This window comes from Pinus tabuliformis, chromosome 3_2, assembly GCF_031772625.1.
Source record: "Pinus tabuliformis cultivar Carrire ecotype Pingquan chromosome 3_2, CPIR1, whole genome shotgun sequence".
NCBI lineage: Eukaryota > Viridiplantae > Streptophyta > Pinopsida > Pinales > Pinaceae > Pinus > Pinus tabuliformis.
Window position 1 is genome coordinate 530,371,906 of NC_142302.1, and position 144,179 is coordinate 530,516,084.

Below are 144,179 nucleotides of genomic sequence, written 5' to 3' on the forward strand. Positions count from 1 at the left end.
TTCCTTGAACCCCAAGAAGTCTCTCGTTGGCCTTGAAGAAGGTAAATTACTAGTCCATATCATCTCAAAAGATGGGATTAGAGTTGATCCTAAAAGAATTCAAGCCATCCTTCAAATCCCATTTCCAAGAAACATAAAAGAGTTCGAAGCATTCCTTGGAAAGATCAATTTCCTAAGGAGATTTATCCCAAATCTAGCCGAGCTGATAAGACTATTAAGAAACATGTTAAAAGAGGATGCCAATGTAAAATGGTCTCTTGAAACCAAGCAAGCCTTTGAGAGTATCAAAACTGCCTTAACCCAAGCCCCAGTCCTCACAAGTCCTGAATTTGATAAGGATTTCATCATTTTTTCATTTGCATCTAAACATGCCATAGTTGCTATCCTTTTGCAAAGGGATGATCAAGGAGCCGAAAATCCAATTGCATTTTTTAGCCGAGCCTTAAGAGATGCCCATTTGAAATACCAAATCATGGAGAAGCAGGCCTATGCCCTTGTTAAAGCAATCAAAGATTTCTGAGTTTACATTTTAAATTCACATGTGATTGCCTATGTCCCAAATGCTATTGTAAAAGACATATTAACCCAAGAGGGGTTAGAAGGCAAAAGAGGCAAGTGGATTACTAACATCCTTGAGTATGACATAGAAATAAAACCAACCAAGCTCATAAAGGAACAAGGCTTAGCCAAATTGATGTCCGAAACAAACTTTCAAGCCTTAGACATTAACCAATTGGACAATGAACAGGAGCTGGCGACTACATAGATCAGTGAAACCTTTTTGCAATCCCCATGGTATGTTGATATATGCTTTGTTTTGTTAAACCTATTTGCTCCCCCAGGATTGTCCAGAACCAAGAAAAGATTTTTAAAGATGAAAGCTTCCATGTTTTGTATCTTAGATGGTGCATTATTCTGGAAAAATCATGAAGGCATATTGCTTAATTGTTTAACCATGAATAAAACTAACAATGTCATGAAAGAATTCCATGCAGGGGATTGTGGAGGACATCTATATTGGAAGTCCACTGTTGATAAAATTTTAAGAGCTGGTTTTTATTGGCCCTCTTTGTTTGCAGATGTAAAGAAGTTTTCTATCACATGTCATAAATGCCAAATCTTTGAGCGCAAAAGAAAGTTGTTACCTTTGCCTCTTAAGCCCATCTCAACCGAGAAGCCTTTTCAACAATGGGGTCTTGACTTCATTGGAGAAATCCACCCCTCTTCCTCAGGCCAACATAAGTGTATTCTAACAGCCACCGACTATTTCACTAAATGGATTGAAGCCATTCCATGTAGACAGGCCAATGACTCCATCATTATCCAATTCCTTGAGACCAACATCCTTTATAGATTTGGATGCCCTGAGAAGATCATTTCTGATAACGTCGATGCCTTCAAATCCAAAAATATGATCAATTTTTTCCATAAATTTCACATTACCTTGGGCCACTCCACAGCCTATTACCCTCAAGGTAATGGCTTGGCTGAATCATCCAAAAAAAGCCTCATCAACATCATAAAGAAAGTGCTAGAAGAAAACAACAAGAACTGGCATAGAAATCTCACAAATGCCCTATGGGCAGACAGACTTTCAACAAAGAAATCCATTGGGATGAGCCCTATGAGCTGGTGTACAGCATGGAGTCCAGATTTCCATCTTCCTTGGGCATTCCTATCATCAAGCTGTTACAACAGATCCAAGCTGAACCAAATGATGTTCAACGAAGAATCAACCAGACCATTCATCTTCAGCAAACAAGAGAGCAGGTTTATGACAGAGCTCAAATTTTGCAAGAGAAGCTCAAAAGGATGTTTGATAAGAGAGCTAAGGCTGAGGATTTCTATGTTGGCAACAAACTTCTAAGGTGGAACTCACGAAGAGAAGACAAGGGCAAACATGAAAAATTTGTTTTTTTATGAAGAGGTCCATTTGTTATCAGCGTTGTGCAGGGCAATAACACATATTTCCTCAAATCTGTAGAGGGCGGCATAACTGAAGAAGGCCCTGTCAATGGCCGAATGCTAAAGAATTATTATGATCCCTGTTGTTGAACACAATGCAACTGTATTATATTTGTACATAAATACTTGTATTTTCAGCAGCTTGTTTTTATAGTAGGTCGAATAATGGAAAAACGTAGCAAAGTTCTTTAAAGGCAGAACCAAAGCAAGTCCTCAATTCAGAACTTTGTCATTACATTAATCTCAGCAAAAGGGTAGGCAGTTTTTCAGTCAATAGTATTAAAAGAAAGGAGGATTTTTAGTTTACATCAACACCCTTCTTTCAAAACAGAATCAAGGGAAGTGCTCCAGTTTTGTTCCCCTATGTTGCTTTTATTTCAAAGGCAGGTTCTCAGGCATAGGTGCATGTAATGATAGAGCATGCAGAAAAAAGCAGGCAGTGCTGCTATTGTATAAAAATTCAGTTTAAGAGAATGTTGTGTTCAGGTTTCAAATTTTCAATCATTTGACAACCAGCACAAGGGAAGTTTCAGTCTACAGCAAAAATAGAAGATCAAGGCAGTCTGACCTGCTATTCTTGGCTTTTCACAAGGTAAAGCCATACCCAAGTGGAGCCACTGTTAGCCTCCTATCGCAATAGGTGTTCATATTTCATGATTGACAGTTGAAAGTGCCAAATATGTCATCTTTTCATGTTGCAATGTTCCATATTTCTAGAAAGAGGCTAAGGAAGAGGCCATGAAAGTGTGCTAGTCTAAATGCCACTGTTGTACTCCAAATTTTGATGAGTTAATCCATTTTGATGAGTTTTTCAGTTAAGGGAAGTCCAAACAACTTATTCTTGGCTTCCCTAGGTTTCAATTTCTTTTTGTAGAATATAAAGAATGAATATCTATCCAAACAGCTTAATCTTGGCAGATTTGTAGATAGGTAGAGAAACAAGGGTGCTCAACAGCTTAATCTGAGCTCTTGGATGATATAAGGGTACATTTAGATAGGAGGGCAGTCAAAAGAAAAAAGGATAATCAGGGTCTGCAAGTCCAAGTGCACCCATGCAAAAAGAAGAAAAAATGCTAGGTAAGTAGGCTGGGTAAGTAGTTTTGTGGTTGCTGAATCAAGCTATGTGATCCATTTCATGTTTTTAATGATATAACTATTCATATCATAGGTATAAGGCAATTTCCCTTTGGAGGAGCCCAAGCGAGGCATGTCTAATTCCCCTTTCTTCTAAATTTCAAAATTTCTTACTAACACCCCTGAAGGACCTTGGGATCTGCCCAACCAGCCTTGTTATCACTTCATCTTTGTAAAAAGCCATGTCAAGCTTTGACTCTCTTCAGTGAAAAGAAGCCACATTTATTGTGTAAAAATCATTCTCCACATTCCATTCACTTCCTAAGTCCAAGTTTCAGCTCACAAACTTAGCCTCTCCCCTACACTTCACCTCCAAAATTCATATTAACTCCTAACTCTACTATCTAGCTCCCTAGATCATTTTCTTATCCCCTATTATACAAAAAACTATACAAAATCCCAAAAATATTACATATCCCACCCTATATCACTATAGCTATGTACATACAGTTTTGGGAAAAAGCTCACTATCCTACCTTTCGCGCACATAAAACCCCCAAAATCCGCATTAACCTAAGGTTTTTAACCCCCATCGTGCATTTTTGTTTAAATAAAATGGGCGGGTCCTGTCCCTAACCTCCCGCTACCTCGCATACCCCGCCAGCCGTCCGATGGCCAGCACCCCAGATCAACGGTGAGCGACTGTTTTCATACACCGATCCGCCGGAGGTTAACGTATGGGGGATGGGCTCTTTCCCTGCCGTACCCCCGCCACGTGTCAGCCTCTCGGTGTGTTCAGAGGCCCCTCCCCCAATACCACCGACATGGAAAAGTGGTGCGGGAGAAAACCGGATACTGCCTCCGCCGAATGACGTTAGCGCCACGTCATCAACTTACGTCGGCCTCCTGCCACTGTGTCCTGTGCCACGTCACTGCCACATCGCTTCCACCGTACTGCCACATCATCACCCTACCACGTCACCATCGTATTGGGACCCATGCTGACGTCATGCTGACATCATCACCGAAAAGGGCGCGAAATGCGAAATTTGCAGCAAAGGATTCCTGGAATGAAAAACCGAGTCAGTTTTTGATGCGCAATTAGCGCTTAGCACTAATCGCGTATCGCTAAGAAAAATAGGCCAAAATGGAAGCCCTCTCATGGCTCGGCTACCAGAAGGCCCGAAATTCACAAATTGACAAGAATTTGTTCACGCAGGATTTAGAAAAGGGGCGAAAACAGTTCTGAAGGCAACAAAGGGCCGGACAACAGCCATAAAATGTCGATGGGACAGTTTAAAGCATTCAAATGACAACAAGGAGCCCAGGTTCAGTGAAAGTGTATCAGAGGAAGCGACAAAGACTATCAATCAATATTTTTGGTGGAAATCTGTATTTCCAAAGCAGGCAAACATTAAGAGGCCCCCATCAAAGTCAATAAAGCAGTGTTGGGCCATCAAAGCTCACTAGATCAAAGTTAATGCATAAGGCCACCTAAGGGCAGCGCTGCAAAAATCAAAGCACAATTATGGCCAAGTGCCAGCACAGGGCTCTAAGGACATCATAGTTACTGATTTTTTGAGGCATCCACCCCCAGCGCAGCATTAGATAGATATTTTGGCATTTATTTCAAGCATATGTTAGGTTCAAGACACTTATTGCATCAGATATGTCTCAGATCTGATTATTGTAGATATTTTGCTTATAAAAACCACCCTAATTTACTGTTTAGAGGGTTGGTTGGTTTATTCACTCCACTACAGACTCGCTCTATATGTTTGATGATTTCTTTAAGAAAATACTGCTAAAAATTCGGAAGATGGACTGTCTGCTGTGTTGTTAATGTGTTGAAGAGTGAATTATGGAATTCTTGTGCTACAACATGACTCAATAAGTGTTTCCTACCTCTGTTTTTCATTGATATATGTTGATATCATACATATGTCACCATCTAAAATAACAGAAAAAATGAATAGCTTGGTCTTTGTTTAATTGCACTCTGTGCTCGATTTCTGTTGTTTCTCTATGTTTTCATATGAATGGGTAATGAATATGAATGCCCTTTGGCTCATATTTCCCCTAATTCACCCATGTTTGACAGTTATCTAGGGATTCTTTTCTGCCCCTAGATAGAGCTCATTCACCTTCCCTTTGTTAACCTGAGCGAGAGATTCTTAATTTCCTCTCATTCCTTAGCCTTCAATCCATCTCCATTTAGCTTGAATTTTGTTTCATGTGCTGCCATCTTGCTCCATGTTCCTCTTGTGACCGAGAAAACGCACCAACAGTCCTACCCCTTGACTCCATGTCCAATGGTTTGAAACTCTCGTATTATACCTACCTCTCTACTTAGAAGCATCATCCTTCCCACCAAAACTTAAACAAAAACACTTGAAATCAATAACTAGCCTAAAATCATCATCAACAAAGCTAAATCATAAAGAGAGAGCCCTCTCTGATTGCAGGTAGGCTAGGACCTGCAGTCCAAAGATTGGTTAGTGGTTACCTCGGCTGTATCCCTTAAGGAGCCAAGGGAAAACCTGAGTGTTAACATACACAATACCACATGTACACAACACCACATGCACACGACACCACATGCACTCAACACCACATGTACAATCATACACACAATGCCATATGTAAACATCACTACATGTACAACATTCACATAACACCTTATGTACATAGAACTGAATATACAAGATGTACATAACACCATACGTACACAACACCGCATATCCAACATGCGCTCAACACCATCTGTAGACAACAACACATATGCATCAAGGACACAATACAATATGTACAAAACACCACATATCCAACATGTGCATAACAACATCTATACCCAACACTAAATATGTAATATGAAGACAACACCATATATACAACATGCACACAACACCATAGGTACAATCATTGAATATATAATATGCACAACATATACACAACAATAGCATTCCACATCCAAAACCACACTGTCTCTACCAAGAAACCTTGCTTCCAGTGCCTCTCCACCATCCATGCTTATCTTAGCATGCCATGGATCATGTTGTTTTCATTCCGTTGATTTATCTCTTAGCATTGCCTATCCTTAGCATAAAAATATGCATAGTATAAACACATAATTTCAACTCATATCCACATGATACTGACCTCATAAATTTGTCGAGGCTACTCTTTCCACTTTCTTCCCAGTAATACCAAGAACCTTTTTCATGCCATTCACTTGCATAAGAAACCATTGCTCCATAAGAATAATCCTTGGCAACCATTTCATACAGTGCCATAGATACATATACACATACATGTATATATGAACATTAACATAAAACAATCATGATCACATCAGACAACGAAATACATACATACATACATACATACATACATACATACATACATACATACATACATACATACATACATACATACATACATACATACATACATACATACATACATACATACATACATACATACATACATACATATATATATATATATATATATATATATATATATATATATATACATATAAACATTAGCATTAAACAATCATGATTACTAACGCCCCTGTCAAATAATGATTTACATGCATACATGTATACATATATAGACATCAACATAATCATGATCACAACATAACTACAAAATAACATAAGGTCAAGATTAAGATAATTCCCTTTATTTGTGCACAACATGCACAACATTGAGAACAAAAATTCCAAACTTAGCCAAGGCATATGATGCCTAAAATCAATTTACTTTACCTATCCTAATTACCTTTTTCATGATTATCCTACCACCATCCATTTACAACAATGGACCCAATCAATCCAATTGGTTGTCATACTCTTTCCTTCAACCACCCTTATACATGCACTGAGCTTCATTCAAGCCTTACATCACCTATTGGGTTTCATTTAGATCTTCCTAAGCTCCATTAACTTCCTCCTTCCAACCAATTCCCAAGGCTCTCAAAACATAAAGGCAAGAAAAATAAACAAACAATAAGAAAACCATGAAACACCAATAGCAACATGACACCACAAACAACGTGGCAAGGCCCTGCACGATGCAATCAAAGCCCATTAATAAAGGTAAGACAAATCACAAAATACCGAGGGGACCAAAATCCCAGCAAACACCATGACTCGACCCTATGGGTTCCCAATGCCTCTAAGGGAAATTCAACCTGATCATTTTTAAATATTTCATGGCAGTCTCATTTTCTATGCAATCCTTTCTTCATACTTTGATAATGATCCGAATGGAAAATGGCATCAACCCATGGTACTCATCCACCCATATTATTCATCGACCCATGGAATTTACCCATGGTATTGTAAATGGCATCTGCCCATGGTATTGTAAAATCCACCCATGGTATTCATTCACCCATGGAATTTACCCATGGTATTGTAAATGGCATCTGCCCGTGGTATTGTAAAATCCACCCATGGTATTCATTCACCCATGGAATTGACCCGTGGTATTGTAACTGAAAAATACTAAAAGTAACAAGTCACATTTTGTAAAAGGAAAGATTGTCCGCCACAATGTAGCCTTTACAGTTATTATCGGTTTTAATAAAAAAATTTCTTTGTGGTTTTGTTTATTGGGCATTCTCCTATTTTTCTTCTGGCAATGCAAGTTTTCAGATCTTGGGGGTCTCTCCTCCAAAGATCCATTTCAATCTTCTAGATCTTGGGGCCTTTCCCCCAAGATCCATTTCAAGTTTTCAGATCTTGGGGTCCTTTCCCCCAAGATCCATTTCAAGTTTTCAGATCTTGGGGGTCTCTGCCCCCAAGATCCAATTCGTTCTTTTAGATCTTGGGGGCCTCCTCTCAAGATCCGGATCAGTGGTATCAGAGCAAGTTATGATTCCATGGAAATGAGGGTTTGATGCATATTTTAGTTTCAAATTTTGCAGCAATATTCAACAAACTTCAGGCATTTGCTACAACCTCCACAGAGCACTTTCTTGGGTCAAGCAGGAAGAATTTTCCTTTTCTCATTTTTTTGCAGGAATTTTTTTGGGCGGTGACTTTGCAGATCCGATCTGAAACATTTGGTACAACATTTACAAAACAAAATACCATATCTGGATTCCTCTCAAAAAATCACCCAATTTCAAAAAAAAAATGCGTTGAATTGGACTTCGGATGTGGGAGATATCACTGATTTAAAATCAGCTATTTTATCAGAATTTTTGTGACGACGGAACTGTTGCAGCGCAAATCTGAGATCTCAGAGTGCCCAGATAAGGATTTCCATCACCTGGGAAGATGCAAAATGGTCCTTCTGCTTCCAAAAATAGGTTATAATAAATATTCTAAGTTATATTGGCCGAGTTATGTCCATTTTAATTCTGGAGCAGCATTCGGAGTGGGTTTCCATTGGAGACGTGCCCTCCCACCCCACTTTAGTAGGCACCTGCTTCACATTCATCAGTTTCAACATAGCAGCAATCGGCTTGGGTTATTTGGAGATGTTCCCTCCCACCCGAGGCTATGTAGGCGCCTGCTACTTAATCAGCAACCAACATCACGGTTGTGGGTCATCCACAAACCCACACTTCATCGAAGTCCATTTGCTAGGCCGTACACTGTTAGTATCACAGTTGGTCACAAGCATTACAGGGTATCTCTATCCTCGGATCTTCGTTCTTCATGGTTATGGGTCATCCACAAACCCACAGTTCATCGAAGTCCATTTTCTAGGCCACACACTGTCAGAATCACAGTTGGTCACAAGCATTACAGGGTATCTCTATCCTCGGATCTTCATTTATCAGGGCTTTGGGTTAACCACGTAAAACCCTTATCTTCAGTGGATCTTCATATTCAACAAAGGCTTTGCAGGAGGGAACTTTACGCAATGGGGACCATTGCTTCTTAAGGAGGGAGGAATGATCCGAATGGAAAATGGCATCAACCCATGGTACTCATCCACCCATATTATTCATCGACCCATGGAATTTACCCATGGTATTGTAAATGGCATCCGCCCATGGTATTGTAAAATCCACCCATGGTATTCATTCACCCATGGTATTGTAAATGGCATCTGCCCATGGTATTGTAAAATCCACCCATGGTATTCATTCACCCATGGAATTGACCCATGGTATTGTAACTGAAAAATAATATAAGTAACAAGTCACATTTTGTAAAAGGACAGATTGTCCGCCACAATGTAGCCTTTACAATTATTATCGGTTTTAATAAAAAAGTTTCTTTGTGGTTTTGTTTATTGGGCATTCTCCTATTTTTCTTCTGGCAATGCAAGTTTTCAGATCTTGGGGGTCTCTCCTCCCAAGATCCATTTCAATCTTCTAGATCTTGGGGCATTTCCCCCAAGATCCATTTCAAGTTTTCAGATCTTGGGGTACTTTCCCCAAAGATCCATTTCAAGTTTTCAGATCTTGGGGGTCTCTGCCCCCAAGATCCAATTCAATCTTCTAGATCTTGGGGGCCTCCTCTCAAGATCTGGATCAGATAAACAGATAAATGTCAGTGTATAAATAAATATAACAATACACCAATTACCTTACCTTGTTGTACCCAGCACACTGACCTATAACTGAACTAGTACAAATATCATCTCTCAAGGGACTCCATTCCCTTGAGAAATCCATCCATAGCTAAAAAACCAACTTAATATATCTTTCAAATGCATGTTTAGTAATATAACATATATCCACATAATATTATATAAACGATAGGTTAACAAGACTTCCTATATTCAAATCATTCATTCATTTGGATTTTTTCTTTCCAAACATAGGCAAATTAATTATCATCTAATTCCTTTGTTTACCTTTACCTTGCTACAACTGAGTATTACTATTAAATATCACATCACCCAATGAATAGTTATATAAAAAAATCAACTATTACCTTGTCATGCTAATACCAAGCATGTTTCCCTGCAACTGTTTACACATGTTAGCCACATGTTCCAAGGATAAATAAACCATGTCTATTAATTGAAATCAACCCTTTCCAAGACTAAAAACCATCTCATAATCAACTAGTAGTCATTACTCATACTACTACAACTAGAACCTACTTATAATCAAGTGGATATTAGTCGTCTCAGCACATATGTGTTAGTACAGCCCTCTTAAAACAAGACCATTCCTTCATGCAATCCTATAGACACATACTCATATCATGCAAGTAATCAAACATTCAGACAACATATAGGAAACATAATAGAAAGAAAACACTCAAACACCAAATAAATGACATAATCAAACATTCAAATGCCAAATAAATGACATAAGCAAACTGATACCTTAATTTATCTTAGGGGAGGCTATCTTATCTGAACAATCAATCTATATTATTATGATATAACTTCACAATGTATTGACTCAAACATAAATAAGTTCATGGTGTCCATAACAATAACTAGCTAAAATTCTAACATCATAAATCATAAGAAATTGTGATTCGTGCATAACAGTCACACATTCATAGTCAGTCTAGATTAGTATGACATAATATCATAATATATTAACTCATACCTAATTATCATAACCATAATCATCTGGATAGTTTAATCCAAATTATCATGATACATATAACATCAAGATTGTACAATTACCATAACCATCATGGATATGAGCACAATGCATATAACAAGTTACTATCATTCATCACTATTTGACACATGCACATATGACTACACTAATAAAGTAGAATTTATCATACATGTAACAATAACAACAATAGAATGACAATCATGTACATAGCCATAATTATTATGACGATCCATTTTCAAATATACGTCAAGGCCAACATACAAACGTGTATGATGGCCTTCTCTTACCCCGACATTTAGTGTTGTAGCCTCACTCTAATAGTTTTCATCTCCTACTCCATCTCAGCCAACACATCAGGCTCATAACAACCAACAACATCATGATGACACAAACTACATACAATCACCTCACAATGCATGTTTGAGATATTATACATGCAAAATTGTAACTATGGAGATGCATGCATAACAACATATAGGCACTCACATGCATAACAAATGCATATACAATTGACATGCATTCATGACTAAAGCATCGCAACAGCCACCTCATCAAATCCTACATGGAAACACAAATAGAATAATGGCCACTACCATGAATACATATAAAGCACATGTACAACCTACATGCATGCATGAAAAACAAATCCACCCAACTAGTCCAAGTGTAGAACCATACTCTAATACCACTCTGTCATATTAGATATCACCTAAAGAGAACAGAAACTGGACATCACCTAAAGAATGGAACCCACTCTGATACCACTATGTAACACTCTCCTCCCAGATTTACCTAAGTTGGCCAGTCCTATGTGGTAAACATATGACAGAAGGCTACTATGATGTGATTCAACTCCCCACGTAAAGTTAAGGAAACAAAACTAACAAAATGAAACCAATTTTACCTTCCACACTTGCTAGAGAACCTTCATGAGCCAACCAACCCTTCTAAGTGACCAACCCCTGAGACAAATTGACATTTTACTAATCTAGACCCTCATCTGCTCCCATGAAAAGCCAAGCATGCAACTAAAGCCTTCTAGTCACTCCCAAAACAAGGCATGCCAATGAATGTGGAATTTTTCACCTAGTTCTTAGCGAGTGACCCCAGATTCTAAGCCAATTTTTGAGCACTGCTTCACATGCCACTGCCCAGAACTTCAGGAAACCTTAAGAAATGGTAAATGATAATGGACAAAGGCTACTAATGGAATCACTAGTACAAGTAATTGATCTAACCCCTACTATCCATGACATACATTTTGTAAAACATGTCACAGATATGAAATCTGTAGGTCATAACAATAGATTTGAGCATAGGGGTGCCATACTTATCTAAGATCTGTAAAGAAGCATTTATTCCTTATCAAAATAGATGCATTATCATCTATTAGGTCATATATTCATTTTACATTCATTTTCTTATTGAAATGTGATGATATCCATACATCAAGTTTGTCATAAAACATACTAATAACCAGAATATAACCAATGGAAATAACATGGATATAACATCCATAAGGATCACATATGAACTAGTACATTTAGACATGAAATACCAAGGAGAATGGGATCTTATTAATTAATACATTAGCCAAAAAAATATGGGACTTACACAAACCACCCAACCATAGAATAGGTTTAAGCAAATCCCTTTTTAGCCAATCACCCCTGTTCCATATTCAAAGCATGAATGTGGGACTCACAACAAAAGAAAAAAGGGCTTCCTCAACCCTTACTGTGTATGCCACCAAGGGATTGCTAGGATTGAACCCTCATCAATAGAACCAGGACTTACCGCAATCCCCACCATATCACTAGGCCCTCAACAAGCATGGATGCCTTCGGATCTCTGCACGTAAACCATGAAGATTTTTCCATCTCAACCTCTCAGAATTACTGTATACCCCACCATTACTAGTCAAGGTATTCCTAGGCATATGAGGTCACCACCCTCTCATATTTATAATGTATCATGGCAATGCCTTTCAGGTTATTCCTAGGCCCAATAAAGGGATTTCATCTTTGAGCATTACCATGTATCCCTCCATTTACCAGTCGAGGATTCCTAGGTTCAATCTAGGTTCTCACAACCAGGATTTACCATGTATCCCATCCTACAATTCCTAGGCCTTGTGAATAATCCTGAGACCACACAATCAAGCCTTGAATCCATTTGGAAATTGAGAGCAACCAAAACAAGAGAACCCCTTCACACCATGCCTATCTGTAAATGAAAAGAGAACCAAATACACACATGCATGTATGATGCATGCCAAATATAATAAGGAAATCACACATGTAATTCAATACCTGTAAGTAGTCACATTATAACAGTTGATCTTGTTGTTCCGCGCTTTATCTTTGCTTCCCTTTTCCTTCTTTTCCCTTCGTTTTCTTTCCTTGATCCAATGTTAGAGTGCTCCAAAAATTGTCTAAGTGTCCAAGAATGTGAGAGAGGGAGAATAGAGAGAGAGCTCGAAAATGGAACTTACAAAAGGTTACCAACTGATCCTCAAAATCCTTTTCATTATTGATGCCTCCAATTTCTTCAATTTTCCATTATTTTCCTTCATTTTCCTCCTCACATGCAACTTATGACCTTTTATCTTCCTTTTCTCCTAATTTCCATTATTTTCATAAATAAAATTCCATGTAATGCCACTTTACCTTTTCGAAGCCTTTATCACTACATTTTCCAATTTCATTTAGCCATAATAAACAAAATGAACACCCATGGGAATGTTTTTCCCAATATTCAGCTTGGAATATATGTCCCATGACCTTGGTCTATTTTAAAGTGCAATAGATCTGGTGCATGACTGTGTTTTGGGCACGTTGTTGTTTTTTATTTTTAATTGAAATTTATGTTCTCATTAATAAATTTTCCATTCAATACAAAATATTTTTGAATCTTACCAACTATATTATAAAATTCCAACAAGACAAATAAAAAACAATATAATTAGCGAAATAATGACAACAAAAACACACAACAATAATATAAATGATGAAATAACACAAGTGCATATCACTCTCCATTATCATCACCCTGATTATCCTCCTCTCTTGGCTTGATAACGCTTTTTTTCTCAAAAATATGTTTTGATCTATGGTCGTGTCTTAATACAAATCACCAACCCCTATCCAACATATTTGTGTAAAAAAACGTTTGGTTGTAGTGTTTTGGGAAAGTATAAGGCTCCCTTGCTTCATGCTACATCTTTCTAGAGTTGATAGATATCAAACCACTATTGCAATATTCCTTTACATTATTCCGATCAAAGGTGTCCCACCACTTGCACCTAAAAATAACACATCGGAATGAAGACTAGTCCACTTGAATGATCTCTTGTATCTTTCCAATGTAGCCAAATGTCCCCTACATTATGCTTTTATCACAGTGGATAGCATGACTAGATTGGCCAAACTTGAATTCCACTCCACATCCTTGTGTCATGCATTCATCAATGACATCCTGCATGTGAAAAAGATGTTCATATGCCCACATAGATAGGAACAAATGCAATTGTGAAAAGGTGAAAAAATAATAATGTCATGTGTCTAATAACCCAACATAATTAAAAATAAGAAACATATATAGATGTTACAATTCGAAGGTGTAGTATGAAGTTAAAATTGTACTAAAAGAAAATATAATTACTCAGTTACTGCACCCAATCGCTATGGTTAGTGGATCCTCTTCAGCACGTAGGTAACAACTAGATGCATCATATTTATCTCTAACTTGATTAGCAACCCAACTGTTAAGGCATGTCATTGACATATTTTCTTTTAAAGGATCAAGATAAGTCACGCATCTATCATTCAACCATTTGAATTATCTCCTATCACTCTCCCATTTCCCCCTCTTGTCTTCGTACAATGCAACCCAAATTTTTGTCATTTCCATATTGTAAAGAATGAATTTGTTGATGATAAAATCAAACCAACACACAAACAGACACGCACACACACATATATATAGTATGTATGAGATCAAAATACACATTTATATGAATTTGAGTGTGAATAGTTACAATGTAGCACATTGGCAAATTATAAGCCTACAGTTACTCTTTATCATGCGCCTCTTTCCATTCATTTCAAGAAGCTACCCTTCTCTTTTTTCTTTGTAAGGCCCTCCTCCCACATCTACCCAAGTAACCAGCCAACTAAGGTAAACATGTGATGAGAGGCTACTATGATATGATTCAACCCCCTAGATGACCTTAAAGAAGTAGAATCAATGGAAAGGCATAAAACATACTTCCTACATCAACAAAAACACTCCCAGGCTCCATCGCAACCAGACACGTATCATTCCCCCGGGTCCCACTTAGTGTTTAAGATATTAAATATATGGACGCTCCCATGCTATGGGCATGGCAACATCCAAAATGCTTTGGATTCTACCACAAGCCTACATCCATGGACTATTTCCATCATAGTTGTGGAATATTTTGAGGGATTTAAGGCACTTTTCGAGCCCGAAATTTCAGCCACTACCCAGAACATGTTGTAACCTTTGGAATCCATTAAACAGATGATGACAAGGCTAATAAACTAAAAACTAACTCCAGGACTAGGCCTCACCACCCCAAACCAGGACTGAAATTTTTTCAAACACTTGGCATCAATCAAATTTATAGGTGTAAACAACATATCTAAGCATATAGGTCTCACACTTATCAGAGAATCTCTAAGAAGCATTGTTCCCTTATATCATTTTCTGCATTATCGTATATTGGGTCATAGATACATTGTTTATTCATTTATAAATAGAAACACAAGGAGAGACATACATCATCATTGCTAGATTACATGCTCACAACCAACATCATAATAACATAAATACCATGAATAAATCATCCATAGAATCCACATATAAACCAATACATTTAGACATGAAAAACCAAGGGAATGAATTTCTCATTAATGAATGTAGAAACAAACCTAGGATGGGACTACCATGTTCCACCTGACCATAGATTGGTTGAGAAAAATCTCTCTTCAACCAATCACCCCTATCCCAATCTCAAGCATGAATGTGGGAATCAAACCAAAAGAATCAAACAAGCATGGATGGTGCTGGAGCTTGCCACCTACATCGTGAGGAATTTTATTGCCTCCTAGTCTCTTAGGTTTTACAATAATCCATAGTCTGATCTAGGGATGACTATGCCCTACACCAAGACCCACTCTCTAGGTTTTAGTGTACATCCCATCCACATACTAGTAGCCCCAATGAAGAGCATTCCACATGTTCGCTTTACCATATATTCCACCATTCACTAGCAAGGATTCCTAGGCCCATCAAGCCACACAATTCTAGATTCACCACAACCCATAGTTTGGTTCAGGGGTTACTAAGCCAGTGGTTATAACATCATCCATAGTTTAGTTCAGAACCACTAGACAATGTGTTTATCATTTCGAAGGTCCACCTCACTCAACTTAAAATCTATCGGGAATTCTAGCTCAACTGATATATGGGAACCCATCTAATCCAAGCTATCTAGAAATCAAAAACCTAGGTTGAAAACACTATCACACATGGAAATACACATGCCATGACATAAAAGGACCACATGCAATACCATGCATGCCAAATGTAGCAAGGAAATCACACATGTAAATCAATACCTATAAACAATATTTTTGTAGTTGCTTGATCATTCTCTTCCTTGCTTTCTCCTTCCTTTTTCTTGCGTTATTTTCCCTTTCCTTCTCTAATGCATTAAAACTCTAATTGTCCAAGAGTGAGAGAGAGAGAAAGAATAATGAGAGAGCTCCAAAATTTAAGTAACCAATATTTCCAACTCATTCTCAGAATCATTTTTATCAATTAGGCCTTTATTTTCCTCATTTTTCATTCTTTTCCTTCAATTTCATCCTCACATGAAACCTGTGACCTTTCACCTTCCTTTTCTCCTATTTTCCATTATTTTTGTAAATAGATGCCAATAATTTCCTCATGCCTTCCAAAAGACGTTGTGATTTCCTTTTCCAATTTACTTGGCCATAATAACCAAAATGAACACCCAATACAATGTTTTTCCCAACATTCATCTTGGAATATGTGTCCCATGACTGTGGTCTTATATATTTTACATGGATTTTTAACTAGGGTTGTTACATAACCCTCCCCCTTGGGGGAACACCATCCTCAGTGTTCAATGACACCTATAACCAACAAGGTTGCTGAAAATAGAACATATTTCCCATGAAGCTTTATAATATAGCTTGTTGCATTATTTACAATGACCATCTACTAAAACATGACAAACATACCATTTACTAGAGCTTTATAATACAGCTCATTATGATATTTACAATAATAATCACATATACACACATACAAATTTTCTTCACCCAACAAATGAGCTTACTATCTATCGAGCTTTATAAATCTAGTTTCATGTATTATTTAAAAAAATACACACATGTTTAAATATGCACATTTTTGCAATAAGCACATAAAAGGATATTATGCCTACATGTGCAACAATAAAATCCAGAGGCTCACACCTCCAACCCTAAAGTAATACCATGATTCACCTCCTTCCTAGGAAATCCAAAATCGACTTTAAGGTCAAATCTAGATCCAATGTCTAGCACTATAATCCTGTGCCACTTGTCCTCTCTGTAAAAATATACCAGCTCGTTGTTCTAGGGCACACTCCTAATGTGAATTTTATTCCATGTGGAAATTCTAATGACAAAAAAAAATCCATCCCTTTCCTTCCCTTCTTTTTTACACAGTTCCTCAGGAAGTTCTCTTTTACAGAAGAATTCAACTATCATTTTAAAAAATCCTCAACAAAAATGTTATACACTGCAAGTTCCATATCACTCTTGGGAAAAAACAAAGACACATTGTGCATCTAGGAAAAGAAGAAATCAATGTTAAAAATGAGATCCAAGTCATACCACCAGTGCCTTTAAAATATTACCAAAAAGTTTGATCAAGGGTGTTACCTGTGGAAACCCTTTATATGTAGAAAAATATGCGATGAGCGAAATAACCCACAAATTATGGAACATAACTCTCAAAATAAAAATAAAAAATAAAAACCCAGAACAAATTCTAAACCATTCAATAGTACGTGAAGATATTACCCCACCAAAACATGTTTGGGGTGCTGTGGGAAACCGAAGATTGGTGTGTGAGAAATAATCCTCACCAGATGACTACCAAGAGGTGCAGAATTGTTTTGAAAAATAATCCTTCTTATATGAGGAGCACAAGAAGGAACCCTAAATTAGAAACCAAGGAACAACATTGTATATAAAGAAGAGTAAACTAACAATCCAAATAATGTGTGAAATTCTAGAGGTAAAACCAAACATACTAATTATGGCGTACAGACATGTCTAGGAAGGTTGGGTGGTGAAGCCTGCCCAAGAGTTTCACTATTGCAAATGACTCGGAAACCCTAGAGAAAGCTAGGTAGTTTCTCATTAAACCCTAGAAGAGTTGTTGAATCGTGGGACCAAAACCCCATCAAATTGATGGTGATCCTTCCTCCACATGTTAATAAAAATATATCGAGAAGGGTCGAAAACGCATGACAATTGTGCCCCGTAAGTACATCATGGGAAGACAAACGGTTAGCAACAATCATAAGGTGATCTCCATTAAATTATGAAACTAGAATGTGTGTGTGTGTGTGTGTGTGTGTGTGTGTGTGTGTGTGTCCATGGAGTCAAAAATCACATAGGTTCATGGTATTTATTACCTAAGTTTCAAACTTCAAAACAATTATTCATGTAAATTTTAATTATAAGATTACTCCATGAATTTTATGCCATATAAGTAGCAACTTTATACAAGGGGGCATGTAATAATTTATAGAGGTAAATAAGATTATATAAGTTTTTATTATTATTTGTGTGTTGATGAGTGTTACAGGTGGTATCAGAGCCATGGTTTCAACATTGTGGCTTGTTTGGGAAATTGCAGTGATAAAAAGTGTGTTAATGTGCAGATAGATGAGAAGCAAGATGAGGAGGGGAGCTAAAATTTTACTCCCAATAAGGAAAACTATAGGATCTAGTCATGTAACCATCATAGAGGCAAACCTTGAAATATGGGTACAGTAGCGTTAAGAGAACCAAAACCCAACATCTATGTTGTTGGAAAATTTTAAATAGTTAAATTCTAAAATGGCTCATTTGGGAACTAATAATGAAAAGCTAATGTAGGAGCAAGAACAAATTATGAAGAGTCTTTTGGAAAGGAAAAATCATAGGAATATTATACCTAGCCTATATAATACAGTTAGGGATGATGAACCTAGACAGAGCAATGATAGCATGCCAAAAAGAAGGCATACCCAAAGAATCAAAGTAGATAGGGATGATGAAAAGGAGGAATATGGAAATGTCTCCAAGAAAAGGAAAATGAAGAAACATGAAGCTGAATTGCACGAAGAATTAAAAAAACAATTAAACCACCTACATTTGATGGGGAGGCAAAGGAAGTTGTTGAAGCTTGGATTATCAATATGAATAAATGGTTCCAAATATATGAGTATGATAATAACCTTAAGGAAAGGCTAACTATTCACTAGCTTCAATGAAAGGCCACCTTATAGTGGGAAGAAGTTAATCCAGTGAAGGGAATTAAGGAGAAGTAGGTGACATGGGACGAGTTTCAAAAGAATTTTAAAAATAAATATATCTCATGAAAAGAGATCTTGGGGTATTGCCAAAATCTCCTTTCATGTATAAATTTCGTCCCTGGGCCTGTGGGTTATGACCCATTAAGTCCCGTCGGAAGCATTTTAGGCTTTTAAGCCTTTTGAATTATAACCGTGGATCTATATTGGCACCTCTGCAATTATATGTCACTAAACACAATTCCTCCAGCGCTTATAAGAATCGATTTCTTCCTACAACTTAATAAACATTCAAACATATAAAACGCAGTATTGGATACCATAACGTTGCCCATCACCAGATTCATAACGCTGGTCGATCTGCTGGTTTGATTCTTCAACGTTAAACAATAAAGCTTATAACATCTCATGCCCGCGATCTATTGCGTTACGAACATCTCTCGGTTCAATCCGGCATCTCGCTTTCAAGAACCTTCGACTGTATTTAATCAACAGAGCCAATCTGCATTTCACGATTATATAAGAACGTTGGAACCATACGACCTTTCACTTACAAATCCGTCAATTGCATCAACGACTTGCATCAACGCTCTTGCTCTTCCTTTTCAAATTGATTGCGTGATCATAAATTGAATCCTTCTGCACCACAGTCCTTTCGTTTTACTCAGGCTTTGTTTCAGTATTTACACCTCTGCTCACAAATTTCCGCTATGGCAATCAATCCACATAAACCCAATCCGCATTACACACACAAAGTTATAGTCGACCTTTATATATAATAGTTACATGAGATTTCAGATCGCCGATTAACAAGCTCACAATACAGAAATTTACTCACTTATATATCTACACAGACGTACACAACACTAAAACATATTATCAAATACTATACAGAACAGTATAGACTAAGGCATTTCAGCCTTAGAAACAAGATCGCGTTCACTACATTTTACTCCTCTCACCCATGCCCCTCCCACGCTCTATCACATTACATTTATACAAGAAGTGTTAGATCGGAAGGATCGATCCGATCCTTTCCTGATTTTCCTCTAACAAAGTTCTCCAAAATACATGCACGTAGATAACAATCCATCAAATCCTATTTAAATCTGTTTTAGAGCAGATTTTCCTCCTGTTTTCCAGCTTGACTGTCCACGTCTTCATCGCTCCTCTTGGATTCCTCTTTAAATTAGAAAAGGGTCAGATGCTCCTGCATCAGACTCCTGAGGTAAAAAAAAAAATTATGACCTCCTGGTCATATTCTTCTCCTGGTCTTTAGCAATTCTATCCACTGCATTCCTTCAGTAGAACTGCTTTCATGATCTTCTGTGAGCTGCAGCCAACCTCTATAGTAACAGTCTGCTCTGTTACATGATACCTCACCAAGCCCTCCGTGCTCGGTCTTTTGGTATCCTTCTAGTTCTCTTCTCTGGAACCATATGAGCACTCCATGCTCTAGGTTTGTTGCGATCTTCTCACCTTCAGCTGTCGATCTCTGTGCGACAATAAGACCACAAACTCTCCAGCTTAACCAACTGTACCTCCTTCTACAGAATCTTCTTCCTTCTCTCTGGAATCCTTCTCCTCGCAGGAAACTTTCCTTGCTCTGATACCAAACTGATGAAAAGAGATCTTGGGGTATTGCCAAAATCTCCTTTCATGTATAAATTTCGTCCCCGGGCCTATGGGTTATGACCCATTAAGTCCCGTCGGAAGCATTTTAGGCTTTTAAACCTTTTGAATTATAACCGTGGATCTATATTGGAACCTATGCAATTATATGTCACTAAACACAATTCCTACAGTGCTTATAAGAATCTATTTCTTCCTACAACTTAATAAACATTCAAACATATAAAACGCAGTATTGGATACCATAACGTTGCCCATCACTAGATTCATAACGTTGGTCGATCTGCTGGTTTGATTCTCCAACGTTAAACAATAAAGCTTATAACATCTCATGCCCGCGATCTATTGCGTTACGGACATCTCTCGGTTCAATCTGGCATCTCGCTTTTAAGAACCTTCGACTGTATTTAATGAACAGAGCCAATCTGCATTTCACGATTATATAAGAATGTTGGAACCATACGACCTTTCACTTACAAATCCGTCAATTGCATCAACGGCTTGCATCAATGCTCTTGCTCTTCCTTTTCAAATTGATTGCGTGATCATAAATTGAATCCTTCTGCACCACAGTCCTTTCGTTTTACTCAGGCTTTGTTTCAGTATTTACACCTCTGCTCACAAATTTCCACTATGGCAATCAATCCACATAAACCCAATCCGCATTACACACACAAAGTTATAATCGACCTCTATATATAACAGTTACATGAGATTTCAGATCGCCATCGATCCTGAAGTGATCGATGGTCGATTAACAAGCTCACAATACAGAAATTTACTCAGTTATATATCTACACAGGCATACACAACACTAAAACATATTATCAAATATTATACAGAACAGTACAGACTAAGGCATTTCAGCCTTAGAAACAAGATCGCGTTCGCTACATTTTACTCTTCTCACCCATGCCTCTCCCACGCTCTATCACATTACATTTATACAAGAAGTGTTAGATCGGAAGGATCGATCCGATCCTTTCCTGATTTTCCACTAACAAAGTTCTCCAAAATACATGCACGTAGATAACAATCCATCAAATCCTCTTTAAATCTGTTTTAGAGAAGATTTTCCTCCTGTTTTCCAGCTTGACTGTCCACGTCTTCATCGCTCCTCTTGGATTCCTCTTTAAATTAGAAAAGGGTCAGATGCTCCTGCATCAATATCACATAATAATTTTATGATCAAAAGGAAAAATATTTTCATGATTTGAAGTTGCGACAACTGACTATGGATGATTTTGTGACCAAGTTTACATCCACGTTAACATGTGTTCCATATATAAATGAGGAAAAGGTTGAAGTCCATAATTTTATTAGTAGTATGCATGTGTTTATAAAGAATAGGTTATAATCTAAAAATCACAAAATGATGGTTGAAGAAATTAGGAAGGCTCAAATTTACTACTAGTAAATGAGGAAAAAGGGGGACAATAGTAAAATTTGGTCACATAAAAAAGGGAAAAAAGTGTTCCAAAATACCAAAAGTATAAAGACTATAGGTTTCAAGGGTGCACAAAAAGGTAAAAAATATAGACAGTTTGGGAAAAATTAATAGAAAATTTAGTTTCAGAATGAACCCAAATAGAAAAAAGTAAAGAAAGTTTGAACCCGGTCAAATGCAGAAACCTCCTTTATAGTTTAGGGGTTGTGGGGAACTACATTACTATAAAAATTTTCCCAAGTGTTCCAGGCTAGAATAAGCTGCTAACATATAGGAATCTTCTATATTTTTTGAGTTAGTGAGCATCATGGTAAAGATCAATGATACTTTGGAAGACCATCAAGTGGATTATCAACCTACCATGATAGAATTGGAAGGTAAACTATTTAACTAGAATATATCTATTTTAGTATATCTAGGAGCAATTTTATCTTATATCAAACCTAAAGTAGTGGAGACATGTCATTTACAGACTCGTAAATTTAAAAACCCCTAGTTGGTAAAATTAACTACTGGAGCAAAGAGAAGGTAACTGCTAAAGTACCAGATTGTCACATTGAAATAGGAAAGTAACTATTAAAGGTCAATTTATATGTGCTACACTTCAAATATTATGACATGTTGATTGACATGGACTCGTTATATGGGAATTGGTCTTTAGTGAATAGTAAATAAAAATATATTAGTTATCACACCTAAGTTTCCTCTAGGCAAGAAATCGAAGGAATAAAAAAGCCAATAAGATTACGTCCTATTATTTCCTCTTAATTGGGAAAAATTTTCAGAAAGGGTTTCCCAATATATGTTGTCTAGGTTGGGTATTCTAATACTAAGTATAGAAGAACCACCTTAGAAAACATACCAGTCATTCAAGAATTTTTTGACGTGTTTCTTGACATCATGCTAGGACTAACTCAAAAATGGGATATTGAATTCACGACGGAGTTAGTTCCTAGAGTTGTTCCAATGTTAAAGGATACCTACCATATGAGCATACATGAGCCAATAGAGCTTAAGATGAAATTACAAGAATTTCTTGGAAAATGACATATTCACCCAACCATGTCATGATAGGGAGCTCGGACAATGTTTGTAAGGGAGAAGGACGGAAATTTGAGTATTTGCATTGATTAGAGTTAGCTAAAAAGGTTAACCATTAAAAATAAGTATTTTCTACCTTAAATCGATGATTTATTCAACACAGTGAAAGGTGCTACAGTCTTGTTCAAAAAAAAATTAGGAAGAGGTTACCATGAAATTACAGTAAGGGAAGAAGACATCTGCAAGACAATGTGTAGAAACCGATATGGCTATTATGAGTTTGTTCTCTTTCTATTTGGTTTGACCAATGTGAAAACGACATTCATGAGTTTGATGCACAATATTTTTCACCCTTTTCTAGATAAATTTGTCTTGATATTTATAGATGATATTATGGTTTACTCCATAAATTTAGAAGAATGTATAGATCTTTATGGATAGTGCTGCAAGTGTTACGGGAACATCAGTTATATTCTGAATTTAGTAAGTGTTATTTCTATAAGGGCAAAATCCAATATTTAGGGCACATCATTTAAGAAGAAGGTGTAGTTGTTGACCCTGAAAAGATCAAAACCATTGGAATGGCCTGTACCCAAAATTTTTGTAGACATTGGATCTAATAAGGTAGTATTTCTTGGACATTGGATAAACCAATGCTCCCAGTGTTTTTTGTGGCATGGACTAACCACCTCTTGTCGATCTGTATCTCTTGCAATGCGATCATTGACTAACACCTATAGGTTTTGGTCTAATGAAAATCCTCATTCCTGACACTATCTTCATTTTATTGAGGGATTCCATCAAATTGTTTTCCCTATCATTTACTTGAAAAAGAAAGTAATGGATTTCAAGTGGACAACTGACTATCAACGAATTTTTAACTAGGTTAAACAATTATTAACCACCACTCTCGTGCTAAAGATTATTGACCCAGACAAGGAATTTGTTGTCTAAATGGATGCATGGAAAGTATGGATAAGTGGAGTGTTGATGTAGGAAGGCAAGGTCATACCTCACGAATCTTGGAAGCTGAAGTAACATGAGAAAAGATACTCGCTTACAATTTGGAATTAACTATTGTAATCCATGCGCTAAAAATATGAATGACAAATCATAATAGTATAAATATCTATTCTAAAAAACCTAACCTAAATTCTCATTAATCGATATCGAATGATTTTCTTAGCTAATTTGACTTCAACATCAAGTATTTAAAGGGAAAAGAAAATTGAGTAGCAGATACAGTAAGTAGAAGGGTTCACTATGTGTATGGACTTCACTACAACCATATAGAATTTAACTTTTTGGAATAGATTAAATAAGCTACTAAAAAATACCCACAATAACAACTTTTATGGCAACAATCCCATCAGACTAATAATAATGGAAAACAGTTTGAGCATAGTATTAATGGGAACAATTTTCTAATGTTTAGAGGAATATTATATGTTCCTAACTAGATTTCAGTGAGGCAACTGATTCTAGATGAATTTCATAGAGTCCCTACACTTCGCATCTCGGATATCAAAAAATATTTTTCGCAATAAAAAAAAGGACTACTTTTGGCCATGAATGAGAAGAGACTTTGCAGAATATTTGGAGAAATGTTTCAAATGTCAGCAAGTTAATGCTAAACACCAACGTCCTAGTTTTCTTCTCCATCCACTACCTATTATTGAACGGAAATGAGGACTCATTATGCTATATTTTATAATTAGATTACCCAAATCAAAGAGAAACAATGATTCAATCATGGTCATGGTAGATAAACTAAGTGAAACAAATCATTCAATTATGGTGTAGCCTACTTATTCCAACTGCATGACATACCTAATGTAGTTATATCTCATAGAGATGTGAAATTTAACACTACATTCTAGAGGGATTTATTCATGAGATTACTAACCCATGTAAATGATATCATAATTATTATAATAGCTTCTAACATGGTATGTTTTATTTAAGATGATATTTTTTTGTAATATTTTAAGACAATTGTTAAGGGTTGGGATCCCTTACAAGACGATGAGTAAGGGATGAAAATCCTCACAAGTTTTTAATAAAAATAAAACATTTGTTGGTTTTCACCTACAAGGTTTTGAGGGTATATCAGCGTCTAATGATGTGGTTTTCGATTGAGTTATTTTTATGATGTTCATTCATTTCATGATGTGATGTTTATATTATCAAGAATGCTATTAATTATTTGAGTTAAAATAATCATGGAATTGATGCAATATTAAATCAGGAAGTTTAAGTCAATATGCTACAAAAGTGGCAGTTAATTGTTGTGTAACTTACTATTCCTTTACTAAGGATTACTAAATGTAATATTGATGGTTTATCTAATGGTCAGTGAAGGAATATGGAATTTAATTTAGAAAGTTACACGTTATAAAATGTTGTAGAAATTTTCTAACCTTATGCATTTTAATGCGAGCTCAACTGGGGATGTTACAAGTGGTATTGAACCTAGGTTTTATCAATGGATCCTTTTGAGATCCAGTAAGAAGAAAATAAATAGATGTATCATACTAGTGGGCTTCGGCTCAAGTATGATTCTAACAAACTACATAACACTATATACGTAGAATGCACTTGAAATGAGATGCATGATGCATGTTAATAACCACATTGAAGAATAATAAATGATAATATTTTATTTAAATTATGTTTATGACATTTGAATCCTCATCCAGATAAAAGTTAATACAACTTACATTCCATTATGAAAAATATTGAGCACTTTCTAGTGATAGTGAATAATAACTACCAACCTTTACTTACATACTTAATGGAATATTTAAATAACAGGGATAAAGTTACAATTCCCTTCTTACAAAGGATGAATTCATATAGTGATATTGTGTGAAACAAATGAATGTAGAAAGGTAGGGTATATCCTTGAATAGAACAATAGAATTTTAAAGGAAATTGAAATAACCGCTTTATATTTTAAAAATGAACAATGATTCAAGTGGTAAAACTTTATTGGAATGGAAAATTGACAATTTAGTTGTACCAAGATTGAATTTAAGATGGTTCGTAGCATTGATTAATTAGTATTGCATGAATAACTATTAAAACTTATATGCATGAATCCATTTTGATTAAAGTTTATAGTGAGTTGTAAACAAGTGATTGTGGAAGTTTACTTAATGTTGATCCTCTGTTTGTAACACTACATTGTTGAAATTGGGGTTTTTTGTATTGTTACCATAACTGTTAACGACACTTACACATTAATGATAAACCAATGTTTTATATGACAAGGTCTTGAAAATGTTTTTATGCATCGCAATATTGTATGTAAGAAAACCACAATGATGGAAAATATTATTAGTTTTTTAGAAATGCATACATGTGATTGTAAGTTCTTGAAACTTACAAAGAACTTGGATCATGATACAACATTGTCATTAAAGTGACTTATTCGATGATTCTGCTAGCTTAATGGTAGAGATAGTGGTAATCCAATGATGTTGATTACACTTTTTGATAAAAACTTCACAACTCTACTAATTGATGATTCGATGTTAATGTTAGCCAGTATGCATTAATCACTGCAGATTAGATACATATGCATAAATGAAATGACATGTTGCATGAGTTAGAAAATATGGGAATGTTAATGATTAAGGTATTCTTCCTTTAACTATCATTTTGGAAAAACAAATTTATGAAAACTTTGTTTTATAATATGGAGGATGTATCCTTCCTAGCTATATTAATTTTAATACAACAAGGTGGTTTATGAAGAGAAACAAAAGAAATAGATTATATTATGTTCAAACATTGATACCATAGATGCATGTGAAAATGAAATTCATCTTAAATGTATTTGAATTTTTTTTTTTGCATAATATTGCTTTGTATAAGGTATGATTTTATTAAAATAAAAATTGCAGCTAATGTTGTTGATGTGATTAAGAAAGGGTAGCTTAGTGGCAACGTAAGGACCTAAGAAAGGTAAAACATTGGAATGTTATTTGTGACTGCAAATTAGAAATTATAATGTTATGATATAGAAAATATAGTAATGTTTTTCGAAATTACATCATGATTATTTTGAAATGAATATTACTTGTATGACATGTGATGTAAGTTATGCTTTCCTCTCAATTTACTTTTACATATTGTGGGACCCATACTAAGGGTTAAGGATGAATGCATGATGTACAAAAATTCTTATCTTTCTCTAATTATAATGTGCATATGGAAATTTATGTAAATTATAGTGGGAAATGGTGATAAAAGAGAATTTTATATACCAAACAGTTGTGGAAAGATTTGAAAGGCGATGAGGCCTTAGGTTGATTGTGATTGCCCTCCTAGATGGGCTTGCGGCAATGTCTCACTTGGGTTTCTTCTACCTAGAGATAGATGATCTAAGTAAGGGAAAATATTTGGCCGAGATGGTGAAGAACGGAAAAATGTTGAGGAAACTCTATTTACTTTGGAGTGTGTTACAAAAGGCCTAAAATATCTCATAGATGGGATGTTGTTGAAGTAAGAAGCAAGACACTACCAAGAGGAATCTTGTATTGGACCATGTATTGTCATTGGAATTCCTTAGTTGGTTGGCCAGTGAAATTCAAGATTGGACCTGGTATGTTCTCTCGTAGAGAACTATCTTGCTGTGAAAATGGCTCAATCTAGTTGTGGAAAGCATTTCCCATTGGTTGGGAGGAGCATTGTTTTTCCACTTTGGTTCTGACAGTATAACTATTTAACTAATTAGTTATCTGTTGTATAAAAAAGAGAATTTTCTATATGATTGTGCAATAATTTTATCTGCATTTGACTAGAATGGATCTTGGTGCTCGGTAAGGAATTATTGCAAGTATAGATATTACCAATGTTTGGAATGTCTTTAGCAGGGGCTAGAACAATTTGTACTTGATGCAATTAATGGTCGTTTCGATGATTAGAGAGTTAGGTGATCTCTCAGTACTTTTAGAAGTATTGTGTGGTTTCTTTTAGCATGGGCTAAGAAAATGTGCACTTGGTGCAATGATTTATCATTTTAATGGTTAGAGGGTTGGTGATATATAAGTATTTGTGGAGGTACTATATTAAAATATCACTTGACATTATACAAATAATTTATGGGTAAAAGTATTTCATCTTATTGAAAATGTTCTCACTAATGTGATTATGTCGGTTTGTTGATCATACATTACAGGGCAATTGTTGTGTAGGCTCTGAAACCACCAACAGTTGAAATTATTATGTAAGGCAATGATGATATCCAAGATTAATTTGTAAGTAACAGTAAGTTGGTATAAGGATTTAGTTTTTATTTCTGCAAAATGAAATAATGGTTAAGTAATGGAAAGTGGAAACTACATATTTTTGTAGCTCTATGCTCTTGTGATTATTGATAAAACATTATTTTTGTTCGTATTGGTATATCTTAGAAATTAAAACCTTCATTTTTAAGTGGAAAGATGCCTTTATAGGTTATTTAGAGTAAATGTTAGAGTTTGAGTGAGAGATCAACACTGAGGATAATGTTATCTATAGGGGGGAGAATTTCATATCCATACCATAAAATACTACAAAAAATCCCTTAAACTCATATATTTATAAATAATAATAATATTTATTCTAATCGATTGTTATCTAAGAATTTGTTATAATTTTCATAAGAATTGTAACTACCTATGAATCTCTTCAAAACTAAGCTATTGAGACAGGAGTTAGTAAAAAGAGGTAGAGAAAAGATGATATCAAGAGGCAGTTAGCAACAATTATTCATGTGAATGAAAGAACTATGAGAAATATGGAGGATATTTTTATTTCGACAGAGCTTGAATAACAATATTATGCACCATTACTGGGATAGAAAGATTTAATAGAGACCTTCAAATTATAGTTGACGCATCCTATCCAATCCATGTTTCTACACAATGTTGGGACATGAATTTTTTTAAATTATTTGACATATATATGTATATCTTATCTCATCTATGTGTAGTAGCTTTTTTTCATTGAGATGTTGTGATATATATACCTTTCATTTCCTTACGAGTGGTTCTTTTAGAAACTATTGTGTTATATCTAGTAATGTTTGCTCCACCATATCTTAGTTCTTCAATTTTAAAGACAATGGTGGCCATAAAGGCAAGGAGGATGCAAATCATGTAGGGGTTTGTGTGAGAATATTGAGGACAATCACTAGTTTGTCTTCTTCTAAAAATTTGTTGTAATACACTTCCACGAATGGGGCTGTGAAGAGGTCTGTAAAATACTTAAGTGTATATTCCAAATGATAAGTTATGTGATATGGAACATTTATTTGAAGAATAGTGCCATGAAAAATCTATTCTATAGTTTTTTTCTTTGCATATAAGAATGAACGAATGGAAATAGGAAAATGAAACATCGAAGTTGTAATTGTTTTTGCATGAAAAATAAAAGGTCATTGTAAAAATAAAATATCGTTCTTAGTGCTTTTGAAGTAGAAATAAAATGATTTATGCAATTATCTAAGGCATAGATAAGATTTTATCTTAACAAAAAATATTTAATGCATGAGGGATATGCATATATAAGCTTCTATTTTGAATGTAAATAATAAATGCATGTGAACATTGCACATAAAAGGTGAAAAGATCACATTATTTTTGAAAATGATCATGTGTTTGCATGTTCTAAGTGTGTTAAAAGTACTTAGAAAAATTCTATAGTTCCCATTTGCATGAGCCTATGTTAAATATATTTATTCCATTAAAAAGGTTTGCTACACAATTCCTGGAAACTCTATATGGCTTTTTGTTGAAAATAATTAAACTATGTAAACCATTTTCCTTAAAAAGGGTTGTATGTAAAGATTTCACAACCAAAGAATGACTATTTTCCTAGATTTGTGGAAAAAGAAATGTGTATTTAAATACAAAAATATTATTTGATTATGGTAAATCTCTTATTCACAGAAGACTATATCTATTGTGAAAAAAGAATAAAATATTTATTGATAGAGACAATAGTTTTTATATCAACTTTGTTTTGTAAAATAAGTATATATTTGTGTACGTGAAAATAATAGCTAATGATGTTATAGTTCTAGAGAAAGAAATATGTCTTGGATGCATGAAAGGAATAGTTGAATGAGATAGATTTCTTGAAAAGAAATGCATTGTATATGCATTGAAAGGAAAACTATTGAGATAGTTTTCTTGGGAATAAATGTAGTTTTCATGCATGTAAAGAATAACTATCATTTTAAATTCTTTTGGAAAAATATTATGTTATGTTAGTTCTTTTGGGAAAATATCATGTGATTTCATGTATAAGAATAATGCCTACTGTGTTAATTATTTTGGGAAAAAAATACATATTTTCATATAAAAAGAAAGAAGTAGGGCCCATTTCTCTTGGATAAATCTTATATAATTGCACGGATTAACTATGGCACTATTTTTTCCTTTTTGAAATGGTGTTTCTTCACATGCCGTATGATGATGGTTGATGGTCTAGTTCTCTTGAAATATTTATATGCATTTGCATCCATAAGGATACGATATATATGTTAGATTTCCTTTGATAAGACTATGTACCTACCTATAATATTATGCTATCTTTCTTTTTGAAGATCATGCAGTTACATGCAATATTATGTTAGCTTCCTTTTGAGAAAAGATTCACAACTATCATGAAATGTTTATGTATTGCATCAAACTTCATAGCTCACATGCTAGTTTTCCTTTAAATGAATAAGGGAGGTTGAAGTGATTTTATTCGGAAAAGAATGTGGACCTATGCGATAGGAATAATTTTTAATGTGACATGATTGATAGTTTTATGATTTTATTAATGTGTGTGAAGTGTCACTATAGAAGGTATATCATGATATTTTTTTTATTCTTTATGTATGCACACGAATAGATGTTGAAGCATCACTAATAAATATTGATTATTGGTTGATTAATACTTTATCTAATTAGGATGATAAAATTTGCTAATGACAACAATGACATGGTAAGTTATTGACATATTCAAATGATATATTATGTTTAACATTATGACTCATAAATATCCATGCATATTGAGGAATGCCATTTGTAGGAGAATTCATTGATTGGAAGAACCAGACATCAAAGATATAATGTTTGAGGAGTTGTGGGTAAATGATATGACGATCATTATAATAGTTTCTAACTTGTTATATTGTATTTAATATGACATTTATTTGTCATATTTGATGACAATGGTTGTGGGAGGAGCTATCTTACATGCCATTGAGTGAGAGGTGGGCACTCTCACAAGCGTTTAATAAAAAAATATCATTTGGTGGTTTTCACCCTATGGGGTTTTGAGGGTATATCAGTGTCAGGTGATGTTTCGTTGCATAATGTGACATTTATGTTATCAAAAATTTCATTAATTAACTAAGTTAAAAGAACCATGGAATTGCAAGGTTACTTAAGGAAGTTTAAGTTAATCTGCTACAATAATGGCAGTAAATCATTGTGTAACTTACTATTCCTTTACTAAATACTGTATGTAATTTTCATGATTTATATAATGGTCATTGAAGAAATATGGAAAGTAATTCATAAAGTTACACATTGAGAAATATTATAAATAAAATTAACTCTTGTGCATTTTCATGCGATGTTACCAAGGATTGTAACAATATATTATGAAATTTCAGATTTTTCTCCCAATTGATATATCATATATATATATATATATATATATATATATATATATATATATATATATATATATATATAGATACATACATATTTTATTCAACCATATTTACTATCTACAAAGTTTCAATTGAAATATTTTAATTATGATTTACATTCTCCACGTTAATTTTTTTTTGTTATTAATATATTTTTATATACTAGTTAGTATTACATGTCGTTTCAAATTGAATTTTTTTTATTTATAATTTACATTAAATTGACCACATATGGAATTTTCGGGGTTGATGGCGAGGGTAGGTTTCGATCCGGGACCCCTAGGCCCTAGGCCTAGGTGATGCAGGATCCTGCAGATTGACACGCAGGTACGGAGGCGCAGCGCTGGCGGATCCATCGAGCTCTGGTTACTTCGTGGGTCAAGCGGGGTGTTGACGGTTGGGTTAAGGAACTTTCCTTCAGGCTGGCGGGTTTCTTCTCGGTCGAGGGTTGTGAGAGCAGTTTCCTATTTTGTAACCCGTGAAACTTTCTTGGAGCTTTGCTGTCCCGGTATTGTTGCATTGTATGCCTTCTTTCTCTGCAGGCAGTTTTTCAGCTGTCTTTCTCGGGTAACGGTTGCGAGGAGGTATTTCCATTTACGGACTTTTAGGTTTTTTACCATGGTAATTGCTAATGAGTCGGTGGAGCTTGACCCATCTCCTGAAGACTTATTCATGGTATGGGGGAAAGAAATCAACGCGCAGAACCTCGGAGAGCTGCTTGGAAAGACTGAAGGGCATGGAGTTGTTTTGGCCTCGGCTGGTGTTTCAAGGGTTTCAAGTTTTGCTAAAGGCCTGTTGGACGAGAGTTGGGATCTGTCAGGCAACCTGGGCATCACCGACAAGGGCCCTGAGAAGGAAATCCCTAAAGCAGAGCTGAGTACTTGGGGAGACAAGGGTTTTGCTGCGTCGATTGGTAAGTCTTTATCCCCATCTAAAATATTCTGTCCGTCTGGGGGTTTGGAGGATATCATCAATTCTATTCATAACATAGGGGTATGGAGGTCCGTAGGGGGACTCAAAGATTCAGGGAATGAGGTTGGGGGAAGTTCTCATCTGTTGGCTGTTAACAGAGGTCTTTTTTCTAAGGACCCTATTTAGAGTATCGTAGGGTCGGAGGGTTTGGTTATCCATTCTGGTGGGCAAGCAAAGCAGGGGTTTGTATCTTCATCTCTTGGGGAAGGGAAAGGAATTGAGAAGGAACCTTTGGAGAAAGAGGAGGTAGGCAGCCCAATCGAAGGGCTGGTTGAAACCCCGACAAGAAATGGGGATGAACATGCAGCAGGGCCTGAAGATGGGGCGCAAAGGGAATCTGGAGTACAAACCCCAGATCTCGGTGACAAGAACACAGAGCCGGAGTTGAGAAGGTCAGGTGAAAAAAGAAATAAGTCAAAACCGCTGAAGACAAAGTGCTTTTCGGAGCTGGTTCTGGGTATGGACGTGCAGGTGGAAGATGTTCTTGAGGTAGCAGAGGTCACGCTTGTGGGCAGGATCAGAGGGCGGCCTGTTTTAGGCAAAGCCCTCAGGCAGTGGGCGGCGAGACAATGGTTGGGGTACTCCAGCGGCCTCCTTCAAAACAAACTCCTTGGTTAAAGGATGGTTCATAGCCAGTTTCGACAACAAGGAGGCAATGGAATGGGTCGAGGGGCGAAATTGGGAATTCGGGAACCGGCCGGTCTTCTTCAAAAGATGGACACCGCTCTTCGATGTCGCCAAAGAAAAGGTCGACGAGTTCCCTGTATGGGTAAGGGCTCCAAGCTTACCTCCCTTCCTCTGGGCGGACTCTGTTTTCAATTCTATAGGGAACTTGCTGGGAACCTATCTGGATGTCGATAGGTCGTATCTTCATACTTATGAGAAAGCAGTGGCAAGAATCCTGGTGAGACTCAACCCCAAGGAAGGCCTGGCAAAATCTATTACTTTGCGCTATAGGGAGTATGTTATAGAACAACCTTTGGACTATGAACTCCTTCCGTTCCGCTGCCATCGCTGCCATGAATATGGGCATCTGGCGAGTGACTGCCTGTTGGTAAGGAGAAAGAGGAGGACTCAAAGAGATGATGAGGAGTGGGAAGGGCACAGAAGGCATGTCGAGAGTCCGCAGGAGGAGACAATTCCAATTGGGACTAATGCGGAAGAGCACCTGCATCAGTTAGTGGAAGGAAAGCTCAAGGAGGACGGAGGCACGCTGATTTCGTCCGAGGATCAACCGATGCTGGATTCTCCTACTCCTGTTCTGGCCGTCGCCAACGAAGAAGAACAATCGGGTATGCAGTCCTCTCAAAAAAATACTGCCTTTATATCTGAATCTTTTGTCGGGGGGGTTTCTCTGTTAAATAAATGTAAGGATGTTATGCAAAATATTGATAATCTCTCTGCTGAATTGCCCTCCTTAAATCTGAACTGTGAGGATTTCCCCCCTTTGGGTAAGGGTGCTGGGCCTTCTTCTGCTGCTCGCCATTATAACCTTAGATCCCACAGCAAGAAGTCGGGTTGTTCGAAGGAGATTATGGAGCCTGTAGGTGGGTTAGGGACTGAGACCCCTAAGGCTTGTTCTAAGAAGGGTAGAGGGCGAAAATCCATGCTTTCAAAAACTCAAGCTAAAGCCGTTTATGATGTAGCTGATGGGAAACAGATGACAATTCCTGGGGCGCTTAGAGCAGCAAAACCCCCTGAGGCGGTTATTAAATGATTTGCTTTTCTTGGAATTGCAGGGGTTTAGCTAGTAAACCCAAAAAACTAGCTCTGAAAGACCTTATCTCGCGTAATAACCCGGATATAGTTTTTCTTCAAGAAACTTTGGGCAAAAGTATGGATATTTAATCGTCTCTCTACTCTCTCTTACCGGGTTGGGTCTTCATAGCTGTTGATGCTGCAGGTCACTCGGGAGGGCTTGCCATGGGATTTAAGAAAGGAAGGCTGAAGGTTTTAAATTCCTGGGGATTACCAAATGTTTTGGGATTGGAGGTTGTGTCCCTTGATTTTGATATCCCTTTGTTGATTGTTAATGTTTACGGCCCTTGTCAGGGAAGGGTTTCTTTTTGGAATGATCTCCTCTCAAAAGGCCTGATCAAAGATAAAAATCTAATAATTGGGGGATACCTAAACTTTTCTATGGGTATCGCTGAAGCTTGGGGGCCTCTTGCGAGGGAGGATCCCCTGACTGGTTTCTTTTCTAATGCCCTCCTTTCTCATCAACTGATTGATGTAAATATCATTAAAGCAAAACCAACCTGGAGGAACAGAAGAACGGGGGATGATAGAATTGTGAAAAGATTGGATCAGTTTCTTATCAGTGAAAGGTTGGCGTCCAATATTCCTCTGTTTCAGCAATGGGTGGGTGAAGGTGGAAACTCAGACCACTTTCCCATCCTACTGGAATTCTCAAAGCCCCCTCCAAAACCGGCCGCTCCTTTCAAATTCAATGCCTCTTGGCTTCAGGAGGAATCCTTCATAAAAATTTTCAATGAAACCTGGAGACATGCGGGCTCGGAGCAATCGAAGAACAAAGCAGGTCGATTCATGGATAATCTTAAGAGACTTAAGAAAGCTGCTATTGAATGGGCTTCAGCTAGAAGGAAAAAACAAATTGAGGAGCTAGTCAGCATTGATGAGGCCCTGGGGGTTCTTGAAGACCCAGAGGCTGATGCTTATGCATCCCAGGAATCGAAAGAAAGAATCCTGGCTCTGGAAAAGAGAAAAGCGAAGATCTTACTGGATAGAGAAGAGGAGTGGAGATTGAAAAGCAGAGCTATTTGGCTGAAAGCAGGGGATGAAAACACAATTTTTTTTCATAATTATGCAAAAGGGCGGAGGAATGCAAATACTATCTGGAAGCTGAGGGATTCTGAAGGCAGGGAGGCCACATCATTTGAAGATCTGTCCTCTATGGGAAAGAGTCACTTCCAATCTCTCTTCTCCGATCCTGGGGGGATTTCATTGCCTGAAATAATCAGAACTGCACAGTCCTTTCCTCGTTTTGTGGAGGAGGAAGAAGCTGAAGATATTTTTAGAGAAGTGACAAAGGAAGAAGTAGAAAGTGTAATAAAGTCTATGGCGAAAGATAAAAGTCCAGGGCCGGATGGATGGACCATAGAACTTTTTACACACTTTTTTGAATCTATCGGGGCAGAAATTACTGAAGTGGTGGAGGAATCTAGAGTGAAAGGAGAAATCTATGGTCCGTTCAATGCAACTTTCATAGCTCTTATTCCAAAAAAGGAAGACCCTGGTTCTTTTGAAGACTTTAGGCCTATCTCTCTGTGCAATACCATCTACAAGATTATAGCAAAGATCATTGCAGTTCGCCTGAAACTCTTTTTATCTTGCTGTATTTCAAAGGAGCAATTTGGTTTCTTGGATGGGCGTCAAATTCATGAAGCTATAGGGGTAGCTCAAGAAACTATTCATAGTATCAGGCAAGCAAACAAAAACCGGGCAGTGCTCAAAATAGACCTATCTAAAGCATATGACAGGGTCAGTTGGACGTATTTAAAGCTACTCTTGACACACCTGGGGTTCCAGGTGGGCTTCATAAATTGGATCATGGGATGTATCACAAATGTAAATTTTGTTGTCCTGATAAATGGAGCTGCTTCTCAATTCTTTAAAAGTCAAAGAGGGTTGTGTCAAGGGTGTCCGCTCTCCCCCCTGCTATTCCTTCTTGCCGCAGAAGGCTTGAGCAGACTTATTGCAAAGGAAAAAAGCTTAGGTTTGGTAAAAGGTTTGGAAGTTGCTGTTAATCTGTTCATTACTCATCTGCTCTTTGTCGATGATATTCTTTTGTTTACAAATTGGAACTTAAATGAAATTTTAGAGATTAAGCGCATTCTTGATCAGTTCTTGAAAGCTACAGGGCTTCAAATAAATGAAAGAAAGTCTCAACTAATTTTTGAAGGCTTCAATAGACAGGAGGAGACGATGATTGCTGCTCACTTGCCTTTTGGAACCTGTAATATGGAGCAGCCGTTCAAATATCTTGGTTTTTGGCTTAAACCATCATCTTACAGAAAGCAATACTGGAATTGGCTAATAGCGAAGATTGAACAAAAAATATCCCATTGGAGTTTCAAGTGGCTTTCTAGGGCAGGAAGACTTACATTGGTAAATTCAGTCCTTCAGGCTATTCCGGTTTTTTGGGCAGCATTGACTTGGATTCTAAAAGGAATTCTCCACAAAATAAAGCACATTTGCAGTAGGTTTCTGTGGTCTGGGTCAAAAGAGGATTCCGTCCTTCCATGGGTGGCATGGGACAAGATCGCAAGACCAAAAGACTGGGGTGGATGGGGTTTGAAAAGTCCCAATGACTTCAGCGTAGCCTTAGCAGCAAAAACAGGATGGAGAATCATCTCCATGGAGAATCTCTAGACGAAGGTAGTTAAGAGAAAGTACATTGACCCTACTCCACTCGAAGATTGGATTAGAACGCCAAACAAAAAAGGAAGAAACTATTCTGTCATCTGGAAAGCCACTTCTGAGGCTTTTAAGGTAATTGAACAAGGGCTGGCTTGGCGGGTCGGAAATGGAGAAAATTTGAGGATAGGTAGGGACCCGTGGGTTGGGTGTAGTGAGGGTTTTGCTCTTTCTCCTGGAATGCTCACTCACCTGGACGATATAGGAATAAGAAACTTAAGGCAGATTGCAATTATGGAGCAGTCATCTATATGGGGGCAGGCTTGGAAGTCTGAAGCCGATCTAGGAATAGATCCCGCCTGGGGGAATGAATGGCAGCTATTCATTCAGGAGCTTAGAAGATCCAATGTAAGAATAAAAGATAGGCCGGATTCTCTGGTTTGGGCACATGCGGAGACAGGGCTATATTCTCCAAAGGCTGGTTACAGTTTCTTGAAGAAGAATAAAGGATGGAACCCTCCTGTTTGGTGGTCAAAGCCTTTGTTCAAACTTAAATGTCCTAAAAAGGCTAGAATCTTCTTTTGGTGCGCCTTAAATCATAAGATTCCTACTTGGGAAATTCTTCAAGCCCAGTTTAAGCAGGGTCCTGGTAGATGCCCTCTGTGTTTTGCTGACTCCGAATCCATTTCCCATCTTTTCCTATCATGCCCTTTTACAAAACAGGTTTGGAATGAAGCAGAAAGGCTCATAAATGTAAAACTAAGATGGGAGGGAGAGTGTATGGCCACAGCCTGGGAATATTGGTGGAATCACTTTCAAGAGAGGAACCTGAGGAATTTGCCACCCATCATATGCTGGGGTATTTGGATTGCAAGGAATCGTAGTATTTTTAGAGATTTGTCGACCCCGGTGGCTGCTATTGCCATTCAAAGCAGTGCCATCCTTGAAAGCATTCATGTAAAGGAGGAACCTGCAAATATTGTCCCGCGGAAGGAACCTCGTATCAGAGATGGGATACCGTGGGTTTTCTTTGACGGGGCAGCTCAAAACAATTACATGGGTACAGGGTTGTGCATACATCTTAGCGATTCTCACTCACTAAAGGCCTCAGTGGGAATAGGGAGGGGAACAAATAACTTTGCTGAACTCACTGCTTTAAAGCTGCTCCTTTGTTGGCTCCTTCACAAAAATATTCTCACAGTTCGGATTTATGGAGATTCGATGAATGTTGTTAACTGGGTTAATGGGAAACATAGATGCCAACACTACATGTTGATGCCTTTACTAGAAGAAATTCATTTTTTAAAACAGCAGTTTAATGTCTTTTCTATTGACCACATCTACAGGGAGTACAATGAGGAGGCAGATCGGCTATCTAAAGAAGGCCTGCATCAAGCTGTGGGCTCTTGGAGAGTAACAGAACAGGTTCAGGAACAGATCCGTGTGTCGGATCTCCCTCCAAACATATAAATGTTTTTTGATTTCCATCTATATGCACTAGATTATCTGTGTTTCATATGATATCGGTGGCATATGTCAACTATGTTTTTATTTCCTATTATATACTGTTATGCTCTGGTTTGATAGAGCAGATTGTGAACTGGCTACTGTTTTGTTTTTTCTGGGTTGTTTTCCTCATGAAAGGAGACCCAGGAGACACTGTGGACTTCAGCTCTTTTTCCTTGGCTATGGCTGTTCAGGCCGAGTACAGGAGACTTTGTTAGTGTTCTGTAAGGGTGCTGATGATCTTTATCAGAGAAGCCTTTGCTCCTTATGAGGCAGCTTTTTTGGCAGAATATTAACTCATATGCTTTGAAACTTTTTTATTTCTTATAAAAAAGTTCGTTTTTTTCTTTGGAAAAAAAAAAACTTACATTAAATTCATTAACTGTTATTTATACCTTATAAATACAATTATTAATTTTAAATTAAGAATTAAATAAGTCACAAATCTTCCTCATTTAAAAGTATTTCATTTTTTAATTATTTTTTCTCATTCCATATATATATGAATTATAAGTTTTCTTTATATTAAAAAAATAAAATAATTTTTTTTTAATTATTTTTTCTCTCTTTAAAATTCATATAAAATTATGTTTCTTTAAATAAAAATATAAAATGAAATATTTTTCATAATTTTATTATTAACACTAAGTCTTACTATCAAAATGAAAACGATATTATCCAATATTATTGATACTTAAAATTTCTAAAGGTTAACCAAATAGGTAAGCTCAATATTTTTATTACTATAGCTTACTTTATTTGCTTGTATATAGAAAACTTCATTTTAATTTTTAACTCAAGAAATTACATATTTCTTTCATACCCAACTATTTCGATGCAATAAACATAATAACTTATTTAAAATTAATTATAATAATCATTTTTTAATATTTAGTAATTAATTTGTAATTCTAAATAATGAATGCAACCTAAAAGACCAATTCTGATGCAAAGTACAAGGTTGGTATAATATTTAAAATAAACTATTTGAATAAAAGTTAAATGATACATGTTTTTCCCTCCAAACTATTTATCATAAAATATTGATACTATATATATAAAATAAGTTACCAAATGAATTTATTAAGATAACTATTTTGATATACTAGATATAATAATTTTTAAATAAAGGGGAATTTTGATATTTTATTAGATTGATATATTTTATTCCATTATAATATTTTAAATAAATTTAAACTATTATATATATTCTAATTAAGTTTGTTTTATATTTATGTGACACAATTATATCGATATGGAGTTTATTTTGGTCATTGTTTATTTCCGCTGCTATTACTATATTTAGGATCTGTCTTTTCTCTATATTATATAGACCAAGTCATGCAAGGGAATCCAACCTTGGATTTCCTAGTTTACACTAATTCAGATAGCTTTGAGAAATAATTGAGTTTTTCCTCGAATTTTTTTATTATTATATTTTAAATACATTTTAATTTCAACCTTATAGAGTGAATATTTTATTTATTACCTAAATTGAATGTTTTTATTATTAATAATATTTTTTCAATCATATATATCAATATTATATTAAGAATTGGATAATTACACATCTATTCTTATTAAGAAATAAAATGAATTATTTTACTTTTAATTATTTATTCCTTATATAAAATATATTAATATGCTTAACATAAGTGTGTGCGTAGAAATAAAATGAATTATTTTACTTTTAATTATTTATTCTTTATATAAAATATATTAATATGCTTAACATAAGTGTGTGCATGTGTTAGTTTCTTTTGTCTTTCTCTGTCTCTCTCTATATAAGATTTCCATTAAAATATATTAGTTAACAAATTTTTTTATTTAAGTCTTATATTAAAATATTTGAAAAGTATATATATATATATATATATATAAACTTCTAATTATCTTATCAACTAGAGCTAGTATAAAATATATGTATTGAAATATTTTATTCATAGATGTGAGAGGAAATGTGAAATCTTCTTAAAACTTTTCTTTCATACTAGGGTGTAATATAAAAAATGAATCAAAATGATATAATAAGAGTGGTCTTATTAATGTTGTATAATGTTTTTAATTATATATTTAGTCGAAAATGTATATTTACTTATTTTTATTATAGAATACATTTTTATTTATAAACAATATTTCTTTCTAAAGAACAAGTGTGAGCTCCACATTGAGCATGCATGGAATCATACATCACCTACATAATAGCTATAAAATGTGTCTCTCAACATATATATATATATATATAAAAAAAAAAATTAATCTAACTTTTATATATATATATAGATATAGATATATATAATACTATATTGATAAAATTTCTAGTGGAACATATAGCATTTCAAGGAAAATACCTAAAATTAAGATGGTTTATTCAATATTAATTTATATAAAATATTTAATTCCATAATATATTTCAGGGAAAAAAGAAAATTAATTATTTTAGTGGTTTTAATGGATATTTAGTTTAACATGTATATTTACTTCTCTTTTTTTTTGCATTATATCATACATTTAAATATATAGAGAGTACTTTTTTCTTAAGAACATGTGGTAGTTTCATATTGAGCATGGATGGAATCACACATCACCCACATACTAGATATATAATGCACTTCCCAACATAATTATATTCAATTTTAAATTTTAAATTTTTATCAAAAAAAAATAATCTAATTAATATATTAGTTTAGGAATAATATGAAATGATTATATATGTGTGTGTAAAATCACAATAAAAAATACTATTTTGATAAATTTCTACTTGAACATATAGCATTTCAAGGAAGATACCTAAAATTGAGATTGTTTATTCAATATTAATCTATATAAATGATTTAATTCCATAATATAGTTTACAGAAAAAATAATTATCTTAGAGGTCTTAATGGTATAAATTTGACAAAAAAAAATCTAATAATAGTCAAAATTCAATTTTTTGTTTTTGCGTAAGCCTAGACCTTGTCTAGATGATTTTCCACCCTTGTAGAAGTAATACTCTCCATAATTACAATGGCTACGATCAAATTAGGTATGAGAAACATAAATGTAATCAAAGAATTAATTGAATATATTGAGAGACATAACACCCTTGTTGTAGTTCTTTAGTATCACTTGTCTAGTGGTAATTTCATCTCCTACTTTTTAAATTTGTTATCCTTATAGAATCATGTTGCCCATGGTAAAGAAAATTTATTTCAATACTTCAACACACCCAATTTATAAATGTAACGTAACCTCTTGAATTTCCTCAAGTTTTGAAATGAGAAGGATAAAATTTCTCTTTCTATTCATGTTAGCTTTGGATGCCAACCTCCTTGGAACCCACAAAATAATGTGACTTCATAGAGTCATCATGGATCTTACAAATAAGGTCAAATTCCAAATAAGAAAGGAATTATAATCGAAAGAAACATTATAGATTTATAGGCCACATATGAAAATAAATTTAGGCTAAACAAAAAGAGGAGGCCATGACTACAAAAAGAACTAGGTGGCTACATCATCACTAAGAAGAAAGTGGGGATACCAATCAACTACTAATGATAAACATGCATGAGCTCCTGCAAAGTAGTTTCCATGCACAAGAAGAAGCTATGACAAGTTAGTGCATCTCTCTTTACCCATAAATCTATAAATTACACTAACTTCTTAGAAAATAATTCTTTTAGCTTCCTCCTTGAGGGTTAAATCCAAAAAGTGCAACATTAGATCCTTATAATGCATCAAATCAACCATGAACTTCCATAATTTCCATTTTGCAAAGGCATACCATCCCATAAATACCTTTGCAAAGTGAGTGTCCTACTACACATGTTCCATGGTGAAATTTATGAACCATAGCATGCCAACTCGGAGAGAGGGAATAGAATTAACTCCCACAACTATTAGCTAATGTGAAAATACACTCACACTTGTTCTCATGACATTGGATAAAGTAATGATACTTTTTATCATTGATGTTCTGTGAGACCAACTTCATGCATTGTTGCCAAACCTTTTGTAGAACCGTCTTAGTATTATTTTGTCTATGCAGATGCATTGTGTCAAATTAAACAATAAAACCTATATATAAAATCCTTTTGAAAATTATCTTATGTTTAACCCCCAACAAGAATGAGCCAAAATGAATTTGTCAAATTATAAACTTGAAAACCCTCGCAATGGCCCAACTTATGGATATGAAGAGAAACAACTTGGACAAATTCCTATTGGATAAAGTACGCCATACACCTAAGTATTGGATTCCATTTATGAAATTAAGGAATATGATAGTTCCAAATTTCTCAAGAATGAACTAGCACCTCACCCCTCTCCCAAAAAAATAAAAGTTTTTGAGCGATACTTTTTTTCCAATTTTATATATTTCTTAAAGTTTTATTTAAACTAACATATTTTAAAATTTAATGTTTTGAAGATAGAATTATATTTTCTCCAATTACCTAAAAAAAACATAAATTCGCTACTCGATTTAAACTGTAAAATACTTATTATAACTCAGTAACATTAAATGTGTATTGTAACTATAAATCTGTATTGAAAAGCTATGATTAATTTGCCTCAATTATAAGTTTAATGAATTATTTAAATAATTATTGTTTAATATTATTTTCTATTTTGATATCAACCATAAATACACAAAAAATTATTCAATCAATTTGTAATTCTAAATTCTTAGGTAAACCTAAACAAATCCACAAATGGTATGTTACGTAAAATCATAATATTATGAAGTATTATGTATTAAAGAAGAAACCATATACGCGGAAGGTAGCTTTGTTTTCAAAACTATCTATTGATGTCGTAATACTACTTGTAAGACCCCTTACGGAGGATTTATACTCTAATATATTATAATATTAAACGAAATCGAGCAGATTCTTAGTAATTCTTGACTTAAATGATTCAAGTCAAAATATAGCTTTCTTTGTGGCCTTTAAATTTGTATAATTAATTTTTATTTAGATGGTTAATAATGTGAATATGTTATTTTAGAAATTTATATCTAGAAAATTAGAATGAATTTTCAATATCTTATTTACAATATTAGAAGAAAATATTTATGTTTTTTTAGACTTCATAAATGTCTAGTTAATTAACTTTGGATTAAAATATAATCATTGTTCAATAAATAAATTACAAAATTATGGCTTGAATTACTATGCAACAAAAATTAGTAAAAGCGAAAGTTGTGTCGAAAATCACAAAAAATGGATTCGAGAAAATAGCCAAATTTTTTTACATGGGATTTGAACCCTACAATAACTATCCCTATTGAACAAGAGGGATTTTCATCCTCCTTATGACTTCGTATTGTGCCCAACACATACAAACTGCACACAAGGATAACTATGCAAAGCATCTAATGCATACACAACATGCAATAATGCTCATTGCTTCTCTACACCAAGAGAATTGTTGTGTTCTCATATACTTTGTTAGTGAATATAGAATATTCTTTAAGGTTTTTCCACCTTCCTGTTGAGATTTTCTGTTTTATTAAATTTGGGAAAAATCTCATGTATGTGACAACAATAGGATTAGTTGCTATATTAGCTCCAGTATTTTTTGAGGAGGAGTTAATGCATCCTATATTTGTTGTGAGGGAATTTATGATTCAATTTGTGACAATAAAATGTGATAGACAGACTGCAATATTCCTACAGAAGAACCTACCATATTATTCTTAGGAAAAATGTATTCATGTAGAGCATCACATTGTTAAAAATATAATTCAAAAAAATAAGGTGTTCCTCATTTAGGTGTACACTTTGAGGAATGTTGTAGACCAATTAGGAAAATATATGAGCATAGAGAGATTCTCATGGTGTAAAAAAAGAAATGTCCATTGTTTCACTAGATTATTGATCATGTACTCCTACAACCCCTCATGTGCAAAAAAAATTAAAAGGGGTGATAATGTTTTGTAAGTGTTATATTATTAAGATGGTTTTTGACAACAATCACATCGAAATTCATTTGTCGACGCGTTTCAAACCAGCAAGTGTGGCTCATCATGACGACGTGATGAAGAATCAGATCATGGCCCAAAGTTAAATAGAGAGATCCATCATTCAACGACTACTTTTCACCAAGGAAACAACTACAAAGGACACAAAAACAACTACATTTTATTGGACGAAGAGACAAGGAAGGAAGTCCAAATTATTTAATTTATTAATTAAAATAATAATAATATTATTATTATGCAATGGGTTCTCCCCTGTCCCCATTTGTGGCTAATATTTTTATGGAATATTTTGAATCCAAGGCTTTAGCCTCAGCCCGTCTCCTGCCCAAGCTATGGAAGAGATTTGCGGACGACATTGGTGTCATTTGCTCCCATGGTCAGGAAGAGTTAGATCTCTTTTTCAAGCATCTCTATAGTCAATCTTCCTCCATAAAGTTCACTATGGAGCAGGAAATTACTGGGTGCTTTCCTATTCTTGATGTTCTCATTTCGAAGAATGATTGTGGTTCTTTCTCCCATCGGTTTTTTCGGAAGAAAACTCATACTAAGAAATATCTTCATGCCAACTCCCATCATTTCCCTACTCAAACGTTGGCTGTTCTCAACACACTAGCTGCTTGTGCACTGAGAATCTCAGATGAAAAGTCCCTGGATAAAGAGAAATCCCATCTCCTTAATTTTTTTGTCAACAATGGATATAGCAGGCACCAAGGTCTGAAAGCCTTCCTTATAGCTCGCATAGGTCTGAAGGTCAAGAAAGACCCCAAACATCGATTCCCAGGGTTTCATCTCCCCGTCATCCAAGGGACCTCACAAGATCACTAGGGTCCTTAGGAAGCATAATTGTCCATCAACCTTTAGACCCCTTAACACCTTATGTAGTTCCCTAAGGTCGGTTAAAGACCTCGTCGACCCCAAGGACATGAAAGGTGTTTATGTTATCCCATGCTCCTGTGGGACTCCCAATGTGGGTGAAACAAGGCACTCCATTAATCAAAGGATTCATAAGCACGATGCTGACATTAAACATGGGTGGACCCGGTATTCAGCCCTAGCTGAACATATGGAGAAGACTAAAAATCATATATGTATTGAAGAGGCCCAGGTTATTGCTAAAATTTCTCCTTTTCATCACCAAAAATTTAGGGAGGCCATTGAAATTGAAAGAAGGTCATGTAATCTCAATAGAGATGACATTTGTAGGATTAGAAATTGTTGGATCCTTGCCCTTTACCCCACCACCCCCCCCTCGCCTTTTCCCCTGGTTAGTTACCTTGGGGCCTTTTTTCTATTTGGTTTTCTCTCTTGGGTCCTCGGGGTTGTTTATTTCCCTTTGTTTCCTTTGCTAGGCTTTTGATTTTTTCTCATTAACCTTTATTTAATTAGTTTTCTACTCTTACTATTTGATGGTTACTAAACTCTCCCTCCTTTACTTTTATTATATTTAGTTTCCTGTAGTCTTGCCTTTAATTAGGTTTTATTTTTTATATACTTATAAATCTTAAATATAGTCTTATTAACTAATTTATGGGTTATTTAATAAACTTTTAGATCATGACACCTTTAATATTTATTTTAACTAAGTTATTTATATTTGATTTATCCGATAAATCTTCATAAGGTTCACCCTTATTGTATTACCTAGGAAGTTACATATATAGTTAAAGTAAATACATAAATGCAATTATGGTCATGCTAACTAATTAACTATCTATTTATTAGGTAGTTTTAAAGTATTAAAGAGGACATAAAAAATATTTACATCTGAGGTTCGATGTTTAGGTTAGTTAAAAAACTTGGTTGATTATAAATAAATTTGTTGGTTAAGAATAAAAATCTTAATGAATTGTTTTAACAAACTAAAAAAATAAATAATAACAATAATATTTTAATTAATAAATTAAATCATTCTGACTTATTTCCCTGTCTCTTGGTCCAGTCAAATGTAGTTGTTTTTGTGTCCTCTATAGTTGTCTCCTTCGTCAAAAGTAGTCGTTGAATGATGGATCTCTCTATTTAACTTGGGGCCATGGACTGATTCTTCATCTTGTCCTGACGATGAACCACACTTGTTTGTTTGAAACACGTCGAAAAATGAATTTCGATGTGATTATTGCCAAAAACCATCTTAATAATCTTCATATGCATCACAGAAGCCCAAATTCAACAAGTATTATATTATTTGTAGTATTTCATTCATTCATTATGTGTTGTGCCAAATGCAGCACGACGTTTACAAGGGGAGGGGGGAGTGATATGTAACCATCTCACAAAATAGAAGAAAAGATAGACCAAAGACTTCAAAATCAACCTCTTTGAGGGGGAAACCTCCTTTGCATTACTTGAATGAACAATTCTTGGATGACACAAATGATAAAACCTCCTTTCTATATATAGGAGTCTAAGGGGTCACAATATAATCAAATCGATAGAACAATAATAATATAAGGGAACAATAATAACAATATTGGGCTTCTATGGGGCACAACAATAAAAATATGGGGACAATAGGTGCGTAACAGTAATAATAAGGGAAACAGTTACAATGGTAATGAAGGAATCACTAGAATTATAAGGACCTAACATGCCCATCTCCTTCAAAAATGTGTTGTCCTCAATTCTCTAGTAGTTATGGATTCTTATGTATAAAATTATTATCCTCCCATGTGGAATCTTTAGTAGGTAAGTTCTTCTGAAATATTCCAAAATTGATCAATTTCGTAGTTGTCGAGTTCTAGTTTCTGTGACTGATTCAGGTTCTAGTATGATTTTTCCTTTCTAGTCAAGTTCTAGAAATATTGTTTGAATTGGGAGCTTGTCACATATAACCTTCTTTAATCATGAAACATGAAAAACTGGGCGCACTCAGGAATCTATAGGGAGCTCCAATTTGTATGCCACAACACCAATATTTTGCAACACCTTATACATACCATGATACTTTGATGATAATTTATTATCCTTATTAGCTTGTTTGAGAGACATTTGTTTATATGGTTATATATGTAGGAATACCTAGCCACCTACATCAAAACTTCTTTCGCCGTGATGTTGATTTTCCTGTTGTTTCATTCTATTCTATGCCAAAGTGAGGTTATCCTTTAATAGTTGGAGAACTTGTTTTTGATGCTAAATGTGATGTTCCATTTCTTGAACCTTAGAATTTTCTCTTAAATATGATGTGATGGACGGTGGATGATATCCATAAAGTGCCATAAATGGGGTCATTTTTGTTGCAGTATGGAAGGAAGTCTTATACCACCATTCAATAAGAGTTAATGATTTGACCCATTGTGTTTGTTTATTAGATACAAAACAACAAATACATCCTGCCAAACATTTGTTTACTATATTAGTTTTCCCATTAGATCGAGGGTGATAAGATGAGCTATGAGCTAACTGATTACCAAGACAAGAAAATAATTTTTTCCAAAAATTTCTAGTGAAAATAGGATCTCTGTCACTTACAATAATATTTGGGTTTCCATGTATCTTTTTAATTGTTTCCATAAATGCAGTACAAACTGTACTGGATTTAAATGGATGATATAATGCACAAAAGTGTGCATACATCATAAGTTTGTCAACTACCACCATGATGACACTCTTTCCTTTCAGCTTGGGTAAACGTATGATAAAATCCATTGAGACTTCTTCCCAACGTTGGATTACAATGGATAAAGGTTGTAATAGACCTAGGGTCTTAATTGTTTCAACTTTATTTTGTTGGCAAACAAAACATTCCTCCACACACTTTTGAATATCTGATTTAAGGCGATCCCAAAAAAATCCTTCTTAACCCTGTGGTAAGTTTATAAAAGTCCCGAGTGTCCTCCTAAGGCAGAGGTGTGTAATTCCAACAGAATATTTTGTTCGAGTCAGGAATTCTTACATAGGTATAAGCGATCTTTGTACCATAATGAATGATTTTTCTAGCTAAATGTATCAGATGTACTGGGATCTTGTTATAACTTTTCAATGAGTGCCCACACTTCTTCGTCGTTCTTCCATTCATTGCTTGCTTCATTTATCCAATCTCATTGAATAATAGAAACGGGACAAAGAAATTCTTCCACGTCCTCATCCTTTCTTGAGAGTGCATCTGCCACAACATTTTTCTTCCCCTTTTTGTAGATGATTTCAAATTCATAACCCAACATCTTTGTGACCCATTTTTGTTGCTCTTCTCAAGATAATATTTTTTCTAAAATGTATTTAAGACTATCATGATTCATTTTTACCTTGAAGTGTCTTCCCATTAGGTAGGGTCACCATTTCTTAAGTGCATGTAGTATTGCCAACATTTCCTTCTCATAAATAGCTTTGTGTAAATAATTTCCTTTGATTGGACAAATTTTGAAAGTAATGGGTCTTTATTCTTGCATTAAAACAACACCAATTCCATTTCCTGAGGCATCACATTCCATAATAAAGGATTTTGTGATGTCTCACATAGCTAAGATTAGTGTTTGGCACATTGCCTCTTTAAGATGTTCAAAAGCCTTCGTTGGTTCTAGAGTCCATGAAAATGCATCTTTCTTCAATAATTTTGTTAAAGGTGTTAAATCCCAGATTTACCTCAAGCTGAAAGAAGGCAATCCTAAGATAACCACAAACCAAGCTTAACGTGGTAGCTAGCCCTACAAGGTCGGGAGGGGGCTCTCTCCTTGTTAATCTCATTCGAGATGACCGTATCAAATTTTGATTTTAGGCTAGGTATAGTACCTATAGCGTTTTTTATTGATTTTGTTGGGTATTTTTTTGGATCAAATGGAGCAGGCAGTGTTGGGTCTGGGAAATCAAGTCAGGAATGCAAGGTGTTCTACGGGGCGAGGTAGGTAGGTGTTTTGGCACTTGAAATTGAGTGAGATGGTAGGTCTCAGACTAGTGAGGAGCTTAGGAGGGCATGCAAAGCTCATGTATCCTTCTCAAGTAGTAGAAAACAAAAAAAAAAAAATGGTTTCCCAAGGCAGAGTATTGTAACCAATGTATTCTACCTATCTACATTGATATCATTTAGCTAGAAGAAACGAATTAGATTGTGGCACACATAACACATGAGCAAAACTAATAAGAGAAGAAGAAACTATGAAAAAACACTTTACCACAAGTATCCCATAAAAATAGCTGCAAATCCTGGTTTATTTCCTTGCCAAACTGCGGATAAAGGTGTACAATATAGCTTAGAGCATCCAAGAGAGTCCAACCTTTGCTAATGACTGAAAAATACATAATATTGACATCAAAATACTTATTCTAGCCATCAGGGGTCGAATCCTAGAGATAAGGAACTGTTACAACAATTTCCAAACAGGGAATAAGAATATAGGTAGTGGAACACCTTGCCTCTAAAACCATGGAAACTGATTCATTGATCCCCAAACCAACTTGAACTGATGAATCTACCCCATAAGATCATTTCACAATTACATTTACATACCATAGCATTAATTATAACCATAAATTCATCCATGAAGAGACAAAAAGTCAACTTGCAGAGAAACTAGGCGAAAATTGGATTGTTTGGGCAAACTAGCTCTATGCGTAGTGCCATTAGCCAGGTGCATAGCGCCACTTAAGACGCAGTTTTGGAGGCCTTCTGCTTGGCCAAATTGAGCCTAAGATAGCTTACTGCAAAGGAATATTTGTCTAGTTTTTGAAACAACTTGAAATTTTTTAATTTTGAGATCATTTTCCCCTTAAAAAGTGAAATAACCCAAGGTTTCTTCTATGCATCAAGAAAGAGGCAGAGAGGTCATTTTTTGGTATTTTTTGACCTTTTGGTGACATATTTTTGCTCCAAAATTGTTGAGATTTTTTGGGTTTGATGATCTCATCATGTTGAATCCAAATAAAAAATTCATTTCTTCAAAAATTCCTCTAGTGAAAAGCGTAGTGCTGATGGTGCTATGCACCTAGGGAAATTTTCTATGTTCATAATTTCAAAATTTGAAAATGAACAAAATTTATCAAAACTTGCTTAGATTTGGAACAAGGCACCACCATTAGTTGCTTTAATGGGCTAGTGAGGCTTCAGCTAATATTTTCAACTTATCATGCTCCTTTTTGCTCCTTAAGGCCTTCCTCAACCCTGCCTTAAGCTTCCTCATTCTTATGTTACAGATCTTGGTGTGAGTCATGTAGTGGTAGGCCATGTGGCGAAGCATCTTCTTGGATCTGTTAGCCTTCTCAATCAGCCCCTCAAGGTGTATTTTGACCCTATAAAGCCATGTTTCCCTAGCATTTTGAATCCTTTGCTCAAGATGAGTAAACTTGACACGGGCCCTTTTATCCCTTCACTTGTTTGCTTTAATCATTTGCAGCTCCATGAGGGCTTGCTTGTTGTTCAATTGTTTGTTTTCTTGCTCTAAATATTTGATGACCTACTTAGTCCTTTCTAAGTTATCTGATAAGAATTGTATCTCAACCTTTTTTTCTTTTATGATCATGTCTTTGGCAGTCTTTGGATCTTGAGTTTATAAGTTAATGACATCAACCCTTTGATGAGTGGAGTGCTGTTGTGTCTCCTCATGATCAACAAGGTCAAAATCTCTTTCTTGTTCATCACTAAGATCCTTCCTTTGCATCTCTTTCTTGCCCTTACCTCTGCCCTTGCTTTGCTACTCAATCTATACCTGTCTTGCTGAAGATGAAGGCATAGCCCCTTCCACTCCTTGTGGAGATAGCATTTGCCTGTAGCCTAATGATTAAGGCGAGACCCCTTTCACACCTAGTGGAGATAATAATCGCCTAGCAGCTGCAAAATGTTTCCTAGTGCCCCTTTTATATGTCACATACACTGGCACTCCAACAATTTCAGTCTCTTTGACCTTTTCATGTCGTGAAGGTTCACCTTCTTCATGTTGTACTAATGAAAATATTTGTGGGCCTATGACCATCTCATGAGAAATGAAAGTCTCCCGTGGCATGTTAAGAAGGTTCAGTTGATGTAGAAGAATGATTATAATCAAAGAGTAGTGGAAAATGCTATTTAACTGCTGGGGGTATGGTTTCTTCTTTGCAATAAGTGTCATCTTCTCAATGTTTCTAAACATGAATTAAGGCATATTCATCATTCTTACTCTATTGAAATGCATCAGCAGTCTAATGTGGTAGGCATACAATCAGGAGAACCTACCTTCACAAGTGGGGTACTTGATAATGATCTTTATCAATGGATCAAACCTATCTTCAAAGAACTTGAAGGGGAATACTCTCTTGAATTTGTATTTATATTTAGCCTTTATGTAAGGCTCATATTACTCCCTATCAATATCCTGACCTTTGTTCCATTTTTCACCCACATCTGGAATACCTGTAGCCTTTGAAATGATAGATGGTGATAAGGTGAATGTAACTCCAGAAAGGGATACTTCATTGTTGTCCAAATGTGTCACAAACAACCTTGCTAACTCATGATGAAATTTAACCCTTTCTACCATTTCACAAAAATCAAAACATGACTAGTGTTTAAAGCAATAAATGGCAAGTGCGCAGGCTTGCAACTCCCTCAAACTAGTGGACTCCTCTCTAATAACCCTTCCTCCTTTATGACGCTTCTTGTGTTATATGTTGCTCTCCCTCGAATTTCCACTAAGGGTATCTTCTTCAAGCTCATATTCACTATCTCTTTCCATTTTTTTTATTGTTGTGATCATTTGTAGTGGATGAAGAGATAGAGTGGATGAATAAACAGGCGTATGAAGAGATTTTATGAATGAATAATTAAGAGTGAATAAGAGTCTGAAGGGGATTTTGGGAGTGAGTAGGGTTTAGGGATGGTGTAGGGTTTAGGGATGTATGTAAGATTTAATTATGTAGGTTTTTGTGGAGAATGTATAGGATTTGGGGAGAATATATGAGGGATTGGTGTTTAGGAAATCTATATGAGAGGATGGGGCTTAGGGAACAGTAGCAAATGGATGAGATAGGAAAGTAATAAATGAGTGAGCTTTTAAATTTTATGAGATAGTTTGGTGAAAACACTAGGGTTTAACTTTATGAGTGAGAGAATCACCAAGACTTGCTATAAAAACCCTTTTTCAACAAAAAACATTGAGGTATTTACTTGCAAAGAGGTAAAATTGGATGAATTAAGCAATTTGGAGCGATTTGAAATGATTTGGGGCTTAGCTGCCATGTGAACAGTGCCTCACCCAGGTGTGTAGCACCCCCCAGGTGCACAGTGCTCATTCATTTTTTCACTGAGGAAATCTGCTAGGTGTGTAGCACCGGTCAGGTGCATAGCGCCGGCCTATGGTGCACAACGTCGATATGATTTTCTCCAAAAACACAATGATTGGACTTCTTTCACTCAATGACACTTTAAAATCGCCTTTCAGCTCTTGAAATTCAAGTCAAACAACGAAATGGTCAATAGAGGGATGATCTTTATATAGCCTTTCAACTTTTTGATTTTTGATGTACAAAACCCACTTTGTAATGTCTATTTGCTTTTTAAAATACTTCGTTTTTTGGATGCTTGATCTTTTCACTTGGATAGGTGAATTGATGCTCAAATTCATTTTAATTTTGTAGTGCCAAGTACTTGGAAATATCACCAGGTGACGAGGAGCAGCATGGAACAATTTATTACATATTAAATAAATAAAATTACATGAAATTTAACAATAAAATACAAATGCTCTGTTTTCACATCAAAACTAGTTTTGAGGTGAGAACTTTATTAGGCTTACAAATTAAGAAATTAGTACTTTTCTGATCATTATCATCATCCTCATGTGTCTTTTGACCATTATTAATCAATAGTCGCTGAAATTTGACCATGGTAAAGCCCTAATACTTAATGAGAGTGAAACCCTAAGAACTAAGACCTAATTGATGAAATTAACTGAAAATAAGCATGAACCATTGACTAAAAAGAATAACAAGAGGTCAGCAGATATATATCATGAGGGAAAAGTTGAAATAAACTATACCATCAGTAGATCCATGACCTAATGGAATGCAACTCATCATAATGGAACTCCTAGTATGAAATGCAAAAGAGTAAATTTTGATCACTCATGGTGGTGTGAAGACACTGACACTAACATTGGCTCCAAAGGGGATGGTAGCTCCTTGGAGGTGTCAAGAACCATAGATATCTGGGAACAAGTAGACTAGTGCCTCATACATTAGGCAATATGGTCAAGATAATTCAAAAACTGAAATTGAGATTATTAAAGATGACTGAAGCCTCAAACTGATTAAACTAAATACACAAACTCATACAAATCACTCAAATTTATAGCCTTCACCTCGGGCCCCAAGGTGAAATGATTGTGTACCTTTGAACACTTGCAATGAAAAGGAAAATGGTATATACAATGATCACTTCACGATTTTAGAAATCACCTTAGAAGAAGTAATGCTTCAGAAGCCTACCATTGACTGGTCCTCCTGAACAATCATGTCCATCCATCTCTTTAAGCAGAAATGCATTTTGTCCTATGTATGTGGCAATCTTGTAGGATACCTTCCATAAGTTTTCAAACTTACTGTGCTTGCCCTTATCTTCATTCCTAGAATCCCACCACAACACTACATCCTCAAGCTGGAATTTATCTTCTTTTGTTTTCTGGTCATAGATCTTTCCAATCTTCTCATGTAATCTAAAAGTGTTTTGGAAAACTTCCTCCCTTGTCTGTTGTAAATGGATCATCTCATTGATTCTTCACTGAAAATCATCTTCCTCACTCCCAGCCTCTTGTAAAATTTTCACAACCAGAACTGCAAGAGATGTCGGAAAGACTATGTCCATGCCGTAAAATATTTCAAACGGAGACATACCTATGGACTTCTTTTGGCTCACCCTATGAGCCCATTAAGAATTAACTAACTTTTTATGCCAAACCCTCTTATTTGTTTCTAGTAGCTTCTTGATGATGTTCACCAATGAATTATTGGATGATTCATCCAAACCATTACCTTGCAAATAATATGCTATAGAATGACCCAAGGTAGTCCTATACTTGCTGCAAAAATCCATCATCTTCTTGGATTTGAATGCAGCTGCATTATCTGTGATAATTTTACTAAGACAACCAAAAAGAGATAAAATATTTGATTCCAAAAATTGAATGATTACCGCATTTGTTGCCTATTTCGTTGGAATTTCTTCAATCCACTTGGTAGAATAGTCGGTTGCTGTTAGGATCCTCTTGTGCTAAGCTGACGATGTTGGATGGATTTTCCTCATAAAATTAAGTCCCCACTGCTGAAAGGGTGCATTGACTTCAACCAATTTTAGAGGAAGAGGTAGCAATTTTCTTTTACCCTGAAAGACCTGACATTCATGACAGCTCATGACTGTTTTGTAAACATCTAAAAGTAAGGTTGGCTAGTAAAAAGCTGCTCTCAAAATTTTGTTTGTTTTTTTCTTCTAGAACAAGTGACTACCACAATCACCCTTGTGAAAGTCACTCATCACCTACTGGGCTTCATCTTCAATTAAACAGTTCAACAAAACACCTCCTGGATCCTTCCAATAAAGGGCATTATTCAAAATGTATAATTAACAGCTTTAAGTTTGAGAGATCTATCTTTGTTCTTTGTGATCCCGAGAGTTGGTGAGAAGTGATGAAGTACATACACAATATTTGAATACCATGGTGACTGAAGGAACATTTTAGACACTTGAATCAGGGATCTTTCTTTTTTATCTTCAGACATGGCTACAATAAGATTTATATCTAAAGCATGCAAATTTGATTCCACCATTAACCTCGCTAGACCTTGTCCTTTGATCAGCTTTGTAGGCTTGATCTCTAGATCGTATTCTAACACTGATGCAATCCATTTTCCCTACCTTCCTTCTAGATCGGTTTGTACCAGCACATCCTTAACCACTGTGTTAGGAACGTATGCTATGATGTGAGAGTGCAGAATATACACTCTGAAGTCCTTCAAAGCTTTGACAAGAGAAAGAGCCTATTTCTCAATTATGTTGTACCGGAAAGCAACATCTCTAATGGTCCGGTTGAAAAATGCAATGGGATTTTCTAGCTGATCTCTCTTCTGCATTAAAACTGCTACCATGGTATGCTCATATGCAAATGAGAATAAAATTAAATCTTGTGTATAATCGGGACTAACGAAAACTAGGGCTGTAGATAAAGCATACTTTACCAAATTAAATGATTTCATAGCATCCTCCACCCATTTTACCACGCTGTCCTCCTTTAACATACTAGTAATTTCTCTCAAATGCTTAGCTAGATTGGGTACAAATCTTTATAGGAAATTCATCTTACCGTTAAAAGCTTGTATCTCTTTCTTGTTATTCTCAAAATCTATCTGCCGAATTGCTTTTATCCTTGAAGGATCAATGTGAATTCCTTGTTTTGAGATAATATGGCCAAGTAGCTTCCCTTCATCCATGGCAAAGAGAATTTTCTTCGGATTGAGTGATATCCCAAATTTCCTACATTGCTGAAACACAATCCTCAAATGGTGAAGATGCTCATCATCTGAACCTGAAAAAAATGTCAAATCATCTATATAGACAACCAAAAATACATCCTTTTTATTGGCAAAAGCGATGTCCATTGAACGCTAAAATGTGGCTCCAACATTTTTCAAACCAAATGGAATTTTAGCATAACAAAAAATTCCCCAAGGAGTGGTAAATGCAGTCTTATCTCGATCATCCTCATGTACTAAAATTTGATTATACCTTGAATATCCATCGAGTAGTGACATGTGCGATGCTCCAACCACTCTTTAGAGTATATGATCCATCTTTGGTAGTGGGTAATTGTCCTTCAATGACTATTTAGATTCTGGAAATCGATACACAATCTGATCTCCCCAGTCTTTTTTCTCATAGGAACAAGATTTGAAATCCAATAAGAAAATCTAATTGGGATAATTATACCAGCCTTGTATAATATGTTCACCTCTTTTTCAATTGATGGTAGCAACTTGAGATTGATTCTTCTCAGCTTCCATCGGAATGCCTTCTGATTTGGCTTGATGGCAATAGTGTGCTGAATTATGTCTTTGTTATACACCTTTAGATCTGAATAATCCCAAGTAGACACATCATCAAATTTAGATAATAATATAACATATTTAAACTTTACCTCACGAGACAATGTCTTTGACAATGTCACAAACTTGGGCTTATTCGTTGTTCCGAGATTCGCCTTCTCTACACCTTTGTCTATAGGCACCAAGCTTGGCTTTATAGCCACATCATCTTGATCAGAAATTTCGTCTAAAGGTATGAGACCTTTAGGAATAATGTTGTCTTTCAGTTGCAATATTTCCATTTGATTCACCTCATTTTCTAGTTCTTCAGTATCATAATTACCATCTATGGAAGCATCTTTGTAGTTTACTTCATTATGCAAAAAGGTATTGATCTCCTTATTATCCCAAAACACCTGCCAATACCTTAAATTGTCTGGAACAGCAGGGCGGTGTTTGACATGGATCTCAAACTTGTTGTTGGAATTCATCGGAATCTTCAAATTACTTGCAGCAGTGGCAAGTGAATTTGCAATAAAATTTTGAGCACGAGGTACTGTTGTCAAGGTATAATCTGGAAATATTCTTAAGGTATCTAAAACTTCATTTCGGTAGGCTCTCACCCGCGAGTGTTTGGCTTGATATTCACCCTTGACTTGTTTGATTATCAGCTCCAAATCTCCATATACTGATATCCTTTTTGCATTAAGCTTTTTGAGAATTTTCAACCTGCAATCAGCGCTTCATATTCAGCTTCATTGTTAGAACAGTCAAAGGCCAATTTTTATGAACAAATTCTAACATTACTAGGGACTCAATTTGGCTGGAAAACAGGGTTGAGAATCCAAATCCCTATGTCAGCACCATCCTTACCCATGGCTCCATCAAAATCCATGCTCCATAGGCCTGCTTTTTCTTCTAAATGCTAAAATTCTATTTCATCCTCTTTCTTACCTTGACTAACCTCTTCATTTTTCTATTGTTCACCGTCTTTTTGTTGCTACCCGTATGTGGATTGCTCAAAGATACTTGCAATTTTTTGTCTTTCTTGGTCAAGGACCATAGAAAATTTTAGGGGCGAATGTTCGCCCTTTGGCGAAATTAAGGGGTTTTAAATTTTTAATGGGAGAATATTTTGTATCATAGTACATTTTTATAAATCACCTCAAATAGCCCACCTTATTTTAAGGGAAAGGGTAAAAAAGGTAAATTTAGCCCTTGAAATTAGGAGTTACAACCTTCCATTCACCCATTTTCAAAAATAAGTTTTATTTGAGTGAATACATTCGCCTATTTTCAAGAATAGGTTTTATTTAAGTGAATCCTATGGGCCAAAGGCTCAAATACCATATTTATAAAAGAGGTATGGTAAATTAATAAAAATATATATAAATGAGAGGTATGGTAAATAAATAAAACATTCTTTATATTTACTCCATAAGTCACCTTATATACATGCAAGGGTGTAAACAAATAAAAATATAAGTAAAGTGGAGGTATGGCAAATAAATAAAACCTCTTTTTATATTTAGTCCATAACCCTTGTTCTATTTATGAAGGCTCAAGAAAGAGGTTTTATTTAAGTGAACCCTATGGGCCAAATACCATATTTGTAAAAGAGGTATGGTAAATTAATAAAAATATAAATAAACGAGAGGTATGGTAAACAAATAAAACATTTTTTATATTTACTACATAAGTCACCTTATATTTACGAACACTCAAAAAATTCTTTATATTTAGAAGAAACCTATGGGTAAAATACTATGGGACGAATACGATGGACTAGATTGTTGTTAATACCATGCAAAAAAACATTATTAACCCTAATATTAGTATTAATAAAAATAAAAATGGCACATGTTATTGACCCATGGTATTCACCAAAATGGCACATGGTATTGACCCATGGTAGTCACCTGGAATGTAGCCTATTTAAATGGGGGAATTAAACCAGCATAGGTCCATCTTTACTCTAGATCTACTAACCCCCGAGAGGTATCAAATATCGTGATATGCAAACTAGCATAGAGTGAAAAAATATTTGATCCCATCAAGAGTAAAAATGGATGCTGTAATTTAATGTATGTTAAACATTTTAGCTTGGTTAAAATAAAAAATAAAATAAAAATCAACTATTAATTTTATTAATTTTTATAAATTACTAATAGTAATTTTTAAGCTCCAGGTTTATGATAACTCATGGTATTGACCCATGGTAATACCATGGTATTCATGTGAGAATAGACTATTTAAAGGGGAAATTCTATCATTTTAGATCCATCTTAATTCTAGGTTTACCAAGTATTAGGGATAAATAGATTTCATCCCCCTAGGAGTGGTAGATGTGGAGTTAAGATGGATATAGGTTGGTTTTTGATAATGAAGATATTAAATCGACTTAGGAAATTATATTGTAAAGACATCTTAAGGTCAATGGTTAAAGCATAGACATTGGACAAGTATATTTGTGTACTTCTGTTTTAAACTGAAACAAATCCATGACTAAAAGGAATGGATTGATTGCACTAGTCATCCTTCTATAACTTTCCAGCATATGCTGGAGTAAACAGATTGTAATTTGGGTAATTTTTCTAATTGCAAACAGGAACATACTTGTGTATTGTCAGGGTGGTTACAAGGTCCCTAGAAGTGATGAATTTGAATTTTTCTTGGTTTTATATATAGTATTAGGTTTTTTCTCATGTTTTCTGTGAATGGCACGGGTGAATTTTATCCTACACCCACTAGGTTATCGATATGTAATTTCAGTAATTTTGATTTCAAAAGATATTTTAAAGAAACGTAATGATTTCATTTGTGTATTCAATAAACACAAGATTTTCTAATTAAGTAAAATATTCGCGATACCTGGTGAGAGACTTGCCAAAAAATTATATATACATATCATATTATTCATAAAATTGCCTTCTATTTTTTGTATATACCATGGAGATTCGCCCATTTATTATACATGTAAGTTTAGGGGGGGTTCTTAAAATTTTCCCTGTCAAGGACCTCTCTAAAATTTTCTGAAATCTCTGCACATCTTCTACTTCAAATAACTGACTATCAACATCATTCAAACCACTATCTAAATATAATACAAATGACTCTAAATCTGTATGTACAACATTAATTGGATGATTAAGTGGTTTCTACTTGCTTGTAACAATGTATTTCACTTTCTTCTCCCTGTATGTTCTTCTCAATTGACCAAACACGGAAATGGTAGCATAGGAGAAATGTAGTTGTAACGTCCCTTTAAGCTTTGCACCCCACTATATAGACAAAAGCATACCAAACCATGGTTGAATCTCCACAACAACCACATCCATGAGAACATTCTTTGCTGGGATTTGGTCGAAAGTTACCACTAAGACTTTAATAAGACAAATACAATGGACTCTACCTAAATCAAAAGAATACATGTCATGATATTTTCAAGTAATGTCAAAGCCCAATTTCTCCATAACGGATTTTGACATCGGATTATGGGAAGCTCTGGAATCAAACATGGCATTATGGAGGACATGCTCGTGCAATCTAAGACTTATATAGAATGGAGGATCTTCACTATCCTCAGACTGACCTTCTAAGGAAGGGCCAAAAATTAGCTCAGGGTGATCATCTTCTACATTAACCATATCAGATAAAGGATCTATGTTCAAAATTTTGGACACTTGGTGTTTATAGCTATTGTTCTTCATCAATTCAGTCAAATGAATTGAAGCTTTTATTTTAGCAATCTCATTTTCTAAACTAAAAGCTGAAACTTTATCTACCTCTTTGACTGGAGGGTCCTTCTTTTCGACTTTTTCTTTTGCTGCACTTTGCTGATTGGTCTCATTTGTAGATGATCCTTTGCTGGAAGTTGGGTCAACAGGCTCCTTCCCTTTCTTCTGAATGTTTGAGGAGTCCTTTTGGGTTGTGCTTCCTTTCTGTTTTGAACTGGACTGACTGGTACATCTCTACTTCTCAATGAATATTGTTTATGTTGTGTTGTCAATGCATTCATATATCCTCACTGATAATCATCTCACACATCCTCCAAAACCACCTCATTTGCTAGTATGTAATCATCATCCTTTTGGGCATCTGGAACCTCCAAATATTCTTCATCTTCCATGAGATAAATGGGCAAACCATCAGCAACAAGGAAATGATCTGCCTCAACCACCAGATCATCATCATCCTCATCATCTCTTCAATGTACATAGTTTTGTTGCAAAGAAATTTTCACCTACTCCTGCGATGACTGATCTTGTGCCTTCTGCTACCTTTGTTTAATCCTGAATTGGGGTTGTTGTTGTCCTCTTTGGGATTTCTGATCGTTGTTTTAGGCTTGTCTGCGATGGTCAACCGATCAAACATCTTCTTAATTTTTGGGAGAATATTATCTGCCTTAACATATGAGGAACATGCTTCTTCCTTTATAGTCACCTTCTTTTCAGTTTTCATCCTTGCTCTTTTGGCCAGCAGCTTTGCCTCTACACTCACTGCGTTCTTCTACATATCCTCAAGTGTGGTAGGATCTCTCTCCCACAACTGATATGCCATATCAAAATTGAAACCGTCTAGAAATTTGATCAATGCTAACCCCATTGGTGGTTTAATATCAGCTGGAATAACATTATAAACTATATTGAACCTTACACAGTAATCTTGGATGCTTTCACCCACATTCCTTTTGATATTTTCATACTCAGATAGAATTTGGAGAGGGCTTTTCTTTACCTCCCATTAGTGTAGAAATTGGTTATGAAGAATCGGTAAAGTATTGATAGATCCCATTGGTAATTCTCTGAACCACTTTCGAACCTCGCCTCCAAAACTCTATACAAATAATCTCATGGACACATTTTTGACATCTACCTCATGAATATCAAAGAAGTCATTCATCCTATCAACATGCTGCTGCATTGTGACACATTGAGTGGCATTGAGCAGAGGTATCTTACTTTGTTAATCAGTGGGCAGATCATCAAAATTCTGAGGCAGAACAAGAGGTTCATATCTCACAGCCATGACTCGAGGCAGATTTGAAACTAGTGTTCGGGAAAGAGGGGGATTTATGACAACAAGGGTAGTTGATGTAGCATAATTGATGTGTGTTTGAGGGGTAATTATAATCTAATGACGGAGTGAAGGTATAAATGGAGATGATGGATGATTCTTTAAAATATGGGGAAAAAATGGAGAGGCAAAATATGTTGAATCCAAGTCAGAGAGCTCAGGAATTCTATCAGTAGTGAGGGATGACTAAGGGGAATTCCGAAGGTTTCGGTTACTTAGCAATTTGGACCTTTTGATTTCAAGTTCTTTAGTGAATTTTGGGTCTGGGACTATGTCCAACAATTCACTATCAGATGTGGTTCTGAAATGGGAGATACCAAAATATTCATCAAAAGGAAGATCTTCAAGGAACACCAACTCCACCACGTGTCAACAAGGTCGAAAAACAGGTCTAGGAATTAGTGAACTTTCTTGTCTGAGTATCCTTGGAATGAGATTAGGATTTTCAAATATGGGAGGAGGATCACAATCAGGATTAGACCTAGTGTATCGTCTTGAAGCCAGTGCGTTCAAAATTCTCAAGTTTGTATATTGCTTTACAACTTTCCACTTTTTAGCCTAATGAATTCTAAACTTATCATCCAAATGTTCAGAACTTCTCAATAGTACTGGGGTGATTTGTCTTTCTTCCCCAGTATGGTCACCACTATCTTAAAGCCTAGAGTGACCTTAGTTTGGAAAAAGGAAATCCTAGGATAACCACAAACCAAGCTTAACCTGGTAGCTAACCCTACCAGGTCGAGAGACGGCTCTCTCCTTGTCAATCTCAATTGAGATGACTAGATCAAATTTGGATTTTAGGGTAGGTATAGTAGCTCTAGGGCTTTTGATTGATTTTTTTGGGTTTTTTATTGGATCAAAGGGAGCAGATAGCTTTGGGTCTTGGAAATCAAGTCAGGAATGCAGGGTCTTCTATGGGGCGAGGTAGGTAGGTGTTTTGGTGCTTGAAATTGAGTGATATGGTAGGTGTGAGACTAGTGAGGAGCTTAGGAGGGCATGAAAAGCTCATGTATCCTTCTCAAATAGTAGAAAACATCAAAAACTAAATGGTTTCCTAAGGTAGAGCATTGTAACCAATGCATTCTACCTATCTATCTTGATATCATTTAGATAGAAGAAATGAATTATATTGTGGCACACATAACACATGAGAAAAACTAATAAAATAAGAACAAATTATGCAAAAACGTTTTACCACAAGTATCCCATAAAAATAGCTACAAATCTTGGTTTATATCCTTGCCAAACTATTGATGAAGGTGTATAATATAGCTTAGAGCATCCAAGAGAGTCCAACCTTTGCTAATGACTGAAAAATACATAATATAGACATCAAACCACCTATTCTAGCCATCAGGGGTCAAATCCAAGAGATAAGGAACTGTTACAACCATTTCCAAACAAGGAACATGAATATAGGCAGTGGAACAACTTGCCTCTAAAACCATGGAAACTGATTCATTGATCCCCAAACCAACTCAAACTGATGAATATACCCCCTAAGATCATTTCATAATTACATTTACATACCAAAACATTAATTCCAACCATAAATTCATCCATGAAGAGAGATAAAGTCAACCTGCAAAGAAACTAGGCGAAAAACTAGATTTTTTTGGCAAACTGGCTCTATGCGGAGCACCACTAGGTAGGTGTGTAGCACCGCTTCAGACCTGGTTTTGGAGGCCATCCCCTCGACCAAATTGAGCCCAAGGTAGTGCATTGGAAAGGTATTCCTGTCTAATTTTTGTAACATCTTGAATTTTTTAATTTTGAGATCATTTACCCCTTCAAAAGTGAAATTGCCCAAGGTTGCTTCTGTGTGTCCAAAAAGAGGTAGAGAGGTCATTTTTTGGTAGTTTTGGACATTTTGGTGACCTAGTTTGGCTCCAAAATTGTTGATATTTTCTGTGTTTGATGCTCTCATCATGCTAAATCTAGATATAAAAGTCATTTCTTCAAAACGTCCTCCAGTGAAAAGCACAGTGCAGGAAATTTTCTGTGTTCGAAATTTCAAAATGTGAAAATGACCAAAATTTATCAAAACTTGCCCATATTTGGCAAAACGCACCACCATTAGTTGCTTTGATGGGATAGTGAGGCTCCAACCAAGATTTTCAACTTATCATGCTCCTTCTTGCTCCTTAAGGCCTTCCTCAACCTAGCCTTAAGCTTCCTCATTCTTATGTTACAAATCTTGTTGCGAGTCATGTAATGGTAGGTCATCCGGTGAAGCATCTTCTTGTCTCTGTTGGCCTTCTCAATCAGCCCCTCAAGGTGTATGTTGAACCTCTCAATCCATCTTTCCCTATCATCTTGAATCTCTTTCTCAAGAGGAGTAAACTTGACACGAACCCTTTTATCCCTTCGCTTGTTCGCTTTAATCATTTATAGCTCCATGAGGACTTGCTTGTTGCTCAATTGTTTGTTTTCTTGCTCTAAATATTTGATGACCCACTTAGTCCTCTCTATGTTATCTGATAAGAATTTTATCTTAGCATTTTGTTCTTTTATGATCACGTCTTTGGCAGTATTTGGATCTTGAGTTCTAAGTTAATGACATCAACCCCTTGATGAGTGGAGTGTTGTTGTGTCTCCTCATGATCATCAAGGTTCAAATCTATTTATTTCTCATCCCTAAGAACCTTCCTTTCCATCTTTTTCTTGCCCTTAGCTTTGCCCTTGCTTTGTTGCTCAACCTGTACCTGTCTTGATGAAGATGAAGGCGGAGCCCCTTCCACTCCTTGTGGAGATAGCATTTACCTGTAGTCTGATGATGAAGGCGAGATCCCTTCCACACCTGGTGGAGATAATACTCACCTAGCAATTGCAAAAACGTTTCCTAGTGCCCCCCTTATATGTCACAAACATTGGCACTCCAACAGTTTCAGTCTCTTTGACCTTTTCATGTCCTGAAGGTTCAAAGTATTCATGTTGTAGTCATGAAAAGATTTGTGGATATATGAACATCTCATGAGAAATGAAAGTCGCCCATGGCATGTTAAGAAGGTTCAACTGATGTAGAACAATTATTTTAATCAAAGAGTAGTGGAAAATGCTATTTAACTGTTGGGGTATGGTTTCTTCTTTACAATAAGTGTCATCTTCTTAATGTTTTTGAACATGAAGTAAGGGATATTCATCATTCTTACTCTAGTGAAATGCATTAGCTGTCTAATGTGGTAGGCATACAATCGGGAGAACCTACCTTCACAAGTGAAGTACTTGATAATGATCTTCATCAATGGACCAAAAATGTCTTCCAAGAATTTGAAGGGGAATACTCTCTTGAGTTTGTCATTGTATTTAGCCTTGATGTAAGGCTCATAGTACTCCCTATCAATATCTTGACCTTTGTTCCATTTTTAACCCACATTTGGAATACCTGTAGCCTCTGAAATGATAGTTGTTGATAAGGTGAATGTAACTCTAGTAGGGATACTTCATTATTGTCCAAATGTGTCACAAACAACCTTGCTAACTCATGATGAAACTTAACCTTTTCTACCATTTCACAAAAACGAGAACATGACTAATGTTTAAAGTAAGAAATGGCAAGTGGGCAAGCTTGCAACTCCTTCAAACTAGTGGGCTCCTCTCTGATAACCCTTCCTCCTTTATGAGGCTTCCTATGCTGTATGTTTCTCTCCCTGGAACTGTCACTAAGGGTATCTTCTTCAAGCTCATATTCACTCTCTTTCCATTGTTTTTATTGCTGTGATCACTTGTTGTGGATGAAGAGATCGAATGGATGAATGAAATATTTGTAAGAAGAGATTTTATGAATGAGTAAGAGAGAGTGAATGGGAGTGTGAAGGGGATTTAGGGAGTGAGTAGGCTTTAGGGATGGTGTAGGGTTTGGGGATGTATGTAGGATTTAAGTATGTATCATTTTGGGGAGAATGTATAGGATTTGGGGAAAATGTATGAGGGAATGGTGTTTAGGAAATTTAAATGAGGGGATAGGGCTTAGGGAACAGTAGTGAATGGATGAGATAGCAAAGAAATAAATGAGTGAGCTTTTAAATTATATGAGACAGTTTGGTGAAAACACTAGGGTTTGACTTTATGAGTGACAGAATCACCAGGACTTTCTATAAAAACCCCTTTTGACCAATAAACACTAAGGTACTTACTTGAAAAGAGGTAAACTTTGATGAATTTAGCAATTTGGAGTGATTTGAAATGACTTGGGGCTTGGCTGCTAGGTTTACAATGCCTCACCCAGGTGTTTAGCACCTCCTAGGTGCACAACGCCTGTTCAGTTTTGCACTGAGGAAATCTGCTAGGTGCATAGTGTTGGTCAGGTGCATAGCGCCGACCTTTGGTGCGCAGCGTCGGTCTGATTTTCTCCAAAAACGTAGTGTTTGCACTTCTTTCGCTCAATGACACTTTAAAATTGCCTTTTAGCTCTTGAACTTCAACTCAAACAATGAAATCATCAACAGAGGGATGATCTTTATATAGCCTTTCAAATTTTTGATTTTTGATGTACAAAACCCATTTTGTAATGTCTATTTACTTTTTCAAATACTTTGTTTTTTGGATGCTTGATTTTTTTGCTTGGATAGGTGAATTGATGCTCAAATTCCTTTGACTTTTGCAGTGTCAAGTACTTGGAAATATCACTAGGTGACCAGGAGAAACATGGAACCACTTATTACATATGAAATTAGTAAAATTACATGAAATTTAACAATAAAATACAAATGATCTGTTTTCACCTCAAAACTAGTTTTGAGGTGAGAACTTTATTAGGCTCACAAATTAAGAAATTAGTACTTTTCTGATCATTATCATCATCCTCATGTGCCTTCTGACCATTATTAATCAATAGTCACTGAAATTTGACAATGGCAAAACCCTAATACTTAATGAGACTAAAAACCTAAGACCTAAGACCTAATTGATGAAATGAACTGAAAATAAGCATGAATTATTGACTGAAAAGTATAAAAAGAGGTTAGAAAATATATCATGAGGGAAAAATTGAAATAAACCCTACCATCAATGGATCCATGACCTAATGGAATGCAACTCATCAAAATGGAACTCCTAGTATGAAATGCAAAAGAGTAAATTTTGATCACTGATGGCGGTGTGAAGGAACTAACACTAACAAAAGGTGAGCTATTATCGCATAATTGTTAACAAACTTGTGATAATACCCTGCCAACCTGAGAAATCCTTGAGGATTCTTTATGGATGTGGGGTTTTTCCATTACTTAATGGCTTTAATTTTTCTAGGCTCTACCTTAACACCTTCATGAGATACAATATGACCCATATTTTCCACTTCTTGTACTCCAAAGGAACATTTGGAGATTTTTTCATATAATTGTTTCTCCTCCAATAATTTAAAAATGCTTTCAACATGTTGAACATGATCCTTCCAATACTTGTTGTAGATTAGTATATTATCAAAAAATACTAACACAAATTTTCTAAGGAAGGATTTGAAAATGTAATTCATCAATCCTTGAAATGTAGAAGGTGCACTGGTAAGGCCAAAAGGCATGAACAAAAAATCATAATGACCCTCATGAGCTCTAAATGTTGTTTTCTGAATGCCTTCAGTCTTCATTCTGATTTGGTGATATCCTGAACGAAGATACAACTTGGTAAAGTAAATTAATCCATGAAATTCATCCAATAATTCATCAATGACAGGAATGGAAAATTTATCTTTAATAGCGATCTTGTTGAGCTCCCTATAATCTGGACACATTCATCATCATTCATCTTTCTTGTGCACCAATACTACTGGAGCAGAGAGAGAACTTTCACTATGTTGAATTATACCAGCCTCCAGCATTTCTGCAACAATACATTCAATTTAACACTTTTGGGCTTAGGGATATCTATAAGGCTTGATGTTTGGAGGAAGAATTCCTTGAATCAAATGAATAGCATGATCATGATCACGAATAGGTGGGAGGCCTTTGGGAGTCTCAAATACCTTGGAATGATTGTCCAAGACATTTTGGAGATCTTGAGAAATAGATGATTTCGAGGTGGGAATATCTAACGAACATAATTGTGCAACTACACCTCATTCTTACTTCTTTAGAAGCTTTGTCATTCTGTTAGAGCTGATTATCTTTCTTCGTTTCCCTATGATACCCCTTACTTCAACTTCCTTTCCTTCCAAACAAAATTTCATGTAAAGTTCTTGAAAATTAAAATCTATTGTACCTAAAGATTGTAGCCATTGGGCTCCTAGTAAAACATCATCACCACCCATTGGAATGGAAATCATTATGATATTAAATACATATTGTCCCATGGATAGCTTTATATTATGGTAGTTTCTGGAGCAATTTATGGTTCCTCCACTTGCAATCATCACTTGACACTTTTTTGTTGGATATACGAATAAATTCAATTCCTCGTCTATCTTACAACGAATAAAATTATGGGTACTTCCTGAATCAATCAACACGATTAACTTTTTCTTCTTGATATGTCCTTCTATATTGATAGTTTGAGGAGTGGTAATTCCAGCAAATGAATTACAAGATATGGTTGGATTCATTTCTTCTTTCTATAGGGTTTTTTCCTGGTGTATATCATCTTCTTTTGATGTTTCATGTTCCTTCTCTTCCTCCTCCTCACAATCTATGTAAAATAATTTCATCTTTGCACACTTATGACCTTTAGTGTATTTTATATCACAACTGTAACAAAGCCCTTTTGCTCTTTTTCCTTCCAATTGTTGTGGTGTCAACATTGTAGGTTGTTATTGTAGGTTGTGGAATGCTAGGGAGAACAACACTTCTATCTTTATAGTTGTGAGTGATAGGATTCCTTGTTGCCATAATTTTTCTTTCTATTTTTCTTGCCAACCTGAATGCCTTTTCCAATGAATCAGGTTCACCTTTGGGAACCTCATGTTGGATGTTATCCTTTAAATTCCCTATGAGAACATCAATCCTATGCTCCTCTGGAACATTGTTTACCCTCATATTTAATTTCTTGAAGTCCTAAATGTGCTCCATCATTTAACACTTTTTTTCTTAGATTTATCAATTGGCTAGAAAAGGTGTTTCTTTTTGTATCCTCATAATGGGCTATCATTTCTTCCATAAAAATTTCCCAAGTGACAGTTTTTTTATGAGATAAAAGCCATCAATACCATACAAACTGATTTACTTCAAAATATAAAGTTGCAATGCATACCTTTTTTGTGTTTTGCACATTATGGAGATCAAAATATTTCTCCATCTGTAGTATCCATGTTACAGGAATCTTTCCGTCAAACTTCCTCATATCAATATTTGGAACATGGTGGGCCTTCAATCTAATGTTAGAGTCTATGAAATCATGATTAACATTTATTTTTTCACATCATGAGTTTCCTTTGTTACCCTTTCACCATTAGTAAGCATTTTTTGTAGCAAATTTGTCAAATATGTCTTCAAATCTTCAACGTTGCAAGTTTTTCTTCTATACCATCGATCTTAGTTTCCACATCATTCATCTTAGCTTCCATGCCTTTCTTTAAACCATCCATCCTAGCTTACATGCCTTTCATTAAACCATCCATCTTAGCTTCCACGTCTTTCTTTAAACCATCCATCTTAGCTTCTATTACATTTTGTGAGAGTGAATTTTGTTGCACTAGGTCTTGTAATTTTGATATATCATGTTGCATTTGTTCCTCTTCTTCATGAGTCATTCTAGAGATTTCAGGTTTCTTACTAAGTGTTTCCATTTTCTTTGTTTAGGGAAAAAATTACTAATAATTATACTTCACTATGCCCTTTAAATTACTCCAAACTAATTTTTAAACCAAACTAATGGAAAATTAAAAAAAAAAACTACACGCATTTTTCACTTTGGAAGAGCTCGATATTGAATCTGTTATAACTCTGTAATTTCAGATCTCCAAGGTCTAAAATTAAGTCATGTGGTATACCTATGGCTCCTCTTTTCAACCCCACAATTCTAATCAATATTGGATTCTCCAAGGAAGAGTTATGACAAACCTCCCATGATGACCTGATTATAGACTAGTTTAGTATAGATAACTTGTACGATTTTTCACATGTCATTATTTCAACCTTAGCACCTAAAGCCAATAAACAAAAAACTAAAGATTGTCATATTTTTATAACATTCTATGAAATTGCAATCTGATGCTCAGAGTGAAAGTTATTTTGAGTTTCCCGAGGTCATATGTTTTAGATATAATATGGAAGTGTGCAAAAACCCTAACTTCCTTGGATCCCATCTCCGAAAATATAGCAAGAAAAGATCTTAAATTCTAACCCGAGGTTCAACAAGATTTCAACTCAAATGGGGTTTAATTTCATCTTTTGAAATGTCGTAAAGAAAACATTATAGCGAAAATTCCATGATGACCTGTTTCAAGCAGGGAAACCCTAGAATGCAAGCCTCTGATACCAAATGTTATGCAACCGGCTCACAAAATAGAAAAAAAGATAGATCAACAACTTCAAAATCAACCTCTTCGAGGGGGAAACCTCCTTTAAATTACACAACTGAACAATTCTTTGATGATACAAATGACAAAACCTCATTTCTATATATAGGAGTCTAAAGGGTGACAATATAATCAGAAATGACATAACAATAATAATATAAGGGCACAATAATAACAATATGGGGACAATAGGGACATAACAATAACAATAAGGGCTACAATGACAATAGTAATGGGGGAATCACTAGTATTATAGGGACCTAAGAGGGAGAGAGGGAAGTTTCCTTTTTCAAGAGGTGATAGGAGGTGAAATATTTTCTTTATGGGTGTTTAAGTGAAGCGTGCCACCCTAAGAAAAAATGAGGAGATTTTTTTCATTTGTTTTAGTATTTTCTGGCACGTGATTTTTTCCTTTAACATTTTTGTATTGCATGACACTTAACCCATCATTTTGTAATTTTAGTTAAGGAAATTCCATCGTATTTTAATTCTTTTATATATATATATATATATATATATATATATATATATATATATATATATATATATATATATATATATATATATATATATATATATATATCAGTTTTATGCTTCTGAGATAAAATTTACATAAAAGTATCTTGTCGATGCATCTTTTCTATTTTATTTAAAATATCTACAATAATTAGCTACACATGATTAAAACCTTCAATATTCCATTTAATATAATATACTATATTTTAATTATATTTAATAGTTGAAATTAGTAAAATTCAAAAGTTACTTATTCTTAATATTAATATTAAGAGAATTTCTCATTAGAATTTTAAAGTAACAATTGAGATAATGTAGAATTAATAAATTCACTTATTTTATCTTATTTTTGAAATTTAATTTATTTTTTTCTTGTGATTTATTTAATTTTTATATTATAACTTAATATTATAATTCTCTTTTCATATCTATAATTATAACATATTATCCCTTAATTAATTTCATTATATATGTTAGGATATTCCGACACATAGGAAATAGTTAAGTACAACTTGGTCTAGTATAGAGTTAGGTAAATTGTGTTTCTTTACTATCTACATTTTGTAACTTACAATCTAACGGTCACGATATGTAGTGATCTGACAATTCATTCTCTCCTCGGTATTACCGACACTTGATCCGTGGCTTAACACCCGATTGGTCCATGATCTCTATTTAAAGAGCATGGAGGGTCATTTGTAGGGTAATCCATCTATGAGAGAAGCATATGTAAATTTTCATTCTTTTATTAATAAATTGTCTGAAGTGGCCGCGTTGGCTCAGGCTGTGGACTATTTCCCCCTTTGAGGGTTTTAACCATGTCAAAATATTGTTGTATTGATCTGTGATCTGTTTGTGAGCGGTGTCCTTTGGTGTTCTGTCTAAGGAACTTACTCTGAAAATTCCTACATGGTATCAGAGCTATTTGAGGGCCGCATCTGTTGGTGATCCAAATCTGAAGCCGGTAGAACTGCATCCGACAACCGTTTCCTAGATCTACTGTTTCTGACTGCTTTCGGGCCGAGACGTCTGCTCTGTTGTGTTGGGAGCATCTCTTCCAGTGAGGAACCCCTTTCGTTTCACGCGAAAAAGGTTTCTGGTAGCCCTAGCTGCATCATTTTTAAGATCTGGAGGTATACAATGTTTATTTGCAGTTTACAGTTATTTTCTCTCTGTTTATTTTGGTTTTCAGTTTATTTACCTTTTTTTTATTATCGGATCTATACCTTTCATTTCTATGTATTCTCTTTGCCCTGTGACTTTGTGTGATCTAGGCAAATCAGAAACAGAAAGGAAGGATTTTTCTCATGCGTATGCTCTTTTCCGCTGCGCCTTAGTGTGATTTTAGAAAATCAGAAATATTGAGGAAAATATTTAGTTTCCGGCTAAAGCTAACTTCAAGCTGCAAGGTTCATTTTTTTTGTATGTCCGTGTTGGGTTTTGCGTTTTTTGTCTTGTAGGGAAAAAGAGCTTCCTCAAAGCAAGCACGCAACCCAAATCATCAACACCCCCCCCTCTCTCTCTCTCTCAAACTTTTTGTATAGCTCACTTGGTGCAAAGCTAATTTATGAGAGTAGAGGTCTTGGGTTCAAGTCTCCATTTTGTAGGGGCAGATTTTTCATTTCCGCACATTCCCACACTTTGTCGGCGACTTCATCAAAGTTTCTTCAAAAAGCCATAACTTCTTCATCCGGAAGCCATTTTCAGAACCGTTTTTCTGAAACAGCCTAATTTTTCGAGATCTTTCCATTGAAACACTTAGTTTTAGCATCTATAGCCTCAGTTTTTTTTTTAAAATGGAAATTCCATGCCAATTTATTCTTGACAGCACCAACTACTTCCAATGGTGGTCCTACATAGTGGATTTACTTAGAAGTAAAGGTCTTTACAGAATAGCCACACGCCAAGAGAACAAACCGAAAGATGAAGACAAGGCAGCTAAATGGGGAAATAGGCAAGACCAAGCACGTGGGTTGATAGGGATGTCTATTTCTCCAAATCTTAGATTCCATATTGCAGAACTTGATACTCTTGATGAAGCAATGAAACGGATTACTAAATTCTTTGGAATTAAAAATGAACTTAAATCCCATCAACTTGAAAATGAATTGCTTATATTGGGCCCCAATAATTTTTCTTGCATTGAAGTTTTTTTGTCCAAGTTCAAGACCCTTAGACTTCTCTTGAATGGTGTTAAGGTTAAGAAAGAATATAGTACCCTTATCTACTCCATTCTTACTAAGTTGGGACCAGCCTATTCTATATTTGTTTCCACCTTCCATTTTACAAGAGAAGCCTTCATTTCTCAAGGACAAACCTACAAGTCCCCTTCCTTTGATTCCTTTTGTGATTCTTTAATAAGAGAACAAGAAAAACTCTTACACCTTCGTATTCTTCATCTTGGAAACTCTTCTAAGAAAGCGTTAGCCGCCCAGCAACAACCAAATCCAAAGAATCCTAAGAAGTTGTATCTAAAAAGAATGGTCCTAAACCAAACAAGGGTCCTAAGCAATTTCAGCCTCAAAATGAAAAATCATTTCAACAAAATGATAAGAGAAATAAAAACAAAGGGAAGAAGACTGATAGGCATTGAAACTTTTGTAATCGATATGGCCACTTAGATTCCAAATTCATTAAGAATACGCAAGCGTGGAAGCAGCAATGAAGAAGCATAACATCCATTTGGAGCACTCTTCAACTTCAACTTCATCTTCGGGAATTGCACTTTCTGCATGTGGTTGTCAATCATCTCGGTCGAGCTATGCACTAAATGTATCTTGTTCTTCTCATTCTCATGAGTGGCTCATTGATTCTGGAGCTTCTTATCACATGGCAAAAAACAAAGCCATGTTTTCTTCTTTAAATGATTGCAACACCAAAAATATATATGTTGGTGATGATATATCTCTTAGTGTTGTAGGGATTGGAACTGTTCATCTAGATAATGGTCAGTTTAATGATGTATTATGTGTTCCAACCTTATCCTACAAACTTCTATCTATATATCAGATAACCCATTCACGTGAAGGTAAAATCGTTGAATTTTCACCTCACGTTGTTGTAATTAAGGACCTAAGAGATCCTAGAAAGATTTTAGCTACTGACATTGCTGATGATTCTACAAGGTTGTATAAGTTTCACAACTTTGGGTCATCAAATATTCCCTCAGTATTTGTTGCTCATAATGATGAAGTGAGAAAACTTTGGCATGAGCGATTTCGTCACTTAAACTATCACTCTCTTCAGAATTTATGTAAAGAAAATATGGTGACAGGTCTTCCAATGGTATCTTGCAGAGATGGTGTTTGTTCCAGATGTGTACTCGGAAAACATCATCGGGATAATTTTGAAAAACGTGCCTCCTGGAACGCCTCAACCCCTTTACAGCTCGTGCATAGTGATTTATGTGGTCCACTTCGAGTTTCTTCATTCTCTGGCTACAAGTATTTCTTAACTTTCATTGATGATTTCTCCAGACGCACTTAGGTATACTTCTTAAAACTCAAGAGTGAAGTATTTAACATGTTCTTAGCCTTTAAGGCCTTTGTTGAAAAACAATCTAGACATCAAATTCTTAGGCTAAGATCTGATAATGGTGGAGAATATGTTAAAAACACATTCATCAACTTTTGCACTGAGAATGGAATTCAAATGCAACACACTGTTCCATATACTCCACAACAAAATGGTGTAGCTGAAAGGAAGAATCACACCTTAAAGGAAATGGCTAATTGTATGCTTCAATCTAAAGGACTTAGTCTTAATTATTGGGTAGAAGCAATTAACTGTGCAAATTACATAATAAATCGCACTCCTACTAAGGTTTTAAAGAATATCACTCCAGAAGAAGCATGGAGCTCAATCAAACCAGACGCAAGTCACTTTCGTGTTTTTGGAAGTGAAGCATGGGCCCATATTCCAGATGAGAAACATAAAGCTTTAGAACCTAAGAGTGAAAAATGTATTTTTGTTGGATATTCTGAAGATGTCAAAGGATATAGACTTATTCCACTTATGTCCAAAAATGTTATTATTAGAAGAGATGTAAAGTTTGCTGAAAATATATCGGCCTGTGAGCCTAGTTCGGCGGATGTGCCACCTCTCCCTATCTCTTCTACTTTTGAAAATATTTCTTCTTCACATGATGAAAGCGAGGATGAAAATCCTCCCCCACCTTCTCAGGATCCTCCTTCAGCTCCTCAGCTTCCAAAATGGGTCCGCGCTACTCGGGATGCAGCAGGTGATCTTGTTGGTGATGCTAGAGATCAGCGGCGTACACGTTCTCAGTTCGAGAGAGCCTCTTCTTTACTGGCTTAAGCTTCAGTGAATTATGATCCTGACACCTTTGCAGAAGCTTCAGGCCATCCAGATTGGGAAGCAGCTATGAATGAAAAATATCATCCATTATTGGCAAATGATACATGGGATCTTGTTCCTATACCAAAGGGACGAAAGCTTGTTAGATGCAAATGGGTTTACAGAACCAAGTATGAACCAGATGGGAAAGTTGATAAACATAAAGCTCGTCTTGTTGCTAAGGGTTTTTCACAAGTTGAAAGCATTGACTATACTGAAACCTTCTCCCCTATTGCCAAAATGAACTCTATCTGCCTTGTTCTTTCCCTTGATGCCTCTTTCAAATGGGAAGTTCATCAGATGGATGTTAAATCTGCCTTCTTGCATGGGGACTTGCATGAAGAAATCTATATGGAACAAACTATTGGCTTTATACAAACAGACTCCAACCTTGTATGTCGGCTTAAGAAATCCCTTTATGGTCTCAAGCAAGCTCCTCGAGCTTGGTATGCCAAAATGGATAACTTTCTTTTAGAAAATGGCTTTTCTAGGTGTCATTATGATAATATTGTCTACACCAAGAAAGTGGGCAAGTCTCTTATCATTCTTGTTCTTTATGTTGATGATCTCATCCTGATTGGTAGTGATCCCAACCTTATAAACCATGTGAAGTCTAGCCTTAAAATGAAGTTTGAAATGACAGAATTAGGACAATTACATTATTTTCTTGGTCTTCAAGTCTTGCAATCCAAGGAAGGTATTTCCCTTTCCCAATCCAAGTATGCCTGTGATATTCTACGCCATTTCCACATGGAAGACTGTAAGCCAGCCCCTTCTCCCTTTCAGTTTGGAGTCAAACTTTCAATCACTTGTACTTCTCCTCAAGTTGATGCTACCTTATACCGTCAACTTGTAGGAAAACTTTTGTATCTAACCCATACTCGTCCTGACCTTTCCTTTGATGTTGGCCTTGTTGCTCGATTTATGCAAAACCCACGTGAAAGTCATTGGAAAGCAGCTAAAAGAATACTTCGTTATTTTTGAGGTACAGTTCAGTTTTGGATTCATTAGAGTGCCGAAGCAGTTCCTCTATTGGTTGGTTTCACTGATTCCGATTGGGCTGGTGACCGTGATGATCGGAAGTCTACTGCAGGTTATGTGTTCACTCTTGGTTTAGGACCTATTACATGGGCTTGCAAGAAACAAGGTGCCATTTCTCTTACTTCAGTAGAAGCAGAGTATCGTGGTGCTATAGAAGCTAATAAGGAAGCCTTGTGGCTTCGTCAGATCCTGTCAGAGTTTGGCTTTCAGTAGCAGCATCCGACTACACTTTGGTGTGATAATCAAAGTGCCATTCAGCTATGCAAAGATCCAGTCCAATATCAGCGCAGCAAACACATTGAACTACACATGCACTTCATCGGAAATCTTGTTCACGACCATGCTCTTGAAGTGCAATGTTGTTCAACAGATGATCAAGTTGCAGACATCTTTACAAAGGCTCTCACAGATGCGAAGTTCACTAAACTTCGATTTATGGTTGGAGTTTAGGAAGTTGTCACTAAAGGGGGATAGACTCTAGTGCCTCCTTCCTTCTCCTATTGTGTCATATTTGTAAATCCTTCAATCCTATCCCAAGTTGTTCTTAAGGGGGGATGTTAGGATATTCCGACACATAGGAAATAGTTAAGTACAACTTGGTCTATTATAGAGTTAGGTATATAGTTAGATAAAGTGTGTTTATTTACTATGTACATTTTGTAACTTACAATACAACGGTCACGATATGTAGTGATCTGACAGTTCATTCTCTCCTTAGTATTACGGACACTTGATCTGTGGCTTAACACCCGATTGGTCCATGATCTCTATTTAAAGAGCATGGAGGGTCATTTGTAGGGTAATCCGTCTATGAGAGAAGCATATGTAAATTTTCATTCTTTTATTAATAAATTTCCTGAAGTGGCCGCGTTGGCTCAGGCCGTGGACTGTTTCCCTCTTTGAGGGTTTTAACCACGTCAAAATACTGATGTATTGATCTGTGATATGTTTGTGAGCGGTGTCCTTTGGTGTTCTGTCTCAGGAACTTACCCTGAAAATTCCTACAATATATCTATTACAATCAGTGCCAAAATCCCATTCTTTGTTTAGAATTCTTTTATTTGTTTTGATATTCTCATAATACACCGTGATAATTTGAAAATTACATTAAATATATATATTATTATTAAATATCTGTAAATAATTTCACTATAATTATTAGCTATGCATTTAGTAGGTCAAAGACTGGATTTCCTTTGAAGTACACCATTATTCTCTTACAATCGAAGAAATATTTACTATTTCGTCAAGCTAGAAGTTAGGCTTACATATTTACTATTTGAAATGTCTTTCGTGTCCATGAATGCTCATAAGGGGTTCGAGTGACTTTGAATCTTTTTATTTAGTTCTAATTAATATTTTAATTATGTAGAATATTATCCAAATGTAATATAGATAAGATTCGGATTTAAAATCATTGTTTCCCAATTAAGTTTCATAAAAAACATGATCTAGAAAAAATATTTCGTGTTGATATAAGTGTTTTAGAAATATTAAATGTTTCCAAATTTGCTATATCGTTATATTTTTAAATAAAATAAAATTCTATAAAAATATAATGCATCATTTATAATTTCAAAATGCAACATAGTTTAAACATAATTTCAAAATCTTAATTTTTTATATACCACATTGTCAATTTCCTTTTAATGAGATCATAAAATAGATAAGGACAATCGAAAATATGAATATTAACATATTACTTTATAAAAGCAATAACAAACAGAATCCACCTAGTAGGTTTTCGAAAGAAATAATATGACCAGTTGTTGTGTAGATTGAAAAGTATTGAGAAAAAGAAAATAGAAATGAGAATAAACTTGAAAATAGGAGTGGATCGAATTAGCTCTTAAAATTACTATGTAACAATTAAATTATGTAGATTGGACACGATTGAGAAGCAAAAAATAGAAATGAGAATAAACTTGAAAATAGGAGTGGATCTAAATAGCTCTTAAAATTACTACGTAAAAACTAAATTGATTACATAGGAGATAAGAGAACATGTAGCAATAAGTAACTCTACTAGAACTAAATTAGAGCTCAACTAACTGAACTCAACTCAAGGTAACTATGGTACCTAGTAGACAAATATGAGGTAGGGAGATTAATTCTCTCAACACACCCTCCTCTCTCAACTGTTACAATTATTAGTAATTACAATGCCCAAGTGCTCCCTCTAAAATACAAATACAATTATTCCCAATGCCCTTGTAAAAAATTATCGCATGATCAACATAAATCAAGGAATATATCTCCATTATTGGCAAGCTCTCGAATGAAGTGAAAATGTGTGTCAATATGTTTTATCTTTCTTGAAACACTTGATTTTTGGATGAGGGTATCGTGGTGTTGTTATCACATAAATAAGGATTCGACTCCATTTGAATATGTGAAAGATCGTTCAATAGCCATCTTAGTGATACTGCTTGACAAGCTACGAAAGTTGCAACTACATATTTGCGTCTGAAAAATATATTGAAACAATGGGTTGTTTCTTGGATGTCCATGAGATCATATTTGTTCCCAAGTGAAAAGTGTATACTAGTGTGTGTTTATAATCATCTAAGTTGCCTACATAGTCGCAATGTCTATAGCGTGAGAGTGGGAAATATTCAAAATTATTATACAATAAGCAATAGTTTCGTCTCCATGCAATAGATCTTAGAATTATTTTTGCAACTTTTGAGTGAGAATCCTTGGGTGATTCCATAAATATGGAAACAAAACTAGCTACAATCATGGCATATAGTATAGTTGTAGTGAGATACAAGCGACTAACAGCTAGAGTTTTAGATAAAGTAGAATCAATTGATGGTCCTTCATCTTGCATTCTAGGTTGGTTCCTAAAGTAATTGGAGTGTGAGTTGGTTTGCAATTGATCATTTCAAGCTTGTGTAGGATGTTAGTGGCATACTTTTCTTGAAAAAAATACCATTTGGAAATTGTTGAATTTCAATTTTCTAGAAATACTTCATGAGGGCAAGATTAGTCATGTCAAATTCCTTTTAGATGACAAATTTAAATTATTAACATCATATTAGTTGTATAGAGAAAACCATAATTGTAATGGCAAACAATGAGAATTTTACCTTCATTATTTTGTTTTTTATAAAGGTTTGGCCCATGGTTGCTTTTACAGAATCCACTATTAATGAGGTAAGAGTGAATTCGATTGTAACAACCTTGGGGATCTCGTTTCAACTTATTTTAGCCATATAAGCCTTTCTTCAACTTATACAATCTATGTTCTTAATCTGGACTTCAAAAATAGGTGGTTGATACACATAAACCTCTTCATCCAATATGACATTTAAAAAAGTAGATTTGACATCCAGTTGAAAAACCTACGATTTATTTTGAGTTGTAGTGGTTGGAATAGTTATGATTGTATCTAACCTTTCTACTCAAGCACACATGTCGCCATAGTCTATGTGAAGCTACTGAGAGAATAATTTGGAAACCAACTTTTCCTTATAGTTGTTGATTTTTCCTTTTTCATTTAATCATGGTCTTCTAGACCCACATCAAATTAATGTTAGTTTGGTCTTTTCAAACATCAAACAATTCCCAAGTTTTGTTCTTCATTCTGGATGTGATTTGTCAATTCATTGCATCAACCTAATGTTTCTCTTTTATTTCCGCTTGAAAGTGGATTGGTTGATGGCAATAAAGGAAAAAAAAATTATTGGTTAAAATCATGTTCTTTCTCATAGATATCCCTAGTGCTACTAGTTTTTTTTATTATCTGATTAAGATGATTATTCTATTCTAGGAGAAGTACAATTTTTAGACTGTTGTGTGTCTTCTTATACGTGAATTCTTTGTAGCCTTGGTGGATGAAAATGTTCATCTGAATATTCATTAATTTTTTCAAACCAAGATTTGTTTTCAAAGAACATAACATCTCTACTTAACAAACATTTCTTAGTGAGCATATTGTAGAGTCTGTAGGGTTTTGATTATTCATTGTACCCTATAAAGATGCATTTTTCACTTTTGTCCTCAAGTTTCTTTCGCAGATTTTCCGGAACATGTGCAAATGTCATGTAATGAAATATTTGAAAGTGAGAGACATTCACCTTCTTACCATCCCAAGCATCTTAGGGTATTATATATTTAACACTCGCTATCAGAGATCTTTTGCGAATATATCCTGCAGTAGCAACATCTTCATACTAATACTCACTGGAAAACATCTTTGCATGAAGCATGCACCTTTCCATATTCATGATTAATTGGTTTTTCCCTTCTACTTCTCCATTATGATTTGGAGTATATTTGGTTGTGTTTTTCACAATGATGCCTTGTTGGCAACAAAAGCATGTGAAATTGTTGGAAATGTATTCTCCTGCTATGCCTAACCTAAGTACTTTGAAAAGTTAGCCACTCTTCTTTTCTTCTTTTGCTTTGAACTCTTTGAACTTTGACAATGTATTATAGTTATTTTTAAGAAAATAAGTCCATATTTTCCTTTTATAGCCATCATTAAAGGTTTGAAAATAAATTCTTCCACCAATGGATTGTATTTTCATTTGTCCACAGATATCTATGTGGAATAGATCTACGGGTTATTTTCCTCTACCAAAAGATGTGGGAAATTTGTCTCTTTTATGGTTTCGAAGAATACAAAGTTCACATCGAAAATATTGTTCATTCACAATATGGAAACCGATGACCAAAAAATGTTTTTAAATAAGTCTAAGACTCTTGAAGGGAATATGACCATACCTAGAAGGCCACAACAATGACCCATATATCTTTATAACATTGTGTGTAAGTGAGTGTGACAAATTTGTACCTCTGAGAGACAAGGGAAACATTCTATTCTTGGTTTTTTCTACCATGGCTATAAGTCTTCTATTGGGAGGTTTGTCATAAATATAACAAGTTATCCCTCGAAATATTACATTATATCCATGTTCCATCAATTGACGTACACTAATGAGATTATGCTTCAGGTTTGGAACATAATAAACACCATGTATATGTTTCTACTTATTTTGTCTAACATGAACCAGAACAATACCTCTCCCTTCAACTTTTATACAAGAATGGTCACCTAGAGTAATTTCAAATTTGATAGAATCACCAATATAGGAAATCACATTTTTTTAGCTCTCATTGGTTGTTGAAGCTATTTTCAAACAACCAAAGGTCCTTGTTGTGATCTTCTTCAGAAATATGGCAAGAAAGAAACATGGCTTTAAGTGATTCTCGTTCATTGTTTGAGATATGAACATTGTCTTTGTATTGATCTCACTATTTATTTTAGCATTCATGTTCATAATACCCAAACTTTTTCCAATAATAAATTTGAACATTAAATTTGTTCCTCCATGTTCTACTTGTTTGCGTTTGGTTCTGTGAGGATCTCACTTGCCTTGATTATTCTGGTATGAAATATTCTATTGCATGATGTTGTTATATAGATATTCCTCTTCTTTTCCTCGTTTGCTTCTACCTATATATCCTCTATGTGAGCCTCTATCGAGAGATACTTTTGTCTCAAAACCTTTTTCCACGAAATATTCTCCCAAGTTAAGTCATGTTTCAAATGATAGAAGCAATCTAGTCAACTAACCTACTCTAAGGGTAGTAAGATCTTTTGAGTCCACAATCGTTGTTACAACCATTTAAAATTTCTTCACCATGATTTAGAATATTTTTTCAACAATCTTCTAGTCTCCAATAATTTCACTAATAAGCATGATTTAGTTAATGATGCCCATGACTCTCGTCATCAACTAATCAACATTATCTTTGTCAACCATCTTCAAGGTTTGAAACTAAGTCCCCAATGTCTAATATTTAAGTGTCTAAACTATATCATTACCTTGATATCCAACTTTGAGAATATATCAAGCCTCGTTTGTTATATTTGCAATGGTTATTTTTTCATAAATAGAGTCATTAACAAAATTTTAGATCCAACATTTGACTCAATGCTCCCTCTTTCTCACTTAAATAATTGTGTTTCTTTTATTCCCACATATTCATTTTGTACTAGACCCCACAAATATTTGGCTTATATAAAACTATTCATCTCTATAAACTAAAATCCAGAAACTTTTCCGAACAAAATCACGGTCGCAAAGCACTTCAAAAAGCCATTCTTTAAAATTTAGTTACACCCCTATCTTTTGAAACTCAAATAAATCATTTCAAAAATATAATTTATTTAGATAAAACCGTTTTTAAATTTTAATCATAAAAATAAGGTTGTTTTAAATAGAACTCCAATGGAACAACACTCAATATGAACAACCCCTCTTATTCCATTATAAACCATGCCCTTTTTGTAATATCCTTTTAGAAAACAACTCTCAATGTCTTTTTTTCTTAAATAGGAAAGAACTTTCAAATTAATCCCTTTCTTATTATTATTTTTAATAAAAAAAACTTTCAAACGAACTTTTAGGGACTCTTTTGAGCCGTAAAGGAATTTTGACTAACTAGCTGAGATTTGTGCCACATGAAAATGATAAATTCGTACCTCAAAACCTCTAATACCTCCCTGCCGCAATGCCTTTTTGACTAGCTAGATGAGATTTGTGCCGCATGAAAATGATAAATTTGTACCTGAAAACCTCTAATACGTCCATGCTCCAATTTCTTTGCCAAATTTTTATGCGGTTGATTTAATGGTGTATTTTAATTATAAATAAAATAATATTTTTTGGTATTTTTTTTAGATAATTTTAATCAAAATTAAACATAAATTTTAAACATAAATTTTAAAAAGTTGAGTTTAAATTATTTAATAATATTTATGTTGAATTATTAAAAATATATTTTAAATAAGAAAATATCTTAAAATTATATTACCTGAAAAAAATATTTTCTCTGAATTTTTAATTGGAAATTGATACTCTTTTCAATGTAAAGAGATTACCACAATTTAGAAAATTCTGGTGCCCATAATTGGGGAGATTAATCGACTGACATTTTCTTCTCCTAGGCCAGGATATTGCAACAACGTCCTTTACTTTTTGGGTGCTATGTCAATGCAGTGTTCTTGGCTTTTGGGTTGCTTCGATCAGGCTTAGTGATTCTTTAAAAATGTTCACAGTTCTTTTTTTCTTGGACTGTTTTTTGGAGCCTGACTTTTTTTTTTTTTTTTTCTCTTGGGTTGCTAATTTTTTCTTTTAGCACACAGAAATGTCAAATGTTACTTTTACCCAGTCTTATGCAACTTCTAACTTTGATACCATGATAAAGATTGAGAATGAAAAAATAGAATAAAAAATTAAAGTGAAGTGAATAGTTCTTCAATTTTTATTTTTTTTGTTATCTTAGAGGAATGGAGTAGCCCCTGACAAGTAACTACCAATAAACCTATGGGGTGCTACACTTTGTCCCCCTCCAGTCATATGAGGGGGAATTAAACCTAGGTCTCTCCAATTTCAACAATTTCACAGATCTCAGATCAATTGAGCTGCACCACAGTTGAAGTAACTCTTCAAATTACTAATTAACAACTAAATAAATTATATAATAAACCAAGAAATATGTAGCAATAAATAACTCAAATATTACTAAACTGTAGCTAAACTAACTCAATTGAACTCAAATTGACTATAACAGCTAAAGGACACAGACGAAACTAATTATAACACCTAAAGGACAAAGAGAACACAGAAAGATAATGCTCTTAACATAGACGTATTAAAAAAAACATGCATTTGGTATAAGCCGCTAAAGACCCCAGTCATTCCAAAATGTTTATAGCTGGGGACATAAATTACACAAATTCAATCCACATATAGTCATTACGAGTTTCATCGTATGAGTTAATACACATATAATCAAGCATGCGAAAATGAGAACTAAATTACAAATGTACAAAGAAATCCAAAGAAATCAAACCAATGAAAAGATGTGCTTCTCAGGTTGCTGGATTGTGTCATTAAATCACATCCACGTAGTAAAAAACGTTCTGTAGGATATGGTTAATGCAAGAGAGGGATTTTTTGTTTGATTCTAATGACCAGTCATCTTCTTAATGGGTTAGATCAAGTACTACTCTTTAATGGCCCTCAGAGGTTTTGATTGTCCCCGCATGTTGTTGGCTTCATTTTAGTCAAGAAAGGGATAGAAGAAACAGAAAAAAGGGCGTTGGATGGGGAAGCCAAATAAGGGGCTATACACCTTGTACTTCCAGCGTGATCATTTGCATATAAGGTAAGCGTGGATCATTTCCATTTTCTAGAAAGTGAGAGCTGATCATGATTAGTTAATTTTAATGCTCTGCGAGTTGATCCTTACTGAGATTGAGTACTGCCTTAACCGATAATGGGGGTGATAGCATTTGCAAGTGCAACTGTGAAGTTGGGATTCGATGTAATAGTAACAGTTGCAACAACGACAATATTAGCTAAAGAATTTTGTGATGCTAGTTAATTATTACACCTTGCAAGCCCCTCGGCTATGATGTTTTTGAATCAAAGTCTCAGTGGAATATCCTGATAAAGCCCCTTGAATCGCTCCTGAAGGATCAAAAGTTGTTGGACATTGTTAGCTACTCATATCTCTTTGGGCCAAGAGGAGAAGGCTTGTTGTATGCATGTGGTTGGCTAATGTAGACCCTAAGAGTGGTATTAAGGAATGGTCATATCCCATTATTGATCTTTTATTAGAAAGAAATCCGAACCCAGCCGATGGAAATCAAAATGAGGTGGGGAAGCTGATGGCCAATGAACGTCTTGCTGATCCATCCACGCAAAGGCTTGATTGTGGATAAGGATTATTTGTAAGCTATAATGTGATTTGAAGGAAATGAACTGATTGAAGTAGCCATATTAGGACTAGGGGCATGGAATTGCCTGATTCTTGTATTCCCGGCCACAAGAAAGTATGATTTAGCATTCATGCGTTCTAGGCTTATGGTAGAACCAGAAGTAATCATGGAAGCTACTACAAAATTATTGGAATCCATGGAAGTGTCAACAATAGGAAGAGTGTGATCGTGGATCACCTCGTATGTGGTGATCTATATAGACATGTCTTGAGGATGTCTTTGTAGATGAATATAGCTAGAAATACAAGATATAAACAATATTTGTTATGTTGATGGCAATATTATAAAATAGACTAGAGTAATTAGTTGGAAATGGTCTTAGGTCTATGGTCCGAGAAAAGAAAATCGAATCTCTCTCTAATCATACCATCAATTCCAATGTCCTGTATATATCGTACAATTTCATTCATTTCAAAATTCCAAAACATCTTTTATAAACATTTTTTTGCATAACTATGCTATATGACTTATTGTAATAGGTTACTCAAATCTTACTCACCTTCTTAGTGATAGGACATCCTCTATTGTGCATTAATTAGGTTGATAGGTGTTCTTCTATTGGAATTTGTCACATTAATAATTTTCTAATTATTTGTCACATCAATAATTTTCTAATTAATATTATTTGATCTGATGGTCTAAATTGAAAAATGGCAGTATATTCTCATAATTGCAACTCCATTAATGAATGAAATTGAAAGTGATAACCTCTTAGCATATATAAATAAAATGTTTAAACCCTGCTTGAATTATTTTTTTACCAAATAATAATTAAAAAATTATTGTGCCTCTTATTTATCTCCATGTATGAGGGATAAAAAAAAAAGAAATAAAAAAAATTAGTGCAAAAAATGACTTTGAAACAGAAGTATGTTTTCATTCTCAAATGTATGAATGTTAAAACTTAGAGGAATAAAAATAGGTTTTCCTGCCATATCTTTCTCACAAATGTTACCTTGCTATAGGACTATTTGTTAATATTCTACCTGTGCAGCTTTGTCATAAATGTGGTGTAGTTTGTGTAACAGACCCCTCTTCATATTCCCCTTGTGTCACATCCTCTCTTTAAATAGACTAGAAGTCCGTTTCAATTCCTCATAATTCATTTCCCCACAAATTTTTATATTGTTATGGATCCCTAAAACTAGATTTCATTGCTCACGAGTAAATTATGATGGCGATTTGATCATAGAGAAGAATAATGGTATATGTGACTCCCCTTCTCATGGAAGCTTTCCATCTTTTTCATTGAAAAGAAGCCAAAGTAGAAATGGTGGAATTATCATTGAAATTCTTGTGAGTAATAACCTTCTTTATCTGTGTGTAGGATAGCAACATTGCTAGGGCTAAACTAATAATGTTGAAACTAAACTATAAGCCTTGCTTTAGGCTTTGCAGAAATAAATGGGATTGCCATAATCAATTCCCTTTACTTTTTAATGTTTAATTGTGCATATTTTTTACAAATGAATTGGATATGAATTTTTGAAATATGATGGTCCCTTCTGTGACATTTTTGGGATTTTCCTATAGATATTCTCATTTGTTCTTTCCCATTTTGACATGTTTAATTAACTGCCTTCACTTATGATTTTCAATGCCATGAAAAAGGATTTCACTTCTGGTTATAGCTGTCATGAGAAAGGATTCAAACTAGTGCGTTGTCATTTCGCCCAGTCTAATCTATGTAACTAGTTTGAAAATTCAAATCTTATGTTCTATATCAAATTGGTTCTATATGAAACTCTTTCGAAAATTTATATTTTATTCTCTATATAAAACTCGTTCAAAAATTCAACATTTATGGTTTATATGGAAATTGGAATTTATTTTTATGGGAATTATTTTCTCATTTTCGCCATATAATTGTTGAAGTTTTAGGTGAACTGAAAGATTTCAGTTCGAAATTGAGAAGTTATTTGTTCTGATATTTGACATGATATGAATAGAAGATTGTGTGGGATATGATGTTTGTAAGGGAGTTAATTAGATTATGTGGGACAGGATATTTGTAAGGGAGTTAATTCAACTGGAGTGAACGGAAGTATTTATAATTAGAAAAACACATCAAACTTCTGAAGAAGAATTTCCTATATAGTCCATATAAATTTTGAAGTTATTTATTTGGATTAATTAAGTTTATTGTAGTTTAATTGAGTGTGAATTATGGAAAATATGAATGATAAAATTATTATTATATTATATTCTGAAGTAATATGCATTTTAATTCAATGTGCATTTTGGAAATTATAAATTGTTAAAATCTTACTATATTATATTACAAATAAACATCTGGAACAACTAGGTAGGAAGCAACGATTTTTGAATCCCTAACAAGTCAGTGAGCATGAATCATACCAGTCCCGAAGGTGATTTGATCACAGAGAAACATAATGATATATGTGACTCCGCTTCTCACGGAAGTGTTCCACAAATCTTGTCGTTCATTCCTTTTCATTGAAAAGAAGCTATTTTATCACAGCCTAAAAAGTATAAGTGGCGGAATTATCATTGAAAAGCTTGTGAGAAATAACCTTCCTCATGTGTTTGTAGGATAGTAGGAGTGCTAGGGCTAAAATAATAATGTTGAAACTAAATTATAAAATGTCCTTTAGGCTTTGCATAAATAAATGGTGTTGCCATAATCAACTCTCCTTTAGTTTTTGATGTTTAACTGTGCATATTTTTTATAAATGAATTGAATATGAATTTTTGAAATATGATGGCCTCTTCGTTGACATTTTTGGGATTGTGCTATATTTTTTTCATCTGTGCTATTGCATTTTAACATGTTTAATTGATGGCCTTCACTTATGGTTTACACTGTCATCAGAAAGGATTTCACAGGATTGTGGTATAGTTCTTTTCGTTTATGCTTTTGAGTTTTGACATGTTTAATTAACTACCTTCAATTATGGTTCTCACTGTCATGAGAATGGATTTCACTTCTGGATATAACTGTCATGAGAAAGGATTCAAAGTTGTGTGTTGTCATTTTGCGCACTCTAGTCTATGTAATTGGTTTAAAAATTCATATCTTATGTTGTATATGAAAATTCATATCTTATGTTGTATATGGAAATTGTTCAAAAATTTAAATTTTATGCTCGATATGAAACTAGTTCAAAAATTCAATTGGTTCAAAAATTCAACTTTTATAATCTATATGGAAATTCGAAATTTATATTTATGGGCATTATCTTCTCATTTTCAACTAGTTCAAAAATTCAATTGGTTCAAAAATTCAACTTTTATAATCTATATGGAAATTCGAAATTTATATTTATGGGCATTATCTTCTCATTTTCACCACATATTTGTTGGAGCCGTATGTGAACTGAATTATTCCAATTCGGAATTGAGAAGTTTTTCATTCTAATATTTGACATGATATGACCAAAATATTGTGTGGGATATGATGTTTGTAAGGGAGATAATTAGATTGTGTGGGATATGATTTCTGTAAGGGAGTTAATTTGATTACAGTGAATTGAAGTATTCATAATTAGAAAAACGCATCAAGGTTTAGAAAAGGAAATTCCAATAGAGCCCATATAAATTTTGAAGTTATTTATTTGCATTACTTAAGTTTATTGTAGTTTAATTGAATGTGAATTATGGGAAATGTAAATGATAGAAAGATTATTATATTATATTCTGTTTAATTGAATGTGAATTATGGGAAATGTAAATGATAGAAAGATTATTATATTATATTCTGAACTAATATGCATTTTAATTTAATGTACATTTTAAAAATTATAAATTGTTAAAAGCTTACTGTATTATATTCCAAATAAACATCTCCAATAAACATCTCCAATGACTAGGTAGGAAGTAGCAGTTTTTGAATCCCGAACAAGTCAATGGTCATAAATCCCACATGACGCCATGTGATTTGATCACACATAAACGTAATGGTATGTGTGACTCCCCTTCTCATGGAAGCATTCCAAAGATTCTATTGTTCATTCCCTTTATTTGAAAAGAAGTCATTTTATCACAGCCTAAAAGTATAAATGGCCCAATTATCATTGAAAATAGTGTGAGTAATAATCTTCCATAACTATGTGCAGGATAATAGTAGTCTAGGGCTAAAATAATAATGTTGAAACTAAACTATAAACCTTGCTTTAGTTTTTGCAGAAATAAATGAGATTGTCATAATCAATTTGCCTTTACTTTTGATATTTAATTGTGCATATATTTTACAAATGAATTGAATATGAATTTTCCAGAAATTGATCTTTATTTAACCTCATATCCTATTCTATTTCTCAAAATCTAACTCAACCCCACAAAATCTTATGGTTTTCCCCAATAAATTTTGGAATGTTGATTGTTTGGTTGTAGTTAAAGGTTTAGATGATTTATGCAAGATCATCTCTTCAATTTGGATTGAACCACCCACAACTGAACCTTGCACTCTAAATGGACAAATGGTAAAGATATGTAGAGGCAAACAAAATCTCTTCATTTGCATCTTCATTTGGTAGAGAAGAGTGTTGAAATTTTTAGTGAAGCTTTGCATTTTCTAGACCATAATTCAACTTGGGGACTTTGGAATATATGAATACCTTGAGGGATGCTCAATGATTTGAGACATAGGAAACATATCCTTAAGTTTCTTTTTTCAAATGATATTGTTTATTTCCTATTTTAAATAAGTACTGCTTGGTCACTTTAATTATTTTAAGCTATCTATATTGTGAGTGTAACCACAAGAAACATCAAAGGAATTTGTAGTTCTATCCTTCAATGCAATAATCTGTATAAGAATAGAAAAATAATATAGTCTGGTTTAAGAAGGAATAGTTTTCTTTCATTCAATGCAATAATTTGTATAATAATAGGAGGAATAATATAGTATGGTATAAAAAAGAGTAGATGATTTAAAAAGTAGTAGATGAAGCATTAGATGAAGCAGTAGCTAAGCCTTTCTTTCAGTTTTGTGGTAGCAAATATGGTTGATATTTTTTTTCTATAATCTCCTATTGTTGAACATGCAGAGGGATCTATTTATGTTTTTTTTTGAAAATGTGATGTCGTCCCAAACAATTATTATATAATTTCTTTATTTTAAGTTGCTTGTTTATTTTTTTGTTAGATTAGCTGAAAAAATATTCTTTAATTTGATTTTCTTATATATTTGATTTTATATCAATGAACATAATTTAGGTTTTTGTAGGAGAAATTTTGTATTATTTTCAAACCAAATTTATAATCAATATTAAGAATTATTTTAATAGATTATTTAAAAAAATAATTTTACGGATTAAGTTTTAAGTTAAAAAAAAATATATGGATTATTTTATTCAAACAAACATCTACTCATTATTATATTGTATTATGATAATTCTAAATTTATATCTGATTAGAAAAAAATAACTATCTTTAACCTGAATTATAATTACTAATACTTTATTGCATGATGAGGGATTGTAATTTTTGTGGGAATTAGATTCCATTAGAAACATTAAATATAATCTATTTTAAATGCTAATACTTATAGATAAGTTTAATAAATGCTTTATTTATTTCTCTTGCATTTATATATTTAAAAATTCCAATCTACATTGTTGAGTCTTCTTTATAGTATTTTTCCGCTATTCCGTGCATAACATGTGTCCTTTCGTAGAGGTAGACAAAGACACAAATATATGGAGAAGCATAAAAAGTTCTCATATATTATAATATTAAATTTTAATTAGGTTTATTGTTTATATTGTTACAATAATTTAATGTTTATATGGTTACAATATTTGGATTATAGTAAATTTTATGTTGGATTTAAAAATAATATTAAAATTTATATTTAATTTAGTAATATTATTAATATTAGTATTATTATTAAATAATAAAAATTTAAATTTAAATGAATATTAAAAGTAATATTACTAATAATATCATTAAATATAATATTTACAATTAACTATTGGAATTTTTGTAGTGTATTATTTTGGGATTCAAGTGCATTAAGTAAGCCATTCATCTATGACTATTTTCATGAGACATAGTCGTAACTGACTAATTTCTCATGATTTTTGAATAGTCCACTTAGCACTCACTGTATCACGTGATGCTCAAAGGGGTGAAGAAATGGGATTAAAACTAGTTAAATTAATCACATAATGTCAATCATCACTTCCGGTGCTTGCACCCAGTAACAAGGACTTCCCGAGAGGTCACACATCAAAGATCACCTCTAGCTCAAGCATGCTTAACTGTCGAGATTTCCCCACAATGAAGCCCACTTAGCTTGCTACCCCATTTGCAAAGCCTTACAAGTATTGTGTCTCATGAACCATCAAGTAGAGTCCCATTCACTCTTTTCGAATTAAGTATTGGGGTTTTCACACTGCATTATATTAGATATCATTTTGGCATTCAAATGCATTAAGTAAGTCATTCATCTATAGCCATTTCCATGAGAGGTAGTCATAACTGACTAATTTCTCATGATTTTTGAAAAGTCCACTTAAAACTCATTGCATCGGGTGATGCTCACATGAGTGAAGAAATGGGGTTGAAACAAGTGAAATGAATCACATGGCGTCAATCATCACTTTCGAGGCTTGCACTCGGTAATGAGAACATCCCGGGAAGTCACCCATCCGAGATCACCTCTAGCTCAAGCATGCTTAAGTGCGGATTTTTTCCCACAATCAAGCCCACTTAGCTTGCTACCCCATTTTGAAAACCTTAGCAAGTATTCTGCCTCATGAACCATTCAAGTAAAGTTCCCTTCACTCCTTTTGAATTAAGTATTCAGATTTTCATAGTGCATTATATTAGATATCATTTTGAGATTCAACTATCTTAAGTAAGTCATTCATCTATGACCATTTCCATGAGAGGTAGTCATAACTAACTAACTTCTCATGATTTTTGAATAGTCCACTTGTCATTCATTGTATCGGTGATGCTCACAGGGGTGAAGAAATAGGATTGAAACTAGTGAAATAAATCACATAACATCAATCATCACTTCCAGGCTTGCACATGGTATCCAAGACTTCCACGGAGGTCACCCATCCCAGAATCCCTCTGGCTCAAGCATGCTTAACTGTGGAGTTTTCCCCACAATCAATCTCATTTAGCTTGCTACCCCATTTGCAAAACCTTAGCAAGTATTGTCCCTCATGAACCATTCAAGTAGAGTTCCCTTCACTCTTTTTGAATTAAGTATTGGGGTTTTCGCAATGCATTATATTAGATATAATTTTGGGATTCGATTGTGTTAAGTAAGTCATTCATCTATGACTATTATGAGAGGTAGTTGTAACTGAATAATTTTTCATGATTTTTGAATAGTCCACTTAGCACTCATTGCATTGGGTGATGCTCACAAGGGTGAAGAAATGGGATTGAAACTAGTAAATTGAATCACATAGCATCAACCATCACTTCTCGGGCCTGCACCTGGAAACGAGGACTTCCTCAGAGGTCACCCAACCGAGATCGCTTCTGCCTCAAGCGTGTTTAAGTGTGGAGTTTTCCGCACAATCAAGCCCACTTAGCTTGCTACCCCATTTGCAAAACCTTAGAAAGTAGTGTGCCTCATGAACCATTCAAGTAGAGTTCCCTTCACTCTTTTTGAATTAAGTATTAGGGTTTTTGCAGTGCATTATATTATATATCATTTTGGGATTCAAATACATTAAGTAATTCATTCATCTATGACCATTTCCATGGGAGGTAGTCGTAACTCACTAATTACTCATGATTTTTTAATAGTGCACTTAACACTCATTGCATGAGGTAATGCACTATGAAAACCCCAATACTTGATTCAAAGAGTGTGAAGGGAACTCTACTTGAATGGTTCAAGAGGGATAATACTTGCTATGGTTTTGCAAGTGGGGTAGTAAGCTAAATGGGCTTGATTGTGGGGAAAACTCCATAGTTAAGCACACTTGAGCCAGAGGCAATCTAGGATGGGTGAGCTTTCAAGGAATTCCTGGTTACCCGGTGAAAGCCCCACAAGTGATGATTGACACTATGTGATTTGTTTCAGTAGTTTCAATCTCATTTCATCACTTGTGTGAGCATCACCTGATGCAATGAGTGGTAAGTGGACTATTGAAAAATCATGAGAAATTAGTGAGTTACAACTACCTCTCATGGAAATGGTCATTATATGAATGACTTAATTAACACAATTGAATCCAAAAATCATATCTAATATAATATACTGCGAAAACCTAATACTTAATTCAAAAAGGGTGGAGGGAACTCTAATAGAATGGTTAATGAGGCACAATACTTGCTGAGGTTTTGCAAATGGAGTAGCAAGCTAGGTGGGCTTGGTTATGGGGAAAATTCCATAGCTAAGCACGCTTGAGCAGAGGCAATCTGCTATGGGTGACCTCCCAAAAAGTCCTGGTTACCATGTGCAAGCCGCGGAAGCGATGATTGATACTATGCAATTCATTTCACTAGTTTCAATCCCATTTCTTAACCCCTGTGAGCATCACCCGATGCAATGAGTGCTAAGTGGACTATCCAAAACTCATGAGAAATTAGTGAGTTACGACTACCTCTCATGGAAATGGTCATAGATGAATGACTTACTTAACCCAATTGAATCCCAAAATAATATCTAATATTTATAATATTAATGATCTTAATAAAATTTTTTATTTTTTAACATTTAATATTATTAAGATAATAACATTCACAATGATATTAAAATTGTTAAAAAATAACATTAATATTAATAAATAAAAATAAAAATATTTAATTTCTAATAATTAACAATATAATTATTAATAAAAATAACTCTTCAATATAATTAAACGTATTAAAAATATCATCATTAATATTTTTAATATAAAGACGATTAAAATTAATATTAATAATTAGTAATACTTACTTTTAATATTTAGATGGTTACGTTTTCCATTATAATATTAAACTCTAATTAATATAATAATTTAATCTATCCAAAAAAAGTTATAGAGTTAACGTTAAAATTTAAATTAGGTTTAATTTTTATATTATTACAATATTAGGTTTATACTAAAGTTCAAGTTAGATTTAAAAATAATGTTAAAATCTATATTGAATTTAATTTAACATAATAATATTAATAATAAATATTATTAACAACAACCATATTAATTATTATCTAATATTAATAAATATACATCTCAAAATAAAAATAAAAATTAATATTAAGATTAATACTACTAATAATATAATTAAATACAATATTAATAATATTTAAAAATAATATTGGGAGTATTAACCATCCTAATAAAATTTTAAAATTTTAAACATTTAATATTATTAAAATAACTACATTTACATTATAATATTAATATGATTAATCATAATAGGAATGTAAAAAAAATAAAAAAATATTAACACTAATATAGATAAATAAAAATAATAATTTCAAGCTTATAAAGGTTAATAATATAATTATTCTTGGATTTTAGGCATTTGTGGTTGATTTATTTTAAGTTAAGCTTCAGAGTATCCAAAGTAATAACCATATTTGTCAAGGTTTCAAATCCCAATAGGGATCCATCATCAAGACAATTTTGAATGTTCATAGAAGAAGAACTTAGTGAAAAGATAAATAATTATAAGATAATTTGATTTAACGAGATGAAGGTCGGTAATTAATTAAATTTTTTTTATCTTGATCTTGATTTTTATTTATAATAATTATTAATAATATTTAAAGTTTTTATCATAATCTTTTAGTAAATTGTTTTTTATTTTATTATTGTTAATATAATTATTAATAAATAAAAAAAATAAAACTTTTATTCACTCTAACAATATGAGTAAAATTATTAATGATATTATCATTAATGTTGTTAATATAAAGACTCTTAAGATTAATATTAATAATTAACAATATTTACATTATAATCATTCTAATTAAATATGCATAAATATTGCCAACATAGTCAACCATTGTCATTCAGTCTCACTAATGCTCAATGGTGCACAACTTTCCTTAGTCATAGTCATTCATGGTTAACCCTCTTAAACTATAATAAAATATGGTCAACCATGATAAACCATGGTCTATCAAACTCGAACATTCTCAAGAAACCTATATTTTGATAATGTCGAAGAGAGATAACAGTAGTTGAATGTAATTGAAAAACTTATCCATGAAGTGAATGCAATGGCTAATCTATAATGATTATTGACAAAATTTCTCCTTTACTCTATGGAAAAAGAGTTTAAAAAGAGCCATAAACTAAAAGTGGCATAAGCAAATTCAAGCATTTCCAACTTTACATAGGAAAAGTCATCTTTGATCGGTACTTTTAAGATTACAAAATATTTGATAATAACAATATTATTATTAATAAACTAATATTAATAATATATTTGATTAATAATATTAATAATCAATTTGGTTTATAGTATTAATCACGTGGGGTTATAACATGAATAATCTCTTCGGTTTATAGTATTAATCCCAAGGGTCATAATATTATCTCTTGGGTTTAAAATTTTAATTCCTTGGGTTTATTAATCACATGGATTTATTAATGCGTTGGATATATAGTATTATACCTTAGTTTAAGTTTAATATTAGGTTTATAATATTGTGTTTAGTATTAAGCTTTGAAATGTTGAATTTATAATATTGTTTTTATAATCTCACAATGATTATTGAAATGCTACATTACATTGCAATTTTTTTAATATCGAAATGTGATATTAAAAAAATGGGGTTTAATATTAGGGTTTTTAAGTTTGGGTTTATAACTTTAAGGTTTATAATAATGTGTTTACTATTGGATTTATAATATTAGGGTTTCATATTGGGATTATAAGATTTGAGTTTTCTTATAAGATTTGAGTTTTCACTATTAGGTTTATAATATGGTGTTTAGGCTAATGTTTGAAATGTTGGCCTTTTAAAGTTGGAGTTAATAATATTGTGTTTAATATTAGGGTTTAATATTTTGTTTTATAATCTTAGGGTTTATAATATTGATGCAAAGATTTATAATATTAATCTTCGTTTTTACAATATTAACCTTATGGTTTATAATAATTATCATGGGTGTCCAAATAATAATCTTAGAAATTATAATATTTATTTCGGGGTTTATAATGTTGGGTATTATAATGTGAGGGTTTATGATATTTGGTTTAGTATTTTTACATTGGAATGGTACAAAAATATAACCAACATCACAGTGTGACAAGCATTGTTGCAATGCAGCAAGCAATGTGGCAATCATTGCCACAATTATACATTATATTACAATTTATTCAATGGCATATTGTGACATTGAATCCTAGGTTTAATAATCCCTTAAGTTATTAATATTGATCCCTTGGTATTGTTGATACCTTAGGCTTAAAATATTTATCCCTTAAGTTTATATTATTTATCCTTGAGGTTTATAATATTTATTCCTTAGTTTTATAATATTATAAACAAAAGGAAATAGTGAACCCAAGGGATCGATACTAAAAAAGCAAGGGCTTATAAACCCAAGGGAATAATATTAGGCCAAGGGATTAATATTATATCCCTAGGTATTTAACCCCTTAGATAAATACTATAAAATGTGAAACAAACATGTTTACTAGTTCCTAGGGTTTATAATATTAAACCCTTGGGTTTATTAGTCGCGTGGGTTCATATTATTAATAATTTCTTGGGTTTATAATTTAGTCCAGTGGTTTTATAATATTAACAAACCCTTGAGTTTATTAATTCCTTCATTTTTTAACATTGATCCGTTGGGTTTGTTGATTCCTTAGGTTTAAAATATTTATCCTTTATGTTTATAACATTTATCCCTTAGGTTTATAATATTTATCCCTTGAGTATAATAATTCATAGGGTTATAATATTAATAATTCTATGGAACACAAGTTAAAGAGATAACATTAAAATTTAATAAATTAGGTTTAATGTTTAAATTATTACAATATTAAATTTAATTTATAATAATAATAATAATAATAATAATAATATTATTATTATTATTATTATTAAATATCCATATAAATAAAAAAATAAAAATTGAAATTAATATTAAAAATAATATTACTAATAATATCATTACCTTTTAAAAAATAATATCCGTAGTATTCACAATCTTAATAAAGTTCTAAATTTTTTAACATTTAATATTATTAACAGAATAACATTTACATTATAATATTAATAGGATTAATAAAAGTAAAAAAAATATTAACATCAATATTTATAAATAAAAATAATAATATCTACTTTCTAATAATTAACAATAAAATTATCATGAAAATAAAAATTGAAAACTTTTATTCTCTAACAATATGATTAAAATTTTTGTATTCACAGATTTGTGATCTATAATGAATTAAGAAAATTCTTTTCGTAGAAACACGTTAGTCACAAATGTCTCTTATGTGATTTCTATGAGAAGACTTTTCTTAAATGATTAAAATTATTAATCATATTATCATTAATGTTGTTAATATAACGACCTTTAAGATTAATATTAATAATTAATAATATTTACATTATAATATTTTTAATTAAATATGGTTAAACATTGCCAATAGAGTCAACTATTGTCACTCATTCTCAGCAATGCTCAACGGTGCACAACCTTTCTTAGCCATAGTCATCAATGGTTAACCCTGTTAAACTATAATAAACCATGGTCAACTGTGATCAACCATGGTCTACCAAATTCAAACATTCTCAAGAAACCTATATTTGGATAATGTCAAGGAGAGATAGCGATAAGTGAATCTAACTGAAAAAAGTATTCATGAAGTGAATGCAATGGCTAATATACAATGACTATTGACAAGAGTTCTCCTTTAATCTATGGAAAAAGAGTTTAAAGAGAGCCATAAACGAAAAGTGCCATAATCAAATTCAAGCATTGCCAACTTTAGTTAGCTAAAGTCATCTTTGGTCAGTCACTCTTAAGATTAAAAAATATTTGATAATAACAATATTACTATTAATAAAGTAATATTAATAATATATTTGGTTAATAATATTAATAATACCATTGGTTTATAGTATTAATCCCCTAATTTTATAACATTAATAATCCCTTGGGTTTATAGTATTAATCCCAAGGGTTATAATATTTATCTCTTGGATTTACAATGTTAATTCCTTGGGTTTGTAATATTATTAATCCCTTGGATTTATTAATACATTGGATATATATTATTATACCTTAGATTAAGTTTAATATTGTTTTTATAATCTCGCAATGATTATTGAAATGTTACATTAGATTGCAATTTTTTTAAGATCGCAATGCGACATTAAAAAAATGGGGTTTAATATTAGGTTTTTTAATTTTGGGTTTATAACAATGAGGTTTATAGTAATGTGTTTAATATTGGGTTTATAATCTTAGTGTTTAATATTGGGATTATAAGGTTTGGGTTTTCACTATTAGGTTTATAATATGGCATTTTGTCTAAGGCTTGAAATGTTGGTCTTTTAATGTTGGAGTTAATAATATTGGTTTAATATTTTCTTCTATTATCTTAGGGTTTATAATATTGATGCAAAGGTTTACAATATTAATATCGCTTTTTACAATATTAATCTTATGTTTTATAATATTTATCATGGACACTCAAATAATAATCTTAGATATTATAATATTAATCTTGGGGGTTTATAAAGTTGGGTTTTATAATGTGAGGTTTTAAAATATTTGGTATAATATTAGGGTTTAATATTTTTACATTTGAATGGTACAAAAATGTATCCAATGTCACAGTGTGGCAAGAAATATCGCAATGCAACAAGAAATGTGACAATGATTGTCACAATAATACATTACATTACAATTTATGCAATGCCATATTGTGACATTGAATCCTCACGTTTATTAATCCCTTAAGGTATTAATATTGATCCATTAGGTTTAAAATATCTATCCCTTATGTATATTTATCCTTTAGTTTTATATTATTTTTCCCTTAGGTTTATAATATTTATCCTTTGGGTTTATAATATTTATTATTTAGACTTATAATATTTATCCCTTAGGTTTATTAAATCTCTCGGTTTATAATATTAAACCCTTGTGTTTATTAGTCTCTTAGGTTTATAATATTTATCCCTTAGTTTTTTAATATTATAAACCCTATGAATAATTTTATACCCTAGGAATATGAGCCCTTAGAACAATAAAGTTAACAGATAGATATTATAAACCCAAGGAAATAATAAACCCAAGGGATTAATAATAAAAAAGCAAACGCTTATAAACCTAAGGGATTAATAATAAAAAAGAAAAGGCTTATAAACCCAAGGGAAAGATATTAAGCCAAGGGATTAATATTATAACCCTAGGTATATAAACCATTAGATGAATACTATAAATCATGAAACAAACATGTTTACTAATTCCTCAGGTTTATAATATTAAACACATGGGTTAATTCGTCATGCGGGTTCATCATATTAATAATTTCTTGGGTTTATAATTTAATCCATTGGGTTTATAATATTAACATCCCTTGGGTTTATTAATCTCTTCAGTTTTCAATATTTATCCATTGGGTTTGTGAATCCCTTAGGTTTAAAGCATGTCTCCTTTATCTATATTTATCCCTTAGGTTTAATATTTACCTCTTAGGTTTATCATATTTATCACTTTGGTTTACTAATCCAAGGTTGTATAATATTAAACCCTTGGGTTTAAAATTTGATCCATTGGGTTTATAATTTTAGTAATCCTTTTATTTTTTAATATTGATCTCTTAGTTTTCAAATATTTATCCCTTATGCCTATTTATCCCTTGGGTTTATATTATTTATCCCTTAGGTTTATAATATTTATCCCATGAGTATATTGATTCCTAGGGTTTATAATATTAAACCCTTGGGTTTATTAGTCTCTTGGGTTTATAATATTAATAATTCCTTGGGTATATAATTTAATCACTTGGGATTATAATATCAATAATCCCTTAAGTTAAAAATATTAATTCCTAGTGTTTATTAATCCCTTGGCTTTTTAATATTGATCCCTTGGGGTTTCTCATCCATTAGGTTTATGATATTTATCCCTTGGATTTACTAAATGATTGTGTTTATAATATTAAAAGCTTGGGTTTATTAGTCACTTGGGTTTATAATATTAATCATTTAGTGGGTTTATAATTTAATCACATTGTCACAAAGGTTGTGTCAATATGAAAATGGACCATGGTCAACCTTGTTTATTTTATGGTTTGTCATATTTATATTAATGTTTATATATTTTTGGTTTATAATTTTAATCTCTTTGGTTTAATATTATTCCCTTTGGTTTATATACTTTGTCATTTAAAATATTGATTCCTTGTATTTATTTCTCCCTTGCATTTTTAATATTGATCCCATGTGTTTGTTGATCCCTTAAGTTTATAATATTTATCCTTTGGGTTTATAATATTTATCTCTTTGGTTTATAATATTTATCCCTTGGGTTTATAATATTAAACCCTGGGGTTTATTAGTCCCTTGAGTTTACAATATTAATAATTTCTTGCGTTTATAATTCAATCCCTTGTGTTTATAATATTAATAATCAATTAGGTTTATTAATCCCTTGAGTTTTTAATGTTGATCCCTTTGGTTTGTTGATCCCTTAAGTTTAAAATATTTTTCCCTTGGGTTTACTAATTCCTAAGGTTTATAATGTTAAACCCTTAGTTTTATTATTCCCTTCGGTTTATAATATTAATAATTGATAGGGTTTACAATTTAATTCATTGGGTTTATAATATTTACATCCCTTCGGTTTTATTAATCCGTTGATTTTTTAATATTCATCCATTGGGTTTGTTCCCTTATGTATATTTATCCCTTAAGTTTATAATATTTAACCCTTAGGTTTATAATATTTATCTGTTTAGTTAACTAATTTCTAGGGTTTATACTCTTAATAATTTCTTTGATTTATAATTTAATCCCTTAGGTTTATTAATCACTTGACATAAAAATATTAATTCCTAGGGTTTATTAATCGTTGGAGGTTTAATATTGATTCCTTGGGTTTATTGGTCCCTTAGGTTTAAAATATTTATCCATTGTGTATATATAACCCTTATTTTATAATATTTATCTCTTGGGTTTACTAATTCCTAGGATTTATAATATTAGACCATTTGGTTTATTAGTCCCTTGGGTTTATAATATTAATAATTTATTAATCCATTGGGTTTATAATATTAATAATCCCTTAGGTTTATTAATCCCTTGAGTTATTAATGTTGATCCCTTAGGCTTAAATTATTTATCCATTAGGTTTATATATTTTCTCCCTTATGTTTATAATATTTATCCCTTGGATTTACTAAATTCTGGAGTTTATAATATTTCTCCCTTGGGTTTATTAGTCCTTTAGGTTTATAATATTTATCCCTTAGGTTTTTAATATTTATAATAGTGAAAATAAATATATATTATGAATAGTAAGTAAATGCTATTATTATGTTATATTTGAATTATATTATATTTTTAAATATAATTATTAATATATCAGCAAAATTTTATGTAATAATTAATATTACATTAATATACAAAGTAATGTTAATATAATAAATATAATTATATCCCTTGCAATTTTTTATCTTTTGTGTTTATAATATTTTTCCCTTGTGTTTATTAATTCCTTGGATTTTATAATATCAAATGTTTGGGATTTTTCATTCTTCAAGTTTATAATATTAATAATTTCTTTCGTTTATCATTTAATCCATTGGTTTTATTAATCCTGTGAGCTTAAAATATTAATTCCTGATGTTTATTAATTGTTTGGGTTTTTAATATTTGTTCGTAGGGTTTATTGATTCCTTGGGTATATTGATCCCTTGCATTTATTAATCATTTTTGATATAATATTAATGCCCTCGTTTTGTAATATTAATAATGCCTTGGCTTTACTGATCTCTTGTATCTATAATGTTAATAATCACTTGGTTTTATAAAACCCCAATATTAAGGGCTAAATATTTGTCCAACTATTTATGATTATGTAAATATCAGAAAATATTAATCTAATATGGAAATCAAACATGCTCAACCATGACCAAAAATGTTTATTTTAAGGTTTATAATAGTCATGCTACGGCTTATATGAGTTGGGTTTATAATTTGTATCCCTTAGGTTTATTATTCCCTTCGGTTAATAATATCAATCCCTTGGGTTTATTGATCTAAGGGTTCATATTCGTAGGGTTTAATATTATTCAGCAATGGTTGAAAATAAACAACCATGTTCGACAAACATCAACCATGGTCCAACATCGCATTGTATCAAGGATTGTCTCAATATGAAAGCCAACTATTCTCAACCATGTTTATTTTAGTATTTTTAATATTTATCTAAGGGTTTATAATATTACTCCCTTGGGTTTAATATTATTCCCTTGGGTTCAAAACACCTTGGGCTTTTGGTATTAATCCCTTGGGTTTATTATTCCTTTGGTTTTATAATATCAACCCCTTAGGTTTATAATATCAATCATGATCAACCATTGTCAACCATAGCCAACCATGATCAACCATGGTTGGATGTCGCATTGTGATAAGGATTATCTCACCATAAAAATAAACCATGTTTATTTTAGTGTTTCTAATACCTATAATAGTCTTTACCAATTATTGGTTGATAATATTAGTCCCTTGGGTTTAATATTATTCCCTTCAATACCGAGATGTAGGTGAATTAAGTGTTCATTAATGGAGTCTTTTAATGGTGCCGACGCAAGGTCCTGCCAGCTGCTGGTTGGCACATTTCTCCATGCTCGAGCTCGGTTAACGCTGGTTCAGATAAGGCGACTGCAGGACCGCCTGGAATCCAACATAACTTCTCACCTCAGATGACTCAGGGCCCCTGCGGTTTTATTAATGGTGCTCTCAGCCTTTCACTCCATTGTTCGCTCCTCGGCCTTTTGCCTTTGCCCGTTCCATATCGAATTTCTTTGCACCAGAACAGTTTCCGCCATTAGCGTTTGGCTCCTGGTGGCTCTGGATGTTGAATTTAAGTATTCCTTATCCCCTATTCAGCCCTGTTCTCTGATTCCTGCTCGTTTTCTCCTCCAGCTACCTCGTCTCCCTTCCACAGTTACCTACTCTGCTAAGTTTTCCTCTTGCAATCTGGCAATGGTCCGTCATCGTATGCGGAGCCGTCATGGAGGGAGCCATGGTGGTCGCGGGCATTCTCAGCCTGCTCACTCTGTTGATCAGCCTCTGCCCCTTGCTTCTTCACCTTCATCTCAAGCAAATTCGCCTCCGTCTAGCCCTTCCCGCAGACCTTTCCCGCATAATGCTTTCCAGACTACTCATTTTAAGTTCCAGAGCAATCTTAACAGGCCTATTATCATTGCAAATATTACCATTATTTTCTCTGAGGAGGAGGCTCAACCTCAAGCTTCAGCTCGCACCATGGCTGAAACATCTCAGGGTGGTCACAGAATAGCAGGCAGCCATGGCATCGAGCAAAATCTGGCAGATGAAGGTAAGGCCAACAGGCGTGGCGATATGCATGTCGATGAGGATACTCCTGGAGACACTCTGCTACTAGGTGGCAGCCCCCATGGGGCCTCTATCTCGGTTGCCATTGCAGGAAGCTCCTGCGGCACGCGTCCGACGTCGGATCCTCCAGATGGCAGCGGGGCTGGTGACGAGGCGAAGGACGACAATATCTGGTATGGAAATGAGTGTCCTATTGTTGAGGAGCAGCTGGACCCAGACGTGGTCATGTAACGCCACCTGGCTCCCTTGCGTGTCCTCCCTGAATTTCATTTTCGCTCACTCTGTCAAGTTCAGATGGTTCTGGTTCTATGGATCTGGTTTTTGTCTATGCGGCTTGGTTGTCTGGTTCTCTGTCCTTGTGGTCTGGCAGTGTGGGGTTCTACGGTTGATATGTACAGAATCTCTGTCTTTTGTTATCACTGTACTCAGGGTCCTAGGTCTGTTTCTCTGCACTATGTAACTGGTCCTCCCAATCTTGGGATAGTTTTTTTGAGTTGAAAAGCATAGAGATGTTCTCTTCCGAGGTTTCGACCTCCTTGTAATTTTATTTTTATTTTCCTTTAATAGATTTAGTCTTTACAGAGAGAAAAAAAATATTATTCCCTTTGATTGATAATCCCTTGGGGTTTTAGAATTAATCCCTTAGATTTATGTTTCCCATGGGTCCATAATATCAATCCCTTAGGTTTATTATTAACTTGGGGTTTATAATATCAATCATGGTCAACCATAACGAGCCATGGTCAACCATGGTCAATCATGGTCAGATCTCACATTATGAAAAAAATTATCTCCATATGAATATCATGGAAAATCATGGTCAATCATGGTCAACCATGGTCAGCCATGGTTGATGATGGTCAAAAATGTTTTATAGAATCAAACATGGTCAACCATTGTCAATCGTGGTTAAACATGTTTGAACGTTGCATTGTGACAAAAATTGTCTCGATATGAAAATCAACGATGATCAACCATGGTCTAATGTCGCATTGTGACAAAGAATGTCTCGATATGAAATTTAACCATGGCCAACCATGGTCCAACATGGAATTTTCATAAGGATTATCTCAATATGAAAATTAACGATGATAAACCATGGTCAACCGTCACATTGTGACAAAGATTGTCTCAATATGAAAATTAACCATGGTAAACCATGATCCAACATCGCATTGTGATAAGGATGATCTCAATATGAAAATAAGCCATGGTCAATCATATTTATTTTAGTGTATATAATATTTATCTTAGGGTTTATATACACCAGGTTTATAATATTGGTCTCTTGGGTTTAATCTTACTCCCTTCGATTCATAATCCCTTGGGATTTTATTATTATTTCCTTGGGTTTATGATATCAATCTATTGGGTTTATAGATATTAATCATGGTAAACCATGATCAATCATAGCCAACCGTGTTCAACTATGGTCAAACCATATGGATATGGAAATCAACCATGGTTAACCATAGTCCAATGTTGTGTTTTGACAAAGAATTTCTTGATATGAAACTAAATCATGGTCAACCATGGTTAACCATGGTCGAGCGTTGCATTGTGACAAGGATTGTCTCTATATGGAAATCAACTCTTGGGGTTTTAGTATTAATCCTCATGTTTATTGTTCCTTTGGGTTTATAATATCAATTGCTTGGGTTTATTATTCCTTGCTCAACCATGGTTTATTATGATGTCAACCATGGTCAACCATGGTCCAATATCGAATTATGATAAGGATTGTCTTAATATGAAAATCAACGAGTGTCAATCATTTTTATTTTAGTGTTTATAATATTTATCATAGCATTTATATATATTGGCTTTATAATATTAGTCCCTTGAGTTTAATATTATTCCCTTGGGTTGATAATCCCTTGGGGTTTTAGTATTACTCCCTTGAGTTTATAATATCAATCCATTGGGTCTATTATTCTCTTAGATTTATAATATCAATCATGGTCACCCATTGTCAACCATGATCAATCACAGGGTTTTACTATTAATTCCTAGCGTTTATTTTTCTCTTTGGTTCATAATATCAATCTCTTTGGTTTATTAGTAACTTGGTTTTGTAATATCAAAGATACCATGGTCAAACATGGTGGGATGTCACATTGTGACAAAAATTGTCTCCATATAAAAGTCATGGACAATCATGGTCAACTGTGGTCATGCATGGTTGATCATGGTCAACCATGGTTTATAGAAGCAAACATAGTCAACCATGTTCAATCATGGACAACCATGGTCAATCTTGGGTTTTTAGTATTAATCCCAATGGTTTGTTATTCCTTTCAGTCAAACATCGTAAATCATAGTCAACCATGATCAACCATGGCCAAACATGATCCAAAGTCATATTGTAGTAAAAAATTAATTATTAACATTATTAATTATTATTATGTAAACATAATTAATTTATTATTTTTTATTTAATTAATCAATATTCCTCTTATTATTATTTACAAATATTTAATTAAAAAATTTATTATTACTATTTAACAATAATTAACTATTTAACTATTATTTATTCATTTTTATGAGTAAACTATTATTATTATTATTATTAATAATAATAATAATAATAATAATAATAATAAGTTATTTATATAGTTATGAATAATATAAATAGTTAGTTGGTTTTTAAAAAATACAATGTAATAATTATTAATATGGTTTATATATAGATATACTTCATATCAATCACATGGAAAAATATAATAGTATGTGATTATGTTTTAAATATATACTCTAACTAAAAATTTGCCCTTGCTAAATTCTTTTAGCATAAATCTTCCATTGACAATCGTCGTTCATGTGAAACGTTGTCAAACATTACACAATGCTCTAAAAATTCATTAGAAACGAATTGCGGGTGGTGTATCTGCAACATGGTATATCTATGTTAGAAATATCATAAGTTTTTAATTTACAACATGTTTGCATAAATTGTTCTTCATTATATACTAAATATTTTTTTTGATAAATCACATACAATTTTTAGGATTTATATATTTCAAACTACTTAGTCAGAATTTGATAGATAATTAGCCACAAACAACAAATAAATATAATAAAAATGTACTGATAAAATCCAAAAAATAATATTATAACTCTAAAAAATTATTAGAAAATAAGAAAAAAAATTACTTTAAATTAAAATTATAAGATAAAATAAAATTGAAAATAAATAAAATTAAGAATTAATAATAAAAAACTAGAAATATAATACAAAGAAGATCAAAAAGTAATGAACACAAATTTATCAATTAATAATAATAGAATTATTTTTATTTTTTATGTACGAAAAAAAAAAAAAAAAAAAAAAACACAAAGTAAGGAATCCAATCAAAATAAATATATTTCAATGGATTATTTTATTAATACTACTAGCTAAATAAATTAGAAAGTAGTAAAATAAACCAATAAAGGAACCAAAATGAATAATTAAAAAAAATTATTTAAAAAGTAAACCAGAAAATATAAAGTCTCCTAAATTATAAATAACTCAATGATAAATGAAAAAATAAACTAATGAGAAGAATGTCAATATATACCTAAAATTTGGAAATTTATTTATTTTTATTTAATTTCTAACCAACAGCAAGAGACAAATACACTAAATATGAAAAGAGAAAGAACAACAAATTAGAAAAAAGGTGAAATATAATTTAATCAAACACTTTCAATTAGGCAAAAAAGAAAGGGATCAATAGAAACTACTAACAATACAAAGAAAGCAATTAAGAAAGCAAGAGAAGGGCAAAGAAGAAAGTGAACCTCGAAGGAAAAAGGGAGAGAAAAATAAAGGAAGACACCTATGAGTAAAGGGAAGGGATCCAACGATTACGAATCTTCCATCCGCGAGCCCTATTTTAGCATTGTAGGTTTTTTTTCCAATTTCAATAGCCTTCATAATATTATATTGATGGAAATTATCAATCTTGGAAATGACCTAGGAATCCTCTATAAAAATGTGGTGCTTTGTCTCCTTTGCATCCTCAGTCAAAGCTAAGGAGTGAGTCCTACAACTTTTTAAGTTATTCATGTGCTTTGGAATCCTTTGGTTCACGGAATGGCCATGTTATCGAATGTAGGGGTTCCCACAAGAATGTGGGTTCAAATAAACACCTTTCATGTTCTTGGGTTACACAGGGTCTTTGATTAGGGAGCTACGAATAGTGATCACGGGTCTAAAGGTGGAAGAAACACCTTTCTTGATTTTTGACGTATGTCAAATCAACATCACTTTTCTGAACTATGTCTCTAATAAAGTCACATTTCAAATAAAAATGATTTCTTCTAATATCATGGACTGTATCCCTGGCCAATTTGATTGCACTCATGTTATCGCAAAAAGTAATTGTAGGTTGAATTTGTTTCTCTCCATTTTCTTCTAGTTATTTTCTAAGAAATAATGTTCATGTAACTAGGAGAGTGACTGAAACATATTCTCATTCTATGGATGGAAGAGACATTTTAGTTTGTTTCTTCGATCATCCAAACTACATCCTCAATAAAAATTATTAAATCCTACAAGTTAAAACTTTTTAGAGGTATAGTAATGAATGCCAAAATTAGTAGTGGCTTTCACATACCCCAATACTCTCTTGGCTACCTTCATATGAATTTCAGATGGCCTGTTCATATACTTTGAAATGAGAGAATCTGAATAAGAAATGTGAGGCCTTATATGTGTTAGAAACATCAAATTTTCAACAACGCTTCTATAAGTTTTCCCATCAATAGTTTTATCACCGTCAACTTTACAAAACACAACTCCATGAGAAATTGGAGTAGATGTTGGTTTATAATCAACGATATAGAATTTCTTCAACATATCTTTCACACATTTTTGTTGAGAAATGGAAATTTCTTCCTTAGATTGATAAACCCCTATTCTTAGAAAATATTGCATTACACCTAAACCTTTCATGTGAAATTCATTCATCATGGAAATTTGAAATTCATTCTCCTAGATAGAACTACTAACCATATACAATAAACCATTAGCATACAAAGTTACAATAAGAATATCATTTCCTTCTTGTTTTTAGTAGAGGGTAGGTTCATTATTGCTTCTCTTTCAACCATTCTACAAAAAATACCCATCAATTCTTTCTTATGACACTCGAGGTGCGCGTTTGAGGCCATATAAATATTTTTCAACTTTTAGAGTTGGTATTCATTACCTTGCACTTAAAGGAATTATGGTTATTCCATATACACTTCCTCTTCTAAGTAACCATTCAAGAATGAACTCTTCATATTCATTTAATTAATTCCCCATTTATTTTCTGATGCTAGAGAAATCATCAATATAATAGTCACATATTTTGATATCTGTTCAAATTTCTCCTCATAGTCAATCCCATACCTTTGCATGAAGCCTTTTATGACTAGCCTTGCCTTGTATCTTGCAATACTCCCATCCCTATTATATTTAGTTTTGTAGACCCATTTAGTACCAATTCTCATTTTCATGTGGAAGCTCTATAAGTTCCCAAGTATCATTCTTGAGAGTAGAATACATCTCTTACTACATTTAATACACCGAAATTTCATTATTACATACATATTGAATTGATGAGAGTTCAAAGCTAGAGTGCAAAATTAAAACAAAATTTATTGTTTTGCCACTTGGATTTTCATGTTCTTTGATTATACTCCTTTGGTAAATACAACTTAATCTTGTTACCTTCCTTTTATAACTTGGATTGGGAGCTGAAATTGAACTAAATAAGTTGGAATTATGCTTGGAGACAAGAAATTACTAGGTGAATTTGTGGTACTTGGAACTGAAATATTAGTGGGCTAACCATCAATACCATTAGTAATAGCACCATCCAAAATCAATTTCTAAACATGGTGTTTTTGATGACCATCAATCCCACCTTCGTCAAAAAGCACATCACTTTGTAAAAATGCCTTATTAATAAAGGGATTATATAATTTTAAAGCCTTACTGTGTTCACTATATCCAAAAAAAATGCAGGATGCACTCTCAAGATCTAACATTTTTCTTTTCTGATGAGCAACATGAACATATGCTAAACAACCAAAAAATAAAAAATTAGAAATAGTAGGATTATTTCGATACCAACATTCATAAGGAGACATTATGTGCAATTCTCTAGTGGGTCTTTAGTTCAGCATGGATATTTTTGTAATAGTTGCATCACCCCGAAAAGAATTACTAAATTCTTTGGTTTGTAGCATACTTCTTACAATTTTCACCATTGTACATTTGTTTCTTTTAGCCAACCCATTGTGTTGAGTCATGTAATCAATGGTGCATTTCCAAATGATGCTATTTGTTTCACAATAATTCTAATTTCGTTCATTTCATGATAATGTAGAAAATATTTGACCAAAATTTTCACCCACGATTATTGCATAAATATTTTATTATGTGACCACTTTCATTTTCTACAAGAGCTTTAAAATTCTTGAATGTATCAAAATATTCATCCTTGTCTTGAAGAAATAAACCCAAAGTTGTTGTCATTAATCATGAATAAAAATAATAAAATATGACGATTCACCCAAACGTTTTGTTTGCGTAGGTCCACAAATGTTTGAATGTACTGGATATAGAGGATAATGGACCCTCCATGCTTTTCCTTTTAGAAATTTATCACATCCAGGTTTTCCTTTAGCTCAACCATCATGAACATCCTTGTGTTTTTGAACCATAAACTAAACCTTTGGATTATAAAAGAATCAAACTATAAAAATTAAAATGGCCATACCTAATATGTCATAACCGACTTTTTCCCTCATATTCAAAATTAAAAAATGGTTTTCATGTTATCCAAACTTCAATGGGAACATCCATTTCTTGGTCATAGGCATAACACTAACCACCTGATAACCTTGATTCTTATCATAAATTATGCATTGTCTATTTTTGAACACCACTTTATAATCCTTTTCAATCAATTGTCCAACAATTAATAATTATTATTTAATTTTGGAGTGTAAAAAATTCCTTTGACACATTTAATGCCTTATTTAAAAAGGAATTCCATAGATCCATGGGCAATGACCTCCAAATCTCTATTAGAGCTAGGGTTAATTGAAGACTTGAATCTTTCAACAATTGAATAAAGAAGTTTGTTACATTCTAACATATGGTTAGGACACCCTAAATATATATATTAGTGAAACATTAATAATAGTATTCCCTTATTTTCCATATTAAAAAATAAATTAATTGAAGAACGATAATTACCCACTTGAGAATACTTAACACTTTTATCATTATTACATTCCTTAAATTTGCACTCCCTTTCAAAGTGACGAAACATTTAATAATAGGAACATTGTATATTTCTGTTATAAAGTCTATGTTTACCTCTTCCTCTTGAACCACCTCTTCTTCCTCTAATACCTTCTATTGAATAATATTTATTTTTACATTGGTTGTCGCTAGTGAAGGAATTTTCATTTATTGTAAATGATCATTTTGAATAAAAATATTTGTCATCACTTTCTTTAAATAAATCTCTCAGTCTTTATTCATGAGATAAAATATATCCAACTAGATGATCAAATTGAATGGTAGACAAGTATTTACTTTCTTCAATAATTATACAAACATGGTTTCATTTAGGTGTTAGATATCTTAATTCCTTTTTAGCCACAACCTCATTGTTTACTATTTCTTCTATAGTATCCAACTTATTAACTATGTCATTTACTCTCACGCAATAATCACTTAGGTTTTAAGCTTATTTCATCTTCAATTTCCAAAATTCTCTTTTTAATGTCTGTAGCTTGAGAAATTTTACTTGATCACTAACTTGGTAGGATTCTTTTAAAATGTTACAAGAATTCTTACCAATATTTGCAGCTACAGTTCTTGGAAAATAGACCCTTATCTAGAGCTATTTCAAAACGAAATAAACCTTGAGCATTTTCTTTTTATTTCCCTTTTCGCTGCCTTATCATTAGTTGTAAGGATAGTCCAATCTTGTGGTGGTACATAATATGTTTCTACAAGTTTCTATAAACTCCTTCCTATTAAAAAAGTCATGATTTTTATACACCAATAATAATATTCATTTCCATTAAATTTTGGAATGGAGAAAGTATTATAATTGAACATGATTAACCATTCCTCTAATATCAAATGAAGATTCTCAAAACTTAGAGAATTTATTTAAATGAAAGAAAAATACAATTACAGAGGAAATACAATTACTTGCCACCCTTTTGTTATATTATGAATATCCAAATAAAATATCTCGAGTAAATGCTCCACCGGAATAATATTCTATTATTATCGCACATTTTAGAGTGGTTCCACCTGATTTATTTTCTTTACCTTTAGAGGCTAAAAACCATTTGGTGATTCAAAAATAACAAGTAATTAAAAAATCCTCTACAACTGTCATGCGAAATTTTATGTAAACTAAAATTAAATAATAATTGAACAATATTAAAGGTAATCTTTGTTTTATACTAAACTTTCATGCACCAATTACCAACAAAAAGGTACCTATCCATTGCATTGACCTTAATTTTTCATGCTGGTCCATCCTCGATACTTGTCAAACGCACTTATTCCTTCAGTTGTGCGTTTCCTTCCTCTTGTTTCCACATAACTTTGTATATATCCATTTGGAGAATATGATAATGGTTGAATCTCTGAGACACATCCCTTCTTAATTTTTGAGTTTGTACATTTTTCTCTGAAATGTTTTAATGTACACAAATGATCAAATAAATATTAAGTTACTCACAAATTTTTTATATCACAAGAAGTGAAGGCTACTCGCATATATAGTAAATAATTCACTAGTTCTCCTCTACTTGAATTGTGATGCTAATGGGAAAATGGACAAGGTTCAAACCTGAGTAGTGAGAACTAAAATTTTAGATGAAAAAAATGTAAAACTGAAAAATAAAATATATTTCTTTGATAGACATGAAAATTTTTAGAGCAAATGCTTGTGATGTAATTCTAATATATTTTGCTTCAGCAAGAAAATTAAAAATGATGAATAAAGCACAAAGATTTTAATAGTTTAATGTTTTTAAAACTTTGTGCTCTAAATGGGAACATTGTTGTAACAAATTTGTTTAAAACTAAAAATGGTTATCATTTTCATTGTTGCACTTTACAAAATGAGATATTTATATGAAGAATGTTGAAAAGAAAACATTAAAATTGTTTCTATTAATGCAAGAAATCACATATGTATGTAGATGACACTAAATATTTATTATTTCCAGCTAAAAAATTATAATTCTTTCTTTTGAGATTGAGATTCTTTTCCTTTGAATAATCTATTGAGAGTATTAATTTCGCTATCTCATCTTTGTTTTCTAGTTTTCATAGTTAGTTTTAGTTCACTTTAGTTAGTTGAGTTGTAGTTGAATTATTTATTGTTTCTTCTTTCATTGTCTCCTATTTAATCTATTTAGTTTTCATTGAATCTTTTGAAGATAATTTTTCTCCGCTTCTATTTTGAGTTTATTCTTGTCTACGTTTTCTTCTTCTCAATCCTTATCATATTCTAGCACTTACCGCAATGGGTGATTCCAAATTTGGACATCCTAAATTTTGACACGGATATTAACTACTACTCAAATACTACGTAGAAGTAATGAACACATATACCACATAATATTTTGCATGAAACCAAAATAAAAGTGATCTAACCCTAGTTAATAGTTGTAATCATCAAGGGAAATAAAAGTACCTTTATTTGTCCATTTGTTGGGGAACGTATGGGTATAGAAACCCTCAAAGAAGTGAATTTATCATGATAGTAACTATCATGGATCTATATAAAAGTATTAGAATCCTCACCAATGGACTAAGCCTAGTTCACAGTTGTAATCACAAAGGGAAGGAAAGCTACCTTTATTTTTCCATTTGTTGGAGAATGTATGGGTGTAGAAACCCTCAAAGAAGTGAATTTATCATGATAGTAACTATCATGGATCTCTATAAAAGTATTAGCATCCTCTTCATCCTTTTCCTTAAATTACTCTAGCTTATACACCAAGGGAAATCTAATATTCTCCTTGAAATTTGTCACGAGATCTTCATCCACTTGACCATGTTCCTCTTTTGTTATGAAAGAAAATCACAAAATATATTAAAAGATAGATCAACACCTTCAAAATCAGCCACTTCAAGGTGGAAACCTCCTTTACATTACACAAATTAACAATTCTTGGATGATACAAATGAGAATACCGCCTTTCTATATATAGGATTCTATGGGGTTCCAATACAATCATAGCCTACATAACAATAGTATTGTAGGGGCACAAGAATAACAATAGTGGACTTCTATGGGGCATAATAATAACAACATGGGGACTATATTGGCACACTAATACAATAAGGGGGTTGCATTAATAACAATAATGGGTTACACTAGTAGTATAGGGATTTAACACCTTTCATCCTAACAAATAGATCAATCTATATAACTTTATGTAACCTATCTTCCATAGCCATTTTTTCCCAATTGAGGTTACTATTAATGGTTACATGTTTAAAGGTGATTTTTTGCTTAGTAATATGACTCATAGCGGAGCTTCATCGATCTCCTTCCATACCCATAATCAAACAAAACCACAATACTTGATCTTATAATTTCTAATTGAAGATAATCTACTAGAGAGGGAGAATGGCATTAACCAATTTCCCACAATAAAGAAAGATCATGAAATAAATACGAATAAAATTGAATCAATCCATTCTCATTGTTGAGGATCATACAAACATAAATAAGTTCGATAATCCTTGTATCAATTAGAATAAGTGACCCATGGCTTCAATTGAATGCAATTTAATTGCATTATATCAAACAAGCCCAAATATAAATCCATTGGACATTATTTATATATCCCACACTCATTACCCACTTTAGCATATCCCTGCCTCAAAAAAATTATATTAGTCAAAATATGCTCATGGAAATCAATGGACACTATTGGCTATTAGTGTCCAACAATTTTCTTGCTCCTGAAGTGCTTTACCAAAACACTGCTGCATGTTCCCATTCCTTTTGTTGTTGCCTCTAAAATTCTTATAGCCCATTCTAACCACCCAAATGAGAATTTCCATGCTTTCCTTTAAGAACATATTTTACATTAGACTCAAAAGGAATTATAATAAATTCAAATCATACCTGTTTTCATAGATCTCCAATAAGTTACACTTGAAGCTTCATTTACTTCCCGTCACAACTCAAATTATCTCTTTGATGCAGTCATCACGTATAAACATACCACATTCAATTACCTCAAAATAAAACCATCATAAATAAAAATAATAGATCACATGCATAAATAAAATTAAAATAAAATACATATAATTGTCATCTAAATTGGTTCTTTTCTTTTTCCTTTCTTATTTGTCCTTTTCATACACACACTAGGTCAGTTGCACAACCCAACAACTATCTAGTGTCATCTTTTCTCTTTGACCATGTGCACTGATTGGATTAGTTGCCAACAAGGAAAGCACCTAACGCCTTCTCTTCTCTTCCATAGAAACAAGGGAATCTAGGTACTATACCACCTCCTCCCTTAATACCATCAACAAGGGTTTCCAACAACTATATTACCTCTACCCTCAATATAAGCAACTTAAGATTACTCTCTTCCAAAGATATATAATGATAGAAGCACTACTATATCAACCCATAGCCTATCGATAACCCAAGATATTACAAGGCTCCAAACCACGACCTTCAGGGAACTCAAGTTGTTAACTGCCTTCAACCCACAGCCTCAAGGGAACCCAAGATGTTGCAGGGCTCTAAAGGTCCTGCCACAATAACAACCTCTAGCGATCCTGAGAAGTAATTCTTTTCACAACACATACACATACACATACATAGTGTACAACACAACACGTATACATACACACAATACAACACAATGAATACACATGCCACTATACAACAAATACATAATACACATGACATTATATGACATGCACACAACACAATATGTAGAACATGTATACAACACCACATGTAGAACATGTACACAACACCTCATGTACAACATGTACACATCCACAACAAGGATAATTTTGAGGATCGAAAAATTCCTTCAAGTTTAAAAACATTGCCAAATCTCACTAATCACTAATACGCGAACTATAAAATGCGTATTGATATATATGTCAAATTACTCAAATTTATAATGATTTTATATATAGTCTCTATATAATGTTGGTGATTTTTAAGCTAAAATAATTTAATATTCTAGAATCTTGGGTAATCATCTTTTATAAAAATTGCAAATTGACGAATCTTTTTTGCGGAAAAATCATGGAAAATTAGCCCACTGGGCAAACAATAGCCCCTAAAATTTTCCATGATCAACAGTATTACACATCTAGATACCATACCATCTATACCAAGAAACGTTGCCTATAGTGGCTTTCCCAGGCCTCAATGTTTGCATCCACAAGCCAACTCTTAGGTCTGTCTCCCTTTCCACTATCCATGTTTGTCTCAGAATGTCGCAAATCACACTACTTTCATTCTACTAATATATCCTTCACCATTTTTTGCCATAACATAAACAAAATAATAATTATAAGCACATAATATCAAAATCATATCCACATGATATTAACCCCATAGATCTTCGAGGGCTACTCTACCCACTTGATTCCTTATGAAATGAGGAATATTTTCATGCCATTTATCTACATAAAACAGTCATTTTTCCACAAAAATGATCCGTGACAGCCTTGTCAGATAATGGAATTCATACATATATACATACATAGATATATATATAGACATTAGAACAATTTTGATTAGAACTAAATTACCAGTGTTCATAAGGTCAAGGTTAGGATAACTTCCTTTATCGATGTAAAGCATTCACAAAAATGAGAAAAATAATTCTGAACATAACCAAGGAATTTGATGCCTCAAATATATTTACTTTACTTTTCCTATTACCTTTCTCATCATTTTCTTTCCACTATCTAGTTACCCTAATAGACCCAACTAGCATAACTGGTTGTCATTATCGTGCCTTTATTTTTTCTTTTCTCATGCAAATAGCTTCATATAGGTTTTATATTCTTGGGTGTGGAGCCTGATTATCTTCTTTATTTAGAGGTATTGTGCGTTGGACCCCACCTCGTAATGTGGCAGCAACGCCACCTGTAAAATGTACACAACCAGGGAGGTCTAGGGGGGCGACGATGATTATTTGGAGCCCGCACCTGGCGGGGGATCGACGGAAGTGCCTCCAAAGCCAAAAATAGATGTAAAATTTCGTTGTAGAATTTTGTAATTAAATAGTCAATCTGAGCCATTCATTAGGCAGAGATCTAACGGTATAAGTTACGTTTAATTGAGGGTTTTTTTCCTTAGAATAAAACCCCTTGCTATATATGGGGGAATTGTATTGAGTTTATCTAGATCTATATTCTGAGTGAAAAAGACAGATGAGATTGAGTTCTGAGAAGAGGTAATCACATTAGATCTACTGTAGGTTGTATCTCTTTAGTTTGATGGATAATATAAAAGGAAGGTATGGTTGTTTCTTTTTGGACATACCCCAAACTAGGTGAACCATGTTTATCTGTGTCTCTCTTGTTTTATGGATGTCCTCTGTTTATATTTCTGCAATATTTTGTGTTCCATTGCTATAATATATAATTTTCTAACAAATATTACCTCTTCACTTTCATTCAACTCTCCTTGAGCTCTATTAGCTTTCATATTTCCCCAACCAAATCCCAATACCATCAAAACATAATAGGAAAGAAAAAAAAAAGAAAACATAAAATCCAGGAAACCACAAACAAAGTGGCATTACCATGCCCTAGTCACAATCAAAACTGCAAATCAAGAACAAACAAATCATAAAACACTGAAAGAAAATAAATGTAAACTAACATGATGAATAAAGCTCTATAACTTCCTAGTGCTTCGAAGTGTTCATGAGTGAAATCTTATCTCAAGCCTTCCCCAATATATATGGCGATCACTTTTTCCAGGAAATTCATGCATGCTACTACTAGAAACACACAATTCTCAATGCATAAATAGATATAACGATATACTAGTTACCTTTCTGTTATGTACCAAGCATGCAACCCTAAAATTGAATTCCTACACATATCATCTCTTAAGGGATTCCAATTCCCTTGATGAATTTAGCTATAACTGAAAAAAAATTATCATTCTTGCATATAATCAACTATATTCCATTTATCTTCCTCTGGCAGAAGGTGCTTCCACACACATTAACCATCTTTATTGCTTCGTTCTGGATCATAAGCTTCTTCCTCTAGAACATGCAATGAATATCTAACTGGAACTCTCCCTTTGGTTCCACCTTCCATCTCAATCATGGACGTGTGATGGTCTACCTACTTGTTATCCATTCTTGCATAGATTAGATTAATTCTTTGACCTACATCCCTAATTGTTTGCGCTTATTATGCATAGTATATCTGAGGCCTGCAAGACATCCACTTCATCACTTTGATATAGAGGGTAATTTTTGTTTCAATGATCTCCACCATAGGTTCAAACCACAAGATTCTCTGCCATTTCCATTATTATGCCGCTCCTTAGGTTTAGACCCAAGTACTCTTTCATTTGCATTAAACTTCTTATGAAGTGCCACATTTTCTTCTTAACATGGATGTTGAGGTTTACCTTTCTTCTCAAGCCATTTTACTTTAGTCTTATCATTACCCTTTGAGTCACACTTGAACACAGGGTTGTGCTTGATTGTTCATAAGAAAGCTTTAACTTCCTGATCATTTCGTCTAATGACTGAGGTTCATCAAACTCAATCTTTTCCTTCCATCATAATATCTCTTAGACATGAACTTCTTCATAAAGTGTCCCTCAGATGCATTCCAAATTCTCTCATCATGTTTGATGCCTCTCACATGCTTAACAACTTCCTACTAGAATATGTATATTTTTCCGTGAAACCAAAGGTTGTTATCCTGGTTTTTGTGTTCTCTAAATAGTCATGAGATCTAAAGAAATTCTTCATCCCAATCATCCATGCTTCTACATATTTTGTTTTCTTCAACTCTCCATTAAATTTAGGAGGCTTTCCTTTCTTGAACTCTTCTAGAAAATATCCCTTCTCACTCCTCCTATATGGATGATAGAGGTGATACTGACAATGTCCCCTTGAACTGAAGCTAGAATAAAATCCATAAGTATTTCCCCTCCTGTTAGGTGTATCCAGATATCTACCACCTCTGACTGTATCATCTCTATCTATTCTATACCTTCTTTGAGACCTGTTACCATATTCCCCATTATTCTTTTACTCCTGTCTATAACTAATCCCCAGTTTTTTATACTTCTTCATGTTTGTAAGGCTTTGAAGAATAAGTGCATTTTATTTTTCTTTCTTTTCAGTGGTCCTTGCAAGTATTTCTCATTCTTCAATCAATATGTATTATTTGATATTCAACTTCAAATATTTTCCCTCATACTCCTTAGTATATCAGCCAAATCAGGAGAATACTCCTTTCCTTACTACTCAAGTGACCTTTACCATTCCATAGAATTCACATCATGCATGTAAGGAGAATCATGTGAATTGTAGTCGACCATTATGCTCCTTATCTCTGAACTTCTATTTTGTGCAACCATACCATGTTAGATAAACAAAATAAAAGACAAAACCAAAAGCATATCTCAGTGTATCTTAGGGGAGGCTATCACATTTTCGTAACTCATTCAAAATTCTTATGACACAATATCACAAGTATGCCAATTCATACATGAACATAACCTGAACCAAAAAAATTCATGCATAATAATTTCATTTACCCCGAGGTCCAGTTTTGTAACCTCTCTCTTGTACCACTCTGTAACATCTCCCCCCACATTTACTAATTTTTTGAAGTTGTCCAGGTTAAAGATGAGATGAGTGTTAGTATGATATGACCTAACCACCAAGTTCCATATATGGAAGTGGGGCCTACAAATCAGAAACTTATTAACACATCTCAAAAACACCAAATCACCCATAAGTCATCCAACAACCTTTGATGATCAGATCCTGAGCTGAAACTTCTTTTCACGACTTTAACTCCACAAATTCACCCTTTCCCAGTTTTTCATGTAGTTGAAAGGCTCCAACCCCCCATAAAAGCCAACCTCCATGTGGTTATGACAAAAAATCGTTTGTTTTGTCCATGTAGTTGTCATATATGTGCAACATTTTTAGGGATAGCCTTCACACCATTACACAAAAGTGAAAAAGCCTTTATAGAATCAAGTATCATTCGATAACAAGTCGAAATGACCAATAATCAAGAGAAGTATTAACCAAGACATGCCTAATACATGATACACATTTAATCATACAGATAGGAAACAGAGAAGCTACAAGTCATGGATGCATATATGATTGTAAAATTCTAAACTTCATCAGAGAATTAACAAGAAGGTCCATTTCCATATCAAGATAATTGAAACAACACTTGTTATCCCATGCATTCATCAATCATTCAATAACTTCTGAGATCATGAGAAAGGTCCATAACAAGAGTGCATCATATAACCTACATAACCAACATATGAAAAACATAGAAACCATGACAAACTAGCCATAAGATCAACATAATAACCAATACAATTGTTCATCAATCAAAATAAGAAAACATTTTTATTAATATATGCAAAATCCAACCAAGTTAGCAACTTCCATGTACGACCAGACCATAGATTGGACTAAAACCAATCTCACTTTTATCCAATCATACTCATGCCATATTCTGAGTGTGAATGTAGGATCATATGGGTTAAACTAAAATAAAACCAACCAGGGCTTCAATACGGAAAACCACCTCAACCCTCAACCATAGTGATTTCACCTAAACCGGTCCATAAATCACTAATGCTAAACAAGCATGGATGCCTTCGACTTCCTTCCCAACTCTAGAGAAATTTTCTTGTCTCTATCAATTCGTCAAGAATTCCATGAGAAATCCTATCTCCACCGTTGAGCCTTGTGGATTTCCCCGAGATCACTTCAACCAGGATCCAAATCTACCAACCATCCAAAGCTTAAACCAAACAAGGAACCCAAACCACCATGGCTATCCAGGAAATAGTAAGGCAACCTTGAAGCCACTTTCAATCTAGGAAAATACCATGTCAATGAAAAAAAATATAATTAAATAACCAAATGCATGTACCATGCATTTGAATCTAGGAATGTTAAATTATGGATGCACATTGTTACCTACAAATCCACAAAAAAATTCCCTTACTTACTATTGTCCAAACATCCTCTTCCACATCCCTCATTTCCTTGCTTTCTTATTCCCTTGATTGTTCTCTCTCCTTTGCTAAACATGATCAAAAGCTAAGGAAAAGTTATTAGTTGTTTCTTAGGTGCCTTTCTATAATTGATGTCTAGTCTCTTCCTTTCATTTCTCATTTTTCTTTGGTTTTCCTTCATTTTCTGTCTACTTTCCCTTGCATGCATATTTATGTCCTTTCATCTTCCTTTTCTCCTATTTTCCTTTATTTCATTACTTAAATGTCATTTATTACTTCTTTTCCTTCGGTACTTCCCTTTCCAATTTACATAGCCATTAATAAACTGCAGGTGATGTCCATTGTAATGTTTTCCAACCATTAAACTTGGAATACATGTCCTATGACTTTGGTCTTATTTTATTTACAATCAAAATAAACTAGGGGCTAGCATAGGTAGGTTTCTTGCACCTTAATTCCTTGCACTCATGCTAAAAGGGAAATGATTTAGGTGCATGTGCTTCTAAATCATAGTATAATGAGATTTGGAAAAGGTTCTCCCCTTACCTCATTATATGAATAATGGCTTGGATCAAGTGACTTTGGTATTTAAGTAATAAGTATTGTTTTTTATATAGGGAATCTTGGTCTTGGAGGCTTTAAAACCCATAACACTCCTCCCACTTGTTTATATATATATATATATATATATATATATATATATATATATATATATATATATATATATATATATATATATATATATATATATATATATATATATATATATATATATATATATATATATATATATATATATATATATATATATATATATATATATATATATATATATATATATATATATATATATATATATATATATATTAACGGGCTTTGTCCCCGTGATTAGGCTATGGTGGTTATAAGAATGAAAACTTGGGCGTTTGATCCAAAATTGACTGATTATGTATAGAGATGAAAATTATGTCCTAGGCCTACACCAAATGGGATTTAACAATAGCTACAAACACCAAATCTAAAAGGAATTCTAATCCATAAAAACAACATAAGTTCAGAGGCCACATCTACAAATAAATCTAGGCTAAACAAGACAAAGAAGCCATGAATACAAAAGGAACTGGATAACTACATTATTACTATGAAGGAAGTGGAAATCCTAATCAACTGCTAAATATAATCCTGAATGAGATGTTTAAACCTTTGGAGTAGTGTTCATGTATAAGGAGAAAATATGACAAGTTGGTGCATCTTTGTTAACACATAAAGTTATAAGATGCACTAACTTCTTAGGACAATTTCTCTTTAGATTCCTCCTCAAGGGTCAAATCCGGAGAGTGTAGTATGAAATCCTTGCTATGCATTAACTCGGCCACAAGATTTCATTGTTTCCTTTTCTTAAAGGCATTACCATCCCATAACTACATTTGCAAAGTGAGTGTCCTACCCCACATGTTCCATGATGAAATATATAAAGAATACAATGTTAACTGAACGAGAGGGCATAAACTTAAATCCCACAACTATCAATAATGTGGACATACTGTCACACTTATTTCCATGCCATTAAATAATGTAATGATACTTTTGACCAGTAATTTTCTAGTAGCGCAACTTTGTGTATTATTTGCAAACTTTCTATGAAACCATCCTCAATATTGTTTTGTCTAAGTACATGAATTTGTTTAAACTGATCAGTAAACCCTATGCTATATAAATTCCTTTGGAGAACCATCTTATTTTCAGAACCCGACAAGGATGAGCCAAAATGAATATGTTAAATTATAACCTTGAAATCCCCACAATGGCCCAACTTATTGATATGAAAGGAGACTACATTAAGACTTCCCAAAATATCAAAATAACCCCCACCTACTTATTGGATTCCATTTACGAAATTAATGAATATCATAATTCTAATTCCGCCATAATGCACTAACACCACCCTCACTCCCGAAAAAATCTAATATTTTGAAATTTAAGTATTTACCAATTTTATATATTTTAAAATATTTATATTAAAAATAAAATAAAATAAGACAATTTAACATTTAATAATATCATAATACAAATAAAATTAATTTTTTTCTCTTTACCATAAGGAAAAACATAATTTAGACACTCCACTTAAATTGTACAATATATATTATAATTTAAGAAATGTTAAGATTAAATGATATAATATTTTGTTCCTTTTTTTCTATTTACCATAAAACATAATTTACATACTCGACTTAAATTGTAAGATGTATATTATAATTTAGTAAATATTAATATTACATTATATAATATTCAAGTCAAAAAGCTATATTAAAAATTGAATGTTATAATGTTATTTTTTTAAATAAGTTTAACGAACTAGTTAAATAATGTATCCTTAATATTATTCAAGATATTTATATTTTCACATCAATAATAAACGCGCTAAGAATATTCAATGAATTTTAATTCTAAATTCTAAGCCAAACATAAACCCAAACAATTCCATAAATAGTATGAAAGCTAAAATCTCATATTATTATTGCGAAAAAAATCCATTTATGCTAAAGGTATATTTCTTTTCAACAACTATATATTGATGCCCTAAAACAACTTGCAAGAGTTCTTACGTGGAAGCCTCATAAAACACAACCTTTTATACTCTCCAAATATTATGAAAAATAGCTATATCTTCGTAGCTGGAGCATTTATATTTTTTCGCTTATGTCAAGGAAAAGTTATTAAACAAGGAAGGTTACGAGGCAGCAAGTCCCTGTATTGGGAACCGAACTAGATGCTGATTCAATTGAGATTCTAAGTAGAAGATGAAGCCTATAACCTATCACCTTTAACCAGGTACGAATCAGAAGCCAGATGCCTTTACCCTCTGGCCCTTCAACTCTAGCCTTTGCCTTTCAACTTGAACGTTCTGAAAGAATACAGATTCCTTTGCCTTAAGCTAAGTCCAACAGATGGAATCAACCTTTAGCCTTTTCACCTTGAGCCTCACGTTCTTAGAGCAAGCTTCATCGGGCAAGACAATTGAAATGGATTGGATTTTTGTCAAAATTTCATTTAGTAATTACATAAGAAGGGCACCGTTAACAAGTTGGCTAATTTGCGATCCAGGCCACCACGCCAATAGCAAAGACTAGAACATTGATATACATTGCAGCATTGAAATAGTTGCAGATCAAATTAAAATTTTATTCAAACAGGGCTAGATACAGATTTAGATCAATAATTCACTAATGCACATTATAGCTATATTTTATAGTATAGTATAGCAGAGATTTACAGATGTTTAGAAACTCTAAGTAGCCAAACTAGGTGAGTCTGCATGGTGGATAGTGTTTTCCTAGGTAAATTTTATTTGATAGGTTGTATTAGGTTGGGGGCTCTAGGCAGGATTCAAATTTCCATCATGTCACTCTACAAGAATCACAGTGCAAAATCACAAAATGAGAGGGTTCACAGAAAGCATTTTTGGCACCACTGAAATAGAAGAGGGGTGTTCCCTCTCCCATCTTCAATTTAGTTGATACACAAATTAGCATGAGGATTACCTTCAGGAAAATATAGGACCAAATTATGGTCATTACCTTCTTTTCATATAATTGTTCACAGCTTCCGATTTGTTGATGATGTACAACCCCTACCAGAGCTTGCAGAAACAACAAGACTTCTTCCTTCATTCTTTTTGTAACAATAAAAGAACGAATAGCCAATATTGACAAAACAAGAGACATAGATGATATAAAATCAGGGAGGGCTTTGCTATGGATGGAACAGTACATGACCAACTTATTCCAATGTACTTCAGCCCAGGTTAATTGGAAAGCTATACTTTATTTCCTACTTTACCTTTAGCTTCAAAAAAAAATGCAAATTAATCAATATAAAACCCTGAATAACATAGCAGTCATATGAATAGATTGTTAAACATAGGATGCAGATGACTGACCTACTTACTTATGCAGGTATCATGGTCTCTAATATACATAAGGTCACCTTTGCAGCTACAATCATAGCTACCCCATGTATTTTTTCAACTGTACTCTGAGCACTGGCAAGCTACCTTTTCTTTGCATTCATTTATATATGAGCCGCAAGTTATTAAAACAAAAAGAGAATTAGTAATTGCACTAACAAAAATTGTTTTCATCACCTGGTGAGGTATCTACCTCAACATACATTCACACTTATCAACACCATCTCCCCTAAATCCAAGAGGACACTTGCATCCACTTGTCTATGTGTCCTATAGTAGTGGAAAGAGTAAATATTATTTTCCATTGAAGTCTATATGGTTAACTTCCAGTTGAGTAGGATAAGAGCTCTACCAGACAAGCAGAGAACATTTGTGCATCCTGGGTACTATGCCAGAAACCCCCATTATTGATTTTGCACCATCCCAGCCTGGCAGTTGGTCAAATAGTTATTTGGGAAAAATGTTATATCATTAAAGCATCTCACATGAAATGGTTATTAGCTAAAAGTAACTAGACACATTACCTGATAACAACAACTAAAGATGATGGGAAAATGATAATTCTCTCGAGTTGAATGAAGGGGAAGGTGAAGAAATGCTTTTAATGTTACAACTTAGCACTGAAGAGATAGATTGATATGTGCTTCACATAAGCTTCAGTAAGAGCACTAACATGCCATACCACATTGGCTTGTGCTTCACAATCTAATTTTGGCCCTTGTGACCACAAGAACAACATTTTAACGAGCCAAATTTATTGAAGATAAGATATCTACCTGAGGGTTAACACTACAGAAAGGTTGGGTCTAAATTAGTCACTGCAGTGATTTCAAGCTTGAAATTTGAAATTTGCAGACCTTCAACTCTAAACAAATGTCAAGTTGAACTTTATGGCTAAGTTATTCAAATTCAACTTTTAATAGAAGTAAAAATTCTGATTCAAAAAACCAAACTTACATCCCTAAATTTGTAACAAAATAGTCTTTTTTGAAATATATATATTAAATGCTAGAATGTAATTTTATTATATCTTTATTAATTTTGAAAATTTTATACGTTGAGTTTCTAAAATTTAATGCTGAATTTATTACATGTTTTTCACTGCAAACTTCATGTTATAGTTTTGTGCTGCTGAACTTGGTCTCTGAACTCAAACAAAAACTCAAACCATGTGATATAGGGACCTAATGCATTTGCATTATAGTTGACTTAATGCATAAAAGCTCGCATAACCCTTAACCAATGGAAACATGTAAATGAAGAAAAAATTGCTGAAGATATTTAACAATTTATGTCAGTATTAGTTAATTGGAATCGTGTGGTTGAATGCCAAGAATAAAATAATACTTCTTGGAATCCCAATGCAAGCTAAAAAAACTACAGATCCACAAATATAGACATTTTAAGTCATCTTGCTCAAACCATGTTAAACATATTTGAACCATTAGTATTGGGATTATTGGAAAACAACAACTAATCTGTTATAAAGAGAAACAACAAAGAAACATGATAATCAAGCATACAAGGTGTCTCAGACAGAACCTACAGATCTACAAATACAGCCATTTTATTCCATCTTGCTAGGTCATGTTTACCACATTCTAACACTCCTCACTATTAGAATTAATGGAAGAAGCGAACTACGCTGTTATAGAGAGGCAATAAAGAAGCAAGATAAACAAGCATGTGGACAAATAAGAGAACAAAAAAATTTCATCCCAAATGGGTAACAGAGGGAGCATACAAAGATACTCAAAAAGCAATTGATGCATAAATTTCAAAAGAAAAGTCATGCACCCCATCCATAAGAAAAGCACCTATTTAGAATTGGACACCTTATTTCATGTATAAGTTGCATTTTAGTTATATAGGCACTGCTTAAAAACTTAACCCATTGATCAGAAAAATAAGTATTCAAATTTTAGTGCAACACAATTATTTTGTTATTTGGCATAAAAAGACACTCCTTCACTAAACATTTGGAAATTTACTACTAAAATAAATCTTCTGGAAAAACGGGTAAGCAGGGTTCTTCTACAGAATCTGCCACAGCATTCATGGGACTCACTTTAAGAGCCCTTATTGAAGAAGCTCTGTTCAAGAAGGTCCTAGCCTTCCAACTGTCAATTGACCTTTCAGGAAACTAGCACATTGCCTAGGTAACTTTTATTTCATAGGTTGCATTAGGTTGGGGGCTCCAGACAAGATTCAGATTGCCATCATGTCACTCTACAAGAATCACAGTGCAAAATCACAAAATGAGAGGGTTGACAGAAAGCATTTTTTGCACCACTGAAATAGAACAGGGGTGTTCCCTCTCCCCTCTTCAATTTAGCTTATATAGAGATCAGCATGAGGATTACCTTAAGGCAAATATAGGACCAAATTATGGTGATTGCCTTCTTTTAACATAACATATTTGCTTTGAACTCTGCTCCATAATCAAAGGCTTATGACCCAAACAATTCACCACCACAGATCTTAATATGAAAAGTAATAATAACTGTAGAGCCTTAATACAGTAACCTGCACATTGAGAATGCATGGTTTCTTTAACAATCCTATGCTAATAGAATTACTAGTACAATTACACATACATAGATAACATTATCCCTGGGAATAAATAAACAACTAGAGCTGAAATCGTAATAGTCCACTGAATATTTTTGGGGAAATGGTAAACCTGTAAGCAATAAACGTAGATACAAGCATAGAAACAAGTATTTCAGAAGACAAGGACTTGGATACATACGGTCTTGATTTGACAGACTAACGTCCCACAAGGGAAGTGCTTCGATACACAGACATAAACAAACTAGACAGAGACCAAAACATGACATAGATATATGCAGTTTTGCCGCTAGTTTTAGATAAAACAAAAATATTCAGAAAAACTATCTATTTTGATGGTGAGTCTACCTGAATGGTACCAAGATAAACATCATTTTCTTTAGAAATTGTGAAATCTAGGTCAGCAAGTATTTTTTCCAAAATGTTGACCTGTCCTCAAGCTTCGTAGTCTGTTTTTGCATCTCATAGATACATAGTGGTATCGCTTATTGAGTTTTTGAGCGTTCCACATACATGCTTGTGCCATATAATCTAAAGTACTAATTAAAACCTTCATTTTCTTTCATAATAATTTTACGTCGGTTAGAAAATGCACTACAAACAAATTAAATGATAGACGACTGGTCCAAGAAATTGCAAGTTTGAAAAAATACAGGGCTACCAGTAGATTATGTACCTACCAATTATGAACATAATCCAGGAATGAAGGAACATCTGGAAATCGATGTATATCCTCTTCAGATGTCGCTAGAGATCTCTGAAAACAAATGATGTCCCCATCTTCAAGCTGCATGATTGACATCACCACAAATATAGGAAATAATATAGTGAGGGAAACATACTTAGTAACAAATTGCATTGCATGAATTTCGAATAATAAATCCCCTCACTGACCCTTTCTAAAATAAATAGAGATATAATAATGATAAAACAAGTATTGACAAGAATGGTATAAAACTGAACTAACCTGGCTAGATGGAAAAGTAATTCTCTTTTCAATGGGTTCACACATGACATTTGGTTCAAATTTGATTTCCTACATATTACAACACCCAATGCATAAAAAATTAAGCAATGGATCATAGACAACCAACAAACTAGGAGCAACAAGGATCCACAAATACCTTGGAATAAGAATGCTTATAATTAATTTGCCAACACCACATGACATCGTCACTAATTAGTGTCACAGTATCCAAAAGATTTTATTCAACTAACCTCGTAAAGATCAATTTCCTCATCTGGTGGAAAACTAGCCATGGCATTCAACTTTGTAATAATTTCTATGGCTTGTCGAGAGCCTTGACAAAAAGCCTCCCAACATACCTGAAAGACAACAACACTTAGTCATATAGACCCAATAAAACATCCCACAAGGCATTGTATTGGAAGGAAAAGTGATTTAGAACATTCAAGATAAACAAAAGCTATTACTTGAGCTCTTCTCTCTCTGGATCATACAGTTTGAAAACCAAAAGTATATCATCTTTTGTTTTATCAGGGGGTGGGAGCAGTTGATGATCCTACAAATATAAAATTATAAATCATTATCAGGTAACAGTGTCATAATGCCTATCACAACTAGACTGCATATCGTGGCTGCAGAAGCTACCATTTTTGTCCCGACCCTGAATCTGCCATTTTTGTCCCGATCCTATTCAGGGTATCGAGAATTTCAGCCAAAGTCGTTCCCATCCTTTTGAGGGCATCGAGTATTTCCGCAAATAGGTACCAGTGGCATTATGAAGCTCTGCCATGGCTTCATAACAATAAGCTCTATGTCCTGATTCTATTCAGGGCATCAAGAATTTCAGCGAAAGCCATGCTTTCATAATAAGAAGCTCTCGATTGTTTATGCTCTATTATCCCAAATCAGATCCTGCTTGCCAAACTCCGCAACTACCAATCCCAGGGATATTCATAATGTAATTTAGCATTAAAAGAAAACAAAGCTATTAAAAAACTAAAAATAAAAACACCTCCATGTGGGCCCTCCCATGAGCGCCACATGCCTCACCTCCTTCTCCATGGCATAGCATGCAGGGCCTAAACCATGCCACTTAACATTGTATCATGAATACGGGAGGCAAAAGAATAATCCAACTACCCACTACACATTCTCAGCTTTGTCTCATCGAGCTACCAACACTCCCGTATGAGCAGATAGATACATGTAAGATAGGGCTCAGCTGAACGAACTAGGTTGTGCATATGGGATCTAAAATCTTGGCTGTTTAACCAACACAGATGTCATAACTTCCCAAACAGATGTCAGCACCATTGCTCTTCATGCTACCTTAGCTGCTTGCTCAAATGTTTAGTTGTTGGCTCAAATGTTTAAAATCTTTGCTGTTTAACCATCTAAGCTCCATGCCATGTTTTCTGTTTAACAGTCTAGCCTCCCTTACTGTCAGCCCTTCAGCCCTTCTAGTTCAGAGAGACTCGAGACAGATTCCTTCAGCCATAAGCTCCATGCCCTGCAGTTTAACCATCTAAGCTCCATCCCCTATTGCCTATTTAACAGTCTAACCTCCCTGACTGTCAGCCCTAGGATGGAGGAGGATTAAATCCGTAAACACATAGCATTAGTAGTGGTTTCCCGCAACATCAATAGTGGTTTATCCGACCAGTCCCAATAGTCCTAGCTTCCTTCCCTGTGCCCAACCCACATCTCAGCCAGCATCAATTCCAACATCAATCCCGGCCGGTATCGAGACATGCATCCGTATAGCTCCCCATCCATCAGTGAATCAATCCATCAACCCACCAGTCCCAGTGCCAGTCTATTTCCCCGCCCTGCGGCAATGATGAAAGCAGTTGCACAACCAGCAGCAACGGAAGAGACCGCTGCAGAACATTAAAATAACTTCAGTGATGTTGCAGTCCTGCAGACTCATAGCTCATACTGCTCATTCAAATTACCTAGTCCGTTGTGAACAGCTGAGCCACAACTCAGCATTTGAGAGAATCAAAGATCGAAAGAATGGAAGCTAACAGTAGCGTGAGTAATAAGAATAACAGTTTTAGGGTTGGGCAAGTCGAACTGAGGAACTTCTGCCCGGCGGATTTGGAAGACTTGTACGAATGGGCTAGCGACGAAGAAGTGACCAAGTTCATGACGTGGGAAGCTTTTAAATCCAAAGAGAAGCTGAGTGAATTTCTGCTAAAGGTGGTGATTCCTCATCCATGGTTCAAGGCAATATGTTTCAGAGGGAGGCCTATTGGTCATGTCATGCTCAAGCAAGGAACCGGTATTCACAACTGCCGAGCTGAGATGGGGTACGCGATCGCCAGAAGATACTGGGGGATGGGCTTCGCCATCGAAGCTGTGACTACAACACTGAAAACGGGATTCAGAGAATTCCAGGGAATCAAGGGAATTGAAGCCCTTGTGCTCCCTGAAAACATGGCATCGGCAAGAGTGTTGAATCTGCATCCACGACGCACGGTAGCACAAGTGTTTCTTGGTCGAGTGGATCCAGTTGAACCAGAACCAACTGCACTCGAATCTCTTTGAATTAGAAGGGCTTGCTGGTAGGGCAAATCGACGGAGGGAAATAGGCGGGTTGAGTGAAACAGGCAGAAAGCTAGAGCGAAAGCGAGTGCCTCGTCCAGATTAAGCAATTGATCTCGGCATCCTTTCAGGTGGATAGCTCAAAATCCGGTCTCAGTCAATTCGGCTCCACCATGCACGGACAACTGCAGCACCTGCATGCAGAACACTTGCCTGACAATACGCCCAAACTAAAACTGCAAATAATTCAAACTGCAAATGATCCAAACTGATGTTAAGTAATGCTAACATTAATATACAAAGTCCTCTGACGGTTAGCAATAATAAACACGGGCTAAGGAAAATAGCCAAAGCTCTAGCCTCTCCCGCCTCGGGAAGAGTCCAAATAAGATGGCAGACAAGAAGACTTTGGTCATAATAGCACGGAGCATTTTAAAACTTTGCTCTAACCACCACATTCTCTGAAATAGCACTTCAAATTAATGCTAAATCAACCCATTCAGATTACTATAGTCCCTTGCCATTGCCAGATGGCAAGGACTAATAAGAAGGTTTTTTTTATTATTTACTAAAGAGTGTTTTGTTTTTACTTTGTTTTTTTAAAGTAGGAAAAATGATTTAAAAAAAGTTATCATATCCTTTGTAAGGTCGTTATTAATTAAAATGTAGTTTTTTCACTGTTGGTTTTAATTTTATATAATTAATTTTTATAAATATATTTTTATTAATAAATAAATATTTTAATATAGAAATTCAAATTAAGAAAATTTCGATGATTTTTCAATATTTATTTACAATGTTATATAATAAAAACGTATTTCACATATCTCATAAATGTTCAATCTATTAATTTTGGATTAAAATATAATCATATTTCAATCAAAGGTATTGCAAAATCATGGCTTGAATCACTATACACAATAAAACTATTGAAAGTGAAATCTTTGTGCTGAAAACCATAAGAAATCGATGCAACAAAATAACCAAAATATTTTTCACAGGCTTTGACCCGTGTAACAACTATCTTTTTGAAACAAGAGGGGTTGTTGTCCTCCTTATGAACCTCTATTGTGCCCACGCCATCAGAAAAACCATGCAAAAAATCTAGCACATACACAACATTATCCAACATGTTGTTTCCTTGGCATAAAAGAGGTCACAACAGTAGACGATCAACAATCCATGGTACCAATGCCCATTGTTTCTGTATAAAAAGAGACTTGTTGGGTTCTAAAAAACTTGATTAGTGAATCTGGAATATTCTTCAAAGTTTCCACCTTCACCAACAACACCTCCTTATTTTCAAACGAGTCTCTAAAAAAGTAATATTAAACATTAATATACTTTGTCTTAGAATGATAATACCAATTCTTATCGAGCAAAATTTCACTGCAATTATTTTTATATATCCTTGAAAGTTATTGTACCAAGCTAACACCTCAAAATAATATTTTTAATCATATTTCTTCATTTTTTGCATGAGTGAATAACATATATTTAGCTTCTATAGAAATTAATACCACATATTGTTTTTTTCTCACCCAAATAAGTAAAACACATTACCCACTAGTATAACTTCTATGATTGCTCAATCAACATTAACAAAGCCATATATGTTCAACACTCTATTCAGTAACAATTCTCACAAGTAAATCAATCCTTAAATATTAGTGAAAAACCTACCTAAATTCCCTATTTACTCTTTCCCAAGGCTCATTCCCTAATTTTGACATATACTTGTTAAAAATCCCATTATATTTTTCTTGTAGAAAACGTGTGAAAACAAGTTTACCTACATATATTTCCAAAAATTTCTTCTTCTACACTCTGAACAACTTTTAAACTCTACTTGCATTTATATATTATTTTTCTTTTGTCGATTCTTTTGAATTTGAAGTACAATTGATGGACTTCAAAACAACATTCAGATATTGAGACCTAGAAGAAGAAATCTCCATGAAACAACCAAAAGGATTTATGGTGAAAGGAAAGAAATATTTTGTATGGAAGATAAAAAATTTCATATGTGGTATACAACAATCACCAAGGATGTGGTATGAAAAAATTAATACCTACATATTAGAACTTGGCCTCATAAGGAGCAAGGTGGATCAGACTGTGTATTTTAAATTTCTTGGTGATTGTATTATTCATATAATCTTATATGTAGATGAAATGCTACTCATTATAAATGACAAGGAAATCATGTAGGAAATGGGAACTTAGTTTTCTTCTAATTTTCAAATAAAGGATCTTGGTGCTTCATATTTCATTATGGGAATTAAAATAAAAGATATTGAGAAAACAAGAAGTTATGGCTAAATCAAAAGGAATATGTCAAGACAATATTCCATAGGTTTTATATACAAAAATATATACCACTAAACATGCCTATTCTTGCAGTTGTAAACATATATATTAAGTAATGTAACATGACACAAGAGGAATAAGAAGACATGTCATGTATCCATATAACAATGTCATTAGAAGTTTGATGTAAACAATATTCTATACTAGACTCGACATAGTACATGCAATGAAAGAGTTGAGTTGGTATATGTCAAAGCCACTCAAGTAGAATTGGACAATAATCAGGAAGGTTTTTATGTATTTGCATGGCACTACTAGTTATGGATTGCACTACCAAGGAAGACCATCATTGGCTAGAGTGTTAGACATTCATGGCTTTGTTAATTTAGACTAGGCTAGAAATATGAATCATAGAAGATCTTCATGTGGATATGTGTTTTACCTATTTGGAGGAGTAATCACTTGTATTAATATGAAATAGTTTATAGTAGCACTCTCAACTGTGAAATTTGAATACATGGCAGCCACTAACACAATCAAGTAGTATGGTTAGAGATATTTTTTTTAGGAACTCTTAGTTAGCATAACAAGTTGTGATGATAAAATGTGATAGTGAGAGAGTAATTTTCATAGTGAAGAATATAGAATATTATTCTAAGGAAAAACATAATGATGTTGAACATCACTTTGTTAAAAATATGATTCAAGAAAAGAAGGTGTTGATCATCAAGGTGGACAATTTGAAGAATGTTGTAAATTCACTAACAAAATTTATGATCACTAAGAAGTTCTGTTGGTGTAGAGAAACAATGGTCATTATTGCATTCAATTATTGATCATGTACTCTTGCGACCCCTTATAAGAAAAGAAAACAACAAGGGGGATAATGTTGTGTACATGTTGTAATAATTGCGGAATTCATTTCTTCCATTATATATTGTGCCAAATTCAACATGAGGATTACATTGGAGGGGGGGAGAAGCCTCCTTTTTGGAGGGTTCCTAGGGGGTGAAATCCTCCCTTCATATGCATTTAAGGGAAGCGTCCCAACCCCAAAAAATGTTGGGATACGAATTCTGTGGTGCATGGTAACTTAACCCATTTATATTTAGTTTTAGTTAAGGAAATACCATTTTATTATAATTCAATTTATATAGATTGACTATTTCTTTGTTTTTTTTTTTGTAGGTAAAGGTAGTGCCATTTTTCTTTCTTTCCTATTATATCAAACAGGGTAACCATATACATTGCTCTGGTGGCCTCACCCTACCTCGAAGGGAAACTAGGTTTGTTGGCCACCTTAGATTGTTATAAGCATTCTAAAAGCATAACTTTACTAGTCTTTCCATATTAGCTACATACACCAAACAACTGAAACTACTTATTAAACTACTAGTTCGCATGCAAACAAAAAGAAGAGAAAAACAAAACAATTTAACCAGGGCCTTCATAAGCTTATTCATTCCTGATTCCTGTGTGCTGGTCCATTTCCACGGGCATATGCGCCTAATCAACCTAGCTAGGGCTGCTTCGAGCCATCCTAGACAGGATTTGAGACATCTCCTCTAACTTGTTGTTCTGGTTAATCATGATGACTTGAAAGTTCTTCACTTCCTTTTGCAGATTAGGCACCCCATTGGCGAGTTCTGCCATTTCCTTAGCATCCTCTTCAAGAGCTTTAGCCAATAGATGCTTTAGGACCCAGTAAATGTGTAAGGACTCTCTATACAAGGTAAGCCTGGCCCTAGTGTTGCCTGGGTCAGATATCGCTTCTGCCAATTCTTCAGTCTCTGAACTAGACTGCTCCTCTAGGATACTAGATTCCATATTCTCTATAATATGTCGAATATCTTCATCCGTGCCTTCCTGGTAGGCACGGGACGCTTCTTGAACTGTAGTCAAGGTCAATCTCCTTCCTCTGCGCTATCTATTTGTTGCATCCGCAGTCCTGCCACCCTGTGTCTCCTGCCTTGGGCGTCCCTGGCCCCCTCGTCCTCTTCCCTAGCCCAAGCGCGCCATCCCTTGTCTTGCCTTCACTAGTGAATGTCGGCCTCTCTATAGGTTGCTTCTCGCTGTGGTTCTTGCAGCTCCTCCCTCGCCTCGTTCAAGATGATTTTACCCCTACTTACCTCAGTCTTCTTATAACAACTCCTCGCCACCTTGTTCTCTCTACCACTACCGTCACCACTCCTACTACTCATCTGCGTTCCACCACCTCCACTTCGATTTCTTGAGGCTTGAGCTGACCGCTTACTCATTAATTTTGTTGGGGGTGCTGCCTCTTCCCTAAAGTCACATCCCACTGCCCTTCCTTTGCAATGATTACTCCTGTCATCTCTACCTAACCTGCTCCTCATCCCGATCGGGAAGATTGACTAATTATTTGTAACACGCACACACATATTCGATTTTTCATATTTGTTTTTTTTTGAAGTAAAATCTCTATGTTAAAATGTATTCTTATCATTGCATTTTTCTATTTTATTTAATATATCTTTAATAATTAAATATACATGATTAAAACCTCATTAATTTATTTCAAATTGATATAATATATAAAATGAGTAAGATTTAAAAGTTATTTATTATCAATATAAAGACTTTTCAATTTTAAAACATAGACTTTTAAAATAGTAATTGAGATATTGTAGATGTAATAAAATATCATATTTCATAGTATTTTTCCTAATTTAATATTTCAAAATATAATTTTTTGTAACGAGAAAATCTTTTAGATAAATTATATAATATTTTTAAATTTCATTTAATTTAAATTTAAATTTAACACTTTTCAAATCATTCAATATAATATTTTTAAAATTTCATTTAATTTTAAATTTTTTTTGGTAGACAACAAAGCACAGGAGATTTGAACCAATAACCTATCTCAAGAAGTGCCTTAACAATGCACCCATCCCAAAGCCCCATAGACAATTTTAATTTAATTTATTATATACCTATACTTTATTTTATGTTTATATTATAATTTAATATAATAATTTTCTTTCCACATATATATTATTATAATATTTACCTCTTAATTTTTTCCATTACATATATATATCATTATGTATATCTATTACATTGATCATCGCCATTCCATTCTGGTAGCAATTAGATTGTTTTCTGTTTTTTTTATAATACACCGCAGTTATTTGAAAATTTCATTAAATATCTATATTATTATTAAATATGGGTAGAAAACATTACTGTAATTATTAGCTCTACATTCAATATGTCAATGAAGGGATTTATTTTAAATTGCACCACTATTTTCTTACGATCGAAGAAATATTCAATTCACGACTTCATTTCGTCATGCTAGAACGTTAGGCCCTACATATTTACTCTTTGAAATGCCTTTTCTGTCGATGGATGATCATGAGATTCCAATGACTTTGAATCCTTTATTAAGCATTTTAATTGCGTAGAATATATTGCAAAATCTAATATAGATAAGATTGGGATTTAAAATCATTAGTATCAAAATTAACTCAAAAATAATATGATTTTAAAAAATATTGGTTTCTGAACAATTGAATGTGTCAAAATGTGTTACACTATTCATTTTTTAAAATAAAATAAAATTGGTATAAAATACAATATATGAAATATATAATTGTAAAATGATAGAAAGTCAAAATATGATTTTGATATATTTATTTTTTTATATCATTAATGAAATTAGAAAATAGATGAGGAGAGTTGAAAATATGAATATTAATATTTTTTTACAATAAAAAATAACAAATTTAATTCGCTTAGGTATGCAGTTTGAAACAATACTATTATGTTTTTTTTCATTTTCTTGTTAAGGCATCAAGCAAGTGAAAGGTCTCCATGTATTTATTGAAAGGGAAACTAACAAATTATAAAATCATTTAGAACAAATAATGATGGATAATACTACAGAAGCCTTGTTAAAGACTATTTTAATAGGTCTCCTCTAAAGCATGAGAATATTATTCCTGGTACTCCTCAATCCAATGGTATTGTACAAAGGTTGAAATGAACTATCATGGAGAAGGTTAGGAGGAAGTTGTCAAATTCGAGGTTGGAAAAGAACATTTAGGAAGAAGTTGTAAGGACAACCTATTACATAAAAAATCGACCGCCTTCTACAACATTGGATGGTGGCACCCCTACAGAGGTATGGAATGAAAATAAGGTGTAAGTTATTCACAACTCAATTTTTTTGAATCTGAAGCATTTTTTCATATTCGCAAAGAGGAAATAATTAAGCTAGATGATAAATCCATGAAATTCATTTTTCTGGGATATGTTGATCACGAGTTTGGTTAAGGACTATGGGATCCAATTAAAAATTAGAAGAAAATATGTCATATTTAGTGATTTGGAAAAGTTTAAGAAGTATGTAGGAAATATGGACATAAAAATGATTTTGATAGCCTTATAGAACAACAAGAACATGTCCCAATGCTACAGGAAAATGAGCATGATGGACATGAAGATGAACAATAATTGCAAGAGTCCAACTACAGGTAATCCTAATTACATCATTATATTGTTTTTTTCATATTGATGTATTTGGAGTGGAAAAGGTGGAGAAATCATCTCATGGGATGGTTTTAACAGTCTAACATAGTTTCGCGAAATGGGATCTCAAACCTTGCAAGAGAATTTTGAGGCATCAAATGACAATTTTTTGGGGTAAAACTCTTCAACTTTCGCGTCACACTTTTTGACACTATTGTAAACATAGAAATATTTCCAACAATGGAAGAATCATGTCAATCAGAGTCCGTACGTAAAAGTTATGCCACTAAGAAGTTGACCATCTTGTTTTCACACCTATAGTTCACGAGGATGTCATGCCACCCTCCATTATTCATGGAAAAGGGGCTAGCCACATGTTTTTGATGTAAAATGTTCTAAAAGAGTCTATTTTGTAACTCTAGTTAAGAGTTGATATAGTCAAACTTAACCACTAGTAGGCTAACAAGTTGTGTTATAAACAATCCACTACGAGGAAGAAAAATTTCATTCTTTCGAGAGCATTTTGTTTCATAGTTGAGCAATGATAACCAGGAGAGATAGCGAGTAGAGCACAAAGAGAGGATTTGTGCCCTGTAGTAGCCCATGGGCCAGAAAAATTACTTCTTTGTATCTACAACCATATTTCGAGAGAGAGAAAGAGAGTGAAGTAGCCTCATCTTCCATCTTAGTTTTCTTCTGAAAGGGTTTCCGAGAGAGCATATATTATGTATTACGTGTCTGCGAGATTATTTTGTCGTTCTCTACTTTTCTTCTTGATTTAATTTTACATGCATCCACTAATTACAGTTAATTTTATAGATCTAGAACTTAAATAAAACTATAATAGTGTAAAATCTCATATTTTAATATAATATTATCATATTTATTGTGACAAACTTTCGAGTGGAATATCCACGATAGTTTATGGATTAGCAACAATCATTGCAAGAGGTCCAAAACAAAAAAAAAAGCATTGCAAGGTCTACTAGGCCTCATCAGACCTCGTAGAGGTTTCATCCCTCAAACTCTATTTTGGTCACTAATCAAGGAGAGCCTTACTATTTTAAAGAAGCTTGTAAAGATTAACATATCAAGGAATTGAAGGTGGCTATGTGGGAAGAAATTGGATCCCTATTAGAAAATCAAACCTGGGAGTTGGTGATGCTTCCAAAAGAAAGATGGTCCCTACAGAACAATGGGTATACAAAATCAAGCATGAGTGTGGAGGAATGGGTACAAGGAAAGACTAGTAACAAAGGGTTTTGCTCAAAAAGGAGGTATTTATTTTAGTGCATTATTCTCAGCTTCCTTTATGGTGAATTAGAGGAGGATATTATATGGAGCAACCTAAAGGATTCAAAGTAAAAGGTAAAGAGAATCTAGTTTGTAGAATGAGGAAGAGCCTTTATGCGTTCAAACAAGCACCTTGCTAGTGGTACAAGGAATTTGTTTGGTTCATGTTGATGCATGGTTTTGAAATACTAGAAGCTATTGTTATGTGTATATCACAATGTATGACCATGAAAATTATTTTATATTATTAATATATTTGGATGGCATGCTCATTGGTGGACATGACGAGATAATGATTAATAGGTTAAAAAATGATTTGGGAAACCAATATGCGATGAAGGATTTGGTTTCAACACTATATATTGGGAAAGAATATTATTAATGATAGAAGAAACAAAAACCTATGGTCGTGAGAACAAAATATATTGAGAAGGTGATTAGTGGTTTGAACATTAATGTTCCCAAGCCACTCAGTACCCGTCTTGCAACCACTTCAAGCTAAGCACTAATTTATGTCCTTGTGATGACACAAAGAAAGAAGAATTGAGTAGGGTTGCTTATGGTTGAGGAGTTTGCAACTTCAAGTATGCCATCATATGTGAGACTTTTGGTACGCCATCGTAAGTACATGACTAAATATTTCACATGAACTCAGAATAGTGAGTAGAATCCTTGCTAAAATGGATTTAGAGGTATCTCAAAGGTACTAGTCATTATTGTTTATGTTTGGGAAAAAATATATTTTGGTTGAAGTATTTATAGATGGAGATATGTTTGGAGATGTGGAGACTTGAAAGTCCACCACTAGTTATTTGTACAGATTAGCAGGCACAACAATACCTTAGGTATTTAGCTTCCAAAAAAAATAGCTCTTTCCACAACTATAACAGAATACAGGCTGCAACCAACGCTTACAACAGAATGATGGGAATGCAATGATTCCTTGGGGAGATAGGAATAAAACAGGAGAAATATGTGTTGTATTTTGAATGTCAAAGTGCTATTTATTTAGAAAAAAATCTAGCATTCCATTGAGGAACCAAGCACATTGATCTGAGGTACTACTAGATACAACATGTGTTTTGGAGGCAGGACATTTCAATTTGGAAAATATTCATATAGCTAAGAATCCTAATGATACCGCTTATGAAGATATTTCCAAATGACAAGCATGAGTTATGTAGAAGCTCGGTAGGCCTCACAATAACTTAATGCACAAACTTGGAGTAATGATTGTAACATATGGTAGGCCTCACAATAACTTAATGCACAAACTTGGAGTAATGATTGTAACATATGGCTTCATTTAGCTTCAAGTGGGAGAATGTCAAGGAATGAAGCAAACGGAGCTTCTTGAAGTTTCCATAAATTATTGGAAGAGGGTGAGACACGATGTTGATAAGATTCTTTTTACCAGTGACAACTCCCAAATAAAGCGTAATAAAATCTTAGAAACACACAAGACATTCTTTTCCCAAGAAAAAATTATATGTTTCCATAGCCCAATTTTATTAAAGAAATAGCTAAAAGCATTGAATACAACAGAGAAAAGAAACTCTAAATATGAAAGTTATAAAAAATTCTAAAGCGGAAGGTTATAGAAAATTCATGTCTATATAAACAAGTGACGGTAAACTATGGCCAAATAAGTAAGGCTTTTGAAGAAGTGTAATACAAAACTATAATTTGGGCTTTTACCTGTTGTTTAATTTCATTTCATTTTTTACCGTGGGTTTCATTGTTTTGTCTTCTCTTTATAATGTGGGTTTCATTGTTGTGTCTTCTGTTTATAATGTATCTGAATATTGTAGCTCTTTGTGGCTTTCATTGTTATGTCTTCTGTTTATAATGTATCTGAATATTGGAGCTCTTAATGGGTTTCATTGTTGTTTTTTCTCTTTATATTGTATCTGAATATTGTAGCTCTTTGTGGGTTTCATTGTTGTGTCTTCCCTTTATAATGTATCTGAATTTTATGATGTATCTGAATATTATAGATTTGGAGTCTACATCTTTTTTTTTTATTGTTCGTAGCCGTTCATCATGTTTTAATCTAACATTTTTAGGCTTTCCTAAGGAAATAATATGACCAGTTGTTCTGCATGGACTTGGTAGAAAATGCTTGGATTTGATGCAATCTGCTAAAACCCTCAATCATTCCAAAATGTTTACAGTTGAGAACATAAATTACACAAAGTCAATCCACATGTAATCTTTAAGAAGTTTCATCAAATGAGTTAATACACATGTAATGAAGGCCGCGAAATTGAGAACTAAATTACAAACATACAGAGAAATCCAGGGAAATCAAACCAATCAACTGATGTGTTTGTCAGCGCGCTGGATTGTATCGTTAAGTCCAATTCATGTAGTAAACAAAGTTTTCTTTGAAATGGTTAATACAAGAGAGGATAGTAAGCAGCTTCTGGTGACCACTCATTTTCTTGATGCGTCAGATCAAGTACTACTGTTCGATGGCCCTCAGAGGTTTTGATTGTCCCCATCAGTTGTAGGCCACTTCTTAGTCGAGAAAGGAATAGAGGAAGCAGAAAAAGGGACGTTGGATTGACAAGCCGAATGAGGGGTTGCACTCGCTGCACTTGCAGAACGATCCGTCCCATATAAGGCAAGCATTGATTGTTTCCATTTTCTGGGAATTGAGAGCTGATCATCACCATTGGTAGATATTAATGTCTTATCGGTTGATCCTGACTGAGATTTTGTAGAGCCTTGACTGATCATGGAGGTGATAGCATTTCCAAGTGCAGCGGTGAAGTTGGGCTCCGATGTAATAGCAACAATTGCAGCACCGACACTATCAGCTAAAGAATGCTCTGATCCGGGTGAATTATTGCACTTTGCAGCCGCCTCTGCAATGATGTTTTGAATCAAAGTTTCCGGAGAATATCTTGATGAAGCCCCCCGAATCGCTCTTGAAGGATCGTCTGTTGTTGGTCGTTGTTGCAGGAACTGCTGGCTAGCCATATCATACTTTGCGCCAAGAGGAGAAGGGTTTCTGTATGCATGAGGTTGGCTGTAGTAGACGCTATTATTATTCCAGATATTTGACCCTGAGGGCGGTGTTAACGAATGGTCGGAACCCATAATCGAGCTGCTATGAGAAAGCAATCTCGAACCGCCCGATGGATATCGAAATGAGGTGGGGAAGTTGGCGGTTAATGATGGTCTTGGTGATCCCCGCATGCGCAGGATTGATTGTGGATAAGGATTATTTGTGAGGTCCAACGTGATTGAAGGAAGTGAAGTGGCTGAAGTGGACATGTTAGGACTAGGGGCAACGAATTGACCAATTCTTTTATTCCCGGCCCCAAGAAAGTATGAGTTGGCATTCATGGCTTCTAGGCTTAAGGTAGAACCAGAAGTAAGCATGGAAGCTGCTGCGGAAGTAGTGGAAGCCATGGCAGTTGCAGCAATAGGAAGAGGGTGATTGTGCGTCCCTTCGTATGTGGTGATCAATATAGACATGTCTTCAGGACATCTTTGTACCTGCATATAGCAAGAAATACAAGATTTAAAGCAAATTTATTAGGTTAATCAGAATGTTAGAGAAATAGAGTAAGTACTTTCGAAAGATTTCAGGTCTATGGGCCGAGACAAGAAAATTAAAACTGTTTCTATGCATTTTATCAATCCCAATGTTCAGTTTAACATTCTAAAACGTCGTTCCTTTTAAAATTCTAAAACACCCTTTATAAACATCTTGTATATAACCATATCTTCCTTTAACAGGTTAATAAAATCATACTGACCTGCTTCCGGACCGGACATCCTGGGGAGACTGTGCACCGATAATATGCTCTAGGGCAGGAATTGCCCTTGGCTATTTTTTGACCATACTTCCGCCATTGACAACCGTCCATCTGAGAAGTGAAATGTAAATTATTACACAATTCTCTCAAAATTCATTGGAAACATATTGAAGCGTTCAACAGAAATTGCCAGTAATGTATCTGCAACATGCTATATCTATGTTATATATATCATGGGTGGTTTATTTACAATAAGTTTTGCATTTATTTCATTGGGTTCTCCTTGTTAGATATACAACTTTTTGGGTTCAACAATGTTGGTATTTGCTACACTATCAAATATTCCCATTGAAATACTGTGGTACAGCAGTTTACACCAAAGGATTTACCGTTTTTGTTTCGCATCTAGCCCACACAGATACTCTGGCTTTTCTCACAGGCGGTGCAGTTTCTTCGTTCTTGCTCGTGTCATGCGAAGTCTTCATTGTTTTGTTTGGCGTCCAAGATCCACCTTCTTGTGCATACATACTTTCATCCATAACCAGAGAACTGCTTTCAGAACTAAGGCATGCCTGGCCTTGGACGGTGTTCGTCTTTATTAAACCGCAATCTGATCTTGTCGAAGTACTACTCGGCGAGAGTGTCCCGTCAACAGACTCTGGGCTTGTTTCTTTGTCCTTTAATTCTAATGTTAGGTTTAAGCCCTCCAGATTCTTTAGTGGTCCCCAATCGACAGATCTTCCGTTGGTTTTATTGAGCATCAATTTTCCAGTTTCTGCAGATGCCATGGTTTCTTCTTTGATCCCTTTAGCTGATGGATTTGTGCAGAGAGAGAGCGCCACTAGTTGCGATTCATCTTCAGGCCGTCGCGAATCCTGAATTGCAATGGAACAACAACTGATCTCCTTCAACAGAGCTAATATATTGAAGTAAGCACCGAAACGCAGATGCTACTGAATTTAGAATCTCTATATTCTACGTGTTGATCTATCCGATGCATCGATCTTAATTTTCATGATCAGTATTTGTCAAACTCACCTGCTCTCTCAGTTAAGCGTTGTCTTCTTGCTTTTGCTGCATAACTCTGAACAGATCCATCTGGAGATTATGATAATTGCTGAATATCCGAGCTAAATCCTTTCTCAAAGTTGTCGGGAATTTCTGGTTATTCCAAACAGAATACAGTGGAAAAATCCTCTGTTTCCACTGTTCAGAATTTTCTGATAAATTCCGAAACAACAAAAATATGAACAGAGAGTAATACTCTGTTTTCTGATAATTCAAAAACACAAAACCGAGCATAAAATAATGCTCTACTTTGCCTCAGGATCACAAACTGATCAAAATAACATTCTAGTTTTGACACAGGAAAATACTCTGTTTTTAACTCAGAAAAACAAAAAAATTCGTTTGCTGGAAACGGTGTTTCAG

General features: G+C 33.9%; 1 protein-coding gene across 1 annotated transcript; it reads left to right on the plus strand.

Annotated features, from left to right (window-relative positions):
- Positions 1-37,678: 37,678 nt before the first annotated feature.
- LOC149181631 (uncharacterized) lies at positions 37,679-38,854 on the plus strand. Its single transcript, XM_089414274.1, has one exon. It carries the CDS (start codon positions 37,679-37,681, stop codon positions 38,852-38,854), a length of 1,176 nt encoding a protein of 391 aa, XP_089270400.1.
- Positions 38,855-144,179: the final 105,325 nt, after the last annotated feature.

Bases quoted from the DNA above. Each gene is read 5' to 3' on its own strand.
- LOC149181631 (XM_089414274.1), top strand. From the start codon at position 37,679: ATGGAGCAGTCATCTATATGGGGGCAGGCTTGGAAGTCTGAAGCCGAT.